Source organism: Odocoileus virginianus, chromosome 3 (assembly GCF_023699985.2).
Source record: "Odocoileus virginianus isolate 20LAN1187 ecotype Illinois chromosome 3, Ovbor_1.2, whole genome shotgun sequence".
Classification (NCBI taxonomy): domain Eukaryota; kingdom Metazoa; phylum Chordata; class Mammalia; order Artiodactyla; family Cervidae; genus Odocoileus; species Odocoileus virginianus.
Genome location: NC_069676.1, coordinates 1,887,260 through 2,023,248, shown reverse-complemented (window position 1 = coordinate 2,023,248; position 135,989 = coordinate 1,887,260). Strand labels below are relative to the sequence as shown.

Sequence of the window (135,989 nt, the reverse complement as noted above, 5' to 3'; positions counted from 1 at the left end):
CCCATGGAATGGAGAATAGCAACAAACAAAAGGTAAAGAACCAAGGTGACACACAGGACTGGGATGGAAAATGAGAAGGGGAGATTCTTTGGTCATCCTCAGGCCACTCAACTCAGGACTTCCTGTTAGGAAAGGAAGTTGGGTTCTGGAGTATTTCAGGTCACTTTTGGGTTTCTGTAGAGGCAAGCTAGTTCTTTAACTAGCTCCCTATCAAATCTGGGTGTCTAGGTATGTGAAAGGAGCCTTAGAAGTTTTGGAACATTAAGGTGGTATGCACCCTGGAAAAAGTTGGGGCCCCTTGGAATAAGTGAACAAACAATAATGTGCAAGCACTCTGGTTTGATCTTACAGACTTTGGGTGTGTCTGGCTGTCTGCCTCACTCGGATTTCAGGCGACCTCCCTCCCCCCACCTGTATTACGCTGACTCTGGGGAGGCTGTGCCTTCTCACCTTGGAGTGTCTTCATTTCTTTTTACCTGTCTCTCTGTGGAGACCCAGCGATGGCAGCTTCAAAGCCCTGTACCCTGGATGTCTGAGCTTCATTCGCCCTCAGGTGTGGGAGGAGTGGAGTCAACAGTTCTCCCCTGGGGTTCAAAGAAGGCCTCAGGGCACACCTAGTGTTTTCTCCGGGAAGGCTGCTGCCTGGGAGGAGATAAAGGCACAAGGTGGCTGACAGTTGAGGCACCCCAGTCTGCCAAGTCAGGTAGTACAAACGTGAGGTGCTGCATTTCCTAACAGAATCTTGAGCAATTTGAAGATAAAGATCCATAAGCCTTTGTTGTTGACATTTTAATTTCTTTGGAATACAGGTCACTTTTTGCATGCTAAGAGGCAGATCAAGCTAAGGTAGTCCAGTCCTCTAGAGATCCAGGCCAATTCTTAAAATCTTCAGCAGAATGACATTGTTGTAGGAAGGCCACCCCCCGGCCAGGGCCCCAAGAGCGGGCTCTTGTCTAACACTTGGAAAAGAATTGTCCGAGGAGACGTGCTGAAAAGCTAGAGACTTAATTGGAAGAAGGCACCCAGGTGGAGAGCAGCGGAGTAAGGGAACCCAGGAGAACTGCTCTGCCTCGTGGCTCGCTGGCTGCTCTCTTGGGTTTTATGGTGATGGGATTAGTTTCCGGGTTGTCCTTAGCCAATCATTCTGACTCAAGAGTCCTTCCTGGTGACGCACGCATCGCTCAGCCAAGATGGATGCTAGCAAGAGGGATTCTGGGAGGTGGTCAGACACGCGGTGTCTCCTTTTGACCTTTCCTGAACTCTTCTGGTTGGTAGTTCCGTATTCCCTTCCAGGACCTCCTGTCGTAAAGCAACTTGTGAATGGTTACTAGAGAGCCTGGCCAGGATGGGCGGTTTCAGTCAGTGTGCTCCCTTAACAACATCATAATACAAGGAGCTAACAACAGGGTTATAAACTCTAAATAATAACCATTCACCTATATTTTTTCCTTATGAAACAGCCAGAAGTCTAGTCCATAAGGGCATGACATACATAACATCTTGATCCACACAGGACAGAGTGATCCAGATTATATGCTGGCCAGCCTATCAGTGAGCCAGATCAGAGCTGGCTGAAGACTGGTGAACAGAAAAAAGTATTTACATTTTGAAAATTTGCTCTGAGGTTTAAGAAATTCTTAGTTGTTAATAAGAAAGCAAATAGGAAATATAGATGCACCACACTGATATTTGATTTTGCCAAGGTCTTCCACTAGAACACAAAGTTAAGAGTATGAAGATAAGACACTTATTTTCAAAATAAATTAGTAATAAGAAATCTGACATATTGTATTCTTCCATTTGCCACAAGAACATATTGACCTTGAGGACTATTTGAAAGAATGCTCAACTATAAAAAGGGTGGTGGCAGAACACTTTCCACTACAGAATAACCTCCCACTTTCCCACACAATAAATACTGCTATGATGTATATTCATGCGGAAAAACCTGTCAGGAGCTTTTGCCAGGGCCAGGAAATGAAAAACAGATAATGCCCTGATAACAGTTACTTGTGAGCTTAGTTAACATCTTTTAGGGTGGACCGGTAAAATCTGACCACTGTTTGGTTAAACATCTGCAAACTGCACAACTCCTCAGGCCTTGGTCATTGTTTCTGCTCAGTGTCTTAAAGCTGGGTTCAGTTACATCTGGGACTCTCTACTTCAGGGCTGGGGTGGGTGCTAGTCATCAAAGTCTGGAATGTCATTGTGGGAGTATCCCCAGTAGCCTTTGGGTGCACAATAAGCGATGCGCAGGTGTTAAAATCCTCGCAAGAACACCAGGATGCCAATGATCAGAATAGGAACGGCAGGTCTGCACACCGCCCCCCACACCCTCGCCCCCAACCCCCTCTCCGCCTTTTGTAATATAGTCTGCCAGCAGGAGAGAGCCTATACTAATGAGAAAGGCTCCAATCAAAAACTACTGTAGCAAGCACAATGGCCTTATATGGAATTTTAGGAGGGCTTAAGTGTTTCCCACAAAGAATACGTTTAATAAATCGGATCTCGTTACATCAGGAAAGAAGGAAGATTTCCACAGTCTGCTGGCTTTAGTAGTTAAGTTTCTCCCTGAAGGTCAGTGTAGCCATCAACTGTACTAGAGTCTTGAGTATTTCACTTTGCTACTGGGAATTCCAGTAGCCAGGTTGGTAGGAGACGGCATCGTAACACGCTGACACAGAGGTGACCCGGCCGGCCGCGGGCGTCGGCTAGCTCACGGTTGGCAGCTGGAGCGCCCCAGGCCTCCAGGTCTTTTTGTTTTTAAAAATAACCTTTTGGACTCTTGGGGTTATTAAACCTTCATTCCTGTGCTAGTGAGCCACTTCTTCTTGATAAGCAAGTCTTTCAAATACTTACAAAACTATTTATTTTAGAAATGAAATGTGCGTTAAACATTGTCATAAATACAACAAATGATTGAATAATCAGTTAGAATTAAATTTTCACAGGCGATGGCATCAATTAAGGAGGAAAGGAGTCTCCGGAAAAGGCAGCCAAGAGAAGTTGCTCACGTTTTGTGAAAAAGAATAGGCAGGTCTGAGAAGTCAAAAGAACACCTAACAAATTGGTTATATACACAGACTCATGTCTCCTATTTGTCAAGAGTACAAGACTATCATCTGGTAACATTTCTCAATCCCACATCTTGGATCAACCACTGAATTCATTCAATGCGGAGAAGTCTCTTCCTCCGCACCAGCAATCTCTCCTGGTTGCTTTCGCCTCAGACTCTTCTCTTGTTAATTTTAAAGATTCTATCCTCATGGTTAGGTTGCTGAACACCAATCCTCTCTCCGGAGACCGAGCAGGTCTGCAAGGGCTTCCCCTGCACCCCCACCCGGGGCTACGCTGAGCTCAAGGCTGCCCGCGCTTCTGCGGAGACCTAACCACCTGCGCGTCCTGCCCACTTCCTGGGGTCTGGCGCGACATTCTACGGCAGGATCAGCTGGTCTTGGGCTCGGAGTTTCTGAGGCTCCTGGAAGGCCCTTCTCAGGCCGCCCGGGCACGGTCATCTGTCCCCCTGGGGCCAACAGCACCGGAGGAAACTGGAGACTGAATAGGGATCTGAGGAGTGTAGCCGAGCAAAACGCCATCCCACCTCCTTCCAGCCGGCAGAAACAAAACCTCTGGGCCCTGGGGACACAAAAGTGGAAGGGCGTACACAAGCTGGCTCTCCGCAACTTATCTCCTAGGCCGTATGCAAATGAAGCGACTTTTAGGTCTCGTCTGATTGGACAAGCCGTAGGGCTTGTAGTGGAGGAGCCAATGGGGCTACGAGGTTGCAGAGCGCTTTTATTCTATTGGCGGTTGCAGCATGCAGTGGCGTGCTCCTAGTATGAAACCTATTGGCCAGCGGCACTCCTAGAGACGTCTGGTTGTCAAAGCAGGGAGGGGCGGGACGCGCTGCCTGCTGTTGGCCTTCCGCAGAGGCGAGGAGCTCAATAAGCTCCTAAAGCCACATGGCCATCGGTCAGCATAGTATCCCTTCCAGTATCCAGGCGGTGCTGCTGCAACACCAAAGGGCCCAGTGACACCAAAGGCTCTTCTCAAAGCCACTCACAGGGCCAGAAGAAGAGCTGTGATATATCACTTCCTCTTTCCTCTATCCTTCTCTCTCCTAGCCTCTGTGCAGCTAAAAGATTGGTGCACCAGCTGGCAATGCCCCTGGCCCTTAAGTAGGAAAAGTGTGTATCACCGTTGGCCACAGCAAGCACTTTGGGCCTTGGCCATTGGAGCTCATTTTGTGCCTTAGTCCTAGACAAGAATGCTGCATGGGATTGGAGGCACATATGGACACGGGATATAGAACAGGTTTCCCTGGGGACACAGCCCAAGGTGGCTTAGGGCCCTCTGGCTTGCAGCAGGCCTGGTACACCTGGGCAGAAGTCATCCCTGGGAAAGAAATTGGCTCAGTGCCAGGCTGTCTGGGCTCTACCCTCCTACTGCTTCACATAGACCTTTACTGCAGAAGTTTTTTTTTCAATGATTCCATTTAGAACATAAAACTTTTTGTTAGCTTGTGATGGGGTTCAGGGTATGCTACAGCTGATCATAGCACCTTGACATATTGAATATTTTAAGCTGAAGGGGTTTGAGAAAATGGCAGAAACAGGAAGGTTACTCTGATCTCCCCCTACCTCCCCCTTCTCCCATAGGCCCTACTTGAAACATATCCTCCCAATACCCAGAAGAAAGGAGAATCCTTATCTCTGAGAACAAAGGGACTCTGACAAGAACCTGAACACACAGGCTTTGCTAAGTTTCCTGCTGTTCACCACACTTACCTCACCCTCCTTACCTGTCATATTGATTCACAGCTCATCATCAAACAGCATAAAATATTCAAATCTAAGGAAAACCTTTCCATCCCCTTTCACTCACTTGCCTTCTTTTCTCCATTGTCATCTAAATTATACAACTAAGAACCCTAAGTAGGCAAAGCTACTGGTCCTTCAAAGTGGCTGTGGCCTGAAGGAAGACTGAGACAAATGACCTAAGAGGTGAGACCAATCCAGTCTCCTGGAGTTCTGGCCTAGAACGGCCTGTGGAGTCCATGTGCCCTGTTGGGATATGGGAGGCAAAGCAAGAAGAGAGAAAAGTAAAGACAGAAAATGCGTGAACTAACAGGATGATCTTTTGTGCAGAAGGACCACAACTGTTTCTACTCGGATGCAGATACTACTATCCAGGCAACCTTCCTCTGTACAGCTGATTTCCAGTCCCTGGTTACACAAGTGTCTGAGCTCTTCCCAAATCTTCTCCTCACTTGGGATAAGTGTTGGCTGATTCTGAATTTGGACAGCCTGAGAAGTTTGTAGGTGCTTGCTTGCCAGTGCTGGGAATTAGCTAAGAAATCTAGGAACACAGGGGAATTCACCAGCCCATGGAAAAGAAGTCTTTTACAAAAAACCAAAGGACATGAAGATTCATGTCATGATCAATTGGCTATCCTGTATTGTCTGCAAGCTGAGCTCTGGAACACGGGATTGCTGTACTGTTTGTATGTGTATATTAGGTCTAATTCACATAACATAAAGTTAGCCATTTAAAAGGGAACAATTCGGTGGCGTTTAGCTCATTCACAATGTTGTGCAACCACCACCTCTAATTCCAAAACATTTTCATCACCCCAGAAGGAGCAGTCACACTCCACTCCCCTCTCAAGACCAAGATACATGGGAAGGTTGGAACTCAATAACCCTTTCTTTCCTGGAGATGTTCCAAGAAGCTCAAATCGCTCAAAAGGGAGAGCACTAGACAGAAAACCCAGAGCTTCACAGCATGACCCTGAAGGTCTCAGACAATGATTATCGTTCTGTTCATTTGTGTTCTCATTAACAGGGAGGGTAGCTTTCAGGCCTCCGCTTTCTGCCTGCTTGAACTGGAGCTGTCTGCACTATGTCAACTTTGCATGCCTGTCCAAACACCAGTCATATCCCGGGGAATCCCTTAGGTCTGCGAATAAGCCTGGCTCTAGGAAACACTCGGCTGTTCTGAACTTTGAAAGTGTCCTGAGTGCAGGAACTTCTGTCCCCGTAGAATTTGCAGTGTACTCTCCTCTGGCATGGCATGTGGATGTGTGTTCACTGATGAAATAAAGTGCATATTTTATGAAAGACAAGAAAAATTTAGACGTAAAATTTGTTTCCTGCCCCTTTGGGCCTCCTCCTTCTCATTCAGTGTGTATTATGCAAATGCATTAACTCTGCCTCTTTAGGAGATAATATTCCTTCTTAACCTCATAGGGGATCATGATGACCCACTTCTTGCTTTGTATCTGCACATCTGGATTGTGTAAACTGTCTTTATATCATTTAACATATAAACTTTTATCTCAAAAACTGTGCTTTGATGGACTTTCTGAAAGACTGGCTCCCAGGTTATAATCCTTAGATTGGCTTGAATAAAGTTGATTATTTTTTCATTGACATCACCATCCTAGAAACTCTCTGAACCCTGTCTTTTGGGTTTTTATGAAGGCTTCATTACATAGGCATGATTGATTAAATCATTGACCATTGGTGATTGCTTCTATCTAGCCCCTCTCCCCTGACTGAAAGTCAAGTGAGGTGAAAGTCCCTCAGTTGTGTCCAGCACTTTGTGACCCCATGGACTATACAGTCCATGGAATTCTCCAGTCAGAATACTGGAGTGGGTAGCCTTTCCCTTCTCCAGGGGATCTTCCCAACCCAGGGATCGAACCCAGGTCTCCCACGTTGCAGGCAGATACTTTACCTGCTGAGCCCCCAGGGAAGCCCCTGAAAGTCAAGGGGTGCAGCTAAAAGTTCCAACCCTCTAATAAGCATGGCTGCCATTGAGTCTGACAGCCAGACTCAATCCCTTGGTGCTTTCCAAAAGTCACCTCATTAATACCTTTAGCCTTTGCATCACAGGAACATCTCAGGGTTTTAGGAGCTCTATGTTAAAAATGGAGGGTCAGAGACCAATATATAGTTCTTATAATGTTACACTCCTCTTTGCAAATTTTGTGTGCTCTTTTAGGAAAAAAATTTTAAACTAACAGGAAAGTTCTACTGCATGAATTGTATCATGATTCTGCCCTCCTGTAGACACAAGTGGGGCCTGCATCCCTTCTCCCTGGACCCCTAGAATAGTCACTTGCCCCTCTCTCCTGATCCTTTCTCCCTAGGGCCGCTCCTCACTAGGCCTTCCACAGTGTCTTGCTGCTTCAAGAGAACCTTCATAGGCCTTTCGGGGGCCCCCTCCCACCCTTTCTCCCCCACACCACACCACAAACTCCTCCTCATAGGTGCCCAGGGACCCCCGAATCCAGGTTCTTGTGGCCCCCTCTGTTGCGGGAGTGTCCACTGCACACACCCTGCTCCTGTCGGTCTCCCTCACTAATGACCTATAGGCTGGTGGGCACTGAGAGTCCCATGTCGTTCCCTGCCTGGCACTTGGTTTGTCCTCATATGCTTGGACCTTGGAGGCGCCTGAATCTTGCATCCACTGAAGTTCATGCCTGGAGGTGCCTGTTCCCTTGCTGACCTGGGCGGTGGTCTCCCACAGCGCCATTATTTAGTAGACTTGATTTGGATAAGGAGGGGGCCCAGGGTTTTTCACAAGTGGAATGTTATTCATTCTTGAAAAGGAAGGAAATTTTGATACATTCTACAAACCAGGTGAACCTTGAGAACAATATATTGAGTCAAGTAAGCCAATCACAAAAGGACAAATACTGTATGATTCCACATGTATGAATAAGGCCCCTAAAGTAGTCAAAGCCGTAAACAGAGAGAGATCCCAGGGGCTCAGGGAAGGAGGAGTCATTTTTTAAATGGGTGTAGAGTTTCAGCTTGAGAAGATAAAAACATTCTGGGGATAGATGGAGTGAGAGTTGTACAACAATGTGAATGTACTTAATGCTGCAGAATTGTATACTTAGAAATGGTTAAAATAGTAAATGTTATGTATATTTTATTTCAATAAAATAAAGGTGGCACGATGTAGTTTGCCACAAGACGCATTTCTTTTTTTTTTTTTAAGACGCATTTCTTGTGGAGGTCGTCTCCAAGACGCATGGAGGTTCTTCTCCATGACCCGTGTTTTGAGTTGGGCTCAATGGGAAGCTGATTCTGAAGTGTATGCAGGTGGTTCCCAGGGGCACTGTGGACACAGTGTGTGGGGGATGGGGACCATGATGCAAGCATCACTACATCTTCTCTGAGCCTAGGGCCAGGCAGGCCTGCAGACCTGGCCAAATGGAGAAAGCTACTGTGGCCCAGTCCATGCATGAAAAGTTCATCTCGTTCTGTGTTTGAAACATCTTGTTTTCTATTCCATTTAGAAAAATGTTGATCATTACCCACTTTATGGATTTGAGAAGCCACTAATGAGCTGCCATCTCTGTCTGAGAAATTCTGCTTAAGGGAAGTGGGCAAGAAGAGACCCTTCGGGAGATCTAGAACACTCAGTCTCAACTCATTCTGCAATTGGTTTTACCGGCTTATGTTCCGGAAGCAACATGTGGTTCAACAGGACAGGAAGGAGACTGGGAAAGAGCATGTCAGGGAGAGAGAGAGTGCTCCCTCAAAGTTGCAGGGGAGGATTCTTCCTGGCTCTTGATCCTTCCTGACTCTATGATAGCCCTGGTATTCTCAGGCTTGTGGCCAAGTCACCTGTAACTCTGCTTCTGTCATCACATGACTGTCTCCATGTGTCTCCTCTTTTTTCTTAAAGGACATTTGTCATTGGACTCAGGGCCCACCCTCAATCCAAGGCTATGTCATTTCAAGATCCTCATCTAATCATATCTGCAAAGATTCTTCTTCCAAATAAAGTCATCTTCCCAGACTCATGGATGTCACTTTGGAGAGTCACCATTCAACCCACAAAATGGGGGTGTTGATACCAATCCCCTTGGTTATCTTTTGATGAGGGTGTATGTACCTAACACCCCCATTTTACAGATTAAGAGGCCAAGGCAATGCTGATGCATATAGCTGCTATGGTCCTGTGTACCTGTTTCCCCTATTCCTTCCATCTGAAATGCTTTCCCCTGGCTTTGACTGTGTATACACAGTGCCCCCAAGTCAAACCTTAGGAGCCCTGTGTGCTGTGCTGTGCTTAGTCACTCAGTCGTGTCTGATTCTTTGTGACCCCATGGACTGTAACCCGCCATGCTCTTCTGTCCAGGGGGATTCTCCAAGCAAGAATACTGGAGTGGGTTGTCATGCCCTGCTCCAGGGGATCTTCCCAACCCAGGGATCAAACCCAGGTTTCCCACATTGCAGGTGGATTCTTTACCATCTGAACCACCAGGGAAGCCCAAGATACTGGAGTGGGTAGCCTATCCCTTCTCCAAGGGATCTTCCAGACCCAGGAATCGAACTGGAGTCTCTTGGATTCTCCTGCATTGCAGGTGGCTTCTTTACCAGCTGAGCTACCAGGGAAACCCTAGGAACCCTATACCCTTAGTAAACACCATGGGGGCCATGCTTGGATAGAGAAAGCTGATTAATGATGAGTAGCAGTCCCCACCATAAATATGGCAGCCATCAGGTCTACCAGGGTGTGCCCTCCCTGATGGAGTATTCTGGACAAAGGGACCTCCAGCCCTGGCTCTGAGACACACCTCATGTTACTGGGATTGCCCTCATTCTCTGATATCATAGGCTCATTGAGGGTGTTCCAAGTCCAGGTTTCATTTTTATAATTCATTCATTCCTCTGTATTCTACATTTGGGAGGGGGTATCAATAAACCTTGACGAGTGAACAAGTGACCCCGTATGCTCATCCTGGTGGGTGATGGCAGTATCTTTCTCCTCACCCCTCAGAGCAGGTTTTAAACTTTCAGTGCTTGAGAAACATCCTGAGAATCGTTACTGGTTGATTGTGTTCCCCCCAGTCCATATGTTGAAGCCCCAATCCCTAGGAACTCAGAATAAGACTGTATTTCAATATGGAGACTTAAAGAGGTGATGAAGGTGAAATGAGCCCTAATCCAATATGACTCCCATTCGGATAGTAAGAGGAGATTAGGACACGGATACCGGCAGAGGAACAACTGTCTGAGGACACAAGGAGAAGATGGCCATCTATAAGCCAAGGAAAGAGGACTTAGGAGGAACCTGCCTTCCCACACCTGGATCTCGACTTCTAGCCTCCAGGACTGTCAGAGAATAAATGCATTGTTTAAGCCACTCAGTCTTTGCTTTTGTTTTGCAGCCCAAGCTGACTGATACAAGAACTTATTAAAAGTGAAAGTTCCTGCTCCTTCCCATGGAACTGATCTTGCACGTCTGTGGTGGGACCCAGGTTCTAAATTGCCTTACACATGCTCCTTGGACCCTGCAATCCACTCAGAAACACTGCATTCCAGCTTAGGCTCACAGGGGAAAAGAAGTAATAGTATAACATGGTGCTTCTCAGCCTTTTGGCTTCCCCTACGGCTCAGCTGGTAAAGAATCTACCCCAATGTGCGAGACCTGGGTTTGATCCCTGGGTTGGGAAGATCCCCTGGAGAAGGGAAAGGGAAACCCACTCCAGTATTCTGGCCTGGAGAATTTCATGAACTGTATAGTCCATGGGGTCACAAAGAGTCGGACACGACTGAGCAACTTTCACTTCACTTCTTCTCAGCCTTTATATCATTTTGTCCCTCTAAGACTTCTTAGGCATTATATTTTTTAACTGCTCCCATTGCTGTGAAATACACCATATCACACCACAGATACACTGGACATCTGTTTATGTGCTGGGCCTTTGGAGGGCCACAAACCACTGTGTATCTGATTTCAGCCGCAAGGATCAATTTTTGCCCCCATGAGAAGGATATATTGCTCTCACTGAGAATGCATGGGACAGAAAAAGAATTTATATATATATATATATATACACACACACACACACACACATATTTGTATGAGGAAAGTGCTGCCTGAAAATATCTCACTTATGGGATTGGGAGCTTCATCTCATACTACTTACGTATTTGCATAAGTTCCAGGACCCATTTTGAGATTACGTGGAGTGGCATGACCAGTGGTGGGTGGATGCTTAGGGTCGAAGTAGGTAGATTTGAGGTCAGTTGTTTTGTCTCTGAGCTAGACTGTCATGGGAGAAGGCAATGGCAACCCACTCCAGTACTCTCTCCTGGAAAATCCCATGGACGGAGGAGCCTGGTAGGCTGCAGTCCATGGGGTCGCTAAGAGTCGGACACGACTGAGCAACTTCACTTTCACGCATTGGAGAAGGAAATGGCAACCCACTCCTGTGTTCTTGCCTGGAGAACCCCAGGGATGGGGGAGCCTGGTGGGCTGCCATCTATGGGTCGCACAGAGTTGGACACGACTGGAGCGACTTAGCAGCAGCAGCAGCAGACTGTCATGAAGCCTGGCTTTCTTGGGTTCTTTATCTGTACAAGTGTGACCCCGATGGTTACAAGCAAAGGCTGTTAAGCAGTTAGAATGGGCGCTGCTAATGGCTCAATGTTCCACTTGCATTCTCCAGGTGGTGGCACTTCCCCCATTCTGGTTTCATCCTAATCAGGAGAGGTTCAGGTTTGATTTGGTCTCAGACACTGAGTGTCCTCAAGGTGGTGTTTTCATTAAATCTGAGATAAAACGATTAAACTTACTTGCTAGGTCATTTGGGGAGCCCTAGATTCCTTCTGCCCATACAGTAATGGAAATGTACTGTGGATTTGTATGAAAAGAAATTTGCTTCCTTCTGGCTCACGAAGAAGCCAGTGTCTGCTTGGGAAAGAGATCCCCGTGTCTGCTTGGGAAACAGTTCCTCCCATCTGATGCCCATGGGGACTGAAATCCCTTAGGCGGCTGCTCACTCAAGGCCCTCACCATCTTTAAGGACTTGTAGGCAACTGGCCTTAAGTGTCCTGCCTTCTAGAGAGTAAGCTACCCTGATCTGCCTGCAAAAGAGGGGGCAGATGCAGCTCAGGGCATCAGCAGAAAGCCCCTTGTGTGTTTGGGTGAACGAGCATCAGCCCGTTCAGCTTGATCATGAACAAGGCAGATTTCTCCTGAAATTCCCACTAGATTTTATATATATATATATACATTTATACACACACACACACATATATATATAATACATACAAACACATAAGTAGGTATATGGACAGAGAAAGAATTTATACATATATAATTTATATATGTATATATAGAGTTAATTTATATATAAAATATATAAAGAATTTGTATATGTAGATAGAATTTTTATATATAGAGAAATTATATATATGTAATTTATATAGAGAGGGAATTTATATTTAGACATATACATAGAATAAAGAAAGCTGAGTGCCGAAGAATTGATGCTTTTGAACTGTGGTGTTGGAGAAGACTCTTGAGAGTCTCTTGGACTGCAAGAAGATCAAACCAGTCAATCCTAAAGGAAATCAACCCTAAATATTCTGATGATGCTGAAGCTGAAGCTCCGATATTTTGGCCACCTGATGTGAAGAGCTGACTCATTGGAAAAGCCCTTGATGCTGGGAAAGATTGAAGGCAGGAGGAGAAGGGGATGACAGTTGGATGGCATCACTGACTCGATGGACATGAGTTTGAGCAAGCAAGGTCTGGGAGTTGGTGATGGACAGGGAAGCCTGGGGTGCCGCAGTCCATGGGGTTGCAAAAAGTTGGAAACGACGGAGCAACTGAACCGAACTGATGAATCTATACATATATATATAGAGAGAGGGGAAATTTATATATAGAAAAGTTATATATGTATATATACATGAATTTATATATCTATATGTAGAGATTATATATATGTAGATAATTTATAGAGATAACTTACACATTATATATATGTAAAATTTATAAAGAGATACATATAAAATACATGTTGAGAATACTATAAAATATTTATATATGTAAATAGAGATACAATCTACATATATAGAAAGTGAGAAATACATATATCTATATTGTTGTAGTCCACCTGGGCTGTTATAACAAAAATGCCACAAACTGCAGCTCCTAAATAATAGATACTTACTTCTCACAGTTATGGAATCCAGTGTCAACATGCTGGCAGATTAGGTTCTAGAGAGAGGCCAGTTCCCTTCATGGCCATCTATTGTCTGTGTTCTCCTGAAAGGATTAGAAAGCTTGGTGATGTGCTCTTTAATAAGGGTACTAATCCTACTCATGAGGGTTCCACCCCATTATGTAATCACTTCTCAAAAAACACCATCACACTGAAGATTAGGATTTCAACATAAGATTTTGGAGACATACATTTAGTCTACAATATTGCAGACTGAATGTTTGCATGTCCCCAATCAGAGAGGGTTTCACTAACTTCTACTCATCAAGCCTACCAGGTAGCCATGAGGATGAAGTGAGAGGAACAGTGCACAGTACACAGCAAATCATCTAAACACAGTGCTCACGAAATGGTGAGCTGTTCCCTAAGCACCCTTATACCAGGACGATTCAGAGCTCCAGAAAATGAGCATAAAAGAATGGCTGGTGAGTGGGGCAAAGCACTCCCTGTGTGTTTCTCTTTATTCTCCACGAATACCACACTCAACATTTCCGACACCAGATATGTGAGGGTTTTCCCCACACCGGGTGATTGTCTGTGACACCACAGGGGTGTCCTAAAATTCAGTTCTGACACTAACTGGAGTTGATGCAGACCACACAGCGAGGGGTACAGTCTCACAAGACTGTTACTCTAGATGCCATCACAAATAGCAAGGCCCCATGTTACCCACAACTTCTGTCTGACTTGCCTGCAAACCAGAGGTTCCCACTCAAACATTTGCTAGAACAGCTTTCACAACTCAGGAAACACTTATATTTACCTTTTTATTGTATAATAAAGGATGTGATAGGGGATACTGGTGAAGAGGTACATGGGGCAATGTCAGAAGGATCCTAAGCCCGGAAGCTTCTGTCCCCATAGAGTTGGGGTGCACCACCCTCTGGGCAAGTGGATGTGTTCACCAAGCCAGAAGCTCCCCAACCCCCTACTATTGAGACTTTAATGGAGGCTTTGTCATGTAAGCATGATAGATCATTAACTCCATTTTCAACCCCTCTCCCCTCTCTGGAGAAGGAAGGTGGGACTGAAAATTCCAAGCTTCTAATGATTTTGTCTTTCTGGTAACCAGCCCTAATCCAAGAATTCACCCAGGGTCACCTCATTAGAACAAAAGATACTCTTATCACCCAGGAAATGCCAAGGGATTTAGGAGTGCTGGGTCAGGAACTGGGATCAAAGACTAAATGTTAGAGTAAAATATTCTCCTACCACCTCTATTTACAGGGGTCAGGAATGTGGAACAAAAACCAACATGTGTATTTTCTTATTATTTCACAGTTGGGAAGAAAGGAAGAAGGTCCGAAAGAATGCCACTGAAGGAAAGTCTAGTCTGCTTGTGGATCTCTAGGACAAGCCTGTGAACTTGGCATAAAAATCTTGGAGCTTTGTACCAGGCTGAAAGTTAGTGGCTGTAGGGAAGGATGCACAGGCTGTCAGTACAAGTCAGGGATAGAGAGACATTTTAATTTTATTTGTGTGACTATTGCATGCTACTGTGTCAAGGGTTCTCCAGGTTCCGTGGAACTTAGAATTAGATCAAAGGGCACACACAGAAGCGCGTGCCCCAGGGATGAATCTTAACCAAGCTATCATAGGTCATATGAGACCAGTGGAGTGGAAGGGGAATGTAGCCTAGGGATCATAGAGAAAGCAGCAGTAACACTTTGATTACACATTTCTAAATCAAGCATTTCTGGTGGTTCAGAGGTAAAGAATCTGCCTGCAATGCAGGAGACACAGGTTCAATACCTATGTTGGGAAGATCACTTGGAAAAGTAAATGGCAACCCACTCCAGTATTCTTGCCTGGAGAATTTCATGGACTGAGGAACCTATAGGGCTATAGTTTATGGGATCACAAAAGAGTTGGATATGACTGAGAAACTATACAACAACAATAATCAAGCATTTGGAGACATATGTCAGCTACAAAGTGGTTTAAAACCCAGATGGACTTAAAACCCTGCTCTGATGGCTGAATGATGTGGACCTGGCTGGAAAGCAAAAGAATGATCAAGTGTGGATGTGTGTGTGTGTGTGTGTGTGTGTGTGTGTGTGTGTGTGTGTGGAGAGAGAGAGAGAGAGACAAAGTTATTTTAAGAAAATGACTCACTTGATTGTGGGGCTGTTGAGTCTGAAACCTACAGAGCAGATCAGTAAGCTGCAAACTCAGGGCAGAGTCTAAGTTGAAACTCAAGTCCACAGGCCTTCCGGAGGCAGAATTCTCTTTACCTCAGGGAACCTTAATCTTTGATCTTAAGGACTTCAACTGATTGGATGTGGCCCACCCACAGTATGGAGGGTCATCTGCTTTACTCAAAGTCTGCTGATTTAAATGTTAATCATTTCTTTAAAAAAATACCTTCATAGCAAATCTAGACTGATGTTTGACCAAATATCTGGGCACCATGGTCTGGCCAAATTGACACATAAAGTTAACCATCACAGGGAATGAAGGTCAGCAGGTCTAAGGGCCTCGGTATTCAGAAAGCTGGGAAAAGGAGAAGAAAGAAGTCTCTTTGTCAAAGCTTCTATTGTTGCCATGTTTCACTGTTTCCTCATTAAAATGAAACAAAAAGTTTATTTTAATAAAAAATTAATTAATGAAAAAAGAAAGAACACACTGTGACTCAGAATCTGAGAGATTACACATGACAGACTCATTCTGGAGCAAGAACCCAGACCCCAGACTGAAGGCGTGCTCTACCATTTGAGCATTCCTGGAGGGGGCTGACCCAAGGAAAGAGGTGTGGGAGCCTCTTCCAAGCTCCCATCTCATACACTCAGGTCTACCAGACCCTGCCATGGCCAACCAGGCAGGGAGGGCCAGATCCTGAGCTGGAATTGCAGTGGTGATTGGTCAGTCTTCTACAGAGGAGCCCAGAGGCCCACAATGAGTTCGTAATAGCTTTAGCCTAGATGTGGCTCTCTGCTTCCCCTACTTTATAAGAGCCTGACAGGATCATTCTTGGCTGTAGACTCATGTGGATACGCACCATGAGATGCAAACCCTACCTAGTCTTCATGACGGTCCAGACCCCTTCCATCCCAGCCTCTGACCCCATCTCTTCATCTCAAGTCTCCACCTCACCCTGATGATCTCAACAGAAACCCAGCTGCACACAGACCCTGCCACACAGGACACCACCCTTGGACCCTCTACCCACTGGCCACTATGGGCCTGATCCCCAGAGAGTGATCAGCCCCCTCCCATGTTCTGACCTCTGAGACCCAGAGCCCACCACCCACTGTGCTCACCTTGCCATCATCCTGGACATGGGCTTCCAAGCAGAGATTAGGACTACTGCTGTCCTGGCATGGCTGGCCCTGTCTGCCCCTCAGACCTCCCATTCTCTGGGCCAGTGGGGCCAGGGAGGCTAGGAAGTGGGGAGGTGGGTGCTGCACACCTACAAAGAAGTACAAGAAAGACTGAGGGTTTGGGGCGGGAGCAGGTGGGGAGACGGGTGTGCAGTCCTCTTGAAGATCTGGCTCCACTGCAGGTCCCTGCCAGGGCGGAGGGGACAGCTCTGCTGAGGGGACCTCCCAGTCTGAGACTTAGGTTTATACTGAGGTATTTGGTTCCCTCATCCACAAAGTCTGCCTGATTTGCCAGGGACAGCAGGAAGGTCAGGCAAGGCTGCAAGATTCCACAAGGATTAATTAAGGCTGGTTAGGGCTTCCCAGGTGGTGCAGTGGTGAAGAATCTGCATACCAATGCAGGAGATGCAGGAGACATGGGTTCAATCCCTGGGTCAGGAAGATCCCCTGGAGGAGGAAGTGGCAACCCACAGCAGCTTTCTTGCCTTAAGAATCCTATGGACAGAGGAGCTTGGCTGCCTACAACCCAGAGGGTCGGAAATAGTCAGACATGACTGAGCATGCACACATGCATGCAAGGCTGATTAGCTGCCAAGGTAGTGAAGACAAGTGGGGCTTTATCGTAGCCTTGCGAACCTCGCATAGCTCCTACTGACTCAGTCTTAGATCCTTTGGAATCCCAAATCCTCTGAGGTTCTCTTCTGTTCTAGCTTCCTTCTGGCAGACTTCAGGTTCACTTCCTTCAGATGTCTGCCCAGATGCCATCAATAAGGCCTTCTGTGACCTTCCCACTGAAATTCCTACCTTCCATGTTCTCCACCTCCTTCCATTCTATGCATTTTTATAGCACTTAACACCAATTGATGTTTTACTTACAAACAAACTTAATTCAATTATTAAAGCTCCTATCTACAGGATAACAGCAAAGCTTTTTAAAAATTATTTTTTGGCATGTTTTGTTTGTTGCTCTGCCCCTCATGCCTGCCTCATCAAAAAGGCTTAGTGACTAAATGAAATGTCAAAGCCTAAGATGATATTTGCACAATCCACTTAGTTTACGGACATGGAAGCAAAAGTCCAGAAAGATGGAGGGCCTTGAAGTCACATACTCAAGGTCAGCTCGGAATTCACATTTGAGGAACTCTTAGTTGCCATGATAAAATAGGGAGCTACTGTGTATGTGAGTGGAGAGCCCATCTCAGTAGGAGACCTAGGCTTCATTTCTTTGTCCACATACAGGGCCTGGAACACAAGTTTTCAAGATTGGGTTCTCTGTTCCTGGGGCCCACCCATTTCCTTCCCCTCTCCTCCAAACTTCTTGATAACAGTCTTGACAAAAGTGAGGATAATATTACCAACTTTACTGAGTTATTGTTTGTGAAGCTGGTTTGTAATGATCTGAATATGATCTTGCAGGATGAGTTTTTAAACCAGGCTCCCCTGGGGCATCAAAGGGCTAGAAGACTAGAGGTTGGAAGCTCCACCTCTTCTGTTTACAGGAAGGACTGGAGATGGAATGAAAGGCTAAAATATTCCAAGGGAAAACCATGAAATTGGTTTGTCTCCTGACTGAGAAGGACAGGCTGCCCCGCATATATGGGATTCATACCAAGTATGAGCAAATTTTATGGCCCCCCCTGTCAAGAAGTTCATGGATAATACTTAGTGTCAAAGAAAACAAAATTGTTCCATTACTAGGAAATAAGCAAACAGTCTTTTGTAACTTGGTCTGAAGCCTGAGAAGAATCAGAGGCAGCAGCTTGGAGGTCAAACTTGCACCCATTGGCTTACTCCTCCTGGGTGTCAGGGCTCCTGTCTGGTCAGCTGCTCGTGCCTGTAGACAGCCTGCATCATTCTGTCAAGGCTTACTGAGTTGAAAATCATTAAAAGGTAGACTGACAGCCCCAGAGGCAACCGAGCTATTTTTATCTCGCTTTAGACAACAAGCCTGCCATCTTGGTTTGATTCACTGCTTCCTCAGCCTTTCTTCAGTGGGCCACTTCTATGAACATTCTGCTTGCCTCTCTGTAACCCCTCCCTTTCACATATACATTACAAGGTCTCTTTTCGCCTTGTTTGCACAAGTCACTTTTCCACAGACTAAAGTTCGATTTTGCTAATTTAACATTAGCAAATTAACAGTGCCACACATTCATGGGAAATTCAGTATTATTTAATGTTACAACTCTTGTCCTGTGTCTGTACATTATGATTATGCCAAAAACAATAATAGAAAAACAGGTGCATATTTTACTATGTGTTTGAGAGACTGAGAAATGGTATGAAGCTAGAAACATTATCAATGAAGATATCTGTTCCAGAGCTCTGCTCTAAATTACTGGAAAAGTTTTTCATTTCCTTCCTAGAGTAACAAATAACCATGAAAACTAGGACTCCAACTAACTACAGGGCCAGGAATATCCTGCATTGCTCAAAGAATGGACTTGTTAGTTTTTAAAAGCAGAGAAGTGCTGGTGTGACCCTTGGATGCTTGTTGGATTCCTATAAGGGCATCAAGTGAAACAGACCAGGAAAGGTCCAAGTGCCCAGCTTCCCTCCAAACCGCTGCAGGGGGTCCCTGTTCTGTGCCTATCAGAGTGTTCAGCATAGTGAGTGAGAAACACAGATGCAAAAATGATAATGTGACTAATCTCACAGTCAAATGGGAAGGTGGAGTGTGAATGGTCACTCAGCAGAAGGAAGAGCAATTACCCCTCCACTGCATGACCCCCAGTGGAGCATGGAACTTCCAGTGTTCAGAAGAGGCTACGGCCTCATGTCTAAAAAAGTCGGGAAAAATTTCAATGAGGAATAAAAAGAGCTGTGTGTTGATAAAAGGGAAGGAAAAGGAAGGATGTCCTAGTAGTAATGAACAGTATGGGCACATTTCCTAGTATTTGCTTCATAAAAAATATTCACGCACTTGAATCCACCCTCCAGGCTCCAAGGGAGTCCTGCTTCAACTGTGAATCTCTTGCTAGTAACACAAGCCCTCTGATCACCCTCATTCCTGGTGGCCAAAGTATGTCTGCACAACTCACTTGCAAAGTGTCATCAAGATTACGCATTACTGTTTTCCCTATGATTTCCTCCTGGTTTTTAACTGGAGCATGGTGGTATGCTCAAGTATGTTAGAACTATCACAGTCGCCTAGACTTTGTAGGAAGGAGTCCTTGTAACCAGGGAAATGACCACATTCTCAGGCCAGAGAGATAGTAAAGATGTACCAGCAGAGGAAAATGTCATAGTAACTCCCCTTTCTTTCCCATGTCTGGTTAAGGTTGGATACAGCTGGATCTGGGCTTCTCTGGTGGCTCAGCAGTAATGAATCCACCTGCAATGCCAGAGATGTGAGTTCGATCCCTGAGTCAGGAAGATCCCCTGGAGGAGGGCATGGAAACCCACTCCAGTATTTTTGCCTGGACAGAGGAGCCTGGCGGGCTACAGTCCACGGGGTGGCAAAGAGTCAGATATGACTGTGGCAACTGAGCACGCACGCACAGCCAGATCCATCCATTCTCCAGCTCACAGGTTGGCCTGCAGGTGTCTTCTCCTCCCCTTCTGCTTGCTGACAGCTGAAGGAGATAGGCCAATAAACTTTTACTTTGATGGACCAATAAATTCCATGCCTTGAGTTTCATATCTTCCCCTCTGCAGAACCCATGCATCCGACCTAGACAAAGACGTTTGTTTTGAATAGAGTCAGGGTTAGCCCACATCTGAAGTTCTTTTAGGTATATATTTGGGTGACAAGTTTCCCAAAGTCTGCAACAATTTCCGATTATTTGTGACTTTTCTTCACTAAAACATTGATGATTTGTCAGCCCCAGTGATTTGATTTCCCAGATGCAAAGCAAGACATCTAGTTATTGGAACGCAAAATGTGTCATAGTGTTGATCTGGGAGAAATTATTAATTGATTCTTTTACTATTTTCTTTCTCACAGAACATAGTTGCTGTGTGCTTGCCCAAGCATATGCAGACTCTTAGTGTTGCACTCTCGGATGCCCTCTCTCCCGTATACACAGACATCGTGGCAAATTCCTCACTAGCACCTTTCAGGAGGCTGGATTTCAACATGCCCTTTAAAAAGCCAAATTCCCCTGCTTATATATAAAACCTATTCCAGGCGACTTTTTGTGTGCAAAACTCCTAATCTGATATGTAAAACAGCTCTAAACAAAGTCCTTGGGTGTGATTTCTGTTTCTGATTGCTTTGTTTTTCACTGGCTTCACCCACCCTGAACTGGAGCTGTTCACTGGCAACTCTGGTTCTGGGGAAGTTCAGTGAGCCCAACTCTAATCTAGATTTCCCCGCTTCCGGGCAGAAAGACTGAATAGGCTGCTTTTGTCTTGGTGGGTAAACCTCATTTTCAAACCCTACTTCCATTTTCACAGATTTCATTACGATTGTAAGAATCCTAGGATTGAGCTATCCAACCACAATCTGATTTACCACTGCGACTTGCTCTCGGCCTGCGCATTCCCACTGGCAACCCAATGTCTGGTTAGAAGCCCCTTTAAGGACGGGCACAGGTCGCAGTGGGGAGTAGTCCCTAAAAGATAAACACTGGATATAGAAGTGTTCATGACTAGCCAAAAATACAAATTAAACAGCACAAACCACAGCCTAGGTTCTGTTACTTTGTGTTGTGAACTGAAGGCGACTTATCCAACTGAGAATGAATTAACTCCTAGAACATAAGCCGCTAAACAGGCATAAACTCCCAAAGCTTAAGCGCTGTCTTCAACAAAAAATGTCTTGCAGCAACTCTTCTCACCTAAAGCACATCCAAATCAACCCAAGGGGCTCCCCCTCTCTCCTCGGAGTCTGCCCGCTAGCCTCCCTTAATGAATAGGCCCTGAGGGGGATGTTGCAGCCTGCGCAGCCCGCCGGGCGGCTAGAAAAACATGTGCCCATTGACTAGGCACGGCCGCGCAGCCGTCACAATTCTCCCTCAAGCAACGACATGCCAAGTTCACTGGAGAGGAGCGCCATGGGCGACCACTTTGGAACACCCAGGTTTCCTCCGAAAGATCACCCCCACGTCCACAGAAGATCAATGCTTAGAGACACAGTGGTCGAAACACGGAAATACAGAAAGCCAGCCGCTTATGCCTAACACTGTATAAGCAGCCATCGGACCAGATTGAAGACCACAAACTCAAGGTCCGATTTCCTCGACAAACGCCATCCTTCAGATCTGCCGCAATCTCTGGAATAAAAGGATACCATAGGATGTTTTTTGCTCTCAGATTCACAATTTACATCTGGCTTTAGAAAACCAAAAGTGTGGCCCAAGTAACATTCAGTTCAGTTCAGTCGCTCAGTCGTGTCCGACTCTTTGCGACCCCATGAATCGGAGCACGCCAGGCCTCCCTGTCCATCACAAACTCCTGGAGTTTACTCAAACTTATGCCCATTGAGTAGGTGATGGCATCCAGCCATCTCATCCTCTGTCGTCCCCTTCTCCTCCTGCCCCCAATCCCTCCCAGCATCAGGGTCTTTTCCAATGAGTCAACTCTTCCCATGAGGTGGCTGAGTATTGGAGTTTCAGCTTCAGCATCAGTCCTTCCAATGAATACCCAGGACTGATCTCCTTTAGGATGGACTGGTTGGATCTCCTTGCAGTCCAAGGGACTCTCAAGAGTCTTCTCCAAAAGACTCTCCAAGAGTCTTCAAAAGCATCAATTTTTCGCTTCCCATCTTTCCTCACAGTCCAACTCTCACATCCATACATGACCACTAGAAAAACCATAGCCTTGACCAGACGGACCTTTGTTGGCAAAGTAATGTCTCTGCTTTTTAATATGCTATCTAGGTTGGTCATAACTTTCCTTCCTAGGAGTAAGTGTCTTTTAATTTCATGGCTGCAGTCACCATCTGCAGTGATTTTGGAGCCCAAAAAATTAAAGTCTGACACTATTTCCACTGTCTCCCCATCTATTTCCCATGAGGTGATGGGACCAGATGCCATGATCTTAGTTTTCTGAATGTTAAGCTTTAAGCCAACTTTTTCACTCTTTCACTTTCATCAAGAAGCTTTTTAGTTCCTCTTCACTTTCTGCCATAAGGGTGGTGTCATCTGCATATCTGAGGTTATTGATATTTCTCCCATCAATCTTGATTCCAGCTTGTGCTTCTTCCAGCCCAGCATTTCTCATGATGTACTCTGCATAGAAGTTAAATAAGCAGGGTGACAATATACAGCCTTGACGTGCTCCTTTTCCTATTTGGCACCAGTCTGTTGTTCCATGTCCAGTTCTAACTGTTGCTTCCTGACCTGCATACAGATTTCTCGAGAGGCAGGTCAGGTGGTCTGGTATTCCCATCTCCTTCAGAATTTTCCACAGTTTATTGTGATCCACACAGTTGAAGGCTTTGGCATAGTCAATAGAGCAGAAATAGATGTTTTTCTGGAACTCTCTTGCTTTTTCGATGATTCAGCGGATATTGGCAATTTGATCTCTGGTTCCTCTGCCTTTTCTAAAACCAGTTTGAACATCTGGAAGTTCTCGGTTCACATATTGCTGAAGCCTGGCTTGGAGGATTTTGAGCATTACTTTACCAGCGTGTGAGACGAGTGCAACTGTGCAGTAGTTTGAGCATTCTTTGGGATTGCCTTTCTTAGGGATTGGAATGAAAACAGACCTTTTCCAGTCCTGTGGCCACTACTGAGTTTTCCAAATTTGCTGGCATACTGAGTGTAGCACTTTCACAGCATCATCTTTCAGGATTTGAAATAGCTCAACTGGAATTCCATCACATCCACTTGCTTTGTTCGTAGTGATGCTTTCTAAGGCCCACTTGACTTTGCATTCCAGGATGTCTGGCTCTGGGTGAGTGATCACACCACTGTGATTATCTGGGTTGTGAAGATCTTTTTTGTACAGTTCTTCTGTGTATTCTTGCCACCTCTTCTTAATAACTTCTGCTTCTGTTAGGTCCATACCATTTCTGTCCTTTATTGAGCCCATTTTTGCATGAAATGTTCCCTTGATATCTCCAATTTTCTTGAAGAGATCTCTAGTCTTTCCCATTCTGTTGTTTTACTCTATTTCTTTGCATTGATCGCTGAGGAAGGCTTAGTGAGTAACATTAGACAGTTATAAATGAAAATGATGTGACTCGGCTTGTTTCATATTTTAATCTCACATTTCAGTTAAAAAAACACTCTTTGAATCAGCTGGAAATCTTTTATTAATTTCTAAAGTTCAGCCAGAAGACGAATTTTATGGATAAGGTCAGCAAGTGACACATTCTGCCTTTATAGTTGCACCTGACCTGATTAGGAGCAATTTTTTCCCCCAGCTGTGTTCTGCTCTTCACTTCCAAGAAAGGGAGAGCCAAATGCCATTACTTAGTTTAAATCTTGCCTGCAACAATTGACTCCCACAAAAATAACTGAAACACGGAAAGACACCATTAGATAAAGAGCAGAAAAAAGAGTCCAAGGCGGCAGAAACATGTGAGCAACAGAAGCCTCAGAAAAACGCTGTGGAGGACCAGAGTGAGAACCTCCGGCAGGAAAACTCGCCCCAAACATGCCCCTTCCCTGACTGGCCTTGAGTGTAGGCCCATTTTGGTAGCTGGTACAAGTCCTAATTTGCATAGGGCTGAACCAATCAGGTTTCAGGGGGAGGAGACAAAAAGTATAAAAAGGGAAACCACCAGGCTCTGGCATGTTCAAGTCACAGCGTCTTCCACAATGGTCTTATTTTAGCGGTCTTTCAAAGTCAACTGTGAGGTCTTCAGAAGGAGCGGTGCTGAGGGCCTCAGAGTTTGGCCGCATGATGCCAAAAAGTTACACTGGCCAATGTTCATTGAGTGGACAGAAGAAAGCAGATCGAAGGGAAGGTGGGGTGCCACCACCAACTCGACGGAGAAGAATTTGAGTATGCTTTCGGAGATGGTGAAGGACAGTGATTAAGTCACGGAACTATTGAGTTGGGTTTAGTACTTAGTCAACAACTGAGCTGTAGCTAGCAATACTACCTGGTGCTTGCTTATTAGGATTCTGCATATTGGAGCTATAGGTGGTACGCCTTTCCGGATCTTTGTTACTGTGTCAAGTACCAAGAAAAATAAGCCTTACAATACCGTAAACTGTTTCTATCCCATATTTCGGCAGCATGCTAGGCTTTCCTGTTCCTTGACATCTCCCAGAGTTTGCCCAAGTTCATGTCCATTGAATCATGATGCCATTCAACCATCTCTTTCTGCCTTCAATCTTTCCCAGCATCACGGTGTTTTCCTATCCCATGGCCAAAGTATTGGGAGTTTCAGCATCAGTTCTTTCAATGAGTAGAGTTTGTTTCCTTTAGATATGATCTCCTTGCTGTTCAAGGGATTCTCAGGAGTCTTCTCCAGAAGCACAGTTCAAAAGAAACAATTCTTCGGAGCTCAGCCTTCTTTATGGTCCAGATCTCAGATCCGTATATGACTACTGCTAAGACGGTAACATTGGCTATATACAATGTTTGTGTGTACCATGTTAATGTGTCCAGTATATACAAAGGTATATAAATACACTATATACCGTTGTTGGCGAAATGATGTCTGTTTTTAAGTGTTGAGGTTTGTCATAACTTTCATGCCAAGGAGCAGTCGTCTTCTGATTTCATGACTACAGTCCCCATTTGCAGTGATTGTAGAACCGAAAAAGAGAAAAATTTGTCACTGCTTCCACCTTTTCCTCTTCTATTTGCCATGAAGTGCTGGGACCAGATGCTGTGATCTTAGTTTTTTGTTTTTTTTTTTAAATGTGTTTTAAGCTGGCCTTTTCACTTTACTCCACCTTCAAGAGGTTCTTTAGTTTCTCTTCGCTTTCTGCCATTAAATGGTATCTGCATATCTTGAGGTTGTTGGTATTTTTCCCGGCAACATTTCAGCTTATAATTCAGCCAGTCTGGCATTTCACATGATGTGCTCTGCATATAAGTTAAATAAAGAAGGTGACCATAAACAGCCTTGTTGTACTCCTTTCTCAGTCGTAAAACAGTTGTCCTATACAAGGTTCTAACTGTTGCTGCTTGACCCGCATACAGGTTTCTCAGGAGACAGGTGAGATGGTCTGGTATTCCCATCTTTTCAAGGGTTTTCCACAGTTTGTCATGATCCACACAAAGGCTTTAGCATAGTCAAAGAAACAGGTATGGGTTTTTCTGGAATTCCCTTGCTTTCTGTATAATCCAGCGAATGTTGGCAATTTGATCTCTGGTTCCTCTGACTTCTGAACCCAGCTTGAGCATCTGAAAGTTCTCAATTCAAGTACCTGAAAAGCCTAGCTTGAAGATGTTGAGCATAACCTTCCTAGCATGAGAGATGAGTGCAACTGTCCAGTGCTTTGAACATTCCTCAGTACTGCCTTTCTTGGGAATTGGGATGAGGATTGACCTTTTCCAGACCTGTGACCACTGCTGGTTTTCCAAATGCGCTGACATACTGAGTACAATACTTTAATAGAAGATTTAATAAAAATCTCTTAGAATTTTAAATAGCTCTGCTGGAATTCCATCACCTCCGTTACCTTTATTGACAGCAGTGCTTCCTAAAGCCCACTTGACTTCACACTCCAGAATGTTTTGCTTTGGGTGAGTGACCACACTATCATGGTTATCCAGGTCTTTAAGATGTTTTTCTTTGTATAGTTCTGCATATTCCTTCTATCTTTTTGATCTCTTCTGCTTCTTTTAGGTCTTTATCATTTCTGTCCTTTATTTTGCCAATCTTTGGATGAAATGTTCCTTGATATTTCAGATTTTTTTGGAAGAGACCTCTAGTCTTTCCCCTTCTGTTGTGTTCCTCTAGTTCTTTGCATGCTTCATTGAAGAGGGCGTTCTTGTGTCTCTTTGCTATTTTTTGGCACTCTGCATTTAGTTGGATGTACTTTCCCTTTCTCTGTTGCTTTTCACTTCTCTTTCTTCAGCTGTTTGTAAAGCCTCCTCAGACAACCACTTTGCTTTCTTGCATTTATTTTCCTTTGGGATGGTTTTGTTTGCTGCCTCCTGTACAATACTACAAGCTTCTGTCCATAGTTCTTCAGGCACCCAGTTTATGAGATCTAACCCCTTGAATCTATTCATCACCTCCACTGTGTATTTATAGGGGATTTGATTTAAGTTTTACTTGACTGGCCTATGAGTTTTCCCCATTTTCTTTAAAGAAATATATATACACCTATGTTTTCATCTATACCTACACATATATCTATATAAGATTTATTGTAAAGAAATGGCTCATGAGATTGTGGAAGCTTAGTGAGTCCACAGAAGAAGGCTTGCTGGTTGAAGACTCAGGAAAGAGTTGGAAGTTTAAGTCCAAAAGTCATCTGTCATAGAGGAATAGCGGATATTGTGCATGGATCCTGAAGACAGTCTGTTGGAGAATTCTCCTTTGCTTGGAGGAAGTCAGCCTTTTTAGTCTATTTAGAACCTGCACTGATTGGATGAGTTCCACTTGCACCGGGGGAGTAGACTGCTTTACTCAAAATCTACATATTTGATCATTAATCTTCTCTAAAAACACCCTCACAGAAACATCCACAGTGATATTTGACCAAATATCTGAGCACCGTGGCCCAGGTAAGTTAACTAAGGTTACCCATCACACATGCGATAGTTTCCTAAAGCACACTTGTTCAGTGTACAGCAACTGCCCTGTCTTTGCATCCTGGCTTAGCACCCTCTGACAACATCTCATTTGGGGCACTTTTGATCTCACTGCATTGTTTTAATATCCTAATTTTTCTGTCTTTGTTTTAGCCCCCATCCAGTGAATCCACACAGCAGACAAGGGATTTTCAAAAATTCAAGTCTTGTGGAATGAAGTTTGTTCCTTTGGCATGTGGTGCCCTCTGCCCTTTCTTTACAGCCCATCTCCGAAGTTGTCCAGCTAGTTCGATCTCCAACCACATCTGGGATGTTCACGCTTACGCTTTCATGCCCCTACACCTGATTCACAGACTGCCTTTTGCACCTACATTGCCCAACTTTTGCTTGTCAGAATGACAAATTCTAATCATCCCTGCTATCATCTGAATGTTTGTGTCTCCCCAAAACACATACGTAGAAACCTTAGCCCCCAACCTGGTGATATTAGGAGTGAGGTCTTTGAGAGGTGACTAGATTATGAGGGCAGAGTCCTCATGACTGGAATTAGTATCGTTATAATAAAGGTTCCAGAGAAATCTCCCATAGCTTCCTCCATGTGAGAACATAGTGATAAATCAACTATTTGCATCTCAGAAAGTCCTCACCACAACCCAACCATGCTGAACTCCCAGCTTCCAGAACTGTGAGACATGAATATGTTTATATGCTATCCTAGCTATAGTTTTTTTTTTTGTTTTAGCAGCCTGAATGGACTAAGACAATTCCCTTGATTTTAGCTCAAAAATATCTGACTCAGGCAGGCCTTCCTTCACTGCCCCAATCAGACTCTGTCCTTTCCTTATTGTTAGTGCTTCATGCATTTCCAGGAGGCTGTGGTGGGTTTTGCTCTGTATTTATGTTGAAACAGTGCCCTTTTGTCAGCAAACACCCAGCAGCTGCAATATGACAGGTTTGGTCTGTGTGTTGTACGTTCAAAGATGAAGAGGAAAGAACAGGTTGTCCCAGCCTGCAAGGTTGTCCTAATGTAAAGGACAATGTTGACAAAGTGATCATTAAAAGACATTGTTTTATGTGCAACAGCAGGGGCTATGTGACAGGATGTTATGGGGATGAAAAAATAGTTCTCTGTTCCAGATGGGAAAGGGTCCAGGAACCCTTTCTACAATATAAAGTCCCCATTTTAGACAGAATCAGGTGAGCAAAAGTTTGAGTTATTCCGGTTACCAGATGGAATCATGCAGGGCTTCCATTCATGTGTGTAATGGGCCCTTCGGCGTTGAGGTGAAGCCCATAGGCTATTTTCCAAAAAAGCAAGTTTCAAAGCTTAAAATACAATACATGATATTTTAAGAGAAACCAATTGTACTGAGACACATTTTCATCAGCAATACATTTTAAAAGCTTTTGTATTATGATAATATATGTTTTGGTTAACTCAATAAAGACAAGGACATACATTTCATACTTTGGAGAAGGAAATGGCAACCCACTCCTGTATTCTTGCTTGGAAAATCCCATGGACAGAGGAGCCTGGCAGGCTACAGTCCATGGGGTCACAGAGTCTAACATGACTTAATGACTGAGCATGCATGCACATTTGATAATAAGCATTTTAAAATTCACATTTTAAAAATTTGTGAGAACAGTTGCTGCTTAATTGAAGAAGACCATTAAGCTGTGTGTGGGAAGATCGTGACAATTCATGCCATGTTGGTTATCCGTCATGTTCATATTTTGATTTGATGGTTACAAATCTTGAACTCCAGTAGCAGTAAGAATTCAGCTTTGAGACTGAGTTCATATCTGACTCCATTACCATCATCAATACTGCGTGATAAAGAAAAGCAGGGCAGATTCACGGCACAATGTTGATGCCATGAAGGCAATTTCAAAGTCCTAAGGTGTTTCCAAGTATTTACAAAACTCCATTATCAAGTATGTGGACAGAGAACTTTATAGAAAAGAGACACCAGAAAGCATAGATATGCCATGCAGTTGAAAGCAAGTAGCTTCACATGTGGTGGGCACAGCTCTGCCCATGGCTGGCCTGATGTTTTGCATGTGCTCTCAAACACAGGAAGACTCAGTCATGTGCAAGGTATTTCAAGACTAATTATCACCATGATTTGCAGCAGAAATATATGTGAATGATATTTTTAGATCTCAGTGGAAAGTATATTTTAAAGCATGTATGAAAATATGATTTCCGTGGGTGACAAAGTCATAGGTATTGCTAATCCTACTGCAGTTTGTTGCTTACAATCATAACCCAAGAAATGCTACACATTATTATAGGTTGGTGAACTTGAAAAGTCTGCTTTTTTCCTCCTCAGGTTCATTGAACCACGAAATTGAGAGCCCTGCTATAAAGTGTGAATAAGGAAGTGGCTGGGGATGTGCCCAGAGCTCCTAGGAAGGTTCGTAGGGCCGGGTTCAGGGATATCAATTCCTTTGTGGTCAGTGGGATGTGATTGGATCATGTCAGTGAGAAAGTGATGGCTCAGATTTGCACTTTAGATTCTGTGGGAGGAGGAGGTGAAGGAGATAAATGCAGGGACAGGGAGGTGAGCAGGGAGACTTTAGGAAGTTCAGTTGAAAAAAGATAGGACATAAACTGGGGTAATCACAGAGGAAGGAGAATCTGAATGTATTATTTATACATTTAAACATCATGTTTACATGCACCTATATTGATTTATAAGTGGTACATTTAATATTTATATATACCCATATACTTTGGAGATAAAGGGAGTGGTGTTGGTCATTTATTTGATGTGGTGAATTAATGAAGGACAGAAAGGTGGCCAGGATAACTTTAACCTTTTTAACTTGAGTGATTAGGTTGATGGTGAATACTCCTAAAGAAAAAATAAATCAGATGATGAAGAAATGATGGAATAAAGTAAACAATGGATGGAATGATATCACATAGAAAATTCTGTAGTTTAATAAAAGTTGTAAAACAGGTGGCAAAGTAGATAATACATGAACAGGGTGTGGAGAAGGCTGGAAGTTGACAGTGAAAAGGAGGTGAAAATAGAAAAACTGCATATCATGGGCCTCAAAAAATGGGGCCCCCTGCCCAGGCATATGTGTTGCGTTATTTAATGAGGATAGGAACCGTGTTGAAGTTTGGAATGCGGGGCCACTGTTGCCCTGTGATGGTCATGGACAGACACACAGGGCATGAGCAAAAAGAAGGCACATCCTTAGGATCTGGAGAAGTTTAATTCACATCTCCATCAGTATCAGATTTGTATACACAATAGTTGGGGATGCTCCCCCTTGTGCGTGCGTGCTGAGTCGCTTCAGTCCTGTCTGATTCTTTGTGACCCTATGAACTCTAGCCCGCCAGGCTCCCCTGTACATGAAGATTCTCCAGGCAAGAATACTGGAGTGGGTTGCTGTGCCCTCCTCCAGCAGGTCTTCCCCACCCAGGGATCAGACACATGTCTCATGAGGCTCCTGCATTGCAGGCAGATTCTTTACCACTAGGCTACTGGTAAAGCCCTGTTCCCTATTGGGTGATCATAATTATTGCAGTCAAAGAATGTTCAAACTATCTCACAATTGCACTCGTCTCACACACTAGCAAAGTAATGCTCGAAATTTTCCAAGCCAGACTTCAACAGTATGCGAACTGTGAACTTCCAGATGTTCAAGTTGGATTTAGAAAAGGCAGAGGAATCAGAGATCGAATTGCCAACATCTGTTGTGTCATTGAAAAAACAAGAGAATTCCAGAAAAATATCTACTTTGGCTTTATTGACTACTCCAAAGCCTTTGACTGTGTGGATCACAACAAACTGTGGAAAATTCTTCGGGAAATGGGAATACCAGACCACCTTACCTGCCTCCTGAGAAATCGGTACGCAGATCAAGAAGCAGCAGATAGAACCGGATGTGGAACAATGGACTGGTTCAAAATTGGGAAAAGAGTATGTCAAAGATGTTTATTGTAACCCTGCTTATTTAACATGCAGAATGCTATGCTATGCTTAGTGTCTCAGTTGTGTCCAACTCTTTGCGACCCCATGGAATTTAGCTCCTCCCACCCCCAGTATCCTCTGTCCATGAGGATTCTCCAGCAGGAATACTGGAGTGGGTAGCCATGCCCTCCTCCAGGGGATCTTCCTAACCCAGGGGTCGAACCCAGGTCTCCTGCATTGCAGGTGGCTTATTTACCATCTGAGTCACCAAGGAAACCCTGTATGCAGAATATATCGTGTAATTACTGGGCTGGATGAACCACAAGCTGGAATCAAGATTGCCAAGAGAATATCAATAACCACAGATAGACAGTTGACACCACCCTTATAGCAGAAAGCGAAAAGGAACTAAAGAGCCTCTTGATGAAAGTGAAAGAGGAGAGTGAAAAAGTTGGCTTAAAACTCAACATTCAAAAGACAAAGATCATGGCATCTGGTCCCATCTGTTCATGGCAAAAAGATGGGGAAAGAATGACAGACTTTATTTTCTTGGGCTCCAAAATCACTGCAGATGGTGACTGCAGCCAAGAAATTAAAAGACCCTTGCTCCTTGGAAGAAAAGCTATAACCAACCTAGGCAACATATTAAAAAGCAGAGATGTTAACTTTGCCGACAAAGGTCTGTCTAGTCAAAGCTATGGTTTTTCTAGTAGTCATGCATGGATGTGAGAGTCATGTGTGGACCAAAAAAAAAGGCTTAGCACCGAGAAATTGATGCTTTTGAACTGTGGTTCTGGAGAAGATGCTTGAGAGTCCCTTGGACTTCAAGGAGATCAAGCCAGTCAGTTCTAAAGGAAATCAGTCCTGAATATTCATTGGAAGGACTGATGCTGAAACTGAAACTCCAATACTTTGGCCACCTGATGTGAAGAGCTGACTCATTAGAAAATACCCTGATGCTGGGAAAGATGGAGGGCAGGAGGAGAAGGGGACGACAGAGGATGAGATGGTTGGATATGAGAGGGTAACAGGCAGGAAGGCCAGGGCTCTCCAAATGGAGGAAATAGGCTGCAAGTGCCAGACATTTTTATCTCTCTTAAGCAGCAGGAGGAAACAAGCATGTTAGATTTTTTCCCCCTTCACTATACAAATTTAAAAGGTTTCTCTTAAAATTCTGTGTTGCCATGAGGGCACCTGGCTCCACCTGAACTTAACTTTTCTCAAACCTTGAGCTAACCAATGAATTTTTCTTATGGAAATGTTTCTCTTAAGCTATGTTAGTGAACTATGCATTTATCCTAGACTCTTTCTTCAAGTCGATTCTGCTTAAGACTCAGAACCGACAAGGGCTCAACAAACCCATATGTTTTACTCATACATTGTTCTCCTAATCTATGTTAATGAAACTATATATTTACTTAGAAACCTGTCTTTCTTCAAGATTCATGTCAATTGTTTTATGTCCTGGGATGACTCACCTTGTGCCAATGTTATCTCGAAATGCATGTTGTGGGTGAGGGGCCTGGTGCCACTCTGAGTTTTTAGACATTTCCTTTCTCCAGTTAGAAGTCTGCTAGTAGCTATATAACATCCGGCTAAAGACTAGCAGGGGGCACTCTTTCTGCCCCCTTCTGATGTCTATGTCAGAAGCTTTCGCTATATCTTTTATATTTTAATAAAACTTTATTACACAGAAGGTCTGAGCAATCAAGCCTCATCACTGGCCCTGGATTGAATTCTTCTCCTCCAGAGGCCAAGAATCCCGGCGTCTTTCACGGCTCAGGAGCAAACTTTCAGATGGCATCACCAACTCGATGGACGTGAGTTTGAGCAAGCTTTGACAAGAGGTGGTGATGGACAGGGAAGCCTGGCATGCTGCAGTCCATGGGGTCACAAGAGACACCAGTCAGCTGAACTGAAGGTAGATACATGTCAGCTTTAGTATTTAATACTGTCGAAAAATGTTACAATGTGCGTATACCAATGTATATTTCCCTCCTCAATGCAAACAAGATGCTGCCTGTCATTTTAGTGAATCTGCTAGGTGTGTATTGGTACCTCATTGTGGTTTTGTCTTATGATCTCCTAGGGTCTAATCAAGCTGAGCATCTTTTTGTATTTTTATAGGCCATTTGGGTATCCTACCCCCCTTTTTGATGTCCTGATTTTCATGTTTTGTGCCCCTCCTTTTATTGGGTTACCTATTTTGTTTTTCAAGGAGTCCTTTTTATTTCATGAGTTCAAGTCTTCGTGAACATTTAAGTATAGCAAATACCTTCTCCCACTCATCTGCTTGCCTCTCATTCTCTTAAAAAAATATCTTTGGGTAAACATTGGTAAGGTTTTTCTAATGAAGTTTATCAATACATTGCCTTATGGGAAGCATGACTTATATCCTGTTTAAGAAAGTTTTGTGGATCACAAAGTCATAATGATGTTTTTCTATGCAATCTGTTGTGTGAGTGGGCATCTAGATCTCATTCCTGATTTTAAGGGAAAAGCTTTCAGTAACTCACATTACGTATGGTATTTGCTATGGTATTTAACAGATCAGTTATCAAGCTAGTCCCTCAGCCATGTCCAACTCTTTGGACCCCATGGTGGACTCTAGCGTGCCAGGCTCCTCTGTTGGTGGAGTTCTCCAGGCAAGAATACTGGACTGAGCAAGCAGCTATTCTCTTATCCAAGGGATCTTCCAGACCCAGGGATCAAACTCTGGTCTCCTGCACTGGAGGCAGATTCTTTACAGTCTGAGCCACCAGAGAAGTCCATTTAACAGATATGTCAAATCAAATTAAAGAAGTTCTCTTTTAGTTTAAGAGGGATTTTCAGAAAATTCATTATGAATGGGTGTTGAATTTTACCAGATGATTTTTCTGAATAAAAAAGAATTATATATCTGTCCTCCTTATTTTTCATGTTCATGTGGTGAATTAATTGATTTTTTCACCTGGGATGAACCACCGTTGTATTTCTCGAATATAGTCATTTCACAAACCTTCACTGTGTAGAAGGTTTTTAAATGTAAGCTTATTAGACTGATTAGTCTCTAATGTTCCTCTGTGGTCAGTCAGGCTGCTTGTTTAAAGTTTAAATTAAATGCAGTTGGTTTACAATGTTGTGTTAGTTCAGGTGCACGGCAAGGTGGATCGGTTATACTTGCTTATAGCCCCTCCTTTTCAGGTGCTTTTCCCGTAGAGTTCACTTCAGAGTGTTGAGTAGCGTTCCCTGGTCCTTATTAGTTTTCTATTTTATATGTAATGGTGTGTATATAAGTCAACCCCAATTTCCCAATTTACCCCCTCCCTTCTCCCCCCAGTAACCATAGGTTTGTTTTCTGCATCTGTGATTCTGTTTGTTTGTTAAATGAGTTCACTTGTACTTTTTTTTTTTTTTAGATTCCACATATAAGTGATATCACATGATATTTGTCTTTCTCTAACTTACTTCACTCAGTATGACAATCTCCAGGTCTATTCATGTTTCTGCAAAAGGCATTATTTCATTTTTTTTATGGCTGAGTAATATTAATATTCCATTTTGGGCTTCCCTGGTGGCTCAATGATAAAGAATCTGCCTGCAATGCAGGAGATGTAGTTTTGATTCCTGGATTGGGAAGATCCCCTGGAGAAGGAAATGGCAACCCACTCCAGTATGCTTGCCTGGGAAATCCCGCGGACAGAGGAGCCTGCTGGGCTACAGTCCATGGGGTCTCAGGAGCTGGACACAACTTAGTGACTAAGCAACAACAACCAATATTCCACTGTCTGTATATACCACAGCCTTTTTATTCATGCCTCTGTTGATGAACATTTTAGGCTGCTTCCATATCCTGGCTGTTATTAATAGTGCTGCAGTGAATATGAAGGTGCATACATCCTTTTGAGTTATGGTTTTCTCTGAATACATGCCCAAGATAAGTTTTATGTTTAGTTTCTTAAGGATCCTCCATGCCATTCTCCATAATGACTGTACTAATTTACATTCCCATCAGCAGTGTAGAAGGGTTCCCTTTTCTCCACAGCCTCTCCAGCATTTGTCTGATTACTTTTGATGCTGGCTATTCTGACCAGTATGAGGTGATACCTCATTGCAGTTTTGATTTTCATTTCTCTAATAATTAGTGATGTTGAGCATTTTTTCACATACTTTTTGGCCATCAGTATGTCTTCTTTGGAGAAATGTCTTCTTAGATCTTCTGCACGTTTTTTTTGGTTGGGGTTTTGTTGTTGTCATTGAGCTGCATGAGCTGTTTGTATATTTTGGAGACTAATCTCTTTTTGATTGCATCACTTACCAATATTTTCTCCCATTCAATGTGTTGTCTTTTTGCCTTTGATGTGCAGAAGGTTAAGTATGAGGTCCCATTTACTATTTTTGCTTTTACTTTCAATTTCATTATTCTAGGGTTCAAAAAGATATTGCTTCAATTTATGTCCAAGTGCTTTCTGTTTGTTTTCCTGTAAGAGTTTTATAGTATCTGGTTATACGTTTAGGTGATATAAATTTCATTTGTCTCAAACCTACTGTGAATCTTGAAAGTTTCTCTGAGGACTCAGAATCCTAACTAAATCTACATCAGTCATACTAAATTTATCTTAATTGTCTCCGTACCTCCTTGACTACTAAGTTGGTTACATTTTTGAGGACTGCTGGTGAAGGGATGCTGGTTGCTGTTGAAGGCCCTCCTAAGAGGGTGACTTCCAACTGCATTTCCAGATGTGACTCCAGTTCTCTTAAGATTCACAAACTGACTTTCGGACAGCATATAGAGACTTATAGAACTTTTAATGGAATTGCTGGGTCATAAGGATGTAAATGTTCATTTTGAGAAGTTACGGCTGAAGAGTTTTCCAAGGAAGCTGTGCAATACACGATCAGTATCCAGCTGGCTACTGCATATCCTCATGAACAGTGACTATTGTCAGGCTTTTAATGTTTCCCATTCTGGAGTATTGTGTTGTGATTGAAGTTTTCATTTCCCCAATAATTAAAAAAGCTTATCGACCATTTAGATATCTTTCTGTTCAAATTACTTGTTCATTTTAAATTTGGATTTTCTGCTTTTTTTCTCTTTTTAGGAGTTTTTCATATATTCTGGATGAATCCTTTGGCAGGAAAGTGTACTGCAAAGATTTCTTCCCATAATGTCACTTGCTTTTGATTTATCTTAACTATCTTTTCATAAACATAAAATCCTAATTTTAATGTATGGTGGTATCAGCTAAAAATTGTTCCTTGCCATCTGCCTCTACAAAGATTAGGTCACTAATCACGGTAGTCACTGACATTCAGTATACCTGCAAAGAATTCAGGATGGAGATCAGGAATGAGGCACTCTGATCCCTGGGAAAACTGGCAGAAGACATCTTCAGAAGTCAGATATTTTCAGGAACTGATTTTACGAGCCCAATCCTTGCATCTCCTCATATCTCAAAAAGCACTAAATCCCTTCAAGGTAACATCAACTCCTTGTGACTAGCAGAAAACTTTTGCAAAGATAAGTACTTGATCAAATGAACTCTCCCTTCAGCAAAATAATGTATAGGTTGACCTCTACCCTCCAACCCCCCTCTCCCCCACACTGCCTCTTTGGAGCAGTTTCTCAGAACTATCTGAGGTGCTGTTCCTGGGCTACAGTCCTCACTTTGTCCCAAATAAAACTCACCTTGAAACTCTCACGATGTGCATTTTTTAAAAGTCAACATACTATTGGAACTGAGTCCCCCTCAAGCTGAGTTCTTCTGCCGAGTTTATGATTAACCTCTCTACCCAAAATGTTATTCCCTTTTTTGTCTAGCACCTGTTCCCTCAAGATTGAGGAGTCTCAAAGAAAAGTGGAAGAGACTGAAATTGAGCAGGCCCCTTTGGGGCCCTCCTAGACACAAAGGTGTTCCATGCCCCTCACTTCTTATCTGTAGGAAAAAAGGCTTTCAGCCTCCTAGACCTTCCCTGAGTTCCCTAAGAGCATAATCAAACAGTTACTAATTAGGGGAGTGAGGAAATGCAGGACGAGGCCAGAGTGCAGTGTGGGGCAGGGTCCTGGCTCCTCCTCAACACATATACATAATAATATGTCTCTGAGTTCTTCTACAGGAATTAGCCATGCCCCCCACCCAGGTTATTGTTGTTCACGCAATTGTGTGTATTTTTGACCCCATGGACTCAGCACGCCAGGCCTCCCTGTCCTTCACCATCTCCCGGAGCTTGCCCAAACTTTTGTTTGGTGATGCCATCCAACCAGCTCATCCTCTGTCGTCCCCTTCTCCTGCCTTCAATCCTTCCCAGCATCAGGGTCTTTTCTAATGAGTTGACTCTTCGCATCAGGTAGTCAAAGTATTGAAGCTTCAGCATCAGTCATTCCAATGAATATTCAGGGTTTATTTCCTTTAGGATTGACTGGTTTGATCTTTTTGCAGTCCAAAGTTTGAAGGCATCAGTTCTTAGCACTCAACCTTCTTTATGGTCCAACTCTCACATCTGTACATGACTACTGGGAAAACCATAGCTTTGACTGTACAGATCTTTGTCGGCTAAGTAATGTCCCCACCCAGGTGGAAGACGGTAACTTCAGACAGCACAAGCACCATGGAGCCAGACTGTTGGAACTAGATGGCTGATGACTGTGATTCTAGAACACCACCTGTTACCTCACCACCAACCAAACCAGAGGAGGTTTACACACCCTGCCACCTTTCTCTCAGATTTTTCCTATAAACACTCTTCCTTGAAAAGTACTGAGGAGTCTGGACTTTTTGAAAACAAGTCACTCATTCTCCTTGCTTGGCCCTTACAGCAAACCTTTCTCTGCACACCAAACTGATGTTTTGGTTTGTTTGGCCTCACTGTATATTGGGCACACTAGGGTTTGACAGCACTACTAAGTTAGTGAATAAACTAAAGGATCGACTTTTGTTTTACATATATATATATATATGTAAAACAAAAGTGGATATATATATATATATATATATATATATATATATATATATAGATTGGGCTTCCTTCACAGCTCAGTTGGTAAAGAATTTGCCTGCAAAGCAGGAGACCCTGGTTTGATTCCTGGGTCAGGAAGATCTGCTGGAGAAGGTATAGGCTACCCACTCCAGTATTCTTGGGCTTCCCTTGTGGCTCAGCTGATAAAGAATCTGACTGTAATGCAGGAGACCTGGGTTCACTCCCTGGGTTGGGAAGACCCCTTGGAGGACAGAAAGGCTACCCACTCCAGTATTCTGGCCTGGAGAATTCTGTGGACTTCTCCAAGGAAGAAGTTGTATAGTCCATGGGGTCTCAAAGAGTTGGGCATGACTGAGCTACTTGCACTTTCTTTTCTTTCATGAAAAGACAATAAAAGAATATTCATAGCAGCATTCTTCTTAATATTCAACATGAAAAGATGAGTAAAATAATATTCATAACAGCATTCTTCTTAATATTCAACAATTGGAAACAACCCAAATGTTCAATGGTAGAATGGATAAATTATGTTGTAGTCACATAACAGAGTAATGGACTGCAATACACAACAGTATGAGTGAATCTCGAGAACAAAATGTTGAATGAAGTCAGACCCAAGAGGATATATATTGTATAATATAGTTATTTAGTTTTTCAAATGCAAAAATAATCTACAGTGTTAGAAGTTAGGATAGTGACTATGTTAGCTAGGCAGCAGTAGGGAAAGGCTAGAGTGAAACCAAAATGTGATTTGTTTTGCAGAAAATATCAGTTAACTGGCAGAAAGTTCCAAACACACCATGTTCCAGATACCACGCTGCTAACAAGCAACAAAGCACCTGCTTGTTTGCAGCTTTTGGCAAACCTAGAGTAACACTTGCCTCATAATTATCAGGCCTACCTTTCATGAATTTGTGTAGCCCCCGGGCTTAACACTTGCCCTGTCCAGCTGTTTGAAGAGACTTATCTTCCTGGGTTCATTGGCTATGCACCCCAAGGAGGGACCAACGGTGTCCAGTAAGTTAGCTTTGGGTAGAAGGGATGGTGTGATTGTTGGGAGGGCATGAGGGAAATATCTGGATTACTGATAACATTCTATTTCCCTGAATGGTGTTTGTATAGCTAGATGGTGATTATGTTATGGAACCAAACTTGGGTTAGTGAAGCTTGGCTTGCTGGCCTGATGCTCACCTCCAGCTGTGCAGCCCAGTTCCTTTTGAAGTAAAATGCTGACTGAATAGTTAATGATTGGGAAATGTGAAGATGTAGCAACAAAGATTGGCTGTTGGGCTAGGTAACAATTTAGTCTATAATGCTGCCACATAGCAAAATCACCAAATGCCCAGTTCCCTGAAAGATACAAAGGCTTGACACATATTTCTAAATTGTTTTTACAAGAAACACACTCTCTCCAGATGAAAACTACTAACCACAAGAACATAGACCCTAAACTGGTTGAAACCAGTAGACTAATGTGTTACTTCACACTTCACCTTGATGCCAACCAATCCAAGAATTGTCCATCAGTTGATCACACCCTGCTCCTTGAACACCATAAAACTCCTCACTACGTCCTCCAGAGTGGGTCACTCAGTCTTGAGGGCATTAGTCTGCTGCGGCCCCCTTTGCCTGGCAAAGTGATAATAGCTACTCTTTTCTACTTCACCCTAAAGTCTGTCTCTGAGTTTCTGTTTGGCACTGGTAAAGAGAGGCCAAGACTTGACAATACTAACAGGCCATGGACTGTTACTCGTCCACACCCTGGGAGTTGGGGCCCCCTGTGTTAGCCTGCACACAGTAAACCAATCTACTGACACTGGTGAAGGAAAGCGCTGAGTTTATCATAAGGCACCAAACAAGGAGTCGAGGATAGCTAGTGCTCAAAAAGTCCAAATTCCCCAAAGTATTTCAAAAAAAATGTTTTCAAAGGCCAGGTGAGGGAGGAGGATTCCCAGGGTCTGTGATCAGGTCATGCATAGTTCTCTGGTTGGTGGTGAGGGAGGAGGATTCCCAGGGTCTGTGATCAGCTCATGCATAGTTCTCTGGTTGGTGGTGAGGTAACAGGGTCGTGTTACAGGGGCTAACATCAATCCTCAGGCACCAGTAGGTCTGGGAGCAACAAGCTAATGGTCATCAGGTAGTTAATTTCTTCCATTTGGTGATGGTGTCTGCATTTGCAAAACAACTCAGAAAATATGCATCAGATACTATTACCTAGGTACTTGAGAGAGGAGGTAAGGCAGAGGAGGTGTCTGTCCCAGAGTGGCCTCACAGGGTCCTGCTTGGTTACAAATATAGCTGTGTTAACTTGTGATGACCCATTAATCCGTGTACTATTACAGAGGAGGGTTTTTTTAAAAGATAAAATTATGACTGCCATATAGATATAAAATGCACAGATTTTAAATTACTTAGTGGGGGAACAAGGAAAAAGTTACAAACAGTGCAAAAGACATGAAATGAATTTACAAACAAATTCAGAACTGGTTTTCGTGGTGGGGGCTGGCTGGAGGGAAATCAGTTGTCCCTCCATCAGACAATTTATTAGCAAATCTACAGAATAATTTGCATTGTTTTTAGCTGTCTACTGATGTTTAAACTTATAAACTCTTAAAATAGCTTAAAGATAATGAAATGGTCACAGAGTGTTAATAGGCTCGGTAGGGAGGCCAGAGGCCTCCAAGCAGCAGGAGGAAATAAATTGCAAGTGGCAGACTTTTTTTTCTTCTAATCCTGTGTTGTCATGCACCACCTGGTTCCACCTGAACTTAACTTGATCTCAAACTTGAGCTAACCAATGCGTTTTTCTCATGGAAATGTTTCTTAACCTGTTATTTGCTCGGAAATCTGCCTTTCTTCAAGATTCATGTCAACTGAGTCATAACCCGGGATGACTCACCTTGAGCCAATGCTATCATCTCAAAGTGCATGTTGTGGGCGAGGGACCTGGTGCAGCTCTCAGTTTTGAGGCAGTTCCTTTCTCTAATTAGCAGCCTGCTAATTCCCTGGTGGCTCAGATGGCAGTGTCTGCCTGCAACGCAGGAGACCCAGGTTTGATCCCTGGGTCGGGAAGATCCTCTGGAGAAGGAAATGGCAACCGACCCCAGTATTCTCGCCTGGGAAGTCCATGGACGGAGGAGCCTGGTGGCCTACAGTCCACGGGGTAGCAAAGAGTCAGACAGGACTGAGAGATTTCACTTCACTTCATTAGGTATAAAACTCCTTACTAAAAACTAGCGAAAGGGCACTCTTTCTGTCCCCTTCTGATGTCTAGGTCAGAAGCTTTCTCTATCTTTTTTGTACTTTAATAAAACTTTATTATACAAAAAGCTCTGAATGATCAAGGCTCATCTCTGGCTCTGGATCAAATTCCTCTCCTCCGGAGGCCATGAATCCCAGGGTTATTCACGGCTTGCAGCAGCAATTTTTCAATAGCTTATAGACTCAGATAGCCTGGAAAGGCTTGCTCTAGACACATAGTTTTCTCCTGCAGACAGCAAATAATCTTTTGTTTCATTTCACAGTCTTTTACACCACTTAAGTGTTCTCAGTATGTACATTGTACTGCAGTTGTTTAAAAGTTAATTAAAAAATAAAATTAAAGCAAGGAGAATACAGAGATCAGCTTTCTCAACCGTTCCCCAAGATTTCTCTAAATTCCTGAGAATTCCTCACTGACTAGCTTTCTTTAAAGTTTCAACCTCTCATAACAGGGAAAAACAGAATCTGACTCCATGTTGGATCTGTTTCTTTTACTTTAACCTTTGCTTTCCATTGCTTTTGTCACTATCATCTCTGAAAGCATGCTGTCTGTGCTCTACTCATACATAATGGCCTGCCTCAGGGAACCCTGCCCCTCTGCCTGAATGTTAAACTGAAGTACCTTTGTTCAGCTCACAGGGAGATATTCTGACCCTGCCCACCTGTAAAAGTCTGCAGAAAAAGAAAAAAAAAATTAACATATCTCCTCCATGATGCTGGCCATTCCAGGAGATATTTGCAAGACTAGTGGCCACTTTACTTCCTTACCTCATCCCCATTTCTGTTCTATAAAAGAAACTGGCATCCAGACCCTAATAAGATGGTACTCTAGGACACATCTTTTCAGATGCCTGGCTTTCCAAATAAAGTCATTATTCCTTGCCTCAACAACTTGTCTCCCAAGTATTAGCCTGTTGTGTGGGGAGCAAACCAAGTCTAGATTCAGTACCACTCTTGCCACATGGCTGGCCTCTGTCTTACTTCCTTTTCCCCAGTTTCCTCTCCAGAGATTAACTACCTAGATGTCTATTTGGTGCATGTGTCATGCTCAGTCACTTCCATTGTGTCTGACTCTTTGTGACCCCATGGACTGTAGCTCTCAGGCTCCTCTGTCCATGAGATTCTCCAGGCAAGAACACTGGAATGGGTTGCCATGCCCTCCTCCAGGGCATCTTCCTGACCCAGGGATCAAACCCACATCTACTGCATTGCAGGCAGTTTCTTTACCACTAAGCCACAGAGGAAAGCCCATCTACTTGGTGGGGAGGGGAAATTGCCTGTAATGTTGATTGGAAAAGATGATCTAAAGATCTGCCTCAAAGAGTTTTCTCGTTGCCCTCTTTATCTTTTTTTACTTTAGCCCCCACCTTCAGTTCCAGTTCCAGAAGTATCTGATATTACCACTGTTGGAAATGCTCTCAAACGGTGTCAGAGGAACAAGACAATCAAAAGTGGCCCGGCAAGTCAGTCTTTATTTCTGCAGAAGAGTGTGCTACAGACAAAGGCCTGGGAGCAAGCACACTGAGTGGGAAGTCTGCTTGGTCTTTGTCCCTAAGATGCAGGTTCCCTCCTGTGACTCCTCATAGGTTGACGACCACAGAGTTTCAATCTTTCCTGGATGTCGAGTAAGTTTTTTATTGGACGATTGTTCTCCATGAGGACTACAAGTAGTACTTGTAAGTTCCTGATTGGAGAATTTACATTAACTCTTTTCCTCACCCTTACAGTTCTTTGCTCTTGTCCAGGATATAGCCTGTGAAATTAGCCTACCAAAATGTTCTTATGAGGAAGGAGAATCAGGAAGTGGAAAGAGCAAAGGATTGATACCGAGCCACCATTTAGGAATCTTATTCACAAGACGGCTATATACCTTTCTGTTCAACTATTCTAAGAAAGAATCACTTCTTTATTTCTTATAGCTGCTCCCCTGATAGAAAAGACCATATCTTTCTTACACCATGCTGAGGTTTCTGAGATATAAAGTCAGATTGGTGCTTAGCTTTTCTTATAGCTGTCTGGAATTTGGCATTTTTCAAGATTTACCAAGAAAATAACATCTATCTGCTTTTCAGGTCCAAAATGTTGCTGGTGTGTCTTTGCCTGATTTTCCCTGACTTTGTGAGTTAACTTTTCCCTGACTTTGTGAGCTAACTTTTCAAATACCACCTTAATTTTGGCTTTACTACGTTTCAGAAGTGGAGAAGGAAATGGCTACCCACTCCAGTATTCTAGCCTGGCTGGCTACAGTCTCTGGGGTCACAAGAGTTGGACACGACTTAGCGACTAAACCACCAGGTTTCAGAAGGGAACAAAATTTGGTGTATTATCAGAGGTAAAAGTTTTATTCCTCCTGTTTACAAAAAAAAAAGCTGTTAATGGCAAGACAGGATGAGATGGTTGGATGGCATCATTGACTCAATGGACTATGAGTTTGAGCAAACTCTGGGAGACAGTGAAGGACAGGGAAGCCTGGCGTGCTGCAACCCATGGGGGTCACAAAGAGTCAGACTTGACTGAGCGACAACAAAGAGCAGTGAGACAGAGTTTATTCAGCGGGGGGCGGGGGGGCATTGTGATTGGGTATAGGGATCACTGCAATGGAATCTAGCAGTGGGGAAGGAGGATTGGGATCAACCGCATACACAGCATGAACAAGCAGGAATTTATGGCTGAGGAACCACGTTAAGGGGTGGATGGTCAGAAAATAGAAAATTACTAAGAGGAAATGCCAGGGGTGAGGGAAGCCCAACATAACAGAATACTTCCTGAAAGCAGACCTCACCTGAGGCATAGTAGAGGAGGAATTACCAGATTAGCTCAGTTGGTAAAGAATCTGCCTGCAGTGCGGGAAACCCGGCTTCAGTCCCTGGGTTGGGAAGATCCAATGGAGAAGAAAATGGCAACCCATTCCAGTATTCTTGCCTAGAGAATCCCGTAGACAGAGGAGCGTGGCAGGCTACAGTCCATGGGGGTCTCAAGAGTCAGACACAACACAGCAACTAAACCACCACCACTACCACCAAGAGTGATAAGATATGGGGGAGGGAGGATTCTGGCTACATTAATTTAGTAGGAGTCTTGCTAAAATTTGACAATACAGAATCAAAAACGAGAACCCATCAGTTGAGGCCTAGTTGAAAAAGAGCTCAGAGGAGCCTGATTAGAGTGTGACAAGCCTAATCTCTAAATATTCTCTTTACCTGAAATTTTTTAAAGGTTTCTGGTCTTTTTTGTTGTTGTTAAACTGGGGTGGAGTTGCTTTATAATGTTGTGTTGGTTTCTGCTCTATAGCAAAGTGTATCAGTTACAAATATACATGTATCCCCCTTCTTTTAGATTTCCTTCCCATCTAGGTTATCACAGAGCATGGGATAGAGTTCCCTGTGCTATAAAGTAGGTTCTTGTTCAGTTCAGTTCAGTCACTCAGTCGTGTCCAGCTTTTTGCGGCCCCATGGACTGCAGCACGCCAAGTTTCCCTGTCTATCACCAACTCCCAGAGCTTGCTCAAACTCATGTCCATTGAGCCAGTGATGCCATCCAAACATCTCATCCTCTGTTGTCCCCTTCTCCTCCTACCTTCTCTCTTTCCCAGGATCAGGGTCTGTGCCAATGAGTCAGTTCTTCACACCAAGTAGCCAAAGTACTGGAGTTTTAGCTTCAGCATCAGTCCTTCCAATGAATATTCAGGACTGATTTCATTTAGGATTGACTGGTTGGATCTCCTTGCAGTCCAAGGGACTCTCAAGAGTCTTCTCCAACACCACAGTTCAAAAGCATCAATTCTTCGGCACTCAGCTTTCTTTATAGTCCAACTCTCACATCCATACATGACTACTGGAAAAACCAAAGTTTTGACTAGACAGACCTTTGTCAGCAAAGTAATGTGTCTGCTTTTTAATATGCTGCCTATGTTGGTCATACTTTTTCATCCAAGGAGCAAGCATCTTTTAATTTCATGGCTGCATTCACCATCTTCAGTGATTTTTGAGCCCCCCAAATAAACTCTGTCACTGTTTCCATTGTTTCCCCGTCTATTTGCAATGAAGTGATGGGACCAGATGCCATGATCTTTGTTTTCTGAATATTTAGTTTTAAGCCAACTTTTTCACTCTTCTCTTTCATTTTCATCAAAGACTCTTCAGTTCTTCTTTGCTTTTTGCCATAAGGGTGGTGTCATCTGCGTATCTGAGGTTATTGATATTTCTTTTTTTTTTAATATATTTTTTCCATTTATTTTTATTAGTTGGAGACTAATTACTTTACATCATTACAGTAGTTTTTGTCATACATTGAAATGAATTAGCCATGGATTTACATGTATTCCCCATCCCGGTCCCCCCTCCCACCTCCCTCTCCACCCAATCCCTCTGGGTCTCCCCAGTGCACCAGGCCCGAGCACTTGTCTCATGCACCCAACCTGGGCTGGTGATCTGTTTCACCCTAGATAATATACATGTTTCAATGCTGTTTATTTCTCCCAGCAATCTTGATTCCAGCTTGGGCTTCATCCAGCCTGGCATTTCACATGATGTACTCTGCATATAAGTTAAATAAGCAGGATGACAATATACAGCCTTGACGTACTCCTTTCCCAATTTGGAACCAGTGGACATGGAACAATGGTGTTCCATGTCTGGTTCTAATTGTTGCTTCCTGACCTGCATACAGATTTCTCAGGAGGCAGATCAGGTGGTCTGGTAGTCCCATCTCTTTCAGAATTTTCCACAGTTTGTTGTGATCCACACAGTGAAAGGCTTTGGTGTAGTCAATAAAGCCGAAGTAGATGTTTTTCTGGAATATGCTCGCTTTATCAGTGATCCAGTGGATATTGGCAATTTGATCTCTGGTTCCTCTGCCTTTTCTAAATCCAGCTTGAACATCTGGAAGTTCGTGGTTCATGTACTGTTGAAGCCTGGCTTGGACAATTTTGAGCATTACTTTACTAGTATTGAGATGAGTGCAATTGTGTGGTAGTTTGAGCATTCTTTGACATTGCCCTTCTTTGGGATTGGAAAGAAAACTGACCCTTTCCAGTCCTGCGGCCACTGCTGAGTTTTCCAAATTTGCTGGCATGTTGAGTATATCACTTTAACAGCATCACTTGTAGGATTTGAAATAGCTCAACTGGAATTCCATCACATCCACTAGCTCTGTTCATAGTGATGCTTCCTAAGGCCCACTTGACTTTGCATTCCAGGATGTCTGGCTCTAGGTGAGTGATCACACCATCATGGTTATCTGGGTCATGAAGATCTTTTTTGTATAGTTCTTCTGTGCATTCTTGTCACCTCTTCTTAATATCTTCTGCTTCTGTTAGGTCCATACCATTTCTGTCCTTTGTTGTGCCTGTCTTTGTATGGCCTTGGGCTGCAGCAACGTGTGGGAGTCCCTGGAGCCAGCACGTGGGGGCTGGGAAAGACCCAGCCGTGGGTCTCTGGCATCCCAGTGGCATCGGAGCATCGAGTGGAGGGCCGCAGACTGCAGGGTCATACAGAGGACCCAAGACATGGTGGCTACTAACCGCCTCTTTCCACAGTGCTTCTTCATAAATGTGGACTCCTACAAGGGCAATGAGCATCACAACTTCCCTTGAATTTGATCTGGATTTAGATAATTTCTTATGTGCTATCACAAGATGGCAGAGTAGAATGTTCTCATTATTTGTCTATTTTATACACAGTAGTGTATATATGTGAACACCAATCTCCCAATTCATCCTACTATCCTTCCCCTTTGGTGTCCATAAATTTTTTTCTCTGGTTTCTGGTCTTTTAAAAAATGTCTCATTGCATTGTTGTCAAAGAATGTGATATTTATGAAACCAATTCTTTGAAATGTGTTGAGGCTAATTTTGTAGACTAGCTCGAAGTCATTTTTTATAACTGTGTGATTAAAAATGTGTTTTCATTACTTTGGGCATGCAACACTCTTTGTCAGTTAAATCAAAGTTGGTTAATTTTGCTCTTCAGATATTATATATACTTAATAATTTTGGTGAGTGTGGGGGGGAATTTTCCTATCAATTACTGAAAATGATAGTTTAAAAATAACTCAGTGAATTTGTCAGTTCTCTTTGTTCTGTCAATTTTTGTATTTATTTTGAAACTCCATTAAATATATGAAAGTTTATGAATATTTTCTTTTCTTGATGAAGTGACTCTTTTATTGTTGTATAGTTACCATCTCTACATCTAGCGATATTTTTTGGTTTAATTTCTGTGTGTGTGTGTGCGCATTAGTACACACATTAACTTTCAGGGGTTAATATTTGCCAGCTATATCTTTTGCCAGTTTTCCACTTTCAATGTTTGTGTATCCTTATGTTTTAACATATAGCTTAGATTTATAAGAATGTAAGTCTGACAGTATTTTTCTTTCCATTGTGAAGTTCAGTTCATGTGCATATGTAGTAATTACTAATAGACTTGGATTTATTGCTGTCCTCTTCTTATGTGTTTTTTATTTATCCGAATTTTCTTATTAGTGGATTGCTGGGTTTGAAGGAAGGTTGGTTTCTTTTGTTCCTTCTCCCTCTCCCCATTCTACATTCTTTGCTTTTTTTTTTGAAACTGCACACTCTGTGTTATGGGTTTTATCAAGGGCCATTTCTCTACCAGACCATGATGAAAATGTTCATGCAATTTTTAATGTAAGTGACTTTGTAGTTCTGAAGCAACTGTTTGATTCAAGGTATTTTGAAAAAAAATACAATGGTAGAGTTTTACTTTGTTATCTGGGTTACCTTCACTTGATTAAATGAACTGTGAAGATTTTCACATTTTTCAACATGATACCATGCAGAGCCCTGTGAGTCTCCTGGGCACAGAGAATTTCTGTGTCTGCCATTTCTTTGATAATAAGGAAAAACCTTCATTCAGGCTTCCTTCAGAAGGTCACTTCCCTGAGTTCCAAAGGGCAGGTTCAAGCAATTGTTAATTAGGGAAGGAAGAGGATGTGAGATCAGGGGAAACAGTCAGGAGCAGCCTTGTGCCAAGGTCCTGCTTCCCCATCAACAGTGACACAAAACGTCTTTGAGCTAGCTCACAGACACTGAAATCTCGTCCAGGTGGGAGAAGTCAATGATTAACAAAGATACACTAACCACAAGCATGTAGCTGCTACTGCTGCTAAGTCACTTCAGTCGTGTCCAACTCTGTGTGACCCCATAGACGGCAGCCCACCAAGCTCCTCTGTCCCTGGGTTCTCCAGGCAAGAACACTGGAGTGGGTTGCCATTTCCTTCTCCAATACGTGAAAGTGAAAGTGAAGTTGCTCAGTCGTGTCCAACTCTTAGCGACCCCATGGACTGCAGCCTACCAGGCTCCTCTGTCCGTGGGATTTTCCAGGCAAGAGTACTGGAGTGGGGTGCCATTGCCTTCTCCACAAGCATGTAGACCCCAGACCAATTGGACCTGAAGCTTGATGATATTAACTTCTCACCTCACCACCCACCCATTGGAAGAATGTCCATGGGCTGATCACACCCTCTTTCAATAATTACTATAAAACTTCATATTATCTTCCCCATGTTGGGGCACGTGGTTTTGAGGGCATGATACATTCCACTGTGTCTCCCTTTGCCTGGCAAAGCAATTAAGCTATCCTTTCTACTTCACCCAGAACTTTGTCTCTTAGATTTGATTTGGCACTGGTGTACAGAGAAGCTGAACTTTCAACATCATATATTATGATATAGTTCAAACAGCTCTCAAAGAGAAAGAGTTGAGCACTAGTAAACACAGTGAAGACATATTTTATTCAGTACTACTGCAATAGGGGTTTCAGTGGAACTGAACTCAACTCCCAATACAGCAAAGACAGCCGGGGATTTACAGCTCCAGGTAAAAGGGGTCAGTGGATGGAAAATTGCCAAGAAGCAGACAGCAAATTTGGGAGATTCTTGCTAAAAGCAGGCCAAGGACTTAGACATCAAGAGTAGGGGATGAAGGATTTGATCAGATATCAGGAATGGGTGACTGTACCTATATTAGCAGTTTTCTTGGTCAAACTGGGCTCCACAAGCCAAGGACAGGGCTCAAGGGGAAGCCTAGTAGAAAAGAAGGCTCAAGGGAACCTTCCTAAAGTTTGATCAAGGGTTAAGTCTTTGTCACATCAACAAAATGAGACATATGAAGCTAGCAGTTATTTTTAGGAAACCAAATATTACAGTCTAAGCTACTATGCTGATCTGACCCCAATGTCATATACTTCTCTGGATTCCAGTGGCAGATCCAGCTTAACTGACTACTCTGCCCACAAATTAAACTGGAGATTTTGTCTGCATTTTATACAGCTGCATTCTATACTGTAGAATTCTATACAAGGCTCCTCTGTCTATGGGATTTCTCAGGCAAAAATACTGGAGAAGGTTGCCATTTTCTTTTCCAGGGGATCTTCTTGACCCAGGAAAGGAAGATCTTCAAACCCAGGTCTCCTGCATTGCAGCAGATTCTTTAGCCACTGAGCCACCGGGGAAGCCTTCTATACAGCAGGGGTCCCCAACCACTGGGCCATGGACCAATAGAGTCTGTGACCTGTTAGGAACCAGGCCACACAGCAGAGGTGAGCAGCGGACAGTGAGTGAAGCTTAATCTGTATTTACAGCTGCTCTTCGTTGCTCACGTTGCTGAGCTCTACCTCCTGTCAGATCACCAGTGGCACTCGATTTTCATAGGTGTGAAAAGTCTATTGTGAGCTGTGCATATGAGGGATCCAGGTTGCTCGCTTCTTATGAGAATCTAAGGCCTGATGATCTGAGGTGGCGCTAAGGTGGTGATGAGTGGCTTAGCACTGAGGAGCGGCTGCAAATACAGATTATCAGCAGCAGTAAGGTATGACCCTGAGACCACAATAAACGAATTGCTTACAGACTCATCAAAACCCTCAGTGTGTGGCAAGTGAAACTTAAGCTGCATTTAGTGGCAGGTTTTAACTCAGAATCTGACACCTGTTTTAGTCCATGTGTGGCCAGCTCATTATTTTATTAACCACTTGCATCCATGCCTTTGTCTAGTACGGCACACTTGTCCCAGTCACAGTTTTGGTAAGCCCATAAGCTAACACTAGCCAAAATGAGTCAAAACCTAATGTCACTGGAGTGCTTCTTTGAAAAGGGGAAAAGACCCAATGATGAGACAGCAAAAGACTCTTAAGACTTCCAACAAAAGGAAAGTTATATCATTTCTTTTTTGTACTTGTATTTCTACATTTTAAAAAATTTATTTTAATTGAGGGATAATTACTTTACAATATTGTGATGATTTTTGCTATACACCAACATGAATCAGCCACAGGTGCACAAGTGTCCCTCCATCCTGAGCCCCCAACAACTTGCCTCCCCACCCCATCCCTCTGGGTTGTCCCAGAGCACTGACTTCGAGTGCCCTGCCTTATGTATTGAACTTGCACTGTTCACCTATTTTACATATGGTAATGTACCTATTTCAAGGCTATTCTCTTAAATCATCCCACCTTTACCTTCTCCCACATAGTCCAAAAGTCTGTTCTTTACATCTGTGTCTCTTTTGCTGTCTCACATATAGATCATCGTTACCATCTTTCTAAACTCCATATACAAGTTAGTCTTTCAGACTTACTTCACTCTGTATAATAGGCTCCAGTTTCAGCCACCTCATTAGAACTGACTCAAATGCATTTTTTTTATAGCTGAGTAATATTCCATTGTGCATATGTACCACAACTTGCTTATGCATTTGTCTGCCAATGGACATCTAGGTTGCTTCCATGCCCTAGCTATTGTAAACAGTGCTGGAAAAGCTGCATTTAAAAATAAAAGAGTTCTACTTATGTGTTTGTTGCAGCAGGTGATTTACATTCTCCAAGCCTACTTTGTATAGTACGTGGTAACTGGCTATCCAATGAAGCCATGAAACCTTCCAAACTGCTTCACCAGTGAGACCAGGCACCCTACTTTAAAAGTCTTTGGAGTTTTTCAAAAGAAAAATAAAAATGTGAACATGAAGAACAGAAGCAATTACTGAAGGCCACCATGTCATCAACTGTGTCTACTGAGAGGATCACTTGTAGTGGCAAACTGCATTGCTAAATCTAAGAAGCCCTTTACTATTTGTGAAGAGTTGATCCTGTCTGCTGCTAAAGTTCATTTGTCATGAAATTTTAGGAGAGGCTGCAGTGCAAAAGGTGGCACGTGTTCCTCTTTTAGCTAGCACCGTAACTAGATGAATGGAGGAAACAGCAGAGGATACTGAGGCACAATTGTTAGGATTAATGAGTCACTATGGTACGCAATCCAGATTGATGAGTCTACCAATGTTGACAACAAGGCAACAGTGCTCGTTTCTGTGCGAGTTATTTTCCAGGAGGATGTGTATAAAGATATGTTGTGAGCACTTTCATTGGCAATCAACACCACAGCTGCAGAACTATTCAAGTCTTTGAACGATTACATATCAGGGAAACTGAATTGGTTATTTTGTGTTGCTATGTGCACAGATGGAGTGACTGCCATGACTGGATGGCTTTCTGGTTTCACAACTCAAGTCAAAGAGGTTGCTTCTGTATGTGTCTATGGACTGTGTCGTCCATAGAGAAATGCTGATTAGCCAAAAAAGTCACCTGAACTTAACAACATTTTGCAAGATGTGATTAAAATGATCAACCACATTAATATACACGCCCTTAACTCATGTCTGTTCACAAAGCTCTGTGAAGAGATGGAAGCAGAGCACACGTGTCTCCTCTAACGCAGAATGAGAAGACTTTCTAAAGGCAGATCACTGGCCAGAGTTTTTGAGCTAAAAGAGCTGTTTCAGAAATTTCTTTTAGAAAAAGTCATCACTGGTAGCATATTTCAGTGAGAGAGAATGGGTCGCAAAAATTGCTTACTTGTGTGACACATTCAACCAGCTCATTGAACTCCATCTCTCACTTCAGGGGAGAATGACAGCTGTGTTAGGATCAGCAGATAAAAGTGACCGCATTCAAAGCCAAACTGGAATGATGGGGATGTTGAGTGAACACTGGGATTTTTGACATGTTTCAAACGTTAACAGACATCTTGAAAGAGACAGAACCAGGGCCTTCTTTCTCCCAGTTGGTGCATGATCACCTATCTCAGCTCTCAAAAGAGTTTGTGATGAGTATTGTTTCCTGTCACAAAAGACCCCCAAACTGGGAAGGAATGGATTGGTGACCCATCTGTGAATCCACTTTGTGTTAGAAGAGGATCAACTGCTTCAGGTCGCAAATGGCTGTGGTCTTGAAAGTATGTTTGACACAACTTCAGATCTCCATAAATTCTGGATTAAAGTTAAGGCAGAATATCCTGAGACTGCCACAGGAGCACTGAAAAGCCTGCTTCCATTTCCAACATCATATCTTCGCCAAGTAGGGTTTTCTTCAGTGACAGCAACAGACTTCAGGTGGCAGTCTCCCATCATTCCCAGATAGGACTATCTAGTTGCAGTAAAACAAGCTCAGGGCTCCCACTGATTCTGCATTATGGTGAGTTTTATAACTATTTCATTATATATCACAATGTAATAGTAGTAGAAATAAAGTGCACAACAAATGTAATACACTTGAATCATCCCTAAACCATTCCCCTTCTCCCCGTCCATGGAAAAACGCATCTGGTTTGTTAACTTCCAGTCTACCCTTTCTTCTCACAACTTTGCAAGGGACTCCTCTAGGCTCCTTTTAGTTCAGAAGAGGAAAAGTGAGGCTTAGCAAAGGTTCGCTGCCCCTTCTCCCCTACCCATGGGTTAGAATCCAGAAGCTATACTGAGGGGGCGGCTTCAGGGTTGCTGGGGTAAGGCCACCGCGCCGTTGACTTCTGGCTTGACAAACCACAAGCCCACCAAGATGAAGGAGCCGTTCCGGGAGCCACCACTTTCTTTCCGGACGGAATCGCCCCGCCCCACTGCAGGCTCGCGTCTGCGCATTCCTACGCCCTCCTACGCCCCCGAAGCTTTGTGGGAAATGTAGTCCGACTTCCTGGGGCGGAGGTTCCGGGAGGGGCGTCATCGGTCCGCAGGCTGCCTTGGCTCCTTCTGGGAGAGGGTGAGTGCAGGGGCCGCGGCGGGAAGCGCCCGGTCCGGAGGGTGCGCGGGGCCTCGGCGGGAGGAGTCCAGCGCAACCGGGCGAGGCCCCTGAGGGGTGGGGCGGGCTGCTGATGGGCCGCGACCTCTCTGACCCAGCGCAGCGCCGGGCTTTTAACTCCAGGCGTGCCTCCTCTTGCCCTGGGAGCCCAGCCGGTGAGAACAGCGAGAGCCGAGGGGCCGGGCGCGGTTCTTCGCCCACCTGTGCCCCGAGTGGCGAGGGCAGAGAGCTCGGCTCAGGGGCAAGTGGGGGGCCGAAGCCTCTGGAAGTCGCTCAGACGCTGGGTTCCTCCCCGTCGCGAGCTGTCCCCGGGACCCGCCTTGAAAATCTCGGGGGATTCTCCACCAAGCTGCGGGTCTCGGGGCTCCAGCACCTGCCCTTTGTGTAAACCGCATCTCAGGACCTCAGTGGTTTCCGATTCCTTGGGGCGCTGGCGCGGGCCCCGCTTCACTCCTGTCTCCGTAAGAATGGGGAGGGCCATCCTGTGCAGATTTCTGCTTGAGGGAATCCTTTTCTTCTTTTATTATATTTTTTTAAAGCAGTTTTTTCTCTTACCGAAAAAAAAAAAAGTTCACTATAGGACAACTAGAAGGTTCACAGGCGCAAAAACGGAAAAATCATTTGAAAAGTGTCAAAATCTGCATGTCTATATACACAGATACGCTCTCTAAACCAATATGTGGATGTTAGTATCCTTTTCTCCATTTACTTTAAAAAATGAGTTATGAAATACATGTGCGCGAATCTGAAGCTCCGTGATTTTTTAATAAATATTTTTATCTGTGTAGTACAACTTAAGATGCGGAATAAAGTTTTTTTTTTTTTAATTTAATATTTTGAAACCATCTATTTACACTAATTTTTAAGAACAGCTAAGTCAGCTTATTAATGAATATGAGGAAAAGTATGTCCGTGCCACGCTTAGTCCTCTCTGTAGGCCTTAGTGTTCTTTCTCAGGGTTGCTGTGGGCTTTTTTGGTTTGGTCGTTTAGTGTATTATAAACAATAAAGGCCATCTGGCTACATTTATCTTTGCATTCTTACGTCATTCTGTAAATCTTAAGTGAAATTTCTAAATCATGCTGTAAAGTTTTGATACCTTCTGCCCTCTTCTCTGTGGAACAGTAGTAGTTTATAAACATCGCAAGGTAAGGGTACCTTACTGACACACAGTTAAGTCTGACTGTTACTGTCTAACTTTCTGAGAGGTGCAAACAAAAAGGTGCACCTATTTGCATTTTGAAAGCTAGTGAATATTTTTATGCAGTTTGCATTGTGTTTTTAAATCGTGTGTCTGATACACAAATACATTTTCAACTTCTATGCAGAAATGTTGCATTTTTATATGTTCAGATGTGCAAACCTTCCCTTCATGTTTGGGTGTTTGACATCATTGTTAGGGAGTCTTTCATTCCATGTGTCACAAGATATTCATCTTCATTTTCTTCGAGTACTTTAGTTTCACTTTATATGCTAATTTTTATTATTCTCCAAATGGTAAGCTCTTGTTCTGAGTTATTGAATCATTCATCCTTTCTGTGGTGACCCAAGGACAAAAGAGCAGATAAAACCAAGGAGGGTCTTGGAATGCAGGAACAGAAAAACCAGACCCTTATCATCTTTCCCTCCCCCATGTTGTAACTATTAGTGGATTTCAGGTCCTCCTGAGCTTTATAAACTGTCTCCCCTCCTACCCCATAGACAGAAGGTATTTGGCTTACTCTCCATCCCCCAACCCACCCAGTAAATGACCCACAAGACCCCATCCCACTCCTTGTACCCTGGGTATAAAAGTGAACTAAGGACCCCTGTTTAACGTTGGTTCTCCCTTTAACTGGCGCACTCTTCTAACAGCGTCTCCCACTCTAATAAACTTTGTTTCCTTCTCATTCTGTCTCATGTCTGGAAATTCTTTTCTGACTCACGTCCAGACCACGACATTTTTGGTGGCCGACATTCTGGGGGACCTTGGGGCCTCTTCCCCCACCTCCTTGCGTCTCCTTTCTCATAGGGACCCTCTGCAAGCAGACAAGTCTGTGGAAGCAACTGAGGAACTCTGGCCAGGGTCACCCCCTGTGTGTTCCAAAGGCCCACTGCTCACTGTGCCCCAGTAGCTGCCGCCCGAACGGGTGGGGGTCTCTCCTGTGTCTTCTTTCCAACTGAGGACTAGGCCAACCAATATTGTGTAGGCACGGGTCAGGCACTTAAAAGCCATTAGGATGCCTGACACATGAAGACTCCCGTGTGAAGATAAGGGGGACATGGAACGGATCAGGCCACAAGGGCATCCGCCTGCAGCAAGACAATTTCCATGCACCATGTCAAGCACATAGTGGTTGAAGGAAAATAGAGACCATTGTCCCCTGGCCACTGCCTCCCAGATAGGATTCTAAGGCAGACTCCTCAGCTTTCTTCCCTGTCACTTTCACTTCTTTCCCTTTCAGTCCAGATTGATTTACGGGAGCTTGGTGTTGCTTCTGAGCCATCCCGAGAGTGCCTTCCACTCTTTCAGGGACTCGCCAAATGGTGAGTCATCCAGCTGTTCCCAGGAAGCTCTACGTCCTGGGAGCCTCTCTCAGACTCACCCCTTGGCTTCATTCTCAGAAACTGGAAAATTTTGACCCTGCAGAAGGCCTGGCCCCAATACAAACTGGGGGACCCAAAAAAACATGACGTCTGAATGGCACACTAGCTTTTGCCAAAAGCAGGGGAAGGACTCAGAATTTCCTTACGTTCTGTTGCCTCCCTGTCTCCTGTCCCCCTCTGTCTCCATCAGATTTCCTAGATGACCCCTACTCGACCTTTCATATCCACATGACCTCTTGGAAAGAATTCTGAGGTTCCCTTTGGTCCAGGTCTTTCCCTATACTCAAAAGCCTGAAGGATCAAAAACTCCTAACATTCTAAAGAATCCCCTTCTAACTAGGCTTATCTCTCAGGTGGGGAGGGAACCAAGCTTCCCCCACTCCTGAACATCCTAAAGAATTCCCTTCTAACTACTCCTGTTTCTCAGGGTGGGAAGGACCAAGCTTCCCCCACTCCTGCAAATTCCCTTAACCCTTCAGATTCTTCTGATGGGACAAAGACCTCACTTCCCACCAGAGGGACAATCCAAGATTTTTATCCACTGATCTACCCCTGATATCAGAGTCAATTTGAGCACCATTTCGTCTATATTTTAGCTATAAAACTATGACTACAGAAAGGAAAGATGACTTTTTGACACAGGATGGCCATGATATTCTATAGACTATGGAGAAAACTGGTTAAAATGAAATTTTTTTCTTGGAAACTGCAAACCCGGTTCTTTTTGCATATGCAGTTAAGAACAACTAGCTTATTAAAAGCCTAGGAAAAGCTTGAAGTTAACCCTTTCCATGTCCTTGAAATACACAGCCCACTTAACCTGAGACCTCAGCCTTGGACAAATTAGAATTTTTTTAAAAGGGGGTGGGGGTGTGTGTGGAGGAAATCAAAGAGACATTTCAAATCTCAAGTGGAAAACTGCGATCTCTGTCTGTCTGTATTTATGTATGTCTCAGTGTGTGTCTTTTGGGTTTTTTTTGATAATATTACTGAAGTTGTAAGTAAGTTCTAATTTAACTGGCCTAAAGAAAAGTAAGCGCTTACAAATCAAACAATTCTAAATACAAGAGAAATTAACCTAAATGAATTTCAGATTCACGTGAACTGGGAAATATTCAATATTAAATATCTAGTATTAATGTTTGTTTGCTAATCTGATATAGACATGTCTAAGAGTCATTAACCATAATAGTTTCATTGTGCCTAGGTTTATTATAAGTTAAAACTGTTATATTTGTTACAAGTTTGTCAACAAGGAAAGTACCTCTAGAAAAACAAAAACAAACTCCTAAAAAATGTAAATGAGATATGAGCTTTTAGATAAACTATTAAGAATAATTATACTTTAGAAATGTCTGTCTAAAACAGTCTCTAGATTGTGGTAACCTGAATTTCTAGGGTGTGCTAAACTAAGTGATGGAAGTTTATTGAATAGCTAGGTCATTTCCAAATAAAATAAGATTCTGAAACATTCATTACTGAACACTAACTTCCTCTTAGAGAGAAACTAGAGATTTTGGACTATTAATGAATAATGTTTGATGCTGAGATGTTCTCTAAAATTTTTTTGTAGAAATTGTCACTGGTATTTCTGTTCACCAATCTATAGAATGCTAATATAAAGGTCATTTCTTGGTCCCTTAAGGAAAGTAGGATGTGTGTTTTCAGTAAAGAAGGTATGAGGAATGAAATTACATTTTATGGAAGGAAAAGGAAGTAGGTCTGACTTACAGGTGACTGTTTCAGGATGGGAGAACAAAGTAATGGGTACAGAAAGTGATAAGAAGGTTTTATGGAAAGTGGACCCCAAGGGAAGAGTTTTGTTTTCTTGAGATGTTGAACTGCCTTTGATAATGGATTTCAAGTTTCTTTATCCCTGAAGTGATCTGTTCTATGTTTACCTTTGAAATCTTATGTTTACCTTTGAAATCTTTTTTTTAACTTTGGCTAAGTGAATTACGGTTGTTTCACTGTGACTTATATGATCCTATCTGGCTGAGTGTTATAAACCCTTTTGATATTTGTTGAAAACACTTCCTAAATCATTTGACTTCTAGCTAAGTTTGGGATGCTTCAGAGGGCCCCTGAGACATTCCAAAGAGAGATAATAAACTATCTGAGTTCATTTGACATGTTAAATTACATGGGAAGTATTGCTAGAAGAGAGATGAATCATCTCAGGTTATATTGTATGGTTGAGGTTACTAATATAGATATCCTAGAAATTAAGTAAAATTCATGAAAATCTGATATGCCTTGATAAAATGTCAGTTATAATTCTAGTTATCATGTTAAAGTGTTACAAGTCACAGCAACGACCAGGCTACATTGTCAACTGCAATTTAATCAGATTTTAAACATGCCTTCTATGGTTTCACCCTGATGCCTTTGCAAGAATACTGCTACTTCAAGATTTATGGAAAAGACTTTTCTAAGATTAAGCGATAAACAAATTTTGTTATCTGGTAAACTAGTAACAGACTGGAATTTAGTCTACTCTATATGTTAAGAGAACAAAGTTTTCTTAGAATGCAGCTTTCGATAACAGATTATGAATTTCTTTGCCTTTAAGTGGTTTATATTTGTTTTTAAAATCTTTTGTTACTTTGGTAAACTAAATAAGCATTATTTAAGATTATGGTACATGTAGACAAAGCTCATTCTGCTTCTACAAAAAATAAGCCCTCACGGTTAGACTTTTGCTATCCTGATGTCCTTAAAACATGGCAATAGTTTACTCCTAAAGTGGGGAATTAAAAATGGGTGAACAGTAGCTGTAAATCAAAGAGTCAGGGCTGTGGGAAATCCAAGACGGCTGCTTGGCTTTTCCCTGCTCCCTGACAAACCTCATTTTTATTTGATGGGTTAAAGCCTTCCCTGGCTACAGGGTTAATGCCCTCACAATGACAAAAAAAAATTATATTTCACTTAATATTAAGTTCTAGTTTTGTTAGTTAAGGTCTGTGTTTACTTCTGAGATAGTTTCTTATTGTTATGTTATATTGTTAAAAGGTTTAATTAATTAAGTTATTAAAAAGGACACTCTAAGTTTGTTTCTAAAGCTTGTCTCAATAACCAATCTTTGGATAAAGGTCAGATGCTCCCTGATGTACAACCAGGAGATTCACACATGGCTATAATCATTTAACTAAGTCAGGTGACCTGTGGTATACTGGACTCTACCTAATGGAAGTTCTTGACTTATAATTCTTACTTGTGACCTTACTAATAACTGCTAGCTATGTTATTTTCTATGTCGCTTGTTTCAGATGATTGTTTCTTACGGTACTAAATGTGTGACTGAGCCTGTGATAAAATGCTGATACGCAGTTCCATATGAGATCAGTGATTATAATAATGTAACTCTAGATATGGGAAGAAGCAACAAGAGGAAATCATTTCCTGGACCAAGAGGCTAGTAAGACAGGTATGGTCCAGAGACTTTTGCTGCTTGCAAGGTCTGGTCCAGTAACAGCACACTGAGTGGCTGTCAGTGGAATCTTCGTTAGACCCAGGACACAAAGGCCATGAAATGCCCCCAAAGCATGGTCAAATATGTGGTTGTGAAGGGACCCTGCTGACTGGAACTTGGCACTTGCCTGCTGTCTCTACAAAGCTTACATCATGACCACTGCAAGCTGCTGACCTTCAACACCCCCTTGAAAGGAGTTCAGGGTGGAGATAAGAAATAAGGCACTCTGTGCTCTGGGAAAAACCCAGAAGAACTGGCCTTCAGAGAGTCAGATGTTTTCAGGTAAAGATTTTTATGAGTCCAACTTCTTGCATCTTCTTGTGCCTAGAGAAACACTAATGTCACGAGCCAATGTCTAGTCCTGGTTCTCTGGCTAGCTCCTCAGGAGCTTTTCTACTTCTCTTAATCTTTGGGCCATGTATCTTTAACTTTCTTGTTAACTTTGTTTCTTCTAGAATACAACAAATCTCCAAGTGATGGTTTGACAAGAATATTCCCGGCCAACACCCAGCCAATGCTGAAACAAGCCGCCCTATCATTCCATGGACTCTCATCTCCCTCCATAAATGCACCCTGACAGAGAGCAGGCAAAGGGAACCCAGAGCCCCACGATGCCCCTATACGGCCTGAAGAAGCCAGAGTGGTCATCACCCCTCTTCCTTTGAGACTGGGTTCCCAAATGCCTGAGAAGGGAAATAGGTAGATAGTTAGACATGAGAATTGGCCCTAAAGATAAAGAGAGGGGGGAATGTGGTGACCCAAGGACAAAAGAGCAGATAAAACCAAGGAGGGTCTTGGAATGCAGGAACAGAAAAACCAGACCCTTATCATCTTTCCCTCCCCTATGTTGTAACTATTAATGGATTTCAGGTCCTCCTGAGCTTTATAAACTGTCTCCCCTCCTACCCCACAGGGAGAAGGTATTTGCCTTACTCTCCCCTCCACCCACACAACCCAGTATACATGCCTCATCCCATCAACAAATGACCTGCAAGACCCCTATCCCCTCCTCATACCCTGGGTATAAAAGTGAACTAAGGACTCCTGTTCAAGGTCGGTTCTCCCTTGAGCTGGCCCACTCTTCTAACAGCGTCTCCCACTCTAATAAACTTTATTTCCCTCTCATTCTGTCTCATGTCTGGAAATTCTTTTCCAACCTGCACTTGGACCATGACATTTTCATCATTGATGTGAGCTGTCACACTTTTTCATATCTTGAATTCTTATGTATAAACTTTTTCCTGAACTGTTTGTGTTGGTAGGATTTTAATTTATTCCGTTGACCCTTTTCCCTGTTAGACTATAACATCCATGAGGGTGGAGAGTTTATTTTGTTTGCCTTAAGAATAGGGCCTGGTACACGGTAGGTGTTCAATAGTATATCTGGTGAATGAGTGATTCTCCCTATGCAGTAACTGTGTGTTCTAATTGTGTGTATGTGGTCAGTCGTGTCTGATTCTTTGTTATCCCATGGACTGTAGCCTGCTAGGCTTCTCTGTCCGTGGCATTTTCCCAGCAAGAATACTGGATTGGCTTGCCATTTCCTCCTCCAGGGAATCCTATAATACCTGGAGGGCAAGTTTGTTACTCCCTTTCAGAAATTTCCTGGCTATTGTTTCATAACACAATTAACTTTTAAAAAAGATCATCTTTTCCATAATTAACCTTACAAGATTATTATTTAGGTATAACTAGGTTGGGAATGTGTTAAGTTTATAAATTAATTTCAAAGAAGTGACAACTTAGGATATTGTGACATCCTATCCAGGAAGATGGTATGTCTCTCTTTGTTCAGCTTTCTTTAAATAAGTTTAATCAATAAATGAAATGGTATTTTTCACATAAATGCCATACACTTATCTGGCTTATCTGTAGGTATTATATTGTAGACAAAAAAAAAAAAAAAATTCACAGCCTAATAGTTGGGAGTTACGTTTTATTCAGCAGAAATTTTTATGACCTCAAACCCAAGCCTGAGAGGCAGCATCTATCTCAAGTGACCCTGAGAGCTGCTCTGAGGAGGCTGGGGAGGAGCTCGGGTATATAGGAGTTTTGCAACAAAGGGCAGGTAGTCTGAATGTCAGAAAATTAAAGAAATTATCTGTTAATTAAAGAAAACCAGATATCTCAAGGAACTTAGCACTTTTCTGTGCATGGGAAGATGCAAGGGTCAGGGCTCACTGAAATCATTCCTTTGATACATACCTCAGCTACCTGGGGCCAGTATCCTGCGTTTTCACACCCTGAGTTTCCTCAAGGCTCACTCTGGGGAGTGGCTGAAGTCTGCTGTCTGCTAGATGGCAGGTATCCTTTCTTTCCTGAGTTCCCCTCCGGGCTCACCAGCTCACTGGTAGTGGATACAATCCTGATAACTATAATATCCTTTGTTTACTGATGTGGCAGGCAATATTCCATTTCTCAGTTTTGTTTTTTTTTTGCAGGAGTCTTCTTTCTCACACCTTTTCCTTCCCTCAGCTCCATCTTTGGATCCTGCCCATCCCCTGGGAAGGACACCACAGAAAGGAAGGAGAAGGCAATGGCTGCCGGGGCTCCACTTTTGGGAGTTCAGGTGAGCTCACTTTTCTCTCAGACCTCTCCCTTGCTCCTTGCTCCTGAAGTGTAGGTGGGCCTCACCACAGAAAACAGAACTATTGACGTCTCTGAATGTTGGATGTTTTCCACAAAGTGAAAGTGAAGTAGCTCAGTCGTGTCCGACTCTTTGCAACCCCGTGGACTGTAGCCTACCAGGCTCCTCCCTCCATGGGATTCTCCAGGCAAGAATACTGGAGTGGGTTGCCATTTCCTTCTCCAGGGGATCTTCCCGACCCAGGGATCAAACCTGGGTCTCCCGAATTGTGGGCAGACGCTTTAACCTCTGAGCCACCAGGGAAGCCCGTTTTTCCACAAAACCCTCTCTCAATGTCCTCTGTTCTGTTCTCAGCTGCCAGTTCCTTATTCAGCTGGTTGCCTTGGGCTGCTAATTTGTTGGTGCTGTTCAGGGGTCTAAAGAGGAACAGAAATCATGTGAGAGATGGTCCTTGTAGTTGCTTACAGGGCTGTGGACTCTCCAGGAACATAAAAGAGGTCACATTTCTACAGGGAACAGTCATGATGATTGCACATATATACAATAATAAGAACAAGTACCCAGGTTGTCAGAGTTCCAGGACCCAGGTTTTCCAGAGTTCAGGAGACAGAGAAGATCAGTGTGGTGACCAGAAGTAAGGTCGGGTAGGGATACATGGAGAGGATTTGCTGTAGTGAAGTCAGAGCGTCTCAAGTTTAAATTCCAGCTGTTATTTAATAGCTGCACTGTCTTGGGTGAGTGACTTGATGTTCCTAAGCATTAGTTCCCCATGGTGACGATAGAAATAACAGCATTAACTGAGTGTTTGCCACATACCTGACACTGATAAGAATTTCACTGGACTTGTTTCATTTAATAATACCTGCTTCATAGGTGTGGTGAAAGTTCAAATGAAATAAAGTAAAAAGAGCCCAGCATTGGTTTCTGGAATGTTGAAAGTACTAGCTCAGTTGTAGGCATTCTTAGCATTATTCCAGACACTATACTTGATGTTTTAATGTTTGTCAACTGAAAAAAATGCACAATGTGAGAATTGTGAGTTAAGTTTTATTTGGGGCAAAATGAGGACTGAAGGCAGCATTTCAGATAGCTCTTAGAAACTGCTCCAGAGAGGTAGGGGGAAGGTTAGTATGTATGTGATTTTGGGGAAGGGGGAATACATGCAATCAAGCACTTTTTCTTTTTTTTGTTTGCAGAAGGTTACTGCTAGTCACAAGAAGCAGATATCACCATGAGGGATTTTAGTGCTTTTCTAGGACAGGATGCAAGAACTGGGCTCATAATATTGTCTCCTGAAGATAACTATCTAAAGACCTGTTCTGCCAGTTTTCCCAGAGGACAGAGTGCTTCATTCCTGATCTCTCCCCTGAACTCCTTTCAGGGGGTGTTGAAGGTCAGCAGTTGCAGCTGCTCATGTGTAGAGGAAGATGGCAAGTGCCAATTCGTAGGTGACAGGTTTTACAGGTGGAGTGAAGGTAGCAGGGGACTGGAAGTGAGAGGGAATCAGGGACAAAGTTGGGGTCAAGTACCAGGAAGGAGGAGTTTGTGTGTTGGGTGGGGTGGTAGGCATGAGAGTACAGGGGGAGTCAGAGGAATTTGAAGAAGGGAGTTGGCATGATGAGAGCTTTTCTGAGAAGAAGCAGAAAAAATCAGAGGAAAAAAGTGAATAAGGAGCCTAGGCTATTTTTGCTCTGAGAGATTGCTTGAAATGGAACCTACTGGTTTTTGCTAGAACTTGAAGTTGTTGCTTCTCTGGAAAAGGAAGTAAGACATCAGGAGGATTTGACCCAGGAAACTCTTAAGTTCTTAGGTGTTGTTTTGTTTTACTTTTTAAGTTTAGGTATAGTTAACCTTGTCAGCCACCCTAAAGGACTTGTGGTGTTTTCTCTATTCATAAGGTCGTATGTTAGGAGTCTCTTGAATATGTCACTTGGTTATTTATAAAAGGAGCCAGTCTAAAGACTTCATGAAGACAAGCATTAGCCGTCGTGATTTCTCTTTGTATTACTTTCTCTCCTCAGTGTGATCAAGCTCAGTTTTAAAAGGCAACATAATTCACAAAAATAGGTACTATTAGAGAGAATTTCTGGAAAGGAGGAAGATTTAAGTGGGGGAGCACTCAGAAGACTTTAGTTGATGAAGGTTTCAGTTTGGTTGTCAGTAGCCTTGATTTTATTTTATTTAGTTAAAATGCGTGCATGCTGCATGCTAAATTGCTTCAGTCATATCTGACTCTTTGCAATCCTATGGACTGTAGCCTGCCAAGGTCCTCAGTCCATAGGGTTCTCCAAGCAAGAATACTGGAGTGGGTTGCCATGCCCTCCTCCAGGGAATCTTCCTGACGCAGGGATTAAACCTGGGATCTTAGTCCTGTTTTGCCACAAATGTCCTTTATCTGATCCAGGAACTAATCCAGTTCTCACCTGGCATCTAAATGTCCTGTCTCCTTAGTCTCCCTAAATCTGGAACAGTTTCTCAGTTTTTGTCTTTGATGACCTTGACACTTTCAAAGAGTATAGTGATTGATTTAGGATGTATCAGTGCAGTGTTAGAACTGTATTCCTTCTTTCATCTTTCCTAGTGTTTCCATCTTTCCTATACTAACCAGTTGTGTGACTGTGAATTGCCCAAGTATAACTTGCATTTGCCTTTAAGTTTTATCTTCTTTTTCTGAATATAAATATTAAGCATATAATTGTAAAAAAAATTAAGGTGATAAGGTTATAAGATATACTTCTAGGTCTCAAATTCTCAAAAATGACTGTGGATGTACATTCTTCTAGCCTTTTAAGATGCCATTTTGTGTCCTTTGTCCATTTTTATGTTGAGTTGTTTATATATAAAAGAAGTGGATATTAGTCCTTTGCCATAAATCGCCATTCTTGTTCCCTGTCATTCAGCTTTCTTTTAAAATTTTTTATAATCTTTGGCTACAAATAAAGTTTTATGCAGTTAACATTTCTTTTCCTTTGTTTGGCTTTGGAATTATTGCTATGAAAGGTTTTCTGTAGCCTAAGTTTATAGAAATACTTTTCTACATTTTCTATTGGTTTTTATCATTTTAAATTTAGTTTCTTGAGCTATCTGGAATTTATTGTATACATATGAGGTTGGAATCTAACTTCATTTAATATGGTGTGGTGAGGCATTTCATCATCCATCTTTTGATTAAACAGATTTTTAGTGCCTGCCTACCATGTGCTAAGCAATGTTCTGGATGATGGGAAGGTAGTAGTGAATGAAACAGACAAAGCCCTTTCCTCCTTGATTTTCTCTTCTAGAAAGAGGAGGCAGCAATGAAGAAGAGGAAATACCACTGAGGATGTTGTTACATGCTGTGGTCACCAAACAATAGGGCGGCCCAGCTGAGTGTGACACGGAGTCTGCTTTAGTTAGGCAGCACTGGGTTGGCACGTTTGAGGAGATGGCATTCAAACTGTTGTGCACCTACTGAAATAATATATTGAGTACTCTGCTTATTCTTGATAGATTTGAGATACTACCTAAATTTACACTAAATTAGATAATACACTAAATTTATATATGTATATAAAATGTTTACATATAACATTCAGATACATATACATACACACTTGAGTTTATTTTTCTGAATTCTGTTCTGTTGCTCTATTTCTACTGTAGTACCACTCTATTTTATTTGTTTTAAAATTTAGTTACTTTATAAAGAACATCCCCACCTCCTTTGGTTACTGTACTATTCATATACATTTATCCTTAGGGTCAAATTTTATTTTATTAACTATTATCAAATTCAGCAGAAACTGTTAAAAAATATGCAGTTTTGATTTGGGTTCACTAACTATATCAATTTGAGGAAGATTACCATCTTTACAATATTCTTCCTATTGAGTAAAAAAAAATTACCCTTTTATTCAGATCTTTCATTATGGCTTTTGTTAACTTTCATCATGAGGATCTTGCTTATTCCTAGTCAGTGTATTCTGAGGTGTTTCAATTTTTGTTGCTATTGTGATTGTGATTTAACCAGAGTTGTGACTTGGTTAAAAAAAATTAAGACACTGGGTTGCTGAGAATTACATCTGAAAACATTGTGCTACTGTGGTGTCTAAAACTTCATCACTGTTGTATCTTCTTTATAAAGTATATTTTCATTATTAAAATATTCCTATTTATTCCATTTGATGTTTGGCCTTTTTAAAGAATAACAATATCAAGAAACTCTGTGTCTTATATTTGAGGAAACCTCTGCATGAAGGAGATAAACCTAGGAAGCTGCTTATTTCAAATACCATGATTTACCATGAGCTTAATGTAGTGCTGGGGAGAAAAAAACCCATAATAAGTGGAAAGGAGAAAGGGAGAAAACATCTTAAGAGATTAGCATCAAATATATTTTATGATTGATACAGTTGTTTCACTTTAGCTTTTTAAAATGGCTTTCTATACTAATCTACCCAGGGTTCCATAGTATGCTTCATAGTAGGGACAAGGTCTGTGGCCTGTGGCAGGAGTGGAGGGGGTAGTAGGTTCTGCATTGAAGGGAATGAGAAGAATCTAGGAAGGTAGAGAAGACCAACATATAACCCATCAGAGTCTAAATTTGGGCTTTAAATTTTGCCTTATTATTAACTTATTGAAAGTAGGTTAATTTTTTGGAAGGAGAATATCATATTTATTCCTTTTTCATGCATTTTTTTAAAAATGAATTTTATTATTGTTTTATTTTTTTTTGGCTGCATTGGGTCTTCGTGGCTGCACGCGGCTTTCTCTAGTTGTGGTGAGCAAAGTCTACTGTTTAGCTGGGGGGCATGGGCTTCTCATTACAGTGGCTTCTCATTGCAGAGGCTCTAGGGCACGCAGACTTCAGTAGTTGCAGTGCCTGGGCTCAGTAGATAATGGCTTGTGGGCTTAGATGCGCCACAGCATGTAGGATCTTTCCGGACCAAGGATTGAACCTGTGTCCCCTGCATTGATCCGTGGATTCTTAGCCACTGGGCCACCAGGGAAGCCCAGAAAGAGGGTATCATATTTATGATCTATTACCTTTTTCACAAAGGGGCTTATATTTTATTTCCACATATATTCTACCTTATCTGTTATTGATATGGTCTCCTCCCTGTTTTTTGTTTGCTTTTGCCTGCTATATCTTGTCTGTGTGTGTGCGTGCTCAGTCAGTCAGTCATGTCTGACTCTGTTACCCTATGCACTGTAGCCCACCAGGCTCCTCTGTCCATAGGATTCTCTAAGCAAGAATACTGGAGTCGGTTGCCATTTCCTTCTCCAGGGGATCTTCCTGATCCAGAGGTTGAACCTGAATCTCCTGTATCTCCTGCATTGCAGGCAGATTCTTTACCACTGAGCCGCCATGTCTTTTCTCTAGCATCCCCACTTTTTAAAACTTCTTGGTTTGTGTTTTATGTGTGTCTCTTATATGTATATATGTGTTAGTTGCTCAGTTGTGACTGACTCTTTGCAGCCCCATGGACTATAGCCCGCCAGGCTCCTCTGTCCATGTAATTTTCCAGGGCCTCTTGTATGTGCCATATAATTGTATTTTAAGCCAATTTTACTGCTTTTCTCTTTTAATAGATAAAGCAAACCCATTTACATTTGTTGTTATACATGTATTGAGTCTTTTGTTATTTAATGATTTATCATTGTTATGCTTTCTTGTTTCTTCCCTTTTCTTTAGAACATTTTTCAAACTGATGATTTTTCTCATTTCTTTTTTTCCTTTCATAAAATGGAATTTCTGCCATATATTTATATACTACTAGTAGCTACTTTTGGTGATAGAGGATAAGATGGTTGGATGGTATCACTGATTCAGTGGACATGAACTTGGGCAAACTCTGGGAGATGGTAAAGGACAGGGAAGCCAGGCGTGTTACAGTCCATGGGGTTGCGAAGAGTCCGACATGACTTGGTGACTGAATAACAAATAGCTTCTTTTACTTTTCTTGACAATATTTGTCAGTAATTTTTAACATGTTTTTGTTATTTTGATATGTTGATTTAAAAGTACTAGGAGAAAATAAATAATGAGGTAGAAAGAAATATAGTAAACTCTGTGCCTCAGGGTTGACACTTTTTCTAGAGTTCTAAGCCAGTAGGATGTAAAATATCCACATTGCTTGGAAATTGGTTTCATTCCATCTCTGAACTTGTCGTCCTTTTTCTCTTTTGCTTATAAACATATTACAGTGCTCTCTGTCCTTAAATGCAACCTTTTTCATTGCTTTATTTCCACAACTTATTCCTTATTTCTTTTCATACAGTCTTATTACTCATCTTCACAAAAAGTTTGAAGTAATTTCATCTGGCTGCTTCTGATTCCTCATCTTCCATTTATTCTTTTATCCACTGTAAGCTGACTTCTTCCTTCATCATTCTTCTGAAATTAGCTCATTTTCAAATCAGACATTCTTTTCAACCATCATGCTATCCAACCTACCTGACTCCTGATAGTGTTGACTAACCCCTCTTCCTTGAAACCCTTTTTCCCCCAAGTTTCAGTCCTGAGTCTGCTACCATCTCCCTTTCTGTCTTTCTTTCACTCTTGCGCTTGCTGAGAGTTGCTGGGATCTTTTCTTGGCCTTCTCCTCACAACATGAGGAGTTGGATGGCCTTGGGTTCAAGCTGTATGATCTTGAATGTATTAACCTTTTTGATCCTCAGATTCCTCGTCAGTAAAATGATGACTTTAATTCTATCACTTTGGCAGATTGTCCTTTGGGTTAAATGAGCTGAGGCATATGAATCTCCTCTTGGTAAAAAAATGAGTACAAGGTGAGTTATCATTTAGTGTAACTGCCACTCAGTTAGTGTTCCCTCCTTGTATTAGTTAGGGTTCTCCGGAGAAAGAGAGCCAATAGGATATATGTAGATATGCAGAGAGGTTATGATGAGTTGGCTCACACAGTTATGGAGGATGAAGCGTTCCCATGACCTTCCATCTGCACTGCAGAGGGCCCAGGAAACCCAGGGCTGCAGTGACTGGTGGTCTAAGTCCTGGTCTGAGTCTGAAGGCTCAAGAACTAAGAGAGCTATGTTTTTTTTTTTTTTTCTTCCATTTATTTTTATTTGTTGGAGGCTAATTACTTTACAACATTGCAGTGGTTTTTGTCATACATTGAAATGAATTAGCCATGGATTTACATGTATTCCCCATCCCGGTCCCCCCTCCCACCTCCCTCTCCACCCCAACCCTCTGGGTCTTCCCAGTGCACCAGGCCCGAGCACTTGTCTCATGCATCCAACCTGGGCTGGTGATCTGTTTCACCCTAGATATACATGTTTCGATGCTGTTCTCTTGAAACATCCCGCCCTCGCCCTCTCCCACAGAGTCCACAAGTCTGTTCTATACATCTGAATCTCTTTTTCTTTTTTTGCGTATAAGGTTATCGTTACCATCTTTCTAAATTCCATATATATGTGTTAGTATACTGTAATGGTCTTTATCTTTCTGGCTTACTTCACTCTGTATAATGGGTTCCAGTTTCACCCATCTCATTAGAACTGATTGAAATGAATTCTTTTTGATGGCTGAGTAATATTCCATGGTGTATATGTACCACAGCTTCCTCATCCATTCGTCTGCTGATGGGCATCTAGGTTGCTTCAATGACCTGGCTATTATAAACAGTGCTGCGATGAACATTGGGGTGCACGTGTCTCTTTCGGATCTGGTTTCCTCAGTGTGTATGCCTAGAAGTGGTATTGCTGGGTCATATGGCAGATCTATTTCCAGCTTTTTAAGGAATCTCCACACTGTTTTCCATAGTGGCTGTACTAATTTGCATTCCCACCAACAGTGTAAGAGGGTTCCCTTTTCTCCACACCCTCTCCAGCATTTATTGCTTGTAGACTTTTGGATAGCAGCCATCCTGACTGGCGTGTGATGGTACCTCATTGTGGTTTTGATTTGCATTTCTCTGATAATGAGTGATGTTGAGCATCTTTTCATGTGTTTTTTTGCCATCCGTATGTCTTCCTTGGAGAAATGTCTGTTTAGTTCTTTGGCCCATTTTTTGATTGGATCATTTATTTTTCTGGAGTTGAGCTGGAGGAGTTGCTTGTATATTTTTGAGATTAATCCTTTGTCTGTTGCTTCATTTGCTATTATTTTCTCCCAATCTGAGGGCTGTCTTTTCACCTTACTTATAGTATCCTTTGTTGTGCAAAAGCTTTTAAGTTTCATTAGGTCCCATTTGTTTATTTTTGCTTTTGTTTCTAAAATTCTGGGATGTGGGTCATAGAGGATCCTGCTGTGATTTATGTCGGAGAGTGTTTTGCCTATGTTCTCTAGGAGTTTTATAGTTTCTGGTCTTACATTTAGATCTTTAATCCATTTTGAGTTTATTTTTGTGTATGGTGTTAGAAAGTGTTCTAGTTTCATTCTTTTACAGGTGGTTGACCAGTTTTCCCAGCACCACTTGTTAAAGAGGTTGTCTTTTTTCCATTGTATATCCTTGCCTCCTTTGTCGAAGATAAGGTGACCATAGGTTCGTGGATTTATCTCTGGGCTTTCTATTCTGTTCCATTGATCTATATTTCTGTCTTTGTGCCAGTACCATACTGTCTTGATGACTGGCTTTGTAGTATAGTCCAAAGTCAGGCAGGTTGATTCCTCCAAAGAACTAAGAGAGCTATGTTTAAGGGCTGGAGAAGATGGCTATCTCAGCTCACGCAGAGAGAGCAAATTCACCTTTCTTCAGCCTTTTTGTTCTGTGTGGGCCCTCAGTGGATTGGATGCTGCCCTTCCACCTTTTTTGTTACTCAATCTACCTATTCAAATGGGAGCACTCTTACAGAAATACCCATAAATAATGCTTTACCAACTCTCCGATCATACCTTAGCCCAGTCAAGTTGACACGTGAAATTAACCATCACACTCATCAAACATAGTGATTTCTTACAGTTTTATTTCCTCATCTAAGAGATGGAAAACAAGGCCCAAATGGGCTTATAAGTTTGAAATACCATTTTCAAGTCAAGCTGGGTGTTTTGTTGGTTGTCTCACAGACCAGCCACATTCTAGATTTATCCTATTTACACATGCTTTCCCCCCACTAACTGGAGTTTCCACCCAGTTATTGTAAAGCCTAAAATTCCATGTGCTGTCTCTACAGCTTTGAACCTTAGGGAGCTCCAGAGACCTAGCTGTGAGTTCCCCTGCTCTCACTGGATATGCGCCCACCTAGTGGGAAAGGCTCCCCACCCAGCTGGCTCCTGTCATTCTGGCCAGGTACACTTGTACTAATCTTCAACCTAATGGTTTTTTATCTTCCTACCAGCTTGAAAATGTTTTAACAAGCCAATGACACCTTCCCATAGTAGCCAAGGGACACTGTCCTGTCAGTACAGAGCCTGCCTCCCACAGCCCATGCAGGCTCACTGTTTGTAAATACAACCACCAAATGGTCTTGCATGGTGTGGAGTGTCCTTCCCCAGGTTGTGAGAATATGTGACTAATAACTGCTGTCAACGTCTTCTCTCCAGTGCTGCGTCATGTATTTGGTCATCCTGTGCTGTTTAGGATGGGGAATCCGTCCTTTCATCAGTGAGGTGAATAGGATACAATCAGAATACCATCTACTCTTCTCCACTGCTAATCTAGAGCAGCCTTCAATGTCTTTCCCTATTGCTCCTTTGGTCTGTCCCTGATTGTTTTATAATAATGTCTGTTTTTGTTGCAGAGGCTGTTTCTTCTGGAAGACAACATTTTCTCTCACAGATCTCTTTATCCTGTCCCATCTAATGCTGCTTGTTTTTTGTTATTTTTCTTTTACTTCCATAATTCTTTTTTAAGCAGGAATTTATAGTTTCAGGATTCAAGGATGTGTCTGTGGACTTCACCTGGGAGGAGTGGGTCCATCTAGATTCTTCTCAGAGGAACCTGTATGGGAAAGTGATGCTGAGAAACTATAGGACTTCACTGGGTAAGGACTTCTTGTAACTCAAAACCTACATATTACCATCTTTCCTACCACTGACAGCTTGCACAGCCTCTGGAATTTTTGAATTTGTACTTGAAATCCTGATACCACAGGACATTATTTTAGGGTAGTTCATTATTGTCCTCTCAAGATGAAAGGTCTTTTCTGTAGAGAATGGAAAAATGGGAAATCTCAGAAGCCACACACTCTCAGAAGCCCTGAAAGGGAAGGGATAAGACATGCTGGGAGTGATTTTTATGCTCAGTTCGGAACTCAAATGTAGTGTTTTTCTTCCCGAGCAAGACATCAGCTTTCCAAACCAAATGTGATTTCTCAGCTGGATTGAGAACTGAACCTGATGACAAAAGAACATTCTGGGTGCATCTCCCCAGGTAAGGATCAGGTTGCAAAGACTTGTTTTATGAGTGTCACCTTGGGGAGAAACGACTTCAGAGGTTGTGTGTTGAGTCACTGAGTGATGTGTTACAAATACCTTCTCTAGTATGTACTTTTTTTTTTTGTCTTCTGATGCTTGGGACCAATTTAGTCGTCCAATGTTTATTCTCCCATTTGATTTTTATGCTCCGCCCTTGTTCTCCTACTTTTATTATTTTAAACATTTCTTGAGCCTCTGGTTTCCAAATTTTTCATTTTCTGTGTGTCACTTTCCTTTCAATAGTATTGTCTCTCTGGACTTTGTCCAACAGTGTGAATATATACCCTGTGTCCTCTGTGTTGTTTACTGGGTAGCACTTGGCACTTCACACTTGACAGGATAGGCCTTCTTTGAGGTTACTTGGTGGTGTGTGTGTTTTACAGGTGGACCCTGCTCGGCTTTCCACTTTTTCTCTTCTTCTGTGTAACTGGGTCAGATTAGAAGGATAAAGTCCAGTTCATGCATATCTTTTGCTTTCACAGTAAAGCCTCCTGCCCGTAGGCCTTTGATCTCTTGGTTCACTGTTGATCTCTGCTCTGGTAATTTTGATCAACCTGACAAATGGATTCTCAGACTGTAGTTTCCTGTCCTCTGCCTCTCATTGCTTCCAGGCCATTTTGTCTGGGATAAGAAATGGGATCAGTGAAAACAAAGTCTGAGTGGTTACAAGGCCTTCCCTCCTGCCCCATTTCAAGCAGTTCAACAGATTCTCCCCCGCCTGCCTCTGCCACTAGTTCTTATCTTCAAGGAATGGGTGTTTAGGAAAGGGTAGGGCCCTTTAGGATTCTCTTCCCTAAACACAGTGAGAAAATCAGGCTCCTTGGGCAGAAGGGAGGAGCTTTGAGACTGTGCCATCCTCCCTTAAGAGTTTAAGTTTCAAGTATGTTCTGATACTTTATCCTCCTGACAGGTATGTACCCTAAGGGTAGTTTATATACATTAATTTACTTAGTCCTTATGAGATTATTTGCATCCTCATTTTATATCTGTGAAACTCAGATTCAGAGAAACAAGTAAGTACTTAAGAGGCTAAGTGTTAACAGCCAGTGTTTAAACCCAAGTTTGTCTGCCTCCATGGTAAACAATCTTTTCACTATATCACATTATGTTTTATGAAGATTTAACATCAGAATTACAGGCAGCCTGCAGGAGAGAAGAAACTGCTGGTCAATGTGCCATGGCTTTTTGATCTGCCTCTCCTAATCCCAGCTTGTCTGTATATCTTCCCTTAGTTCCATCTTCCTTCTTTAGCCTTGTCCAGCAGTCAGTGACTTCAGTATCTGTCCCTCCTGCATAGGCTCACTCTTTCCTCTGCTTACCCTGCTTCTAGTTCCCCTGTTATTTATGGGTGGCTCACTGTTCTTTCCCTCCCTTCCAATTCTCTTCCTAATTATAGGGACATCCTTGCTCTCAAATGTGCCATATAGTTATTCTCAGTTGTGTTCTCTCATTCCCATCTTATACAGTTTTCAATCTCCTAGTATAGAAACAATTTTGAATTTTTATTTTTTTCAGACTAGAAGACCAAGACTTGAAACAAAAGAGTCAACTACGAAGCCCAAGTTACTGAAGATTTATCTTATGGGGTAATAATGGAAAGGGAAGGTCTCTGGCATTCTTCTTTACGGGAAACCTGGGAACCTGATAATTGGTTAGAGGGGCAGCAGGAAAACCAGGATAGACATCTGGGCCAAGTGCACATTACCCATAAGGAAACCCTCACTGAGCGAAGGACATGTGGAGGTAATGAACTTGAAAGATGTTCCAGTCAGGGTTCAATCATTGATATACAACAAACTATTCCTGTGGGGAAAAGTCCTCACAATTGGAATTCACATGGAAAAGACGGTAAACAAAATGTTGAATTAATTAAAACTCAAAGAATGTTTGCAGGAGAGAAAGTCTATGAATGTAATGAGTGTGGGAAAACCTTCAGCCAGAGTTCGTCTCTTCTTAAGCATCAGAGAATTCATACGGGGGAGAAACCCTATAAGTGTAATGTATGTGAGAAACACTTCATTGAACGTTCCTCCCTTACTGTACATCAAAGAATTCACACTGGAGAGAAACCGTACAAATGTAATGAATGTGGGAAAACCTTCAGTCAGAGCATGAACCTTACTGTTCATCAAAGAACTCATACTGGAGAGAAACCATATCAATGTAAAGAGTGTGGAAAAGCTTTTCGCAAGAATTCATCCCTTATTCAACATGAACGGATTCATACTGGAGAGAAACCCTACAAGTGTAATGAATGTGGTAAAGCTTTTACCCAAAGTATGAATCTCACAGTGCATCAAAGAACTCATACAGGAGAAAAACCCTATGAATGTAATGAGTGTGGAAAAGCCTTCAGTCAAAGTATGCATCTTACTGTACATCAGAGAAGTCATACTGGAGAAAAACCCTATGAGTGTAATGAATGTGGAAAAGCCTTTAGTAAGAGCTCAGCTCTTACCCTGCATCAGCGAAATCATACTGGAGAAAAACCCTACAAATGTAACAAATGTGGGAAATCGTTTAGCCAAAGTACATACCTTATAGAGCATCAGAGACTTCATTCTGGAGTAAAACCTTTTGAATGTAATCAGTGTGGGAAAGCTTTCAGTAAGAATTCCTCTCTTACTCAACATCGGAGAATTCACACTGGAGAGAAACCTTATGAGTGTATGGTATGTGGAAAACATTTCACTGGGCGATCATCCCTTACTGTTCATCAGGTTATTCATACTGGAGAGAAGCCTTATGAATGCAGTGAATGTGGAAAGGCCTTCAGCCAGAGCGCATACCTTATTGAGCATCAAAGAATTCATACTGGTGAGAAGCCCTATGAATGCGATCAGTGTGGAAAAGCCTTCATTAAGAATTCATCCCTTATAGTGCACCAGAGAACTCATACAGGAGAGAAACCCTATCAGTGTAATGAATGTGGAAAAGCCTTCAGTCGGAGTACAAATCTTACACGGCATCAGAGAACTCATACGTGAGGAAAACATGGGACCCTTCATCATGATTAACTCTTCAGTGGTAATCAGATAAGTCTTGTAATATAGAAACCTAATAAATGTAATGATTCCAGTAATTTTTTAGTTGAAGTATAATATACAATGTCAGAAAATACAGACCACTGCAGAGAAACCACATAAAAGTGGAGAGAAATCTTGATTCAGAAAGTAAAACTTACTTTGTACCAGAAGGTTTAAATAACTAATGTTCTAAGCAGTGAGGATTCATGCTGAAGATAAGTTCTATTGTATTATACTGCAGATTCTCCTTTGGACATCAGAGACTTCACACTGGAGAGAAAATGTGAGAGTGCTTAACTGGACAGCCCAAAGACCTGGTATGTAGTCCTGATATGCTACTAACTTGGACAAGGCACTTACTTTCACCAGGTCCCAGTGTCCTGATTTGGTAAATGAGGGATTTTTAGATTTAGAAGGCTCCAAGAGTGCTATAAGCTCTAAAATGCTACAATCCCATAAATATAATGAATGCTTGAAAATCCTTGATTTTTCACCATCTTATATATGTTTTCTAGATGCTCCTATTCCACAATCTGGTTTCCCTGAATCTACTGAGTCAAAATTTTGTACCTCTACCAACTTCTATGATCATTCCATGTCCTCCCCTACACCCTTTTATTTTCTCCTCTGAAATATTGGCTGGTTGCTACCAGATGACAGAATAATTGTACAGATCTGAATACAATAGCATGCTGTTTTAATTCTCCACTAACAGTCATTAAACTATTGTTAATAAGCTAATTATTTAGAAAACAATATAACAAATATAGTCTTAGAGTACATAGGATTCAAACACATCTTTGGATTGTACTTTTAACTATCAAAGTGGAAAGGAGAGGAAGCTACACACTAGCAGACATGAAAATGTTATTATTAACATGTTATTAATGAAAATTTTGTTATTAACAAAATCTTTGCAACTTATAAAATATTCAAAACAGTCATAGGGAGAGATTTTATAGATCTATAGTTATGAGAGTAGTTAAAGCAATTTCACTTGTAGGTGATAAATACGATTAGGAAATCAAACTGAAAAAGATAATCTTTGTTTTCCTAGGGCTAAACTAAGAAACTAGCAGTGGAATGGGAGAGAAAAGGAAGAATTCAAGCAATGATAAGGCAGAATCTAGGTAATCAATTAAGTGTGAGCACTCAGATTTATTTAGGTGGATGGCTGCCATAATTAACACAAAAAGTTGACTGACTTTGTGGGGCAATGATGAGTTTGGTCTGGGGGCATTTTATGAGTGAGCGGTATCCAAATGAAGATTCCTGATAGGCAGTTGAATAAGTAGAAGGGTGGTGACAAAAGGGTATTCTGGGAGTACTGTCTTTAAATGCAGTAAGTGGAAGGCTAAACTAAGGAGCTTCACTGGTAGCTCAGCTGCTAAAGAATCTGCCTGCAATGAGGGAAACTTGAGTTTAATCTCTGGGTTGGAAAGATCCCCTGGAGGAGTGCATGGCAACCCACTTCAGTATTGTTGCCTGGAGAATCCCCATGGACTGAGGACCCTGGTGGGCTATATAGTCCATGGGGTCATAAAGAGTCAGACATGACTTAGCACACACAAATGGGAGATGTCAAATTAGTAAAATCTGAGGAGAAAAAACAAGCAAAAAAAAAAAAGAAATGAAAAACAGAAAAATCAGGAGAAGGTGGTGGCATAGAAGTAAAAGAATTTTAGCATATGGATAGATTTTCAAATGCTACAATAAGGTAAAAATAGAAAATGGCCTTTGGTTTTTTATAATCTCTGTAACTTTTAGTGGGTTGAAGAGTGAGTTAAAGGTTGAAAAAGACTTAATAGCTTGATTGACAAAGGAGAAATTTAGGAAAGGTAACTAGAGGGAGACTGGTTGAGAGAGGGAAAGCTTTTGGCTACAAATAACAGAAAGCCCAAATAACAATGGCTTGCAAGCAAACAGGGATTTATTTTTCTCCCATAACTAATCTGGAGGTGGTTAGCATTGTTCCAAAGGCAAAATAATTCAGTGCCTTGAGTGTTATGACTTTTTCATCATGTCACAGGATGGCTCCCATAGTTCACGTAAAATATCTGCATTCAAAGCAGGAAGAAAGGGGGTGGGTAACACCAGCAACATCTGTGCCTTTTATCAGAAAAGGTTTTCCCAGAAGCCCTCAGCAGACTTCTGATTACCTCTCATTGACCATAGCTGCTGTGTGTTGCATGGAGGCTAGGAGCCAAGGAGTCTGAAAAAAAAAATTTAGCTCTTCCAGCCTCTATAGTGGAGTTTAGGCAAGCAAAGGGGGGATTGAGAAAGGTGTTGATTTAGCCAACAAATAATCTGCCAGGAGCGTTTGTATGATTTAAGGCAGAAGAATTGAGCGTGTTTATCACTGCATGGGAGAGTCTGAAAGTGAAGAGAGGAGGGAATGTGCAGTTCAAAGTGGGGAAATCAGATCTAGGGCAGAGGCAGAGGCCACAGGGATCTTTTTCAACAGGAGGAAGGAAACTTTCTACTGGGAGAGGGGTGATCAAGAAACAATCGGTACAGAAGATATTTCTGGATAGCAATGGAGGAGGTTTCCCATGGATTCTTGAGAGTTTAGAACTACAGCATTCTGATCTCTGTGGGCTACAGAACCTCTACAGAGTTTAAAAAAAAAAAAAGGCAAGGACTAAGGGGGAATGAAACACTGAATTAATTATAACCTCAGAAACTTAGATTTTAAATGTCTCTCCCTTACACCAGCTTCTTCCTTTCCCTTCATATATTTGTTTTTCTTGTTCCCCACCTGATCTCAAGAGATAGAAATGAAGGGGAAGAAGGAAGCAGAGAGATAGGCAGAAAACAGATGAAAAATGAAAAAGTAGCAAAATTAAAGGCTCAAAGGGAGGCAGAGGACAAGGAGGAGAGGAAGAATAAAATGTACTGAAGCTTATAAGATGGATGTGATAACCCAGAATTGGTAAATATTAACCCTTAGAGGGAGCAGCAGGAGAAGTGGGTCAAATAAATGAAGGTTCCACATTTTCAGGAGTTTTGGAAGCTTTGGGTCCTCGTGTGTCAGTGCTCAGCCATCCTGGGCAACGAGAGGACACTTCTGCACATTTCTTCTACCAGCAGGGGCAGGATTCCTGGTCCCTAGACATGAGACCTTGGACAAGGCACTTAATATATCGCTGTCTGTTTTCTTATTTGTTAACAGTGCAGACCTTACAGCTTTGGATTACATTCAGTACTAATGTAAAATGCTTAGTGCCCAACCCATACTTAGTGCTAAATAAATATTCTATTATCATTTTCATATATATGAACAATATCCAAACTTATTAGCATGGCATCCAGAGCCCTTAATTATCTCAATTATCTTGGGCTGTCAAAGCAAATGCCTTGTAGGAAGGTTATATAATTGTAGGAGGCTCTCTCCTCCTTCTATTACCCCACTGCTGTAATAGCCTTCTAACTGCTTTCCTTATATTAGCTCTAGCCCTACCACAGCCTTTTCTCCCCAAAGCAGACCAGTGATTCTGTCAAAATGTATTCAGCCACACCACTCTTTTGCTCAAACCCCTTTGATGGTTTCCTATAACATGAAGAACAATCCAAACTTTTTACCATGGCCTTCAAGCCCTCTAGTCCCTTCTAATCTCCTCTCCCACTCTCGCTTGTTGACTGTGCCCTCTCCTGTCATAGTGGCCTTGTTAAACCACAGACTCACCAAGCATGCTTCCATCTCTGGTCAGCATTTCTGTTCTCTTCGCAAATATTCACATGTTTTCCTTCCTTACTGCCTTCAGATCTCTGCTCAAATGTTACCTCCTCAAAGAGAACTCCAAATGCTACTTAAAATAATCCCCATTCCCCACCCAGTCACACTCTAAACCTAACAGCCTAAGTGTGTCATCAGTTCAGTTGCCCAGTAGTGACTGACTCTGCGACCCCATGGACTGCAGCACGCCAGCCTTCCCTGTCCATCACCAACTCCTGGGGCTTGCTCAAACTCATGTCCATCGAATTGGTGATGCCATCCAACCATCTCATCCTCCGTCGTAACCTTCTCCTCCAGCATCAGGGTCTTTTCCAATGAGTGAGTTCTCCGCATCAGGTGGCCAAAGTATTGGAGCTTCGGCTTCAGCATCGGTCCTTTGGTGTATCATCACTACCTAATAAAATATTTTGTTTACTGAGTACTACCTCTAGTAGAATTTAACCTGCGACAGTGCTGTTGTTCAGTCGCTCAGCCGTGTCTCTTTGCTACCCCACGTACTGCAGCATGCCACGCTTTCAGTATTTCTCCAGCCCTTGGAACACTGCCTGCCCCAAGCAGACACTCCAAAGGTGTCTACAGAATGAAATCATCGATAAAAACTAAAACAGAACACCATAAGTAAACACTGCTTTCTAAGATGTGGACAACAGTTCCCTAGTTGACAAATCTCAGGTCCCATTATTGGCACTTTTTTCTTTTTCTTTTCTGCGGGTGGGGTGGGGGGCGGTGCGGAGAGGGGCATAAACTTAAAACCCTTTCATGTTTACTTTCCGAGCTCCCAGAAAACACATATTCAAAGGCAACTAAATATCTCCAGTTGGAGTTCTGGAGATCTCCAGATCTATACTTTATCTCATCCTTGCCCGCCTCCGCAAAATACTGTCCACAAAAATAAATACCACCTCTCTGTACAGCAGCCGATTGTACAATACAAACTCCTTGGCATCCAGGCTAAGCCGTGGAGAACCAAATTTATTCTACCTGGTGGACGTTTCTCGCACCATGCCCCCTGTCCTGTGGCCACCACTCTGGTCCCAGCCAGCATCCGCTGAGTCCTGAACTCCCACGGCAGCCTCCTCAGTCATGCGCCCGCACCTCCGTCGACCTGGTCCCCGCATCCCACTCATCGCCCTAACCGCGCTCCGGCCCCAACACCAGAACCCACTGTTAGCATCCGTAGCGTTCCCGTGGCCGAAGCACGGCCCCACGGCCTTCTCTAGTCATCGCGCGGTCCTCCCCTCGGGCACGCTTCTTTTCGACTGTCTCCTACTGAGAACTTGAGGCGCGTCCCGGTTCCGCTCTCCTCGTCGGATCAGGCGCCTCTCCCCCGGCAAGACGTCCCGCATCCCTTTGTCAACTTTTCGCTGGTCTCTATCTTTCTATTGCTGACCAGAACGGAACCAAATCCGCACGTGCGGATCAGCGTGTGGGGGCGTTACCTGCCTGGGGAACCGTGACGACCAGGCGAGCCCCTGGGAAATGTAGTTTGGCGGGGTGGGGGGTGGGGACCCTACCTGCGCAGGCGCGCGATGTCACTTTCCCCGCCCCGCGCGGAGGCCGGCGCTTGCCGCCGCTACGCCTTCTGGGAAGTGGAGTCTGCGAAGCAGAAGCGCCGCGGCTCCCCGACCTGTGAGAGTCCGGCCGAGCAGGTCCCTCGACAACGCGCAAGCGCAGTGCCGACCTGGACTGCAGACCGGCTCATTGTGTTCTGCCTGCGATGTGGCGGTGCGGATCCCACCGCTGGCAGAGGGTCCTCGAAGGGCGACCCAGCGGTGACTAGGCACGGTGGCCGAAGCCGTGTCGGGAGAGCGGGAGCAGCCTTGGGGCGGTGGAGCCTGGTGCGAAGGGCGGTTGAAAACCGAGTCGGTCTGGGTCGTGGTCCTCTGAAGGGCGCTGATCTGACGCCCCAGACTTCCCTGGATGTATGGCCAAGGTTAGACTCCAAAGACACAAAGGCCAAGTGTGGGCTCGCGGGTTTAGGGTCCGAATCCGCGGGTGCATGTAGAGAAGGATGCGGTCAGGGTCACTGGCTTGTGGTTTGGAACGAGCTCCGGTAATCCCGTTTACGCTCGGTGGCAGATGCTCCGGGTGCGGTTCGGATGCCTGCATCTGGAGTTCGCTGAGGCCGGGTCTGCAGCTGCGCAACCACAGAAGCGGCTCCCCAGGGGACCTCGCTGAGAGGCAGAGGGCCGGTGGGTGGGTTGTACGCTTAAAATTCGTCGCGTCCAACACCCCCACCCGACCCCCCCACACACGCTGCATCTCGCCCACCTTTTCACTCCAGGTCACCCAGACCGCGTCCCAGAGAAGGCGAGGCCTGAGGTTAGAGAACGGCGTAGCCTGAGAGACGTCTCAACAGTGAAGATGCAGCCTTCTTAGCTTCTTTTCTGAGGAAAAAGAAGACCCTCCTTCCCTGCGTCCTCTACTCCCGTCCCAGGATTAGGCAGGTGTCCTGGCAGGAGTCACACTTTTCTTGAGATCTCTCAGCGTGATTTAAGGGCCAAAGGCCAGAGGGTGTGTAAAAAGTGTGAGATCGGGCTGGAGAATGCTTTTTTTCAAGGAAAAGTCAAAGTATTTAAGATACAGAAGGAAAGATACGGAGAATTTGACTCAGATTGCTAGGGGGAAATTGATGGGGGATAGTGGGAGTAGGAGCAAGATGAGCTATTTATTGCCTGTACAGTGGAGGCCAGCAGAAATATCCCCGAGGAGGAGAGAGGATTGGGAGCAAACAGGGACTAAGAATTCACTCTTTCGGGTATTGGAGGATTCCCAGGGTGTGAATGCTCAAAGCTCCCCACTGCTGTGTGATGTCTTTTGACCCAGTCCTCTCCTCATAAACAATAGGTGTTTCCAGCCTGAGGATTTCCACTCTGCTTGTCTCTAAAAAGGCTCATCTGAGAAGAAGGAATGGCAGTCAGGGGCCTGCCCACCATGGTCCAGGTGAGTGAGGGGTCACTGTGGGCTTCCCCCTCTAAATTGCCTTAGATTTGAGTATAATGGTTGAAGAGGGTGGACATGTTTCTTTCCCCTGACCGGAAGCTTTTCTCCCAGTCCAATCTCACTCAGGAGCCTGACCCACTTGCTTCTTTTCCCATGCTTTCTGCCCCATGCTGGGTTCATTCTGGTGGTTGTCAGAGCTCAGGAACTTGCTAAAGGTCATATAAATGACACAACTGTATGTGAAACCCAGATTGGTCCAGAGTGGAAACCTGCCCTCTTTCCACTAGCAACTAAAATTAAGGGTCTAAAGTGGTAAAGGCAATGCCTAACACAGTGATAGAAGAGTGAGATTGGACTGCTTTCTTAGGAAGGTAGGATTTACTGGACACTTTTTTTTCCAATGGTATTTGGCTTTTTACTTCAGAGGAATGTTGGTTACCAGTGAACCTTTCAAATGGTATGTTTTCAATTTCAATAAATTATTAGAAAACTTTGAGCAGTGCTAGCTTTTTTAGAATAAGGATATGGACTCCACTTTGAAGGAGACGGCATTCATTTGAGTGTATAAATTCTGATCAATTTGTTCTAATTTATTGACATGTAAATCTGTCCAGGGCAGGAATCTGTGGCAGAAATCACTGACGAGTTGAGCAGCTGATTGAAAGTACTGTGTCAACCCAGTCCCAGCTTACTGGTTGTTCACCCTTCTCCTTGATTTCTAGCTTGTCCTTTAGAGCGCATCTCAGGCACTGGTTTTCCTTTGAAACCTTTCTTCACGGTGCCAGTCCACTGTGATATTTCCCTTCCCTAGCCTTTTCCTCAAATTCATTGTTGGTGTCACACAATTGTCTTGGGTTTACAGGCTGCTATACTTTTGGTTGCCTTTCAAAAGACCTATGTTAGGGGTGTAAAATGTGCCAGATATTATGTTCCATGCCTGTGACACAAAGGTGAACAACGGTCCTGACAGATTGGTTTATGGATTCAGTCAAACAGGTGTTCTTTGGTTCAGCCTACTTTGTGCAAGGCTCTGGGTGCAGGTAACAGAAACCCAACTCAGATTAAGCAGAAGCAGGCCTTTATTGGGAGGATACTGGGTATCAGCCAAAGTTAAGGCAAAAACGCAGCTATACTTCAGCTATGCAGGGAAGGTCTAAAATAACCTGAAAGTCCTTTCTCTTGGACCCTTCGCTTTCTTCTCTGGGCCTCTACTTAACTCTTATTTCTCAGTGCACACTAGCTCCCTTGGCCTCTTGTCCAGAGTTTCCACAGAAGGGATGAGTTGTGATCAGAGGGAATAATGTCACATTGTTCAGAAGGACTTTTCATGAGAATGGTATGTATATATTGAGGGTGAGCAGGTGAACAGCTGAAAAAAAACAGGAATTGCTGAGTAACACATATATTGTGGGTGCTGGGTACATGGGCCATGTTCTAGAAGACATGATAACAAGACAAGGGAGAAGAAGCAATGGTCCATAGCTTCTTGCAGTTAATAGTGCAGTGGGGGAAATAGAAAGTAAACCAAAACTTAGTAAAGTGAGGCAGTGCTTGAATGACCCTGCTCAGATGATACGGGAACAGCTGAGAAGGGGTGCTGAAGGTGTAATGTTGAAGCCAGGACCTGGGTGTGATTGGTCATAGGGGTGGAGACACAGGCAGGGCTGTGGCAGTTTGATGGAGATGGGAGAAAATATTTTGGACAAAATGAACAGTTACTGTGAAGTCCCAGTGCTGAGGAAGAGTATCTTTCCCACAAGGTCTTTTTCTTCAGAGTGGGAAGCTAAGTCTGATAAAAGGTCGACCCTTAGAGACCTTGAGGAAATGCTTCCCTTCTCACAGAAGACCAGCCCGCTCTGTGCTAACAGTCGCGCAGGTCTCAGCCAGCTCCTCGTCAAGCCTTTCCCAGAGAGCCACATGAGGGAGAAGCCCTCAGTCAACAGGGATGGGTTTGCCCTTACAGGAATCGGTGACCTTCAAGGATGTGGCCGTGCTTTTCACCCGGGATGAGTGGGCGCAGCTGAGTCCTGCTCAGAGGGCCCTGTACCGGGATGTCATGCTCGAGAACTACAGCAACCTGCTGTCCCTGGGTAAGTGGGGGCCTCTGGAGGCTCATCTTCACGTTGGGAGATTTCTTTGGACTCCTTGAACTGGTTCCATACAGCAGTTTGGACTGGGAGTGAGCTGTTCTAAGGATGTTATGTCAGTGCCTCTCCTTTGTGTCCTGGGCACAGGGCTGTTTGGAGTCTAAGTGCAGATGTCTCAAAGGCGACTAGAAGTCAAATCCTCCGTCCCTTCTAGCAGGGAGAAGGACAGGAACAGATTGGCTTTGTCACCCCTGAACCTTCTTTTCCTCTTCCTGGGAACTCTTCTCTACCCTGGGCCCCTATCCCGTCAGCTTTTTTCCAGGAAGTTCCAGGTCTCATCCTTGCAGTGATTTTATCTCTGGGATGAACAGATATGGCCCTTTTTTTTTTTTTTTTCCCTCCCTCAAAAACAGGACTCTTAGGACCCAAACCAGATATGTTTTCGCAGTTGGGAAAAGGGGAAGCGTGGATGCCAGAGGACTCCTTGGGAGGCTTCTGTCTTGGTAAGCATCCTGCATGTGGGAGGCATTGGGAGCAACTCAGCATGTGCACCGGGCCTGTGGACTGAGACACGAGCATCTTTTCCCTTCACATTCACCTAAATGCTTTGTTGCCACGTTTGTCCCCTTGTGCATTTGGCACTCCTTTCTTGTGGCAGCTTGTGCCTCTCTGGACCGTCCTCTCTCTGTTCGGCATAGGTGGGCAGCTCTGTGCCACGCACGGTGCTTGCTTGTCCTGTTGTCCCCTGAGCACCTGGCCATGCAGTCTCTGTCAGACTCCTCCAGTGAGGAGGAGGAGCACTGGGTCTCACACAGCTGAGCAGCTTCTGGTCCCCAGGGCCAGTCACTGTGTGCCCACCGAGGCAGCTCTTCCAGACGAACATTGCGGATTTCTCCCACCACCTTCATGTCTGTTCATCCACGTGTATCCGCACCAGCTTTATTATTCTGCACCTTCTCCCAGTGCTGTGCGGGGCTGTAAGTACCGTACACGCAGAGCCAGATTTATTGCATGTTTTGTTCTGCTCATACCCAGCAAGGTGCTTGGCACCTAGTAGGTGGCAAAGACTTACTGCCTAGGGATACAGAGAACACGCTAGTTTAGTGGCTGTTATTTGTTTTGAAGAACCCATCGGATCTGGCAGCTCAAGAGCAGGATCAGGGGGACCTCTCCCCAAATCCGTGAATACTCTAGAGAGCTATTGCCTTATTCAAGACATTACAACATTTTCACTTTCTGCCAGTTTTGCCAACTGCAAAATATTTTTAAAAACCTTTTGTTGTTGATTTTTCACAGGAACCCAGTGAAGTAGGGAGGACTTTGTATCCTACAGTAAATAACTTTACCTAGAATGTCTAGGATCTAATCTGTTATAGAATTTAAATGTCTTAACTGCAAAACTCAGTTATCAAAATCTTTTAACTTGCCTCAGTAGTATTCGGAGTTCGTATGCTTATTACAGCCAAACTAAGGCACTTTTAGTATTTCACTCTGTATTATATAAGCAGTGTTATAACAGAAAAAGATGGGATGGGAATTAAAAGAAATTAATCCACTGTCCCAGTACTCTGGCATAATAACATCATTTATTCTTTTTATTCTTCCATTATTCGTCATTGACACAAATTCTTTATTGTACTTCTGTGGGGTGATTGTGAAACTGAGGAGGACTTTTATGCCTAGAAGGGATTTTAGAGTCAGTTGTCAGTAATGACATGAAAATCCAGGGAATGATGATTCAGCCCTTCCCAGATGCATTTCGCAAACCTCTGCTCCAGCACCACTTGTTTCTGAATTTCCTGGACACCCCAAACCATGAGCTAATTCATGAAGGATGATTAGTGGTCAGCCAGTCAGACACGGAAAGAAATCTTGTTTTATATCTCCCAATATAGTTTTGGGGTTTTGTTTGTTTGTTTGTTTTTTGCACCACGAGGCTTGTGCGATCTTAGTTCCCTGACCAAGGATCAAACCCAGGCTCCCGGCAGTGGAAGTGCAGAGACCCAACGACTGGACCACCAGGGAATTATCCCCAAAAAGTTCCTTCAATTTCCTGTTAAAGTTATATTTTTGTTTTTTAATATAACCTCTTTCCTTTTGTTTTTCAACTGCAAATTGCTGTTATAAAAAAGTGGTAGTTGTTTCCAAATATTTATTCCCCTCATGTCACTCTCCAATTCTTATTCTTCTTATTCAATGAATCTCATTTTTAGTTTTAGGTTTTCTTCTTTCTGTTTCACTTCTTAATTACTGGCTAGGACTTAAAAGACCATATAGAACAATGATAATAGGTTTATCTATGATTTTTCAAGGGAGAGGATCTAGAACTTTTCTGTTGTTGCATCAGTCACTCTTGGTTTAGACAGACACTTAATTTTCTTCATAGTAAGAAAAAGTCCTTCTGGTAGATTTCCTTTAAAATTTTTCTCTTCTCTGGGCTGTGAGCTGACACAGGAGCTGACTTCTGAGCCTGTGTGGATCAGCACTTTGCTGGGTGATCTCTGGAGATGTGTTAGCTGCCCCATTTCAACCTTACAACTTGTAAGGCAAAGATGATTAACTCTACTTACAGGAAAACAAGCTTCTGTGTGGTTAACTAATTTCAGCATATGCAAGGCAAGATGAAGGTTAAACCAGCATGACCCTCAAACTGTGTGATTTTCCACCCTTCTCCAAAATAGTTTTGCTTATACAGAAATTGTTCACTAAGTAAACCTGAAGGAAAACTGCCTCATCCCTTAATTTAAGTAGTTTGCTAGTAACTTTTTACATTTTTTCCTTATTTATTAATCTCTTTATATCTTTTGTTTCTTTTTGTTATATCAATTGCACATTTTGCCCTTTAGCTTTAAATTATCTTTTTTTGAGCTATGAAATGTATTCATTTACAACTGTGCATGATATTCATCTATAATTTTAATATTTTATATTATATCCTCTTTCTCATTTTTATCTGCATTTTTTTTCTCTAAAATTTGTTGAGACATTTTGTAGAGAATTAGCTCTTATTTCTCTTTCATACTATTATTTTAACACTTAGCATTATCATTTCCTTTTTTTTAACTTCAGACAGATGTATTTTGATACTGTAACCCTGTCTACAGAACAGAACATATACTATTTTGAACAGTGTGAAGAATAGGTAAACAGCCTCCCCACTCTGTGAAAGTGAAAATTGCTCAGTTGTGTCCAACTCCTTGCGACCCCATGGACTATAGTCCATGGAATTCTCCAGGCCAGAATACTGGAGTGGGTAGCCTTTCCCTTCTCCAGGGGATCTTCCCAACCCAGGGATCAAACTCAGGTCTCCTGCATTGTGGGCAGATTCTTTACCAGCTGAGCCACAAGGAAAGCCCAAAAATACTGGTGTATTTTGAACAGTCTGAATAATAGGCAAACAGCCCCCACATTCCATGGTCCAGAAACAGAACACAGCTGCACCTGTGAAGTTTGATATGTCCTCCTCATCAAATCTTCCTCCTTTCATACCAGAGAGCCCCTAGCTTGAGTTTTACATTAGCTCCAGCACTGGCTCTTTATGCCCTTCACCACATTTATCCATCCATGCATGCATGCCAAGTCACTTCAGTCATGTCCAACTCTGCGAAACTATGGACTATAGCCTGCCAGGCTCCTCTGTCCATGGGATTCTCCAGGCAAGAGTACTGGAGTGGGTTGCCACTTCATACTCCAGGGGATCTTCCCGATCCAGGGATCGAACCTGCATCTCTTGTGTTTCCTGCTTTGGCAGGAGGATTCTTTACCACTGGCGCCACCTGGGAAGCCCACATTTATCCATAGCTCTGAGCAATATTGTTTAGCTTTGCATGCTTTAAAGCTTGGTATATAGATATATTGTACTATAGATACTTTTCCACAGCTTGCTTTTTTTTTTTTTTTTTAATAACTTTTTGTCCAAGCCATGTGATGTGGAGATCTTCGTTCTCCCACCAGGGCTCAAACCCCAGCCACCTGCACTGGAAGCTCAAAGTCTTAACCACTGGACCTCCAGGGAAGTCTCACAGCTTGCATTTTAAAAATCCTTGTTGAGATGTGCAGCTTTGATACTTCTTGATACTTCTTCACTGGCTGTACCTTAAATCTGTTTTGCTGACAGACTGTAGGTTGTTTCCAGACTTTTTCTGAATACTGCTGACCTAGATATTCTTGTACATGCTTTCTAAAATATATGCTCCTTGTTTGGGAGTTTCTTTAGGTATATTCATAGGTGTAGAAATACTGGGTTTAAGAGTATATACTTTTTCAGCTCTCCTAGATGGTTCCAGATTGCTGATTAAATTAATTGGTCCTAATTATACTAATAGTTGATGCAAGTTCCTGTTACTCAAGTAACTCAAGTATAATTTCTCAGAATTCCTGAGAAATGTTATCTCATTATGATTTTAATCAGTGCTTCCTTGTTTCCTAGTGGAATTGAACATCTTTTCATATGTTGATTATTTGTGTTCTGTGAAATATTCATATTTTTCCTCCATTTTTCTGTTACAGTTTGTCTTATTTGCTTATAGGAGATATTCAGGAATCTAATACTTTATCAGTTAATAGTGTGCCAGTCTATAGCTTATCTTTTTCTTTACTGGCTGAAGTTCTTAATCAGTCTTCGTCTTAATGATCTTTATTTTAACATTTTCTGTGTCCTTTTAAAATGATCCTTTCTACCCTTATATCCATGAGAGAAAGACTTGATCACATTTGCTCTTATATTTCAGCTCGCCAGGTCCCATTATGTATTTGTTGAATCAAAGCGTAATTGTTTTCTAATAATATTTACCTTTGTCTTTTTTTCTGTATAAATCTTATCAAAGTTTCCCTTTTTAAATAAATTTAATAAATAAATGTTTAACTTTATTGATGCTTTCTATTTTATCTTTATTTCATTAAATTGTGCTCTTCATTATTTCTTTCCTTTGACTTTTTTGGAGTTTATTCTGTTCTTTTTCTTTATTTTCAGTATTAAATTTCATCACAATAATACATTTAGTTTAATGAAATTACAGTGTTCATTATGAAAACTGATGGCCTCTTGTCCCTGTTTATCTCTGTTCTCTCCTCTTTAGAAATAACCATTTTCTCTCCTGTTAGCAGATTATTTGGTGTATTTGCTTCCATGTCTTCAAGGAATGTGTTTATATTGCTACCTATTGACCTCAGTTTTAGGTATTATTTACTGAATTCCTTCTCTAAAAAGTGAGGACTAAACTCACTTCCCAAACTACAAGTCTTACTACCTTTTCCATTCCTTGTCCTCCCAGTATAGTGTGTTTTTGGTCAGAGAAATAGTCAGTGATGACATTCTGAAGCGCTGTTCCCAGCTGATGCATGTAGTAATCCTGACTTTTGCCTTTGCTTTCCTAAGCAGTCTTTCATGGGGTTCATTTAGTTTAATTTAATCTCAGACTTTCTCTCGTCTGCATCTCTTCTCAAGAATTTTAGGTCAGCAGTCATCCTAACAATCTCATTTTCCTGGAAAATTCTCTTTTGGAGCAATCTGACCTGCTCTGTTCTAGCAGGTCCTTAGCTGTCATCCTCCTGCAAATCCCATCTTTCCTGGCCCGCATGTCCCACGTCATCCTTTTCCTTGGCTTCTCTCTTCCTTTTGTGGCACATGTCTTCCAGTAGCTTCCAAAGAAAGGATGCACGGGAATAAGTTTTTGGTAACCTAGCATCTGTCAATGTCTTTTTTTTCTCCCATAACACTGGTAAAATTCAGCACTGAACATCTTTTTTTCTTAAGAATTCTGAAGACATTGCTCTAGTATTTTCTAGTCTTCAGTCTGGTATTGAGAAATCCAAAATCATTCAGGTTCTTCATCGTGTGTGATCCATTTTTCCTCTCTGAAAGCTTGCAGGATGCCCGCATTTACTCCAGTGTTTCTTAGTGATGGACCCTGTTTTGGTCCTATACTTGGATCCATTAAGCACTGGCAAGCCTTCCATCTGAATTTCTGCCCTGTGGATCTAGGACATTTTCTTCTAGTATTTTTTAATTTCCACCTTTAGCTTTATCTATTTTCTCTTGATGGTATGCCTGATACTTCCTGGACTGGTCTTGTAATTTTAACTTTTTGTTAAAATTTCCATCTTTATGGATTTTTTTGTTCTACTGGTTTATTCAGTTTTGACAGGTGTCTTTTTGACAGGTGTCTTCCATTTCATCTATCGAGATTTTAAAAATATCTTAATCAATCTTTCCCTGTCATTTATCCATTGCCTAAAAATATTTTTTTTTTTTCACTTTTTTCCCTGATGATTTTCCAATTGTTTATGGTGGGAATTCTCTGTTGAGGTTTCAAATTCTGCCATCCTTTTTAAGAACTCATGTGTTATTTGTAAGCTCTTATTCACATTTTACAATTAAAATATTTTACCTCTAAATATAATGATTTTCAAAAACACTTTCATCTCCCTTTATAGGCACTGTGTTCTCGGATTTTCTCTTTGATTGCTTACAGACCTCTTTTAAAGAGGTTTTCCGCAGTTGGGAGAGAGAAGCTCTTTCGCTTCTCTGAGTTGGGGAGGACCTGGGGGCAACAAAGTCTTCCTGAACTGACCTTGGGCTTCCTCGTGGCTCAGACAGTAAAGAATCTGCCTCCGATGCAGGAGACCTGGGTTCGATCCCCAGGCCGGGAAGATCTCCTGGAGAAGGGAATGGCAACCCACTCCAGTATTCTTGCCTGGAGAATTCCGTGGACAGAGAAGCCTGGTGGGCTACAGTCCGCAGGGTCGCAAAGAGTTGGACACGACTGAGGCAACTAACACACACAAACTGACCAATACTCCTTATTTTACCCACTGCCACTGCCAGATGTACCTGATGGTGCCAGGTCTTGAAACTTTTGATGATTTGGAGGAAATTTGGTCAGTTTCTGGTCCCTCTCTGGGTGTGACCTCTTGACTATGTTGCGTAGGGTTTGGATCATACTACTTGCATGCCTTGCTTGATACTCTCAAGTTATGTATTAATTGTTTAAAACCATACTTTGTTTTTTTAATTTGGGCCAACGCAGCTGTGGGTATTGCTCCTAATTCAGCCTCCATGAAGTGACCTGGGCCCCAGTGAGAACTGACTTGAGGATCCAGTCTCTCCCCATCTCAGTTCATCTTTAGTGTGGTAGAACCAAAGTGTGTTTGACCCCCGGTTGATACACAATTAGATGAGTGTTTTCCTGAAACTCAAAACATTAAAAAGCCAATTTCCTCTTGTATATAGGTGGTAAGTTTTAATTATCACAATCAAGAAAAGGCTTTAAATAGACATAGCTGTCTAATAGCTGCTAAAAAGGAAGGTTGACAATTGTTTTTATTGAACCAGAATATTATTATTATTTATAATTGTTATTATTTTTTGAAAGCTGCTCCCAGATTTTTTAAGGTAGACTTTTATTGAAGTAGTTCTGACACAGGAAAATACATAAATTACAAGTGTAATCTTTACAATATAAATACTATAAAAAGTATAAGTATAACCAGCACCTATATCAAGAAATAGAATGTTACTCAAATACCAGAAACCCCCTCCTATCCTCTCTATTTCTTTTGTCCTAGAGATCATTACTGCCTTGACCATAGCTTTGCTTTGCCTGTTTTAAACCGTTTAATAAATGGAATCATACATGTCTACTCTTTTGTGTCTGGCTTCTTACCTTCCATGGTGTATGTTTGAGATTCATCCATGTTGTCATATGTAGCAGTAGTTAGTTCATTCTCATTGAAGTACGATATTTCACTGCATTAACCTACCACCATTTGTACATCCTACTGTTGCTAGACCTTTGTTTTATTTCTAGCTTGGAGCTATCAGTAGTACTGAAACTGTTATGAACTTTCTTATACATGTTTTAGAGAATGTACATTATACATTTCTCTTGAGCATATAGCTAGGGGTACTAAGTTCATGAGTATGCAAGTTTAATAGACTTAAACCAAATAGTTCAAGTGGTTATAGCAGTTTATACTCTAGCCAGCAAGATATGAGGGTTCCATATCCTCTTATATACTTAGTATTGTCATTAAATATTTTCACCCTTCCAGAAGATACATGGAGTATCTCATTATATCTCAACTTATGACTGAAGTTGATCATCTTTTAACTTTTTTATTAATCATTTAATATTCTCTTCTGTAAAATTTCTGTAAGTCTTTCCCCTATTTTCTATTTAGTTGGCTAATCTTTCCTCATTGATATATTGTAGGGTTGCTTATTTGGGTTTGTTCCTTTGTCATATAGCTATATTGTAAATATTATTTCACATCTGAAATAATGGTGTTACTTGATAAACCGAAGTACTAAATTTTTAGGATAGTCCAATTAATCAGGGTATTCCCCGCTTATAGTTAATGTCTTTTGTGTTCTACTTAAGACATGTAAAGTCATGGAGATCTTCTGTGTTTTCCTCTATGGAAGATTTATTTTCCACATTTTCCATAAGATATTCAGTTGACCCAGGATCATTTACTGAAAGACTATATTTTTCCTCATTGTATGCAATGTACCTACCTTTGTCATACATATGGGGACTACATGTGCATAGGTCGGATTCTGTATGTATAATCTGTCCCACTGGCCGATTTGTATACAGATTGGACTTCCTTAAATGATTAGAAGAATTCACTAGTAAGCCATCTGCTTGGAAATTTCTTTATGAGAATTTTTTCTTTTAATTTTTATTTGTTTTATTTTTGGCTGTGCTGGGTTTTCACTGCTGAACGTGGGTTTTCTCTCGTTGTGGCCAGTGGGGGCTATTCTTCATTGTGGTGCTTGGGCCTCTCATTGCAGTGGCCTCTCTTGTGGCTCTTAGGCTCTAGAACACAGGCTCAGCAGTGGTGGTACATGGGCTTAGTTGCTTGAAGACATATGGGATTTTCTGGGACCAAGATCAAACCGGTATACCCTGCATTGGCAGAAGGATTGTTAACCACTGAACCACCAGGAAAGCCCCTGTGAGTAGGTTTTAAATGGAAGATTCAATGTATTTATTAGATATAGGACCATTCAGATTTTCTGTTTTGTGTGTGTGTGTGTCTGTTTTGGTATACTGTACCTTCCTAGAACAGTCTTTTAATTTATTGGCATAAATTCCTCATTATGTTATTATCTTATAACTCTCTTTAGAATCTGTTTTGATGTCACCTTTATCATTATTTTGTTAAATTTATTTATTTTTAATTGGAGGATAATAAATAGAATTTATTTATTTTAATTGGAGCTTTACATTGATGTGTCAGTTTCTGCCATACATCAACATGAATCAGCCACAGGTATACGTATGTCCCCTCCCTCTTGAACTTCCCTCCCGCCTCCCACCCCATCCCCCCCAGGTTGTCACAGAGCACCTGGTTGAGCCCCCTTCGTCATACGGGAAATTCCACCAGCTATCTGTTTCACGTATGGTAATGTTTGTGTTTTAGTGCTGCTGTCTCAGTTTGTCCCACCCTCTCCTTCCCACACCGTGTCCACAAGTCTGTTCTCCATGTCTGTGTCTCTATTGCAATATCATTCTTGGTAGTGGTAGTATGTGCCTTCTTTCTTTCTCCATTAGTCTTGATAAAGGTCTGTCAATTTTTAATTATTGATTTCTATTATTTTTGTTATTCCTTTCTCCTTTGTATTTAATATTCTATTTTTCTGATTTCTTGAGATTGGTAATTGATATAGATAGATATACATTTCCTTCTAACTATGCTGTAGCTGCATTTTATGTTTCATGTTTCTATTATCATTTAGTTTAAAATATTTTCAATTTGTGTTGTGATTTCTTCTTTGTTTTATCAGTTATTTTAAAATGTATGGACTAGGTTTAAAATATCTGTAGATTTTCTATCTTTTTGGTATTTTGATATTTATTTCTGGTGAATTCCACTGAGTTCAGAGTACATATTCTGAATGATCTGCGTCCTGTGACATGTGTTTTTTCTACTTTGGTGGTGGTGGTTTATCACTTAAGTTGTGTCTGACTCCTGCAAGCCCATGGACTGTAGCCCACTAGGTTCCTCTGTCCATGGGATTTCCCAGGCAAGAATACTAGAGTGGGTTGCCATTTCCTTCTCCATTTTGGTTAATGTTATGTATGGACTTAAATATATATATTCTGTCATTGTTGGGTATAGTGTTCCAAATATTCAGTATATCATTTAAGTCAAGTTTATCTTATAGCTCATATCACCCTATTCTTAATGGTTTGATTTCCGAGTTATTGAGAATGGTGTGCAAACATATCTATCATTGTTAAGATTTCTTTTTCCTTTTATAGTCCCAGTTTTTACTTTATACATTTTGAAGTTATGTTACATGAAAATGTAGGTTTGTTATATATTCCTAGATAATTGAACAAACCTTTAGTCAATATGAACAGTTTAAAAGTCTTTTCTCTAATTAAATGAGATTTGTCTGATAGTAGTATAGGTACACCAGCTTTCTTGTGGTTAGTGCTTGCTTGATACATGCTTTTCTATTCTTTCTTTTTATTTCTGTGTCTATATTTCTGGCATTTCTCTCATGAGTGGCATATAGTTGGATTTTATTTTTTTAAATACAGTCTCACAACCTTAGTTTTTAATAGGATAATTTAGACCAGTTACTAATATATATAGTACTGGCTGTCTGCTATTTTATTATTTATTTTCAACTTTACTCACTTGCTTTAAGTCTCTTTAATTATGTATATATGTTCAACCTCTCAAGACATTACTAGTATTATTTTGTGCAATAATATTTTTTAAATAATTTTATTTATTTATTTTTATTTTGACTCTGCTGGGTCTTCCTTGGTGTGTAGGCTTTTCTCTAGTTGCAGGGAATGGGGGCTATTCTTTAGTTGCGGTGTATAGGCTCTTCTGGACTTCCTGGTGGCTCAGACAGTAGAGAATCCACCTGCAATAAGGGAGACCTGGGTTCGATCCCTGGGGTGGGAAGATCCCCTGGAGGAGGGCATGGCAACTCACTCTAGTATTCTTGCCTGGAGAATCCTCATGGACAGAGGAGCCTGGCGGGCTGCAGTCCATGGGGTCACAGAGTCAGACACGACTAAGCACAGCACACATCCCTCTCTTCTGCTATGTCCAATAATATACTGTTAAATCTATCTGTTGAGTTCTTTATTTCATTTATTATATTCTTTAGTTATAGAATTTTTCACTTGATTCTTTGGTTCCAATTCTCTGTTAAAATTCTCATTCTTATCTGTTTTATTGAACATAGTATTCACGCTTATTTTTAAACCACATGTCCGATAACTTTGATATCTGAGTTCTGAGGATCTTTGTCTATTATTTGCTTTTTTATCTTGATTCAATAATTTCTTAGTACTCCTGGTACTTTAAGACTGAATCCTAGAAATTATGTATGAGGGAGTGAATAGGATCTGGATGATGTTATTTTCCCTCCTGGGAAAGTTTGCCTTCCCTCTAGTAGACAGCTGGAGTGAAAGCAAACCTTCCTGACCCATCCAGGGATTCTTTAGCTGGAGATTGGGTTGAATGTTCATGAAGCCCTTGCTACTGAGCTGTTGAACTGAAGCCCTTAAACTGTAGCCCTCCTGGAGTCCCAACTGAGAGCTTTATATGTTTACTGTGACCACCATTCACCCCACCCCGAGAAGGTCCTGAACTCGTTTTTGGCTCAATGGTACTATAAGACTATAGAGAATTCTGAATTTCTACTTAGCTTCATTTCTTGCCTTGAGAAACTTAAGAATGCATCAAATTCTATGAGGAAAAAACTGGATCACCTCTCTGCATTTCCCTTCTCTCTCAAATGTTAGACTATCAAGTTGGCCTCAAGTGATATCTGATGACTTTAGACAGTTTCTTTCTTGTTTTTTATTAGTTGGAGGCTAATTACTTCACAATATTATAGTGGTTTTTGTCATACATTGACATGAATCAGCCATGGATATACATGTATTCCCCATCCCGATCCCCCCTCCCACCTCCCTCTCCACCCGATCCCTCTGGGTCTTCCCAGTGCACCAGGTCCGAGCACTTGTCTCATGCATCCAGCCTGGGCTGGTGATCTGTTTCACCCTAGATAATATACATGTTTCGATGCTGTTCTCTTGAAACATCCCACCCTCGCCTTCTCCCACAGAGTCCAAAAGTCTGTTCTATACATCTGTGTCTCTTTTTCTGTTTTGCATATAGGGTTATCGTTACCATCTTTCTAAATTCCATATATATAAGTATACTGTAATGGTCTTTATCTTTCTGGCTTACTTCACTCTGTATAATGGGCTCCAGTTTCATCCATCTCATTAGAACTGATTCAAATGAATTCTTTTTAATGGCTGAGTAATATTCCATGAAAAATATGGAATGCTTCATGAATTTGCGTGTCATCCTTGCGCAGGGGCCATGCTAATCTTCTCTGTATCGTTTCAATTTTAGTATATGTGCTGCCGAAGCGAGCACGACAGTTTCTTTTTTCAATGCAGATTTTTTCAGTTACTTTTTGCAATAATGTTGGTCTGCCACAAGGCCACTCTAGCAGGTCCAGAAGCAAAAGTCAGTTCTTAAGATTGTGAGATTTGGCAAAACAGGTGTTTAAACCTTCTTTTGAGTGAGGATATGTTATTCTAAGCTCACAAGGATTTTAGCCTTAAAGTGCACCTGTTTAACTTTCTTTTCCAGATGAGTACAAGGAGATGATGATGATGATAATGATTATAGCTCTTTATAGATTTTCTGGAGGGAATAGGAGAAAAAAGTGTTGAGGGAGGCTTGTTCTTGACAGACTTTCCCAGGAATCTTTGTATCATCTATGCTAATAATAAGTGCTTCTCATTGCATTTCTTGGTACAAGGTCTTAAATAGACAAATGAAAAGACAGACGTTCATAAATATGTACCAAAAACGAATGTGCATTCAGAATTCTGCTTGTTAATATCAGGCTACCATGAGACCAAGTGAGAATGTTGTTGAGTAAGTATAGAGTTTGTTTGTAGGGAGAGGAATCATCTTATCAGACAACTCATGAGACCATGGCCCATATCCCAGTAGCAGAGTCCCATTTCTAATGACTAGTATAGTCATTTCCCCAAATTCAGGGCCTTGCCTCCAAGACATACTGGGTGTATCCTGGCAGATTTTCTGCTTTGTTCCTAATTTTCTGTGCTCACATATGTATCATCATGGTACATTTTCCTCATATCAATGTCACATTCATACAGGTTTGAAGACATTGCTTCCTTACCAGTAGCATGCATGTGTGTGAAATCACTTCAATTCATATCCAACTCTTTGCAACCCAATGGACTGCAGCCCACCAGGCTCCTCTGCCCATGGGATTCCCCAGGCAAGAATACTGGAGTGGGTTGCCATTTCCTCCTCCAGGGAGTCTTCCTGACCCAGTAGTCAAACTGGTGTCTCTTTTATCTCTTGCATTGGCAGGCAGGTTCTTTACCACTAGTGCCACCTGGGAAGCCCTTACCAGCAGCAGAAAGTCCTAACTTTATTAGTAGATATCAGTGTTTCACAGCCTAACTTTTTGTTTTCCATCTGAATGCTGAAATGAGTTTACAAAACATAAATGCTGGTTTTAGTAGTTACTCTGAAAGCTGAACTTTTTTCCTACCAGGTATTGACCTCTAGTTGCAATGGTTTCTTAAGGCCACATCTAGGTTATTTTAAAGATGACCATATCACTAAAATAGATAAGATGCATTTTTTTTTTCTTATCTGTTAGCATATTGCAGTCTGTATAGGTTTTTTGAGACTTTAAAATTCAGGTAACTTCTCTATAATCACAAATAAAGTAAATATTTTACTCAGGCCTGTGATTTCTGAATGCCATCTCCAAATTTTCCTGCTTCATACATAGTATATTTGATAACCTGGTCCTGCCATGTCTTCTATCTACCTCTTCTCCCCTTTTTCTATATTCACTTCAAGAAGTCTTCAAAATTGCAAATTCTTTGTTAGCATTATAAACAAGGTCATGTTCTTATCCCAACTAGATGTTTTACTGTGATAAAACAGACGTGTTTATTTTTGATGTCTTTCAGACTGGGTGATTACACCTATGAATAAGAAATCTATTCTCCAGGCAGATATTCCTGAAGGAGAATTGGGTCAGTGGATGATAAAGGACAGATTCACTAGAGATAGTTGCTGGAAATATGATAGCCTGTTGGAATGGCAGCGTGGAGGCCAGGAGATAAACTTGCAGCAAGTGGTGCTTGCTCATGAGAAAACTTCGTCTGTGGTTGGTAACCAGAAATGTGGTGAATCTGGGAAACACGGCATCATGAACTCATCTTTTGTTCAAAGTCAGGGATTTCAATCTAGCAAAAAAGCCTTTGAGTGTAGTGAGTGTGGAAAAGTCTTCACTAAGGGTTCAACCCTCAGTAAACATCAGAAGATTCATAGTGAAAAACTCAACACAAATCAGAAAATTGTTATTAAAGAGAAGCGATATGAATGTAGAGAATGTGGGAAGGCCTTTCACCAGAGCACACACCTCATCCATCACCAAAGAATTCACACTGGTGAGAAGCCATATGAATGTAAGGAATGTGGCAAGGCCTTCTCAGTGAGCTCCTCACTTACTTATCATCAGAAAATTCATACTGGAGAGAAACCTTTTGAATGCAACTTATGTGGAAAAGCTTTTATCCGAAACATACACCTTGCCCACCATCACAGAATACATACTGGAGAGAAACCTTTTAAGTGTAATATATGTGACAAAGCCTTTGTGTGCAGGGCACATCTTACCAAACACCAGAATATTCATAGTGGAGAGAAACCCTATAAATGTAATGAATGTGGGAAAGCCTTCAATCAGAGTACAAGTTTTCTTCAGCATCAGAGAATTCACACTGGAGAGAAGCCTTTTGAATGTAATGAATGTGGAAAGGCCTTCAGGGTGAACTCTTCCCTTACTGAACATCAGAGGATTCATACCGGAGAGAAACCTTATAAATGTAGTGAATGTGGGAAAGCATTCAGGGATAATTCATCCTTTGCTCGACATCGGAAAATTCATACTGGGGAGAAACCTTACAGATGTGGTTTGTGTGAGAAAGCCTTCAGGGACCAATCAGCCCTAGCCCAACATCAGAGAATTCATACTGGGGAGAAGCCTTATACGTGTAATATATGTGAGAAAGCCTTCAGTGACCATTCAGCCCTCACTCAGCATAAGAGAATTCATACTAGAGAAAAACCTTACAAATGTAAAATCTGTGGGAAAGCCTTTATCCGAAGTACACACCTGACTCAACATCAGAGGATTCACACAGGAGAGAAACCCTATAAATGTAATAAATGTGGGAAAGCGTTTAACCAGACTGCAAACCTCATTCAGCATCAGAGACACCATATAGGAGAAAAGTGACATGGAAGAGCTTTGCGACTGAGTGTATTAATTATTGAATGCAGGAGAATCTGTTCTGCAGAATAACTATGAAAGCTTACTTGAAGATAGTCATTTTATTACTGAGAGTCAAGGTTTACACTAGTATGGGTTTTGAGACCTTAAGAATGGCAAACACTCTTCATACTTCAGGAACTATCTTGGTTGAATAGCAGTGATATTTAATTAGTCTGAATTACCAAGTACCAGAACCAGAATGGACCTTCATTAGGAAATTAGTCCACCATTAAGAGAAATTATAAAATTGTAAAAATTAAGGTTGAGAAGCAAAGGAACAAAAAAGAAAATGGTCTATATGCATTTTACTTTACTTGTAGGAGGCTTTCTACTTTTAATGGAAAACTTTGTTTTCCTCACCCCATACTGCTGACACCAGTGTAAAGAAAGTACAGTTATCTATGCATTGGCCCAGGAGTTAAATTATGCTTCCTGCCTTCTGCTTCAGACTACCTTTTGTCAGACTTCCCTGGTTCGTATATCCACTGGCTTCTTACTTGTATTCTCCTGGGATAATTCATTTTAACAGTGTGTCCCTTTTTGATTTAGCAACTCCTAATTGGTAGCATCACGTCTATTACTACCACATAATTTTCCCTTGAAGACTGGTGACTTGACCTCATACACAGTCCATGATTCTGGATATTGCACTAAACCCAGCTTTCAGAACACAGGACACCTGTCTGGAAGGCAGAGGTTGATCTAAATTCCTGAGTTACCCAGTTCCTCTGGGCTTCAGCTTGAGTCTGACCCTTGGATAACCCCTAAATTAGGGACACAGTCTGTGCAGACATTTCCTTCCAATTGTTCTGCATTGTAGTACTCTACACATGGCAGTCAGGGGCATGCTCAGCTTTGGGTGTGATGATCCCAAAACCTAGAGATGTTCTGGGCCACCTCTGCTCCTGTGACTTGCCATTTCATGATGTGCAACTGATGAGGTTAGAGCCTCAGGCGAGTTGTCAGAATGCTCTTAACCACTCTTCCCCTTGGCTGGGCAGTCCTCTGTATCCACTGCATTAGAGTATATTTGTCGCTCCCAGAATACTGAACTGCTGGATACTGGTCCTTGCCTTCCTGTGGTCCACTTTTCTGAAGGTATCAACTCTGTGTTCACAGAAGATTGTGGAGAGAGCTTTGAATTTCTGATTTTGCATTTAAAAGTTGCCATTTCCTCTCTACCACCTGGGTATTCTACCATTTAAAGATTACCCCATTCTGACAGTACTGAGCAGCGTGTTGAGTAATTCCATGGAGTGGTCAGCAGCACTGTGACATTCTCTGGCAGGGGCCGCTCCCAGAAGTCGGAGTGATACTCTAGTCCTGCAGGTACAGTTCCCTCACTATCTTTAATTCTTTAGTGCTGTCAGTAGATATCACAGATAAAATAATATCCATGTGCCTTCAAACACAGCCCCTCATGGCACCTCCCCTTCCCCATCACAAAGAATGGGGAGCCCACACTACTGCAGGCTGGAGCATGCTAAGGCATGAAGGTGGAAGAGCAAGTCAGCTGTCGTCTGGGAAGCAGTGTGGCGGGTTCCTGGTCTGTGAAAATGCTCTCCATCAAGTTGGGTCACCTGCCAGCCCCCATGAAAGCTGTACCTCAGCTCCAAGTTACAGGAGAGGATATTCTTTGTGATGATGGAATCAGGACTTCAGGTTGAACATAGACTTGGAAGCTTCCAGTAGCTTTAAAGCCCCAAATTCTCTAAATTCAGCTACCACCTAATAAAGGCCACCTACTTGGGTTGGTATCTCCTGTTAGGTGATCAACAGCTCATCCTTTCTCCCCAAATGAGCTGCAGGTGAAGCAGCATTTCAAGAGGTTGCCTGGAACCCACCATGCCCTGGGCCCAAACATGTTCATCTGTAGCTTCTCATGGCTGGCAACCCCAGATCCAACAATAAACTTGGAAAACTGCTCACTGCTGCAGAGATCTGCTTTCAGTACTATCCCTGTGTCCCACTGGTCCTGTTACCTCCTTACCTTGAATCCCTCACAAGAAACACATTTCTCAGCTGAGTTGTTCCTTTTGTTTTTAATAAGAGCTGTTACCCCTTGGTGTGTGCTTGCCACTGGGCTAAGGTTCCTGCTGCCACTCATCCCAGTGAGAGCTGAAGCAGCTGTCCTACACCATCAGTGCAGTCTGATGACCCTCCGTCCAATGACAGGCCATTTTCCCTGAGACCTCTCCTGTTGGGCTTGGGTCTTCATAAAATTAGACCTCTGAGATGACTAGTCACTCCCTTGTCTGGGAAGGCAAAAATAAATGGCCTATTAGAAATGCCTGAGCCAACTTGGATGTATTTATGACTATTAGCAGTGACTTTATTCTGCCACACTATTAACACGTTATGTATGACCTTCTCAACTAAGGGAGCCAAAAGTTGCCTGGGTGCTATTTTGTACTTTTTAAATCTGAAGTAGTATGATTCTGCACGCCAGCAGTCTGACCTTTGGCTTAACCCCAAAAGTGCACTTTTGAGAACTCTGACTTCGAGGCCCTCAGCCACCTTCGCTTCTGCCAGCCAATCTGCATGGCGTTAGAAAAGAGTTGAGCAATTACTGACAGGGACTTTTCTTTACCCAAGCCTCCTAGGTGGAGCAGTTCATTCTGCAGCTCGCTTTTCTAGTTTTACTGATAGACACTGCGACAGAAGATGAGGGTCACTGGGACCCTCCATCCTCAGCACATCCAGCCCACCCCTCACTACTCCCTGGTGCATAAACACTTTCCAGCACACCCACATCTATACCAACTCAAAATAACGAGTCTGAACATGTGGCAGAGGAAGTGCTGAGCCAGTGTACCCATCCCGTCCACCTGGACTCTAGGAAAAGGACACAGAAGCAGACCTAGGACCCATCTCCCACACCAATGCCTTCCTAGGGCACTGTGGAATTTGCCCAGTGATTTTTGGAGTTGCCCTTGGGAGTACCAGTTCTACTCTGGCTGGGGAAGGGTTTGAATAGAGAATTAGCTTGTAGACTTTTTGTTATATTCTTCAATGTCTCCAGGCTCCCATGAATAGCTACTGCAAGTGCCAGCTCCTGAGGGAAAAATAATTTTTCCAAGTTTCCCCACACAAATTCCTCTGATTCTTCTCTCATCAGGACTTCCTCATTGCCAGCTGATTCATTTTGCACCTGAGTTCTCCCTGGTAAGTTTGCCCAGCTTAGAGAGCAGCACCTCATCAAGATGTTGCCTTTCTCCATATTCAGTGACTGCTTTTAAAATGGCACCTTGACCTTGCAGCAGACTAGGGCTTCCAGCCTCAGAGTCTTGGAACAAATAGCCCTAAACTGCATGCATGCCATTGGTTGAGAAAATAACCATGTTTAGTTCCCTACACGTGAATGTAATCTAAGAGTCACAACCTCTAGCTGTCTTAATTCTTTTCCCTTCCTTACCCTCTTTGTATTTTGCTCTACCCGCCCATGCTGGATTAGCCACCAGGACAATCTGGAAATAACCACTCCTACCTGCTTTATCCTGCAGTGGAAATGTGCCCACCTCAACTCCTGCTAAATATATTTTGGATCATATTTTTACTTTTGATATTTTTATATCAGTTTGTGAAGGAAGAAAATACAAGGCTCTACTAATTCCATCTCTCAAGGACATCCCCACTGTGCTCATGATGGTTCTCTGCCCGTGTCAGGGTTTGGTTGTATGGACATGTCCCTCCTCATTCTTTGTCTTATCCTATACACCACACATCACTATCCTCAGGGGAAAACAAATGTTTCTATAAGAATTACTAATCAATGTGTCTTTCTGGAAATAAGTGAGAAAAGTATGCAGTGTTTAAGATGTGCAAGCTGCCTGGTGATCTAATTAGATATCACCAAGAGTGGCTAGAAATCATGCTTCCAAGTGTGTTTACCTTTTCATGGCCAATGTGGTCCTAACTCCCCGCGCTGACTATCTAAACCTACCTGACCCCAGAAAGCATAGTGCTCAGGCCATGGAATATCAAGAGCTGTGTCGTCAGTTGCTGGGGGTAACAGTTAACATTTGAGGGCATACCTGCTGCCAGGTACTGTTGTAAGCATTCTCACTTAATCCTCACAGTTATGTGAGACCACTTCTACCATCCCCATCTGAAGGTTGAAGAGAGGACTAGTGACTTGTCAGAAGTCACACAGCTGATAAAGGGTGAATCAAGGAATTGACCCTCTAGAAGTGCTGAGTGCTGCACTTCCTTTATGGCACGTTCTAGGCCACCCTGGAGAGCCACTGGGCTTTAAATGTCAGGGTGAGGCTGATGTGGGTGTAGATGAGAGGAAGTGTGGCGTGGCAGCATGGCCTTGGGACATTTCATGGGGGCAGCCTGTGATAATGATAGCAGGTCCTCCACCCAGGCCAAATGAGGGAGTTATTACTAGGAATGCCCATTCTAGAGGTGTTCCAAAAGGGGAATGCTGGTGGCCAGAAAACCAGAAAGGGGAAGATAGTCATTCATTTAATAATTTCTGCCAAGCATAGTGTACAGTGGTTATACATGCATAGTTACCACTTTTATGAACCTTAAATAGTGAAGATGGGTATTATAAAAGGAAATATAAATATTAATATTTAGCAAGTAATTATAGTATGTGGGATGAGTAAATAAAGATAGTATGAAAAAGAGTCAGGGGCCCAGCTTTAGATTGCATGGTTGCAGCAGACCTCAGTGAGGAATTACTTTATGACAAGAGCCACAAAAGGAATGAAGTTTGAGTGTTCTAGCTAGAGTAAAATGGGAAAGAGCTCAGAGGTAGGAACTGTCATGGTCTGGTTGTGTGCGTGCTAAGTCGCTTCAGTTGTGTCCAACTATTTGCAACCCTATGAACTGTAGCCCACCAGGCTCCTCTGTCCTTGGGATTCTTCAGGCAAGAATACTGGAGTGGGTTGCCATGCCCTTCTCCAGGGAATCTTCTGACCAAGGGATCAAACCTGAATCTCTTACATCTTTTGCATTGGCAGGCAGATTCTTTACCACTAGTGCCACCTGGGAAGTACATCTTGGGCTGGTTCAGAACATTTAAAAGGTGTGGGTGGAGCCAGAGTTGGGAAACACAGTAACAAGATGAGGTTGAAAGGGAAGAGGCAAGACCTCAATGGCCTGACCAGCCTGAGCGATGACCTTTGGCCCTCTAACACAAAGGAAGCTACTGCCAGTTTTTAGGTGTTACATTTCAAATTTCTAAGTTACAGGTAGTTGCCACTGATGTATAAGTTTTACCAGAGCATAAAAGATTGTGCTTTTCTTTTTTTCCCAACTTTTTTCCCTTGTAGTGAATAGGAAATTCTAAAGTTAGAAAAACTGTTTAACCACCTAAAGTTCAATTGTTAATTTATTTCAGCAATATACCTTAACCAAGGTACAGGGTTCCTCTCTGACACAACTCTGATTATTACCTGATGTTATTTTATCATTTTTAGCCATCCTGATACAAAAAATAAAGGGGTTACAAATATTTTCAGGCAGTCCTATACCAGATTCCTCCTGGTAAGTTGCCCCAGGCTCCTGCCAGTCTTTGTGTTGGGCTCCAGTCCATCTCCCATTCCAGCCACCAGTGACGTGACATGTCCATCCTACAAATCCAACCACGGTCACACCTGCTTAAAAGCACGGCCTTCAAGGCCCTTCACAACTGGAGCCATGTAACCTCTCCAGCCTCATCTATCACCTTACCCTGCCAAAATGGAACTACTAGTAGCTCTTGACACTCCAGATTGATTTATCATTGTCTCTGTCTAGCTCCCCAACAAGGCTGTGAGCTTATGTTAAGAACTTGGCCCAGCACCCAACTCAAGTTGAGCACATAGTAGGATCAGCAGATGTGTGTTAAATTAGGGAACAGGTGATCTCACTATTTCCAAGGGATAATTTGCTGAGGCCTGTAGGGATATGACACATCTCTTAAAGTAAAATGACTTCAACTAGCTTATGGGTTATAAAATGCACTTCTATTCCCAGGGCAACATTTTAAGAGAAACCTATACTCAACCAGTTACCCTGTGAATAAATGTTGGGGAGGAGAAAGAAAGCAGTGAAGAGGAGGGGGAGGTGGGAGAGGAATGGGGTGTTAGTTGTGACTGCGTTATCCTCTGAGTGTTACTCAGTAGATAACATCACTGTTTTTTTTTTTTCTTCTTCAACATCACTGCTTTTTAAGTGGTTTAATGTGGTTTAATTTTTTCCTTTTTTGATAGCACATGGTACAAATTCAAAACTCGTACAGTGAAAGGTAACTTCCTCTCTCCCATTCTTCCACCTTTCCAGTTTCCCTTCCCAGCAGTAACAGCAGTTACCAGCTTCTATGTGTTTGAACTGTGTTGTTAGAGAAGACTCTTGAGAGTCCCTTGTACAGCAAGGAGATCCAACCAGTCCATCCTAAAGGAAATCAGTCCTGATTATTCATTTGAAGGACTGATGAAGCTGAAGCTCCAATACTTTGGCCAGTATTGATGCGAAGAGCTGACTCATTGGAAAAGACCCTGATGCTGGGAAAGATTGAAAGCAAGAGGAGAAGGGGACAACAGAGGATGAGATGGTTGGATGGCATCACCGACTCAATAGACTTGAGTTTGAGTACCTCTGGTAGTTGGTGATGGACAGGAAGGCCTGGTGTGCCGCAGTCCATGGTGTCACTAAGAGTTGGACACAACTGAGCGACTGAACTGAATTGATGTGTCCTTCCAGAGATAGTCTGTACATATACAACCATCAACTTTCTATAACACAGGTACTAGATATGTTCTCCTGCATTTTGCTTTTATTTAGCAACATATCTCAAAGACCTTTCCATTACAACTCTTTCCAGTAGCTGCAAAATACTCCATTGCATGTGATAAGAGCACATTGAGATATGGGGAAGTCAGAAATTAACTTGAATTTGATGCTAACTAAAATGATGATCTTTTTCTTTTATCTAATTTGTTTCACTTTTTCTATTCATATTCAGTGCTCCCATTTCATTTAGTTTATGTTTTCCAGTTTCTCCATCTCTTTTTTTTTTTTTAATGTTCTTTAAGGCTTGAGAAAGAACATTAAAAAAAAGAATATAGAAATAGTATGTGTAATATATATATTTCAGAAAACATGAACTTTTGCCTAACAAATATTTTGATGACATTTTGATTCCACTTGTTTGACTTAGTATAAATAGAATGCTAGATTTCTAATTTAAAAAAATAGATATGCAACAAAGGTTTACTGTAATGCAGGGAACTATAGTCAATATCTTGTCATAACCTATAATGGAAAATCATTTGAAAAATAATATATGTGTATGTGTATAACTGAATCACCTTGCTGTGCGCCTGAAACATTGTAAGGCAACTATACTTCAGTAAAATATGTATATTAAGAAAAAAGGCAGGGTATAAAATGGTCTGTTAAAAACACACCCAGCAGATCCTGGTTTACTTTCCCAGCGAAGCCCCTCCTTTTGGTAAGTTGATATATAAGCCTTCACCTCTGAATATTCAGCAAGTTACTCATTACTGAGAGCTCCTCAGGCTCATGCACATAAACCTTGTGTTTTCTCCCGTTAAAAAGAAAAACAGCATGTTTGTGGTCTATCAGACATACATTGTACATCTGCTTTAATTATTAAAGACAGAGAAAGGCTGCAATTAATGTTCTTGGTTATGTGCATTGGCAAGTATTTTTGGTGGAAAGACCCCCTGAAGTGGATTGTTAGGTCCAAAGGGTGCCTGCAGTTTTTAACTTAGCCAAACAGCGGCATCTAGCCCTCCTTAGAGGCTGTCCTGTGTGTCCATAGGCCTTGGGAGGTGGGGGCCCCACAGCTTGCCAGCACAGAGCATTAGCTAACTCCCGATCTTTGCCAGTCTGAGAAAAAGGTTGTCTCAAGATGGGTTTTTGTTCCAGATTGATTGAAATATAATCTGAGATATAATCAATTTACAGCATTGTGTAAGTTTAAGGTGTACAATGTAATAATTCAATGTACATATATATTCAAAATGTTTACCACAATAAGGTTAGTTAACACAGCCTTCACCTTACACACTTAGATTTTCCTCTTGTTAATGGCGAGAACATGAAAATTCTATTCTCATAGCAACTTTCAAGTGTACAATACAGTTTTATTAATTCAGTCACCATGCTAAACATTAGATCCTGGCACTTAGTCATAACTGAGAGTGCCCTTATCTTACTGTGAATTAGATTAGGCATCATTTCATATGTTTATTAGATTGGGCATCATTTCATGTGCTTAAGAGCCATTGTTTTTTTTTCTCATTCTAGGCTTGTTGGTTTCTAGAAATCAATTTAAAGGCTCTCTTTTATAACAAGGCGATTGGGCTATTGGCATGAGTTGCAAATGTATTTTATTAGTTTTGGTTTTGGTCTTTGACTTTGTAGACAGTGGTGTTTTTGTTCCTTACAAAGCTTTTGATTCTTAAACAAAGTTGATTAACCTTTTCTTTTATTGCTTCTGAGTTTTAAATCACAGGTAAAAAGTACTTATCCACACCAAGATTGCTTTTTAAATTATCCACTATTTTCAGCTTTATATTTTACTTTAAAATATTTGATCCCTTGAAATAATTTTGGTGTAAGATGTGAGATTATAGGGCCAATTTAAATTTTTTTGGGATAGCTATCCAGATGTCACAACATTATTTATTAATTAAGCCATCTTTTCCTCCCGCTGATTTAAGGTGTCATCTTTATCTTTTACCACATTTCACAAATATTTTGGTCTTTCTGGATTCTGTCCCGTTGGTCTATCTGTGATCTATGAGTCAGTACTTTGAATTACTAATAGATTGATACATGAATGAGTGAGTAAAGTGAGTGAAAGTCGCTCAGTGTCCAACTCTTTGCAACCACATGGACTGAATTCTCCAGGCCAGAATACTGGAGTGGGTAGCCTTTCCCTTCTCCAGGGGATCTTCCCAACCCAGGAGCAAACCCAGGTCTCCTGCATTGCAGGTGGATTCATTACCAGCTGAACACAAAGGAAGCCCAAGAATACAGGAGTGAGTAGCCTTTCCCTTCTCCAGGGGATCTTCCCAACCCAGGGAGCAAACCCAGGTCTCCTGCATTGCAGGCGGAGCCACAAAGCCCAAGAATACTGGAGTGGGTAGCCTATCCCTTCTCCAGCGTATCTTCCCAGCCCAGGAATTGAACCAGGGTCTCCTGCATTGCAGGCAGATTCTTTACTAACTGAACTATCAGGGTTGATATATATGTGTATCTGTCTATCTATCTGTGTGTGTATATGTGTGTGTGTGTGTGTGTGTGTGTATGACTTAAAAACAGATTGACCTTAAAATATAGACAATAAGATTTACGTATTTCTGGAGTAATTTATCTTAAAATCTTCTTTCACTTTACTTAAAAAGATAATTATAACTTGATTTTAATGCTGGGGAGAATGTCAATGAAGATTTTAAAAGTCTTTCACTTCAGTGAAGATTTAGTCTTTCATTACACCTTATCTTTTAGACTCAGTTTTCAAGGATGTGTTTCAGACCTTTGTACACATCGTTTTCCATCACAGTTGAATTCCCTGATAACCAGCTTAGTCTAAGAAACGTCTCTGAATGGAGTTCAAGAGTTACTACTTTGGGCACATTTTTGGCACTTGGGCCTTCATCTCTATGTGGTTTTAGCCCTTTATCTTTTCTTGCTTTTTTAAAAAACTTGAATCATTCAGCAAAAAGTCAATATGATATAAAAAAGCATGGTTAGCAAACTTGACCATATGGAACTATATACACACTGCAGCATTGTCCCCTGCTGAAATGTTACATAGCAAAATGAAATGTTACATAACAAAATTAAAGTAGATCTTTTATTCTACTCAAAATGTTAGATTGTGTGTGATCCCTTTCACAGATGATATTTTCAAGCTTGTCTTCATAGTAAGCAGGTTATTTTATTATTTTTTTCTTGAAAATGTGGATAGTTCAAGGGAAGTCATCAATAGCTATTGTTTAACGTTAAAAAAAAAAAAAGGAAAAAAGAAAGCCACAAAAAATAACCTTGGACTTAAGAAACCTAAGTCTGTCACTAGGAGCCTGGTTGAAGAATTTATATTTTTATAAGGGAAATAGAGTTCACATTTCTCTAGGTAGCAGTCTTTGAAGAAGGAATGCTAGTGGGGGTCGTTGAAGGGCTTATTTCCCAGGCTCAAAATAAGCAGGTTATTTTAGAATTCTTGTCTGATAATCTTGATATCCGAAGTCTTTGCTCCAGATGGTTTCTGCTGATTGTTTAACATGGCATCTTAGTTTCCTATGTGATTGATTACGTTTTGGTGCTATGCTGTTCCTTGTCTTCAAATAATTATATTGGAGGAATTCTAAAGCCTAGCTGAAGGCATGTTCTTCCCGGGAAGATTTGGTTTTGTTTGTGCGAAGCACCTAATGGTCTGGGACAGTTTAGAACACTCAGGGGAGGTGAATCTAGCTGCCCACCACATGAAGATTGTCATGTGGTCATAACATCTTAGGGACTTTCCTCTTACTCTGAAGCGCACTCGGGTCCTTGCAACTCTCTGGATGCTACAGAGAGGGAGACACGTTTAGTTCTGGTTTCTTCTTAACCCTGAAGTATGTAGCCCTTTCAGTTTCCAGCTTTAAAATGGGAGGGTTTCCTTTTAGATGGCCCCCATGGAACTGACTGTGGCTTTTGAACTTCATTCACCTTGCCCCAGCAGTTTGTCAGAAACCAACTTTCGAATCTTTCTGAATCTTCAAATGCCATCAGGCAGAAAGCTACTTCATCAGTCACTTTCTAGAATCACATTTTCACTTAGTTTTTGACCTGGTAAATCGTCATGATCTTTTCAGTGTTTTGATACTTTTAAGAAGATTTTTAAAAATATTTTATTGTGCCTTTTAATTGTTTTAATGAGAAGATTTGGGTTTTAATAGACTTGTCCTCATCCATCCCATAGGTAGAACCCACTGTTCTCGCAAACCCTTCCAGTCAGGTGCCCCCGCCTCTCCACTGAAACTTCTTTGATAAGGTGCCCTTTGCTGACAGTGCCCTTTGCTAAACTTGATGATCAGGTCACAGTGCTCATGTCACCTACCAGCAGCCCTTGACATAGTTGATTACTCTATTTACTTGGCTTTGCGTGCATGCTAGGTCACTTCAGTAGTGTCTGACTCTGTGTGACCCTATGGACTGTAGCCTGCCAGGTTCCTCTGTCCAGGAGATTCTCCAGGCAAGAATACTGGAGTGGGTTGCCATGCCCTCCTCCAGATCTCCCTGACCCAAGGATCGAACCTGTGTCTCTTACATCTCCTGCATTGGCAGGCAGGTTCTTTACCACTAGAGCCACCCAGAAGCCTCTTACTTGGCTTTAGGTCAACATATTTTCTGTTTTCCTCCTGCATTACTGGGCTGCTCTTTCCTCCTACTTTCTTCCTACTGTTTCATGGCAATAACATCTGTTCTCTCTCCTCTCCCTGACTGCTTAGTACTGCTCTACCCTCTGACCGCTTCTCTTTTCTCTTTATATTCATGCAAATGAATGGTTTAAAATACCGTCTGTAGACTGAGGACAGATTGAGGACTCCCAGCCAGTCTTACGTGTTCAGCATGGGCGTCTAGTGTAACCCAGATTCATGTACGTAACAGCTTACTCAAGGTGTCCACTAGGATGTCTAATTGAGATCTCAATCTTAACATATCCAAAAGAATATTTTTCCTCCCCAAAACTGCCTGGAACTGAGGCATGCGAGAACAAAGGAAAAAAAGAAGGATTATGGTGAATTTTCCTAGTCTTTCTAAAATCCTTATCTTGATCCAGAACTTGAGGGATTATTGTGGAACTCTTTGTTCAAACCCTGGTGCCCAAGGCCAGGTTTCAAATTAGGGATATTCAGGTTTTAGCTTTATCTCCAAATATGCCTGTTATCATTTATTTTCTAGAGTCTTTAAATAGTTATTCCATGCTTTCTGTCCAGGTTTTATAGCAGCATTCAGAGGAAGAGAGAAAGAATGGCGTCTACTTGCTCCATATCATCCAGAACTGGAACCTAGAATAAAACTTTTATTTTTATACAGCATTGTGTTTTTCCTAAGTTAATCACCTGAATGTTTTGTTTACATTAATTCCCACAGATCCTTAATTTTTTTAGATGTATTGTCATATGAATCAGCCATTTTTCTCTACTTATTTCACTTTTACACTGTAGTCCTCCATTTGGACTCCTCGGTCCTCCTCCAATTTAGACTGCTGCTGCTGCTGCTAAGTCACTTCAGTCGTGTCCGACTCTGTGCGACCCCATAGATGGCAGCGCACCAGGCTCCCCCGTCCCTGGGATTCTCCAGGCAAGAACACTGGAGTGGGTTGCCATTTCCTTCTCCAAAGCATGAAAGTGAAAAGTGAAAGTTAAGTCACTCAGTTGTGTCCAACTCTTAGCGACTCCATGGACTACAGCCCACCAGGCTCCTCCGTCCATGGGATTTTCCAGGCAAGAGTACTGGAGTGGGGTGCCATTGCCTTCTCCACCGATTTAGACTACTTGCTTTCTAAGTTGCCTACAGGGGATGATAGAGGATGAGATGGTTGGATGGCATCACTGACTTGATGGACATGAGTTTGAGCAAGCTCCAGGCATTGGTGATGGACAGAGAAGCCTGATGTGCTGCAGTCTATGGGGTCGCAAAGAGTTGGACACAACTGAGTGACTGAACTGAACTTCCAACTAGATCTTCTCTTCACTAATTTCTTGGATTGGATCCATTGCTTCTTGGATCCTATGTATTCTTTCTTGCTTTACTCTGTAGTTTTTGCTGGAGGACATTCTCCAAAATCATTCTAAGGAAACATAAGAGATGAACTTTACATCCTTGCATGTCTGAATATGTCTTCATTCTGCCTTTGTTTCAGATTGGTAGTTGATTAATTATAGAATTCTAAGAGTAAGAAGTAGATGAATTTTTTCTAAGTATATTTGTAATAATACCTTTGTTTCTAGCTCCATTCCTCACCCCTGCACCCTGCCATGTCCTGCTCCTGTATCTGAGACCTCAGTCTTTCCCAGTCAGTGTCTTTAAGAAAAAAACTATCCTCTTTTCTCATTCCTAGTGCGTAGGTGTCTGTTGATGGCTTTCTGCATCTGGTATGAGTGTAGAGGTGTTCAGTTCAGTTCAGTCACTCAGTCATGTCCGACTCATTGCGGCATGCAAAGAGTGCAGCACTTCAGGCTTCCCTGTCCCATCACCAACTCCTGGAGCTTGCTCAAACTCATGTCCATCGAGTCGGTGATGCCATCCAACCACCTCATCCTCTGTCGTCCCCTTTTCCTCTCGCCTTCAATCTTTCCCAGCATCAGGGTCTTTTCCAGTGAGTCAGTTCTTCACATCAGGTAGCCAAAATATTGGAGCTTCAGCATCAGTCCTTCCAATGAATATTCAGGACTGATTTCCTTTAGGATGGACTGGTTGGATCTCCTTGCAGTCCAAGGGACTCTCAAGAGTCTTTTCCAACACCACAGTTCAAAAGCATCAATTCTTCGGTGCTCAGCTTTCTTTATAGTCCAACTCTCACATCCATATGTGACTACTGGAAAAACCATAGCTTTGACTAGAAGGACCTTTGTTGGCAAAGCAATGTCAACATAGGTGGACTTTCAAAATAACTTTTTGTTTTCTCTGCCTCTGCCTAGGCATACTACACCCCTTTTCTTTACCTACTACTTGTAAGCATTCAGTCTTCATGAGAGACTCATGCAAATTTAACATTATATTAAAAGTTAAAATGGGCATTAATATCCAGGCATCAACATTGAAACCTAATAGTATAGTAAATCAGAATCTTTCCATAGGTCAATATGTTACATGGAAATTATCTTTTAGGCAAGAAATGTTTAAAGTTGGAGTAGAATAGTTAAAAGAAGTGTCTGGCTTTCATGTAAACAAGGAGATTCAGTAACCTGTTTTTGGAAAATATGTGTTTCCAGAAAACTATGGTACATGATTTGGGAGAAATAGTATAATACTTTTTGAACATAATGTGAAGTTAAATTTTGATCGGCTCTAAAGGAGCCAACCTTGATTAGTTAATCATATTGCCTCTGATGTTACTGTATGCCTGTATGTTATGAAACTTTTGTGTGAAAACAATTCTGAGATGAATACATACTAAATGAAAATGACTGAGTCTTCGTGTCAGTAGAAGTAAGCCCTCCATCTTAATGTTATTGTTCACATAGTTCTGCTATTGGTTCTAATATTGCATCTTACCCACGTTATTTTTTAGAGATGAGAATTGTTTTTAAAAACTGAAGGATTTAAACTTAATATATTTGCAAATATTTTTCTCCTGAGATTTGAATTATGACTTCAAATTCAAATTATGAATTCAAACTATGAAATCACTGGGGATTAAAAAAGATGAATGAACTGTATATGCTTATTATGACCCATAATAAGCAGCCACAGTGTATGAGGCACCATGAGGATATAAGAACAAATCACTGTTGGAATTCACAGAAATAACAGAAGTACTGGCAAAGTCTTCATGAAACTTGGTTACATACAGTAAGATCTTTAAAACTGGAATCAAGTGGTAAGCAGTGTGGAAGAAGCTATGCATGGATACTTTTGGGAGAGTCATGTGTTTTTGTAGGGGTGATGGTCTTAGAGACAGAGACTTGCCTTTCATTTCTGGAATTTCCTAGCTGTGTAACTTGGGGCAAATCTTACATATTCTAGTCTTTAGTTTCTTTCCTGATTAAAAAAAAGAGCAGACTAGAGAATTTTAAATATCCTATCTAGTTATATTATTTCTGCCATTCTTTGTCAATGAGGATGTAGTCTGAGGATGGATCTTAAAGGGTTTTTGTTACCAATGTTGTATGTTTAAACTTATTAAGTAGGCAATGGGGATAGACTGGAATAAGGGAAGAGAATATCGTAACTACACATACTCACTAGGAAAGTGGTTTGTTAGCAAAGTTGGTATCAGGAATACCTGTGGAGACGTTAAAAATGCAGCTATTTGTATCTTAGCCCTACTCTAACAGATCCTGTGGTAGGAAAATATTGTGGATATCTGAAGTTAGGGGGAGACTGGATCTTGAGAGTCCAGTTATGTAGCTGTTACAATAATTCATCTGAGTTAAATGACAGTATCGATAAAGAAAGTGTCTGTGGCTATTCCTTGAGAAGTCATGATGTGCCTCTTCATCTTTTAGGTTTTCTGTAACCATCAGCTTTTCTTACCCTTTCTAGTAATTTTTATTCATACCATCATAGAGTAATAGATATGTTCACATAGTGGGTAATATTCACTGAACATACACTTTCAGTCAGGCTCTGATAGTTCATCGTGTCAAGAAATTTATACACCTCCCCCCCAGGTTTGTGGGGACAAATGGTTATATATCAGCTGGATATGATTATCATACTCACTTTATAGATTAGGAATCTGTGAGTTGTCCTAAATCACAGTGTTAAAGTAAGTGTTTTAAATGTAAAGTCTTTTTGAGTCTAGAAACCAAACCACTAAGCTGTCCTGTCATGGATTGGAGACCTTGTCATTCTGGCTGCCAGAGCCCTCTGCTCACCTCTTTTCTCTCTTCTTTTTATCATTTTCCCCCAGTGTAAGGTGACATCAAAAGGTGTTTCTAAGAATGTTAATGCATATGTGATTGAGAACAGTGTTATTTCAATGAATGAATGTGTCCACCACACTAGTCTGCATGTAACACACTGTGAAAAGACTCATGCACAAAAGATGTTTCTGAGATGTTCCCAACATAGTAACCAGTGTTCCTTTCAACTTAACCGTCTTGCTCCTCTTTTAAAGCCCTCCTAGGTAACCCTCCAATGTCTCCTCATCTCCCCTAGAATAAAAGCAAGTCTGTAATTATAATGGCCTGTGGGGCTCCATAATGATTGCCCTCATTATTTCATGTGGTAGTTTTATATGTCCACTTGGCTAGGTTATGTACTCAGTTATTCAATCAAACACTAATCAATGTGTTGTCATAAAGGTATCTTGTAGATATGGTTCATACTACCAGTTTACTTCAGGGGGAGAGAAGTGAATATCTTCAATAATGTTAGTGGACTTCATCCAATCATCCAGTGTTGACAGCCCTGGAAGCAAAAATTCATGTTTTCAGGTGGAAAAGAGATTCTGCCTCAAGACTACAGCATCAACTACTGCCTGGGCTTCCAACCTGCCACCTGCCCTACAGATTTCAGACTTGCCGGCCCCTGCAATCATGGGAGCTATTTCTTAAAATATGTCTCTTGACATTAAGAATTACACACACATAGAAAGATAGTACACACATTCTATTGGGTACAGGTTAGATAGGTAGGTAGTTACAAAGATGATAGATAGATAGATCTATCCATCTATTTGTTAGCCTTTCTGTCTTATATCTTACATATTATATATTCTCTATATCTCTTTAATCCATCTATCTCTCCAGAGAAACCAATGTGTTCTGTTGGTTCTATTTCCCCGGAGAACTCTTACTGATATACCTCACCTAGCCTTTTCACATTGTTTCCTCCTCTCAAACCTGCTCCAACCAAGCCAGCCCCTTGACTGGGTCCTCAAACCTACAGGCATACCCTTGCCCTAGGGCTGCTGCATGGGCTGCTCTATCCACTAGACCCTTCTTCCCCCAGGTAATTCCATAGTTCACACCCCACTTCCTTCAAGTTCGACCTTTTCAATGAAGCTTACACTTAACCACTTTATTGTAGCCCATCCCCTCTGGCCTCTTCTGTTCTCCCTACCCTGCTCTGTTCCTTTCATCCACAGCACTTTATCACCTCTTAATATGCAATTTATTTATCTCATGTATTACTTATTGTTTGTCTCCACTACTAGTATATAAGTTTCATGAAGGAGACAATCCTTGTCTATTTTATAAACTGATGTATCCCAGGTGCTTAGCATGGAGTAAAAACCCAATGATAATTGTTGGAGCAACAATGAATGAGAAGTCTGTAGAGATCAATAAATCAGAGGGCCAGGGTGCCTGAGATGGGGTGTTGGGACTGGTCAGCTGAGGACTCTGCTTAGTGAGTAGGGTCTGTATGGACAGTGATTGGTAGGACTAGGAGGGTCAGTAGTAGATAAATGGGTCAATAATGGGGGCTTCCCAGGTGGCGCTAGTGGTAAAGAACCTGCCTGCCAGTGTAGGAGATGTGAAAGATGCAGGTGCGATACCTGGGTTGGGAAGATCCCCTGGAGGAGGAAATGGCAGCCCACTCCAGTATTCTTGCCTGGAGAATTGCATGGACAGAGGAACCTGGCGGGCTACAGTCCATAGAATTACAGAGTCAGACACGACTGAAATGACTTGGCATGCGTGCCCGTGGAGACCACTAAGGAGGCCAGCTATGGCAGAGGCTAATTATCTTGCCCAAGGTCATCCATCTAGCAAGTTGCAGAGCTGGAACTGATCTCAAAATGTCTCAACCTTAATGCTGTACAATTCAAGATGTGAAAGCTGACTGAAGGAAGTATATAGTGGAAGGTGTAAGACAACATCTGTGGATCCTGGAAATTTCCCCTCAGTAGCAAGTCAAAATGGAAAAAAACTCGGAAGTTGATACTACAGGTAAATTCAATACCCAAGAGCTCTGGTAGAATAACCGAGTGATACTTGATCAGTCAGATTATATCAGTGAACAGTGCATGAGGCCATGATCCTCTAGGCTACTGCACCCTTCCTGTGATTTCTGCTTCTGAGTCTGCAGGTAAAACAGAATAGTGACAGCCTGATACAGGTGCTGGGAGAGCGCAGGACCCACAGCAGTGTTCCTATAAATGTGGGGAGTTGGTGCCCTGGCATGATGAATTTGACAGTGGTGTGTAGGATGAGAGGAGGGAAGCACAGGAAGCAGAAAGACTAATGTCCTGCAATAGTAATCCGTGAATGAAATGATGAGGCTTACAATGTCCAAAGCCAGTCCCATCACCATGAGTGCCTCTCTGCACCCTTGTTTGCCTTTTTCATTCAATCCTCCTACTCAGCCTTCCCCTTTCAGAGCTGTGCATGCATGCTAAGTCACCTTAGTTGAGTCTGACTCTTTGTGACCCCATGGACTGTAGCCCACCAGGCTCCTCTGTCAATGGGATTCTCCAGGCAAGAATACTGGGGTGGGTTGCCATGCCCTCCTCTAGGGGATCTTCCCTATGCAGGGATTGAATGCATGTCTCTTACATCTCCTGCATTGGCAAGCGGGTTCTTTACCATTAGTGCCACCTGGAAAGCTCAGTCACTCAGTCGTGACCCCATGGACTGTAGCTCCTCTGTCCATGGGATTCTCCAGGCAAGAATACTGGAGTGGGTGGCCATTTCCTTCCCCAAGCCTATCTTTATCTTACTCCTTGCTTCACAGATTAAAATGGTGTCTCTGACACTCCCAACCTACTTGTCAATAGATTTCAGTACTCCGCCATGTCCACACTGGAGATGACTTCCCCCTAAAAGCCCAAGAGGTGGGAAATATTTACCCTTGGGAATATTTCATATTTAGGGGCAAATATGTCAGTATGACAGAATATTCCTGAAGAGGCTTCTTTCTATAAAATGATGGTAGAAAGATTCATTTGGAATTGTGCCTTTTATTCCATTTTAGAGGGAATTTTGCAAATCAATAACTATATACAAAAGCAACAGAAAACCCAAATCAAACTTTTGGGAAAAGTTACATTTATTTAATAAGAGATTACTGAGTAAAGTGAGAGACAATGAATGTAATGAATTTGAGAGAATTTTCCAAAGATCACAAAATGTAATAAATGTGACAAAGTTGTAGTGAATGTGTCCCCAAGAAAATCACACTATGAAAATGCATAAGAATATAAATAATATAAAAAAATCTCTCCTGGGGGAGATTACAAAGGGCATAATGAAAGTTTTTTTAATTATGAATTTGTTCATTATCTTGATTATTGTGATGATTTCACAAATAGTTACATATGCTAAGACATATTAAATTGAACCTTCTACTTGCAGTTTATTGTATGTCAATTATATCTCAATAAAGCAGTTTTGTTGGGGTTAAAAAAACATTTAAAAAATCCCTCCTGTAGAAATCTCAACACACTGGACATACTGAGTAAAAGCTTGTATCAAAATGTAATCTTATTCTGCTTTAGGGAACTCATACTGCAGAAAATACTGTGATTGTAAGGTGGAAAAGCCACCAATCAGAACCCCAATTTTCACTGGAACATATGATCCACACAGAGGAGAAATCACTCAAAGTCCATAAATCTGAGAAAGCCTATAAGTATAGCCCAGCTGTTATTCAACAGAGAAGGGAACACATAGGCAGAATGCCTTATAAATTCCACAAATTTTGGAGAAAAAACTTTTTTTCAGGGGTTCAAATTGATTGGATATTGGAGAAGGCAAACTATGTGTGCAAATAACATGGAAAAACCTGCAGGGATCTGTCAACTCCCACTGAACAGCGAAGAAATGATCCAAGGGGAGATCTTATGTATGCACCGAATGTGGAAAAGCCCTCTTCCAGGAGTCAGACCTTTGTACACATGAGAGAATTCAGAAAGGAGAGAAGTCTCAAAAACATACTAATTGTGTCAATGCCTTTGGCCATAGAGGATGCCCCCACTGCACACAAAACGGTGCATGCCTCTTCTGTGAGTGGACTGAATGTGAGGAGGCCAGAGGACAGAACTCACTGCGCCTCAGAAAGTCCACATCAGAGAGACCAGTCTGAGTCAAACTGGGGGTGGTTAAAGTCTTCAGCAGGAAGCCAGGACGCTAAGTCAGAAACGTCATGTGGCAGGGTTGTGGGCGGGTGAACAAATCCTCTAGATGTGGAAAAGCTTTTACTAAGAAATAATTCAAATTCTAAGTCATAGAGTTCAGAGTGGGGAAAACCACAAAAATGTAAAAACTGTGGAAAGGTTTTCAACTAGAAGTCAAGACTCACTGCATAACAGAGAATTTATACTGAGAGAAAGAGCCAGAAAACAATAAATACAGGAAAACCTTCATTTGGAGACGAGAGCTCATTGTCCTCTAAAAGTTAATATAGGAGAAAAATCGTATTAAAGCACTAATGTGGAAAAGCCATCAGCAAGAAAATACACCTCATTGTACATCAGAAAAGCCACACAGGAGAGAAGCTGTATGAAAGAATGAATTTTGGTAAGCACCCAGCAATATATGAAATGTCATAATTCACACTGCAGAGAATTCCTAGGAATGCAACAAATGTGGGAAAGGAGAATCTATACACCAAAAATGTTATTCTGAGGAGAAGCCCTTTTAAAGAACGCAGAAACAACCTGGTCCCAAGGTCAAAACGGATTATGCAGAGATTCTGTCTAAGGAAGAGTCTCTACTGGATGAAGTACAGTTGAATCTTCAAAATCAGTTCCAGACATTAGCCACTAGAGAATTCATACTGATAAATAAAAAGAGTCAATTTAAAAAATTCAAATTCTACCCCAGGGAAATAAAATTCCATAACTTAAACCAAACCTTTTGTTAAAAATAGATTACTGAAAAATGCATTTGACGTCCAAGCGTTTTCCTTCCCATGCCTCATGCATGCCTTTCAAAGGCGATCTCCCAGTAAATATTGAGAGAGAACAGTTTGGATATTCATCCCAAGTTATCCACTTGGAATGAATCTTCACCATGGACACAACTCTGTCTGTAACTGGTCCCAACCTAGAACTTGAGAACAGGCATCAAAGGAGGGCAAATGCCACATTGATAGTTTATTCTCACACCACTGCCACCACACGTGCATCTCATTTTCTTAAAGTTCAGGGTTCATTTAAGCAAATACACATGGGAGGGGGAAGAAAAATAAGCTGTTCTCTAAGCATGACATCCCCCAGATCCTAGGAGAAAAGAGGTCAAGGAAATGACTCTGACACAAATAACCTCACAGGGGCAGCCCAGTTCCCTCTGTCCTGTGCAGGCCTATCTTCTCCTACAGGGCTCTCACGCAAGGCTCAATCCCTCTGTACCAGCAAAATATTTACCCAAGCCCACGCTACACAGTCCAAAATACAGAGCCACAGAGCTCCTGTGGAAACTGCTCCTCTCCGGCTCCAACCCTGTATTTCATCCTATGAGTCTATGTTCTCACAGGCTGCTCAATCCCTAGATTCTGGAGGTTGATCAAGGTGGAGGAAATCCACTCACCCTGGGCCAAGCCCAAGGCTTCACCATGATCTCTGACTTCAAAGCAGTGAATATAAGTTTAATCCCTCTCCAGAAGAGGATTCTCTCGGTGCCTGTTCTTGGCGAGAAGGAAGCATGAAGCCAAGACCCACAGAGGAATGGGGCTGAAATGTGTCATGTGGGTCCAGGCCAGTTCCATCCTACTAGGCTTGGCCTTAGTGGACTCCCCACCCTGACTGCTCGCTGTAGACCTGGGCTCTTCACAGCTTCCATCATGCAGCAAGGACACAAAAGTCGTAGAGGAGGGACGCAAGCATCCCATTCATCCTCTACTTGCCACTTGGGGCCTCTGTGTCCTCACCCTTGGGGGGAGCTGCCACCGTGGAGGTCGTCTTGAGGCTCCGCTTCCGCTTCTGCACGTTTTGCTCCGGGTGGAACAGGATGACGTAGGTCTTGGGTACATAGAGCATGCCGAGGGACACTGACGCGCTCAGGCTCAAGGACACAGTCAGCGTCGTGGTTTGGATGTAGATCTAAGCCACAGAGGAAAGGGCCAGGTGGACTCGGCCCAGTTCTCGCCCACCCTCCGCCCCCGCACAGCCTGGGACTGAGTCCATTTCAGTCAGCTGAATGGGAATGACCACATGGTAAAGCAGAGCGGTGTAAACAAAGGCCCCCTTGGCAGGAAGAATCGGCTGTAACAGTGTGGCTCTGGTGTGGGCAGCAAGAAGGGAAAACAGCACACGACTGAGTGGGCAAGTGACCAAGGGAAGCAAGAGGTTTATTCACAGACAGCCACATCTAGGGCAACAGTCCATATGCCTAAAAAGGGCTAGAGCGAGTTAGCAAATGAATGAACATGTTCTCAAATATACAAATGAATGGATTAACACAACCTGCACAAAGGAACAAGTGGGCAAACAAAGGGATCATGAGGTGAATAAACGAGAGTTCCACCGAGCATATGAATAAATGAATGCATGGTGGTCAAACAAATGAAAAGATGGATTGGCAGAGATAAATGTATGAAAAGGTAACTTAATAAAAAAAGTTAATTGGTGGGTAGAAGCATGGATGAATAAATGAATGAATGAACAAAGGGAAAGGGAAGGAGAGAACAACCAGAGGGAAACTAGAAAGACAAATGAGTACATGAATGAATCAGCCAACCAATCAATCAATCATTCTTATGGGCCCAGCACTTAGAACAGCTGAGCACCTCCATGGACAAGCAGGAAACAAATGAGGTCGGGACCCAGATTACCTTTTCAGCTGATTGTGCGGTGCCAAAGAAGATTGGCACAAAAGCCAGCCAGATGATACAGGTGGTGTACATGGTGAAGCCAATGGGCTTGGCCTCATTGAAGGTCTCGGGCACGCCACGGGCCTTGATGGCATACACTGTGCATGTGACCATGAGCAAGAGGCTGTAGCCCAGGCAACCGATGAGGGACAGATCCGACATGTCGCACTTGAGCACGCCTCTGGCCTGTTCTGGGTCCACCGTCCGCTGCTCTTCATAGTCGATCACACTGTGCGGGGGCTGGGCCCCCAGCCAGGCCAACACTCCGACCACCTGCAGGAGGCAGCATGGTTATCAAGGACACACCCAGACTCACCCTCGACTGAGATCTCTGGCAGGGTAGGGTCGCTTCAAGGCTCCTGGCCTGTTGAATGGAATGCTCGGGACAGGCCACCACGAGGGCAGGGTTTTCCAGGAGGGCGCTGCCTGGGCAAAGGCCGGTGACACAGGCAGGTGGGGAGAAGCTGCAGTGGAAGTCTGTACTGGGAACATCAGGGTTGACTGAATAAGGGGGCCTTGATGTCCTCTTCCTGTATTTCAACCATTATCGGTGCCATTTACTGAGCTACACAGGGTGGCAGAGGATGAGATGGTTAGATAGCATCTCTGACTCAATGGACATGAACTTTCAAGCTCCAGGAGATAGTGGAAGACAGGGAAGCCTGGCGTGCTGCAGTCCATGGGGTCACAAAGAGTCAGACACGACTTAGTGACTGAACAACAGCAAACAAGGGAAAGTGACTGCAGGCAGAGGCTCTGGAACTGTGACCCTGAGCATACCTCCTCCATCTACCAAATAGGAACCCTCATAATCTGTTGGTGGATGTGATGCAGCTTAGGGGAGGAGTCAGTACATGTCCCATTAATTTAGCACAAGGCCCAGCAGAGATGCTCCTCTCCATGGAGGCAGTATTGTGTGTTCTGCAGACATGAAAACGCTAGCTGGATCCAATCTAACCATATGGGACACCTCATTCCTGAGGACCCCCTTCCTTCTCCAGATCCAAAGAACTGTTGAGCAAGACATCATGAAATCACACGGGAATGCATAGTGATACTCAAAACAGAGAGGTACTGGATGGAGAGTAGTACGAACATAAGCTTATGCTGGGCGGCCAGGGAGGTCAGGGCCTAGCAAGGAGAAGACGGAGAATGAATTCCTTCACAGGGAGGGGAGACATGACCTTGAGGCAAGGGAAGCTGGGCAGTAGGAACTAAAACACCTGCATAAAGGTGGGACCTGGGAAAAGCTGTCCTATACGTTTGTGCAGGCCAGTCACTGAATAAGAATGCTTGGTTTGGGAGGAATGATGCTGAATCCTAGCCAACACTTCAGTGCAATGCTGTGCATCTGGAGTAGGGCTATGTGATCCTGGAGGAAAGGAAGTTTTTAAAGGAATTTGTACATCCAGAAGGAGCACCTTTTTGTGATTCTTCCAAAAGCAGAAGCTCCATGAACAAGGGACTAATAAAATAAAGCTCCACCCACTGTCTAGGAAGGAAGCATGGAGGCTCCTCTTATAACTCCTCTAAATGGGGGAGAAAGTTGCCCATGAGAAATGAAAACTCAAGGCCTATGATACATGGGCAGAGAAACCAAAATGCACCTCACTGGGTTTGCAGCCTGAGTAACTGACAGAAGAATTAGCATCCAGTACACATAACGAACTCCTATAAAATAACAGGAAGTGAGCAAAGCTCAGGAGCAGGTGCAGGCACATCACAGAAGACGAAGCTACCAAGGCCAGCTGCACTAGAAAGGAGAGACAAATTAAAACACTGAGACATCCTTTCACATCCGTTGTATTACTAAGTAACCTTGTGAAGGTGAAGGTGTGAACCTCTGAAAAGATTTGGGATTTCTAGAAAGGGAGGTATAAAGCAGGGAGTCCATAGGTAAGCCGGAGGAGAGCACTGAATGTAGTCTAAGCACCTCTGTCCTGGGGTGAGGGGTGCCACGGGAGTTTCAGGCAGGAAGCAGTGAGGTGCCTTCAGAGGATGGGTGGGGCACTGAAATGCTGACCCTGATGAAGGACACTCAAACCCGTCTATATGCTGGAAGAGGGCAGCACCTTCCAGCTGTGGACAGTTGCATGGACTGAGGCCCAAGGGTAGGAAAGATGCAGAGCTAGGTAGGAAGAAGAGCTCTCCTGGAGTGGAGAAAGAACTGTGTCCAAATGACTTGAGCCCCCCACTTGGCCCTGTGAACTGGGCTGGCTCTGAAATGTCACACACACACCTGTCTCCTAGTACCCTTTACATAACATGGGAGCCATCTCCAACGTTCTATTACCATCTCAGAGGACACCCAGAAGGAATTCTGCTTTTGCTGTACATATAGCATGAAATGCTGGCTATTTATGGAACTGGATGCTTCATTCCACAGTAATATCATCAGACCCTATGCCTCTCATCCAGGTTACCCAGTGACTGACTGGGCAGCAGGAACTCCCCTTATGGAAACAGATTCTCTGCTTGGGGGAAATTCATCAGGGATCTCTTTGCCTTGGGAGCCAAACTATGGAACAACATGTTCAGCTTATGAAAATTATTTCACTGTTTCACAGAAGAATCACTGGACGCTTGCACTCCCCACCTTGCTGATTCATTTTCCTCCAAGGATGAAGCAGGAGGAAACAGTTGCTCCTAAGTGAGTTCTACTCACAAAAACAGTAGCACCCTAGCACCTGGGACTTTTTTTTTTTAAACATAGAGACCAAAATAGAAGAGTGACTGATCTTTAAAGCGGAGGTCAGTGCCCGTACCCTCAGCCCCAATCCCATCTGTCAGCCCGTCAACTTGGAGCCCGCGGACTCACCTGCACGGAAGTGAGGCTGAAGGTGATGACGAGCTGCGAAGTGGGGCTGATGAAGGGCGGAGGCGTGACCGAGCGCTTCCCTTGCTCAAAGATGCGGTAGATGCGGTTGGTCTTGGTGAGCAGGGCCGAGTAGCTGAGGGAGGTGCCGAGGCCGAGGAAGAGTCTGCGGGTGGCGCAGACCGCCGCTCCGGGCTCAGCCACCATGAGGAAGGTGATGGCATAGATGAGGAAGATGCCGGTAAGGAGGACGTAGCTGAGCTCACGGCCAGAGGCGCGGACGATGGGTGTGTTGTTGTGCCGCACGAAGGTGGCCACCACCGTGGTGGTGGCCATGATGCCCAGCACGGCCAAGAGGAGAGGCGGGGCCGCCCAGGGCGAGGACCAGGAGAGGCGGACCACCGGCGTGGGGCGGCAGCCCGTGTGGTTGCGCGTGGGCCTCATGTGCCCCGGGCAGGCCTCGCAAGTGAACTCGTCCACCTGGAAGCGGTACCCGTCGCAGGCCTCGCAGTGCCAACAGCAGGGGACGCCCTTCACCATCTTTTTCCGCTCCCCCGGCCCACAGGGGAGGCTGCACTGAGACTCGGGCACCTCTCGGGCGTCTCCTGACCACTGCAGGGCTTCCACCTGGGACAGGACACCGCGGCCTGTGACTCCGCCTCCAGGAAGGTGGGCCCGCCTCCCTGCGCCCAGAGCTCAGCCTGTGCCACTTACATCCAGCCTGAGGGTCTCCGCCCACTGGCCCACCGCCTGGTAGCTGCCACTGCCTGCACTGCCATTGGTCGCCTGGTACTGGAAGATGTCATATCGCCCAGGTGCGTCCCCATTCTCATTGAACATCACAGGGGTTCCCGCGCTGCCTGAAAGGAGAGCCTGTCATCCTCGCTGGTTCTCTAGCCCATCGAAGGCCAGGACAAAGGAGGAGCTTAGCTAGCAGGTGAAAAGGTGCTCAGTATCACCTATCATCAGGGAAACTGCAATCAAAACCCCAGTGAGATTCCTCCTCACACCCATTTAGGATGGCCACTAAATGTCGAAACAATAGAAAGTAAGTGTTGGCAAGTGTGGAGACACTGAAACCCTATACTCCACTGATGGGAATGTAAAGTGATGCACTCACTATGGAAAACAGTATGGTGGTTCCTCAAGAAATTAAACGGAATTACCACATGATCCAGCAATTCCAATTCTAGGTATATACCCAAGAAAACTGAAAGCAGGGACTTGAAGAGATGTTTGTACACTTCTTTGTTCACAGTAGCATTGTTCACAGTAGCAAAAACATGGAAGAAATGCAAGTGTCCATTGACAGATGAATGGATAAGCAAATTGTGGTCTATACATACAATGGAATATTATTCAGCCTTAAGAAGGAAGGAAATTCTGACATGTTCTACAACATGGGTGAACCTTAAGAACATTATGGTAAGTGAAATAAGCCAGTCACAAAAGGACAAACACTGTGATTCCACTCATCTGAGTGGTCAAATTTGGACCACTTAGAGTGGTCAAATTAATATTGACAAAAGGTAGAATGGTGGTTGCCAGGGGCTGGGGGAGAGGGAAATGAGGTGTTAATGTTTAATGGATGCGGAGTTTCGGTTTTGCACAATGAAAAGTTCTAGAGACAGATTGCACAAGTGACATCATTAAGCTGTACATTTAAAACTGGTTAAGACAATAAATCTTACTCTATGTGTCCATGTGTGCTAAGTCGCTTCAGTCATGTCTGACTCTTTGTGACCCTATATACTCTAGCCCGCCAGGCTCCTCTGTCCATGGGATTTCCCAGGCAAGAATACTGGAGTGGGTTGCCATGCCCTCCTCCAGGGGATCTTCCTGACCCAGGGATCCAACCCACATCTCTCTCCTCTCCTGCACTGGTAGGCAGGTTCTTTACCACTAGTGTCACCTGGGAAGCCAACTCTTTGTGTATGTTACTACAATTAAAAAGAAATAAGAAAGCTTAGGTATCTAGGTAAGAAGAAGAATTCAGACTTAGAAAGGTACTGATTTGAACAATAAGCCTTATTTCTTTTAGAAGCTTGTTCTACTACCTTGCAGAGCTAATCTGGAGTGATATTATGTCATGCCTCTTTTATTTTATTTGTTTATTTATTTAGCCTCACAGCATGTGGGATCTTAGTTTCCCAATCAGGGGTCAAACCCATGGCCCCTGCAGTGAAAGCGCAGAGTCTTAACCACTGGACTACCAGGGAAGACTTAAATCATGCTCTTTAACAGGGAGCTTAGCAGAGAGAAGATGCTCAACACTTGGTGGAAGAACAGTTTTTAATTTTCTAAAGGGTAGTAATTGAACACGGTGTGAAGCTCTCCCCACAAACCATAAGCACAGCTGAGTCTATCTGGGCCTTTTCAAAAACCCTTATTCTGAGCCCTGACCATGTATCAGGCCCTCCACTGGTATCAGGGGACACGGATCCATACTTTGTGCTCAGGCGGCACAGGGCTTGACTGGGGAGGCATTTGGAAGCCCAAGATGTGGAGTGGGATGCCGGTCCACAGTGCGGGCAGTGCCCTGAGAGACCAGATGATTCCAAACTCTGCAGTGGGGCGAAGAGCTGTGTGTGACCCTCTGAGAGGTCTAGGCAAAAAGGGTCACAAGCAAGTTCTTCAGAACCTGGAATTTGCAGCCTGGGGCAGGGGGTGCCGAAGCCTGGGGAACAAGGAGTGTCAAAAACCGGTCCCCAGAACTTGGCTCAAGCCTCCAGCTCTCAGGCCCAGCTGCTCCCGCTGTCCCCTTCTGCTCTCCCATTCTTTCCATCCTGGGATGTCCCAGGTCCTGAGAACTCCAACCCAGCAGGCTTCCCCTCACTCACACAGGGGCTCTGCCTCCCACTCACCATTGAAGCGCACGGCTCGAATATACTGCAGCAGTGTCCGACCATCAGTGGGCTCCATTGCTGGGCACAGGCCTGTGTGCCCGGGGCAGAGAGCCTGGTGCATGCTGTGGAGGGCGTGGGCAATGGCGTACACAGCATCAATCACAAACTGCACCTTCCCTTCCTGCTCGTAGGCAGAGTCCCGGCCGATGCGTTCCTCACCTGTCCTAGGGATGCCCAGAGGAAGTGTGCCTGGCCCCCAGGTGCCCAACCTGGCTTCCCACCTCTCCCTCTCCACCCTCAACACCCACCCTGGGCAGCTCTCACCTGTGCATTTGCGGGTGGAATCATCAGACTGGGTACCTGAGCTAGTCAGTTTGCAGTTAAAATTCTCTTCCCAGAACTCAGCAAACCAGATGTTTCGGCGGTTGTTCTCCAGGGATCGAGTCATGAAGTACTGGTCAAATCCTGAGAAAGAGGGAAGGAGGAAGGAGGGGAGGCACCCATATGAGCCAGCCACAGCTTACCACTTGTGTCCCTTCACCACTTGCTGACTTTACAGATGGGGATGCCCATGTGATCAATTTCTGGCCTGGCTGATGAGTTCAAAGTCATCTAGGGACTCTGCAGTAAATTTGCAAACTCAGAGCCTCACCACATAAAAGAATTTTTTTCTGCCTTGTCTTTCCTGGTTAGGATGCCTCTGTGAAGATGGGTGGAGCTTCGGCAGCCACTTTGTGAATAAGACATCACAATCAAGAAGTCATATAGCAACTCCAGAGGATGGTGGAACAGAAGGGAGGACAGAGCTCAAGATTCTGAGAACATCGTTGACTCATTGCCCCAAACATGAAGTTTCCCCTACTTTGAGACCTCTTGTCTTGTGATGGAATACATTTACTGCTAAAACTACTCTCAGTCTAGTTCGTTGCCTACAACTGAATGCATTCTAAGGGAAAGGAAGAGTGTCAGGCTGTGTGCACCTCCAAGAGGCTGGGAGCCCCTGGAAGTCAGGGCTCAGTATTGACAAGGATCTGCACTTCATAAAATAGCCCTGAAGTACCTCATCAAGATGCCTTTAGTTTAGCCTTTGGGGAAATGAGCAATCCTAGTGTAATGTGACCATCTTTTTTGCGTTCTTCCAGATATTCACAGGTGGGATGGTGAGGAGGGGTGGAGAGGCAGGCCTCATTAATTGATCAGTAGGACAGTAAGTCCCACATCCTTGTTTTCTCTCCCTCTCACACTCATCTTCAAATTAGAGTGCCTTTGGCAGAACCCAAATGTAGGCACTGATTAAAACAAAACAAAACTAACAAACAAAACTTAACAATTATTCACCGTGTACAGTGGTGTGTGCATTTCCTCATTTGCCAATTCATTTCAAACACTGTTTGGAGGGATGTGTTCACAGAATCTCAGGAATCTAGAATTCCCAGAAGGGACCCTGGGTCATGGTGCAATTTTATAGAAGGGGAAAATGAGCACCCCCAAGAGGGTGGGGAAGGATAGATATGGGTGGGAGATGCAGGGGAGGGCATCCCCCACTCACCATCAATGGAGGCCCTTTTGGGCAGGATGGTGATAGCTCCCACGGCCACATCCTCCAGGTTCAGGACGGGTGAGATCTTGGCTCCCCAGCTGTCTGAGCCAACCCACAGGAAGTGGCCAGTCAGGTTGGCCTGGCGTGCAGCCTCCAGAACCCTCCTGGTAAGAACAGGGAAGGGTGAGGATGCCCTGAAGTCCTCCTCCTGCTTAACCCTGGTCACTTCCCAGTCTTTGCTCGCCATCTATCCGATTCGGCACTGCTCAGCAAACCCTTGTTTATCAGGAAAAGCAGGATGTAGGCAGTTTAGGACCCCGGGTTTCTCAGGTAGTAAAAGGTCCAGCCAGGCTCTGACTCCAGGCCTGCCCTCACGTTCTGTGCGCTGCTTCATGCTGTCTTTAGGCAGCGCCTGCCTTCTCCTGCTGGGGTTCAGGCTGGGGGCCGTGCCTTCTGCTGATAACCTATTGCCCCGGGAATTGTCCCCTGACAACTGTTACATGTGCCCACCAGTCTCTCCCCCACTGTTAATGATAGAAGTAGATATGTATTCTTATGTTTCTCTGGCTAAGCTTGGAGCATTTCTGGGGCCGGGTTCATTTCTGGGGCCACCAGACACATAGAGAACAGTAGAAAAGGTATGTGGTGGCAGGAAGGCAAGAGGGGAAGAAAGAGGGGAAGGGAGGATGTGCATGGCTGGGATACATGAGATGAGGCAGGAGGGTCTTCAAGAAAAGCTACAGAAGAACACGGTGCCTGAACACGCCCTCTGTCCCACCTGATGTCATCCTCATTGGCGAAGATGATGATGCCCCGGGCGTTCGGTGTCTCCATGAGCCTCTTGATCACTTTATTAAATTCTCCTGGTTTTGGTTCCCTGGGAATCTTGATGGACTGGGCAATACAGACCCCCCCTGGGTGTCGGAGATGCCAAAGTCAGTCCTTCACCCACCAAGGCCACCGCCACACATGACTGTGGCAGGAACTGAGTCTTCCAAAGGAAACAGTGCCTGCCCACAGGGTGCACCATCCAGGCTCCCCACTATAAACCCAGAGCCCCACCTCACAGCTTGCGCCCTGACTGACGGCCGCTCCATAGGCTCCTTCAGGCCTCAGACCACCCCCCTCTGCCCTGGGCCCAAGCTCACCAGCCTCTCGAGAGATCTGCACAAAAGCCTCAACCCCACTCTCGCCATAGTTGCCCTCAGAGGCCAGCGTGGACACGTAGTTCCATCCCAGTGCCCGCACTATGTCCACCATGGCCTGGGCCTGGTAGGAGTCAGGGGGCACCACGCGGGAGAAGAAGTCATAGCGTGTGGAGTCGCTGAGCTCCGGGGCCGTGGACGCGTAGCTGATCTGGGGGATCTAGAGTGAGGAAAGACACCGGGCTGTGGATGGAGGGTCGGTCACCCTAGGTAGGGAACGCAGTGAGGACCCAGGACCCAGGGATAGGGTGCTCGGGGCAAGTGGGAGCAGCCTCTCCACATGGAGAGGCTGGAACATGCGGACAAAGACCTGCATTTTGTGAATGGGACTAATGGAACATGGGATGCATGAGGGTCTAGGGGAGAAGGCATATAATTGCACAGGGTGTGTTGCCGGCAAAAGGGAAGTAGGGGTTCACGTCCAATCTGCAGCTGCCAGGCACTGGCTGCAGCATTCACCTGGGTAAAGGGACATCTGTCAGCCCCAGAGGGAGACATGTTTCCCCAGTTCACACAAAGGGGTGATCTGCACAGGCGGGCATCAGCCCCAGGAGGGGCTGAGCAGGCAGGAGAGCAGGGAGGGGCCGTTTGACTGAAGGTGGTGTCTGGTCTGATGGAGGGGCCTGTTTGGAACCGGGTTTATCCGAGTGCATTAGAGTGATTAATCATGGGGATGATGGCTGAGCTGATTCAGGAGGAAGGATGGGGCAGGAAGTGTGAAAGGAGACTGGAGAATGGTAGTGGGAGAGGCTGGCAGAGCAGAGGGGCGAATCCCTCATGTTAAAGGAAGACACAAGCAAACGACAACAAAGCCAACACAGACGCGAAAGGCAGCAAGTGGGAGCTGGTGTGAAGGTCCGAGAGGCGGAGGTTCTAGAAGCAGCAGGTTGGAACTGGTCCAGGGGAGACAGGGAGAGTTACGGAAAGGGGAGGGAAGAGCGAGAAGGAAAAGGGGAAAGGGAGAAGAGAGAGAACGAGGGAAAATCAGAGAAAAGGAGGCAGAGGAAGGCCCATGGGCTACAGTGCAATTAATGGACGCCGTAGTTATCCCGGCACTCTAGACACTTTCATCCTCAGAACAACTTTCCCAGACAGGCTTGCGTCTGGCCCAGGGAACAGGGCTTCTTGGCTAACTAGAGTGATTCTCGAAAGGAGACTAGACCTCAGGCACCCCTAAGGCAAAGACAAGGGAGAGACGCTGCGCCCCGGGCTCTCACCGCGAACAGGCGCAGCACGTTGGCGACCATGATGGAGACAGAGCTGGCCGAGGCGCCCACGACAGCCACCACGCGCTCCGGGGGCGCGGTGCGCAGCGGGGGGACCCCGCCGGGGCAGCGCACGGCAGCCTCTTCGCCGTCGCGGCCGCGGATCAGCGCCTGCACGAAGCTCAGCGCCTGCTCCAGCGCGTACGTGTCCCGCGAGCAGGTGTCGAGCAGCCGGGCGCCCAGGCGCACCCCGGGCAGCAGCTCGGGGTCGGCGTTCACGCGGTCCAGGGCGTACAGCATGGCCTCGAGCCGGTGCACGCCCTGCTCCTTCTTCAGCTGCCCGCACGCCCTGCCCGCCGCGCCGCGAGCGTGCACCGGGAACAGTCCGCCCAGCGTGAGGCCGCCTGCCAGGCGCACCGAGCCCGCGGCGCCCACCACTCCCGCCTGCGCCAGCGCCAGCAGCAGCGGCAGCAGCTCCGGGACCCCGGCCATCGGCTGGGCGGCTGCAGGAGGAGGACGGGGCGGGGACGGGAACAGCCGGGAGCACACTCTGATCGTCGGGCAGAGGAAGGACCCGGGTCGGAGGGAAAGAAGAGGGAGCCCCACAATCCTTGGGGAGAGGGGAGGTGAGCAATATATAAATGTTGGCCGAGCCAGCTGGAAGAGAGGTGAGGCATCTCTTCAGCCAGCCTGCCCGGGACACCTGGCTTTCACCCCCTCTGAACCTCATCCCCCGGGTCCGCCCCGCCCGACCACTCTCTCCAGCGCTCCAGTCCTGCCGATCCCCAGCGCACACCCAGGCCCTCTCTGAAGCCACACTCACCTCCGCCAGCCGCTGTCGGTCCAGCGACAGACGCAGAGGGCCCTGAGAGAGAGAGGATTTAAGGATTCTAGGGAAGGGATGAAAGGCCGCCCCGAGGGCGGAGACCCATCCTGAGCAAGGCCGGTGCGCAGGACTGGCCCTCTCAACACCTGCTTTCCTTCCCTCTGCTACTCCTTGGGTCTGTTTCTTTCCCGTCTTTGGATGTGGGCTGACACACATGTTTCTCCGGCTGCTGGCCTCTATTTCTGGCTTTCTCTACCGGCCCCTCTCCCTCCTCTCTTCTGTCTCCTCCTGTCTCTGTCGATGTCTCTTTCTCTCATTGTCTCTCTCTGTCTTTTTCCATTATTCCTCCTCTCTTTCCTGGTCACCTGTGTCTTGGCTCAGGCTGCCTCAGGTACTTCCCAACTTTCTCCTTGCAAAACCCTGTAGTAAACCGATGACTGGAGTGAGAAGGGGACACAGGTTGAGCAAAGAGGGGTGCACCTGAACAGGAAGACAGTGAACAGGGCTGAGCCAGGAGGAGGCAAGAACAAGCAGACCTCTAATGGTAGCGAGGTCTCTGCTTATCACACACACACACACACATATACAACACAGACAGTCCTGCAAAGCAGAAACTTCTACCATCAGACCCTTTTTGCAGACAGGGAAATAGACCCCTCAAGGAGTCAAATGACTCAGTCAAGGCCACACAGTTGCCATGTGTTAGCATCAGGATTGGTACCCAGGTTGGTGTGAAACGACCAGCCTTCACTGCCTTTGATGGAGGGAGGAGACAGGGCAGATTTGCTGTGCCGTTCCCACCCCCCTCTCTTATATATGAAGGTAGAATCCTAAGGAGTTACTCTCTTGGTGGTTCATAAAGCCTTCTTGGCTCTGGGGTCTGAAGCAGTGACATACCATGTGAGGGTCTTTGTATCTGAATTTCCTCATCTCATGTTTTGGGCCAAGCTGATGGGGATTGGCCAAAAATACTTCTACCACCATCCCCAACTGAGGCCCTGGATTTGCCTTTATGACACTAGTGCATCCTGGAGACAGGTGGTGAGCTCCCAGCCCTAGGGATTAGCAAGTTCTAAGGGGGGGTGGGGAGAGGGACTGAGCTAAGGCGGGCTGAGCTGGTTTGGGCTCCATTAGAGGGTGGATTAGTGCAGCCGTGGGGATTTGGGTAAAGCTGTCAGAGGAGCAAGCAAAAGCCATGTCATTCTTCTCTTTTCTCTCCCCACATAGAAGGGCCCTGAATATCTCTGTTTTCAGAGGCATCCAGGCACCTGTGCCTGGCAGAGCTGGGAGGTCCAGCTTGATCTGTGGACCAAGGTTGGCAAGGATGGGGCACTTAGCTAGTGCTAGGCCCCAAGCTTGATGCTGCAAAAGTCTGTATGAACTGGGCATTTGAGGTGGTAGGGCGCTGCTGCTGGGCTCACACAATCCCTCAGAGCCCTCCCCTGCTCCGGACAAGTCAGGCAGGGCCACAGCTGACATCACAAAAGTCTTCTGACTCATAGGATGAAGGCACCCCATTGGTTCCTTGAGTGTAGGATGGACCAGCAACGAGCTGGGGCAATAGCCCTCACTGTGATGCATGAGGGAAGCGAGTGACTGACCAGGAAAGGGAGAGAAGTAGGTGGGTTCCAGGCCAGGGGAAGAAATGGCTCTGAAGAAATGGAAAGAGGGGCATCATAGGTGGGGCACCTGGGAGGAGGGATTAGCCATCCCTGCAAATGTGAGGACCAGGACCAGGACTGAGCAGGTCAGAGGAAGGTAGAAACCAAGGCTTTGACTTTGGACACAGGAAAGCCAAGAATTTCATTTGAGATTTAAGAGGATAGGTCAATCTCCTGGTTAGATTCAGTAAAGGGAGAAGTTTAATATACCACAGTTTTAAATTTTAATACCACAGTTTTAAAATTTCAGTTTAGTGTTTTGAATACCAGTGTCTAGACTTCATATAGTTCTCTTCTGGGACTTACAGGAAGTGTCCAGAGTAGTAATTAAATAGTTACAATGAGTGTTGAAAGCTTGCCTTTATTGTGTGATATCTGTGTGTGTGTGTGTGTGTGTATGTGTGTGTGTGTGTGTGTGTTGCTAGTGCTAAGTTGCTTCTTTCATGTCTGACTCTTTGTGATCATACGGACCACAGCCTGCCAGGCTCCTCTGTCCATGAGACTCTCCAGGCAAGCATACTGGAGAGGGTTGCCATTTCCTTCTCCAGGGATCCTTCCCCACCCAGGGATTGAACCTGGGCCTCTTACTCTCCTGCATTGGCAGTCAGGTTCTTTACCACTAGAACCACCTGGGAAGCCTCGTGACACTCTATGAAGTCCGTATTGTATCACCCCACGGTACAGATGTACACTTAGGAGCAGAGAGGTCGGGAGCTAACTTACTCAGGACTACACAGACACCAAGCAGTGGAGGTGGGGTAGTGAAGCCGAGTCAGGCTGAACTCTGAACTAGGCTATGCATTGTGCTACACAGATGAGTCAGTACATGTAGATATGCTGCTAACTGCTGCTACACAAGTGAGTCAGCACGTGTAGATACGCTGCTAACTGCTGCACAAGTGAGTCAGCACGTGTAGAGATGCTGCTAACTGCTACACAAGTGAGTCAGCACGTGTAGAGATGCTGCTAACTGCTACACAAGTGAGTCAGCACGTGTAGAGATGCTGCTAACTGCTACACAAGTGAGTCAGCACGTGTAGATATGCTGCTAACTGCTACACAAATGAGTCAGTACATGTAGATACGCTGCTAACTGCTACACAAGTGAGTCAGTACATGTAGATATGCTGCTAACTGCTACACAAGTGAGTCAGTACATGTAGATACGCTGCTAACTGCTACACAAGTGAGTCAGTACGTGTAGATACGCTGCTAACTGTTACACAAGTGAGTCAGTACGTGTAGATACGCTGCTAACTGTTACACAAGTGAGTCAGTACGTGTAGATACGCTGCTAACTGCTACACAAGTGAGTCAGCACATGTAGATATGCTGCTAACTGCTACACAAGTGAGTCAGTACATGTAGATACGCTGCTAACTGCTACACAAGTGAGTCAGTACATGTAGATATGCTGCTAACTGCTACACAGATGAGTCAGTACATGTAGATACGCTGCTAACTGCTACACAAGTGAGTCAGTACACGTAGATATGCTGCTAACTGCTACACAAGTGAGTCAGCACATGTAGATATGCTGCTAACTGCTACACAAGTGAGTCAGTACATGTAGATATGCTGCTAACTGCTACACAGATGAGTCAGTACATGTAGATATGCTGCTAACTGCTACACAAGTGAGTCAGTACATGTAGATATGCTGCTAACTGCTACACAGATGAGTCAGTACATGTAGATACGCTGCTAACTGTGCTACACAGATGAGTCAGTACATGTAGATATGCTGCTAACTGCTACACAAGTGAGTCAGTACATGTAGATACGCTGCTAACTGCTACACAAGTGAGTCAGTACATGTAGATATGCTGCTAACTGCTACACAGATGAGTCATGTACGTGTAGATCTTTCTAACTATACATTTGTGCCCCTACCCCATGACCCTGCTTGTAATGTAATGATGTAATCGTGAGAAAAGGGAAGAGAGTGTTACAGAAATTACCTTTTGTTTATTTTGAACATGTGGTTTTTTTGGTTCCTGGGGAATTCCAACTCTGGATTTCCTTTGGAAGCAAGAGTCTCTCACCACATTTGTTAAGTTCCTAGAGCTGCCA

At 43.2% G+C, this 135,989-nt stretch overlaps 2 protein-coding genes, 2 long non-coding RNA genes and 1 other non-coding gene across 13 annotated transcripts; 2 read left to right on the top strand and 3 right to left on the bottom strand.

Annotated features, from left to right (window-relative positions):
* The first annotated feature begins 53,075 nt into the window (after positions 1–53,075).
* LOC139029651 (uncharacterized) lies at positions 53,076–71,739 on the top strand. The gene is made up of 3 exons (XR_011485461.1): positions 53,076–53,161; positions 61,699–61,826; positions 71,652–71,739. It is a non-coding gene; the product is annotated as an uncharacterized lncRNA (long non-coding RNA).
* Positions 71,740–75,247: 3,508 nt separating this feature from the next.
* On the bottom strand, positions 75,248–80,554 carry LOC139032835 (uncharacterized). The gene is made up of 2 exons (XR_011485462.1): positions 80,129–80,554; positions 75,248–79,357 (listed from the first exon to the last, which is right to left on the bottom strand). It is a non-coding gene; the product is annotated as an uncharacterized lncRNA (long non-coding RNA).
* A 30-nt stretch (positions 80,555–80,584) lies between these two features.
* On the top strand, positions 80,585–128,388 carry ZNF454 (zinc finger protein 454). 9 transcript variants are annotated; one of them, XM_070460994.1, is made up of 7 exons: positions 80,593–80,896; positions 81,248–81,406; positions 81,811–81,906; positions 83,870–83,996; positions 84,407–84,496; positions 102,500–102,546; positions 105,658–117,769. In XM_070460994.1, the coding sequence occupies exons 3-7, from the start codon at positions 81,874–81,876 to the stop codon at positions 105,715–105,717; spliced, it is 357 nt and encodes a 118-aa protein (XP_070317095.1). In that variant the 5' UTR covers positions 80,593–80,896; positions 81,248–81,406; positions 81,811–81,873; the 3' UTR covers positions 105,718–117,769. The 9 variants fall into 9 exon arrangements, with proteins under 9 accessions (XP_070317092.1, XP_070317076.1, XP_020731765.2 ...); XM_070460998.1 differs by lacking the exon at positions 105,658–117,769 and adding an exon at positions 128,173–128,388 and having other exon boundaries at positions 80,594–80,896; XM_070460975.1 differs by lacking the exons at positions 102,500–102,546; positions 105,658–117,769 and adding an exon at positions 98,012–101,669 and having other exon boundaries at positions 80,588–80,896.
* Positions 96,313–96,419, bottom strand: LOC139034596 (U6 spliceosomal RNA). The gene has a single exon (XR_011487119.1). It is a non-coding gene; the product is annotated as a U6 spliceosomal RNA (small nuclear RNA).
* On the bottom strand, positions 118,090–132,052 carry GRM6 (glutamate metabotropic receptor 6). The gene is made up of 10 exons (XM_020876100.2): positions 131,442–132,052; positions 130,168–130,384; positions 129,798–129,933; positions 129,029–129,183; positions 127,804–127,944; positions 127,498–127,698; positions 125,348–125,493; positions 124,637–125,260; positions 121,780–122,091; positions 118,090–121,048 (listed from the first exon to the last, which is right to left on the bottom strand). The coding sequence occupies exons 1-10, from the start codon at positions 131,919–131,921 to the stop codon at positions 120,845–120,847; spliced, it is 2,616 nt and encodes an 871-aa protein (XP_020731759.2). The 5' UTR covers positions 131,922–132,052; the 3' UTR covers positions 118,090–120,844.
* Positions 132,053–135,989: the final 3,937 nt, after the last annotated feature.

Bases quoted from the DNA above. Each gene is read 5' to 3' on its own strand.
- ZNF454 (XM_020876106.2), top strand. From the start codon at position 81,874: ATGGCAGTCAGGGGCCTGCCCACCATGGTCCAG. The intron at 83,997-84,406 runs GTAAGTGGGGGC...CCTCAAAAACAG, and splicing joins CAGCAACCTGCTGTCCCTGG to GACTCTTAGGACCCAAACCA. The intron at 84,497-98,011 runs GTAAGCATCCTG...GATGTCTTTCAG, and splicing joins CTTGGGAGGCTTCTGTCTTG to ACTGGGTGATTACACCTATG.
- GRM6 (XM_020876100.2), bottom strand. From the start codon at position 131,921: ATGGCCGGGGTCCCGGAGCTGCTGCCGCTGCTGCTGGCGCTGGCGCAG. The intron at 125,494-127,497 runs GTGAGTGGGAGG...CTCTCCTTTCAG, and splicing joins TCGAGCCGTGCGCTTCAATG to GCAGCGCGGGAACCCCTGTG. The intron at 125,261-125,347 runs GTAAGTGGCACA...GTCCTGTCCCAG, and splicing joins CGGAGACCCTCAGGCTGGAT to GTGGAAGCCCTGCAGTGGTC.